This window comes from Miscanthus floridulus, chromosome 6 (genome assembly GCF_019320115.1).
Source record: "Miscanthus floridulus cultivar M001 chromosome 6, ASM1932011v1, whole genome shotgun sequence".
NCBI classification, from domain to species: Eukaryota; Viridiplantae; Streptophyta; class Magnoliopsida; order Poales; family Poaceae; genus Miscanthus; species Miscanthus floridulus.
The window spans coordinates 26,921,857-27,066,035 of record NC_089585.1 but is presented as its reverse complement, the minus strand read 5'-3'; the positions used below and the strand labels follow the sequence as shown (position 1 = coordinate 27,066,035).

At 43.6% G+C, this 144,179-nt stretch overlaps 3 protein-coding genes, 1 long non-coding RNA gene and 1 pseudogene across 8 annotated transcripts in view; 3 read left to right on the top strand and 2 right to left on the bottom strand.

The window, feature by feature from the left end:
* The window catches only part of LOC136461915 (uncharacterized), an 11,059-nt gene extending 9,874 nt beyond the window's left edge, over positions 1–1,185 (top strand). For all 4 annotated transcript variants that reach the window (XM_066461282.1, XM_066461280.1, XM_066461279.1 and 1 more), the window contains exon 19: positions 868–1,185. In XM_066461282.1, the coding sequence (XP_066317379.1) occupies positions 868–915 (48 nt within the window). In that variant the 3' untranslated portion in view covers positions 916–1,185. The remainder of the gene's footprint in view (positions 1–867) is intronic.
* A 26,710-nt stretch (positions 1,186–27,895) lies between these two features.
* On the bottom strand, positions 27,896–29,832 carry LOC136457927 (glutathione S-transferase T3-like). Its single transcript, XM_066457938.1, has 3 exons — positions 29,600–29,832; positions 28,576–28,867; positions 27,896–28,502 (listed from the first exon to the last, which is right to left on the bottom strand). Exons 2-3 carry the CDS (start codon positions 28,777–28,779, stop codon positions 28,071–28,073), a joined length of 636 nt encoding a protein of 211 aa, XP_066314035.1. The 5' UTR covers positions 28,780–28,867; positions 29,600–29,832; the 3' UTR covers positions 27,896–28,070.
* Positions 29,833–71,627: 41,795 nt separating this feature from the next.
* Positions 71,628–77,196, top strand: LOC136457926 (uncharacterized). Of its 2 annotated transcripts, XR_010759849.1 has the most exons (7): positions 71,628–71,863; positions 72,716–72,771; positions 73,884–75,310; positions 75,398–75,526; positions 75,852–76,141; positions 76,241–76,672; positions 76,772–77,196. XR_010759849.1 is itself a non-coding variant. In XM_066457937.1 (6 exons), exons 4-5 carry the CDS (start codon positions 75,409–75,411, stop codon positions 76,396–76,398), a joined length of 891 nt encoding a protein of 296 aa, XP_066314034.1. In that variant the 5' UTR covers positions 71,628–71,863; positions 72,716–72,771; positions 73,884–75,310; positions 75,398–75,408; the 3' UTR covers positions 76,399–76,672; positions 76,772–77,196. The 2 variants fall into 2 exon arrangements, 1 of the variants encoding a protein (XP_066314034.1); XM_066457937.1 differs by having other exon boundaries at positions 75,398–76,141.
* An 11,615-nt stretch (positions 77,197–88,811) lies between these two features.
* Positions 88,812–108,423, top strand: LOC136460386 (transcription factor bHLH162-like; annotated as a pseudogene).
* A 30,670-nt stretch (positions 108,424–139,093) lies between these two features.
* On the bottom strand, positions 139,094–140,856 carry LOC136457925 (uncharacterized). Its single transcript, XR_010759848.1, has 3 exons — positions 140,429–140,856; positions 140,086–140,319; positions 139,094–139,234 (listed from the first exon to the last, which is right to left on the bottom strand). It is a non-coding gene; the product is annotated as an uncharacterized lncRNA (long non-coding RNA).
* Between the last annotated feature and the right edge of the window lie 3,323 nt (positions 140,857–144,179).

The following is a 144,179-nucleotide window of genomic DNA, read 5'->3' as shown; positions in this document are numbered from 1 at the left end:
GACAGTTCTAATTCTAGAGTTTACAGTTGCGTGTGTGAGGTGGACGGACTTGATAGTTCAAGGTTGCAAATGGGACAGTTCTAGTTCTAGAGTTCACAGTTGAAAAACTAACTGGTGCCAGAGCTCAGGTTGAACAGTAGTGGTACTTGTCCTGAAATTATTAGCATGTTTGATGCCACTGCACAACATTCACCTCTTCTCTAAAACACTACTAGCAGTCAACTATAAAAGTATTGACTTACTGAGTTGCTGTTAGTGTGTTCTGTATGATTGACTGTGCTGGTTGACTTGTATGCTGTTACCATTTCTGAAGTTCTGAATACCTTTTAAGTTTGGTCACCAAAATCCATTGTTGTGTTGCCCCTTATGTCATTTTGAATGCCATGGGACTCATGTTGATCTTGCAGGTCCTGTAGAACCTGCGGCATGACAGTTACGATGTATCTTGGTTAATACGGGCAAATATACTATTTAAATAGATGTATTTCTTTTTGGGGAGAAAGACATCCAAAGAGTGCCTCATCTGATATTTATCAAATAAATTGTTCTTTTAATCATCACACATGGTGTCTAGTCGTCTAGAAAGCTCCATCATGTGATAAAAATGCCACTGCGTGTCGTTCCTGAACCTACATGTTTTCAGATAATTTGTTCTCTCAGTGTAGAGTGCATTACAGTATTTACCGTACAAATGGTGACCTGGCACGCATGTGCTTCCAGGATCACCCCCTTGTGTCATCCACCCTTTAAAGAGATGATGTGGAAAAAACATGGCAAGCTGATTGCTGATATTGAACTGGTGCATCATCTGTGCATTTATATCTGCCTACTGTTTCAACACTAACGTGAAATGTCTACCTTTCGCAGGCTCTTGAGAGGAGAAGAGGAAGAAAGAAGGGTCTTTTCTTCAAGTAGTTTCAGCTATATAATACTTGTTTCTATGCTTCTTCTAATGTATGTAGCATTTTGGTTGATTGGCGTGGTGCATAAGTGGTGTTTTATTCAGTGTAAAAATTCTAAACGATTTTGTTGTAAACTAACCATACAACAACAACAACAACAAAGCCTTAAAGTCCCAAACAAGTTGGTGTAGGCTAGAGTTGAAACCCGGCATAAACAATCAAGATTCAGGCACGTGAATAACTGTTTTTCAAGCACTCCTATATAAGGCTGAGTCTTTGGGTATATTCTATCTTTTCAAGTCTTATTTTATTGCCTCTGCCCAAGTCAACTTCGGTATTTCTCTGCCTCTCTTCACGTTACTATTCTGACTTAGGATTTTACTATGCATCTGTGCCTCTGGATATCTTCGTTGTATATGTCCAAACCATCTAAGGAGCTAGAGTTCCGCCATTACGAGTGCAGCTGTGCGTTTGGCTTCCAGGGCACACTAGAATAAAAATTATATAGGTCAAATGTAATTGGGCGAAAAAGAATTGGACGGCCCCTGACGACCCTCTTTAGAATTTGATTGATCTGTCAGGAGGGTGCACCGCGGTGGCCTGGTGGCTGGTGCTCCACCGGCGGGCTGCGGCTCGAGGGATTAGCATATCTTTGTGAAAATGCTCTGTAAAATTGGCAGTGTGGAGGTGAGATCCCGGTTCACGCCCGAGTAATAACTAGGATCTGCGGACCGAGCCTAGCTCGGGTGGCAAGTGCCCAGGTGTTGGGGCTTGCCGGTCGGAGTTCGATCCCCACGGGGAGCAGAATTTTTGGTCTCGCATCCATGTTTATTTCGTGCAAGTTCTGGACAACCACGTGGTGCTACAATGGGACTACGACGTGCCCGTCGTCTACGAGGCTTGTGGAGCTTCGGTGATCTCCAGAAGGACGTTTGAGGTGTATCTAAAGTCTAAATTCGTTGTGGCCAGCGCGCGCGCTGAGGCTGTCCACGATAGTAAACGAGATGGTGGCCGTTCGATGCCTGGTGGGTGGCCGTGATCGCGTTGATCAGCAGCTGGATCACCGAATATATACCGGCTCCAACCCTAGCTCTCTCTCCCGTCCACATCCGCCTCTCCTCCCTCCCCCTTATCTCGCGGCGGCGGCTAGGGCGGGCCCGGTCGCGCGCGTCCGGCCGAGGGCGCCACAGCTCCCTGCCAAGGGAGGCATGAGCCCCGGCTAGGGCGGCCTGGCGCGGCAGCCGGCCTGGCGCGGCAGCCGGCCTGGCGCGGCAGCGCAAGGGCCCTAGCGCGGGTGGCCCCCACCATGGCGCACCCCGGCGCAGGGCGAGTGCGCCCCTCGGCGCGGCATTGCGCCCCCAGCGCGGGTGGCACCCCGTGCGGCGTTGCGGGGTGAGCTCGCCCCCCACGGCCGGCGGTGCGGCGGCGCGGGTGGGGCCCAGGGGTTGGTTTGGGTCAGAGCCTCCACGCGGCGGCTGGCTCTGAAGCCCCACGCGCCCCAGCGCGCGAGGACTCCGGCGCGAGCAGACCCAGGTGAAGGTGGCCTCTCTCCCTTGCTCCTCCTCTCCTTCACTCGCCGGCGCCGGGCTCGACCATCGTTCTGTGCTTGTCGCGCTTCTTTGCTGGGGTCGAACCGGGGCCTCCACGACCGGATCTAGGGCCTTCATGGCCGCATCCGTTTGTTCCGCCACTGAAAGTAGCCTGGTCGTGTCCTCTCGTAGCTTCCGGCCGGATCGACCTGCACACCGACAGATCTCGCCATCGCGATGTGGGCCATGCCGCCGGATAAGCCGCCAGCTTTGCTTTTACGTCACCGCGCAGCTGCTTGCTAACGCTAGATCTGCGGTCCTTGTAGGTTGGTGGTGGTGGGAGGAGCGACCCCACGAGCGTACCGCGGACGAAACAGCCTTCGGTACCAGGTCCGATTTGCTTTCTGTTTTCTCGGCCCTGCTTGTTCGATGTTTGATTTTTGAGTGCCTTTTCCCGCTTGCTGGAGTTAGGGACCACGAGGACGACGCCGCAGCCGGACCGGAAGGCGCTGGGGATGATTCTCGAGAAGCTTCAAAAGTGCGTGTTTCACATCTTTGTCGCAAACGCAAGATGAGATTTGTTGTGTCAAGTTTTAATGAGCTCGATTTCTCCTCCTTTTGCCACTGCCCTATTCCGCAAGAAGAATACGTATGGAGTGTTTGCGGAGCCAGTGGATCTAGAGGAGGTAAGGAGCCCATATTCATTTGCCATGCTTCCTGGAGTTGTCAATTTGTTTGGTAGGGAGCTGTTGAGTGTTCGTATCGCGGTTATTGATTGACACAGCTGCCTGACTGCCACGATATAATTGAGCACCCAATGGACTTTGGCACCATCTTGCCAGGAATGTGTATTGCTTGTTTGAGCAATTTGAGGTCAGATTGCTAGGCTTTGGGCGTATATTTAGGCAGCGTATGGATAATGAAATATCGTATTGCAATTTGTTGGCCATTGAAGAGTTACTTTTCAGTTCATTTTACTTTTGTCGTGAGCGAATTTGATGTGTAACGTTCTCCCAAAGTAGCAACATGTGATACGTTAGATTTGCCTAAGAGAATCAGGTTTGTAGTGAGGTAGCTAGACTTCTCCATTTCATCATGCATTTGGAACCACATTTCTTGGTCTTGCCTTTCACGACAATTTTGTGCGCAAGGAAGGTGGATACCTTTCCGCTTTGTCTGTTTGTACTAAATTTGTGTTGCCTCATGCAAATAGTCATTAACGTGTCCTTGAATTTGTGGTTGGGCACCCAATGGACTTCGCATCATGGTCAATCACATCGTGGTAATCAGGCCACCAGCTTTACCTCCTAAACTTTATGTTTAGATTTAACCTCACTGGTTATAGACCAAATTATTTTTCCTTCAAATAAGTTAAAACTCAACTTTGTTCATTGCTATTTCCTTTGATCAGTTTTGATGCTTCATAGAATCTTTGGCTGGTACTAAAAAAACCTCTAATTCTAGATGAAACAAAAAATTATTGTTGCGTCACTACCTTTTTTATTCTGGGGATGAAGCAGAATCAGGTTCCAGCTTTTAAAAACAAGATAGTGGTGGAGGGTTTTTGTAACACCCTAAAATTTGCATCATCTTTAAAAATAGGTTGAAATGATTTTATTATGCACTTATGTGATCATGCAACATAGAAAAATCTCATATTATTTTTGTTCACCAGAACAGAGAAAAGAGTATCACCATCCATGTATTGGGAAGGCACAAGTGAAAGTCATGCATTTCCTTTCACAAATTTTCTTTTTCATCAATTCTGGTCAGTTGTATTTTACTTTTTATGTCTGCTGCTGCCTTATTTGTTGTCCTGTCATCATATAAATGCATGTAATGATTAGTGTTTGAGCTAAAATGACGATCCTTGGTGCCTTCCTATGAATGGATTCTAGGATGTCCAAGCCTCCAAGGAATGACCAAATTTCTTTACACTTTTGAGATTTTGTTGTTGTATTTATCTGATCTGGTCTCTCAAAAAGCACCTGCAACATATTGCCAGCCACATGAATCTTCTCTACTAATGGTGTACACTACAGTTTTTGAACTTAAACAAGTGCATTGTCATGTTGGAATTCTGAAAATATAGTTCTTTCTTTTGTACAATAACTGGTGCATTTCTCTATTGGAGGAAAATGAGAGGAATGGGCAATTCTCTAATCAAACAATGGCTACTAAGTTTGAAGTGCAAACAGCGCCACTGAGTGATGGAGTCCTCCCTGGGATTATACGTCAGATAGTGATAGAGTAAGTATTCTTTGACTACTCTGAATTCCACGTGCTTTGGTTTTATCATCTTGTATGGTTTTAGAGAGAGTGAAGCAAATTTAATGCTGTAAACCTCTCTTCAGAAGAACTAATTCTTTGCCTCTGATGCAAAGTCATCTCAACAAATATGGAAAAGATGAGATTATAACCCATGCCATCTCATGTGTGCCTTCTTACAGCGCTGCGTCTGACAAGACTCAGGCTCCTGAAGATGACCGCTCCTCTGGAGAACCTTCTACCGCTCAGGACAGCGGTTAGATAAGGCATGCCCCCTAACTTCAAACCTGACTCTTCCCTGGAATCAATAGATTTTGCAAATTAAGAAAGATCCATTATTGTCCGTAGGTACATTCAGCGGCTCCCATGCTTTTGGTTGGACTGGCTCACTAACACCTGCCGTCCAGAGAAGACTTCTGCCTATTTTTTTGGTGGCGTCGTATCCTCTGCAACGGAAATTAACCCGTCATTCTCTGTCTGTTAGCTTGACCCCTGTATCGGCCCCCAGGCAGCAACAACTTCTTTTAATAGACCCTTGAACTGGGCATGAGTATGTAAACTCTTTAGTTTATTAGTGGCCCTCTCGCTGGCCTCGTGCATGTTCCCTGGTTATGTCATGGTACCACGGGCATGCACCTCAAAACAATTAGCGTCGCCGAATCGACAATAGGAAGCCTGTGTCCTTGCTTAGCTCCCTGGTTAAACTGATGTAGCTTAAATTTGGTGTCCTATTTAGACTTTCCGCTATCAACCTAGCAGTATCTCAGTCGACAGGCCAACTCCCTCTTGGCACTGTCTCAAGGCCCGTAGCCCCTGGCTACGACCGAACACTCATTTCCAGGGGGAGAAAAGAATGACTCATCTCACTATCTAGTTTAAGCGAAACCCAGGAAAGGTCCATAGCCGTCAAGTTGGCATATGTATCGATCGATCAACCATACACTCTGCAGAGGTTTTACATAACCACAAGATCCACCTTCCTCGCTGACCATCATCAACTGGGCTGATTCCGGCCACTTGCTAGCCTAGAATAATGCCACTCTACCATTCAGCCCTGGTTCACCCCAAGTCTAGTCTGGGGTGGCTAAAACTATGAGTCATGAGCCGGGTCCACAAGGTCTCCATGAAGTCTCAGAAGGGTGTGGGGGAATCCTCCGTGCCCCATACCTCCTTACACTTTCTGCTATCAACCTAGCAGTAGTGGCAATATCCTACCATGTAGTCTGGCTGTCCCGCACCATATAGGGCGAGTGGTATGTAAGGCTTTCCGGTGAATCTGAGTACTAGTAAGTCCTTAGGGTTGACCAAGCCAGAATGTCTCCATCAGGGTTTCCGTTTACCGTGCCACCACAGCACCTCCATCCCAGACTCCTCCCATCATAGGTTCACACCCAGGACCACCTCATATACCTTTTACCCACCACAGGTATCCACATCCAGGGGTGCCCAGGTAGCACCCCATGGCAAGACTTGCCCCAGGCTCGTCGTATACTCTAACTTGGTCGACACAACCCTCACCCTCCATACACCCAAGTCACACACGCAGCATTCTCTCCATAGTCCAGATAACACACATGTAGTACAAGCATAGTAGAAGTATAAGTAATGAAATATATAGCAGTAAGCGTGTGTCTAGCCTAATAGCAGGGTATGCAGGGGTAAGGTTGCGTCAAGGTAAAGGCCTTCAAGTAAGCATACTACCATGCAATTCCTATCATAATAAGACTGTAGCAGTAAAGTAAAGCAATAGCAGTTCTATATTAGCCATGCGTAATAGGTGCTACGAGGTTGGGTGGAATGTGGCACCTTCAGTGTAGTCATCTCTGTACTCCTCATGGTACACACGATCCTCGTCCGTCTGATTCTCCTCTGAGTCTGCAAATGATCACATTTTGGTCGCGTTAGTGACGTCTATAGAATAGCACAAAGATGCAATGGAAATTCAAAAGAGCCAGATGCACTCAAACATGGGTTCATTGTGTAGAGCTCGATTTTAGATGAATTTTGGTCATGGTTTCATATTTTTCTGAGGTCATATGAATTAGTTATGAATTTCTGAAGTTTAAATCTATTTCTGAAAATGAAAAAAGGCTGAATTAATCCTGGGCTGACACGTGTCACGCAGTGACTGGTCCACGTGGTATGCTGACGTCAGCATGACATCATCGTCTAGGTTTTGAGCTGACAGGTGGGGTCCAGCTGACGTCAGCATGACGTCATCAACGTCGTTAGTTTTGATAGGTGGGGCCAGAGGCTATTGGGTCACTGACAGGTGGGTCTGGTCAAAGTCAATGTCAGTCAATGGTAGGTCAATGGTCAATGGTCAATGGTCATCGGTCAGGGTCACTAACATGTGGGGCCTAGGCTGCTGACGTCAGCAACTGATGTCACCGTGACGTCAGCATGGCGTCACACCGGCTGCGTTGGCTTCTGATGTGTGGATCCCACGTGACGTCAGCATCTGACGTGTGGGTCCAGAGTGTCTGTGCCACTGACATGTGGGGCCTAGTCAACGGTCAATACGGGTCGGGTTCAAACTAGGCCTGGACAGGGTTGGATTTGGGCCGGTCTAGGCCGAGCTGACCCGGACACGTGGCGTGCTGTGGTGCTGCCACATGGCGCAGTTGGGCTCTTACTGGGCTTCATTTCCTGGCTATGGGCGTGAGCGTGACTCACGGTGGACCCATGTTCACGGTCCATAGTCCTAAGGCAGGGTCCATGGTGGACCGAGTCCATCATCATTTCTCTCGGCTCGGCTCACATGCACTGAGTGCAGGCGCGGACGACCGACGAGGGAAGTCTCCCCTGTTTTCTCCTGCGGCTGTGCTCCTACCAGCGGCGTGCTCACTGGTGAGCCTCCGTGGCAGCGCTGGTGTGCAATTGACATGGGTGGAATCTCCACCGAGCCTCGACGTCTTCATTGGTGGGGTTACCACGGCGTGTGGGGACCCGTGGTGTGCCGGCCACGGTGGCAGCCTTCTGGGCATGATGGTGGCGCTGGTGAGGTGGCTACGGCCACGGTGAAGCGCCCTGGTGGGGCGTGTAAGCTTCTACGGCTCTGTGTGGACGCGGTGAGGGCGTCTAGAGCTTAGGGCAGGACTCCCGGTTTCCAGGTGGCCGGTAGGGTCTTCCCGGCGACCACGGCGACATGGTGACGACGGCAAGACGCGCGGGTCACTATGGGGCTCCAGCGAGGTGGTCACGGCATGCGCGGGAGTTACCCGTGGCCTCAGCGAATAGGACAGGCGAGTCAAAGAGGCGCCAGGCGCTCCCAGCGGTACTGGCCACGGTGGTCAGCGGCTCTGGCCGGTGGTCTGGTGCCTAGACCGGTGGTCGGGTGCTCGGTCCGGTGGTCTCTCTCGAACTCCCCCTTAGCCTTCTACTCTCGGTGAGAAGTGGTTGGCCACCAAGTGGCGGCGGGGTGATGAGATGAGCGCTAGGGCAACCGGGATCAGGGGCTCTTATAGCCGAGCTCGGCCATGGAGCCCGGCATTCGATGGCTAGAGATTGAGGAGGATCGGAGCCGTGCATCCCATCCAACGGCCGTGCGTGGTTGCGTGGGCGCGGCGCCAAGGGGACAAGGCCATGCCCCGAGCGTGACCCCCTAGCCCGCCCCTGCCACCGCTGTCGGGCATCGGTCGCATAGGTGGTTGAGGCGTGGGTGAGGAAGACGACACTGTAGACGGGGGTGCCTGACATGCGGGGTCCAGCGACAGTGGCTGCGAGCGAGGCAGACGGGTGCGCGGGCGTGGGCGACGCGTTGGGCCGGCTCGTGGGCCGCGCGCGTGACGGGAAAGGTTGGCAGGCCGGTTGGGCTGGCTGGCTGGCGCGGGCCGAGCAGGCCGAGGCGGCTTGCGAGGCCTACATCCTTTCTCTTCTTTTTCTATTTTGTTTTTTCATTTCTTCTCTTTTATTTGAATTTGAATTTGGTTCTAGAACTTGAATCCCAAATTGGTGCACCTAATTTATTGGAGTTTTAGGAGATTTTATTTAGCTATTTTGTATAACAAAAATTAGGTGTAGTTTTGTTATACAAAAATAGAAATAATTCTCTTTTTAATCTTTTATTCCTTGCTTTGATTAATTAGTTGCTTCATGGTTTATTACTTCAAAGGAGTTGATAAGCCTAACATAGAGCAAATAGAATTCCAGATCATAATTTGATTTAACAATGTATGTAATACTTTATTTGTTATCATTTAAATAAACACAATTAACAAATGACATGCCATGCTTATGTGTTAACTTGGGTTGGGGTTAGACCTAATGCATCTCTTAGGTTGGGTTACTATACATGACACTCATCATCACATGGGAGTTCTAAGAAAAAAATTTGTAGTTGGTATTTTTGGTGTATGGATTTTTGGGTTGTTACACCCCCGCTCCTGAATCCTGGACTCAGTGCTGTGCTTAGACCTCCAACATCCCCGCCTCTAATCAGTCGGTCCGGAAAGAGCCAGAACTCACGACAAGAGAGCAACAAGCCTTTCATGCGTCCATACCCAAGTATGTGCTCGGGATAATAAGTTTATGACTTGCCTAGAGTCCAATGCAATGGCCGGTCCTTAACCGACACAGGCGGAACAAATATAATCCGAGCATCGCACTACAAGAAATATGAGGATCTATGACAATTTTTTTTGTGACGATGAGTCAATTTGTCAATAAGTCATTCTGTTTTATGACGACTTTTAGGAGGAGAACAACTTTGTGACGAAAATTATGTGTTCGTCATTAAGACGCAATAAAAATCGTCATAACCTAGAGAAGTAGTTTGTTTATGATGATTTATGTTCTGTCGTAACATGCTACCTTGCAGTTGTTATAAATTATTACAATATTAGTTTGCCAAAAAAATATTTACATATAAATTAGATATTTGGTCCCATTGTCATTTAAATTTTAATGGGCTCTATATGTAATGCTATTTTTGAAAAATAAAAACAAAAAATCATCTTCATCTCACCGTCATATGAATAAGATATAATTTTGCTAAGGTAGAGTTAAAAGATCCAAAAAAATAAAAAATTCAAGGAAACGGCAAGATAAAAAAACATTCATATGATGCACTCGAACATGGGCCTTTTATGTTTTTTTAAAAAAGCGGCCAACATGCATGTGATGCACTGCTCTGGAGAATATAAGATTTGTTAACATGTTTTTGTGGTGCTTGTCTTGAGTTTAAAAATCAAAACTATGTTTTCATTTGAGTTGGCATTGGCTTTGAAATAAAAAATAAAAGACTATTTTTATAACATTTTCCTTCTTGCCCAGAAATCTCCTCCCTCTCTTTCTTTTGGCCTGGCCCAACCGGCCTTTCCCTTTTCCTCGCCCCACTCGATCACCAGCAGCCTGGTAGTTGCTCTGGCCCAGCCCAATCTGACAGCACACCTCCCTACTTCCCCTTGCACAGGCCCGTACGCAGAACATATAACTGTATAAGACTAAGTGAACAAAAATCTCTCAGTTGCAATGGTACAGGCGCTAAGCTGCAGCACTTGAGATCCTGTGTTCGATCCCAAGGTGCTCAATTTTTGCTGTGCGCTTTATAAAAAAATTTGTCAAAATTCGAATAGAATGAAAATGGAGCTTTGAACTCACTACCGAATAGAATCGAAATAGAGCTTTGAACTCAACCTATTAAGTTGCCTGCACATAGGCGCGAACCATGGACCAATAGGTTCACAAGTTGATGCTCTACCATTGAGCTAACGGCCTGATTGTGTTAGTCATTGTATATTTTGTTATATCATAAATTCGACTAGGCCAAGTCTTCAGCTTGGGCCGCTGCCAGACCACCTTCCCACGCCGGCCCAACTCTGCAGGAGAGCACAGCTTTTTGGCATCCATATAAATTAAACTATTTTTCAGCATCCAAATAAATTTTAAGGGCTGAAAAATAATAAAAGATAAACAAAACGCCTAACACAACACCAGGAATCGAGCTAGGGCTTTAATGAGAACAGGAAGTGAACCAAACCACTACAATAGTAAGGTAATGTTGTTAGACAAAGGAACAAAACACTATAAGTAGGCTAATGTTGTCGGACTCCTAGTTTTAAAGGTTGGGTTGAACCCATTTCATGTTTGGTTTGAAGGATGGGGTTGAAACAACCCCGATTTCCACGAAGAGAAATCCACCGAGTCGAAGTGTAATAAGACCGTGGTAGATCATATTACCCAAATTCCAGTCGAATATCACATCCATACACCGATATAATCAGAGTACAAATAGTGCGAAATTACGTAAATTATTACATCGCCACATTGACGGAATCAAAAGTAGCATTCATCCAGAACAGCTTGAAGATAAGATCACCAAAACTCGAGCGTAGGCATGAACCCCTCATCAGTCAAACTCCTCGGAGCTATACTCCTCAGCAGAACCTGTGTGCCAAAATTTATCAGTACGATTTGTACTGGCCACTCCCAACCCTATGAGCATTGCTTTGTAGAAATTGGATGCAAGTTGGATATAGTCAAAAGGAACCTATAAGGCTGGGGTTTCCTATGTATTTTAGCATATCAAGTATATAACAGTATAGTCAAGTTTTAACACCATTCCCACACATATTCCACCCATTCCCATTCCAGAGCCAGGTTTTGATCCTGGGAATCGACATACCACCATCTCCACACCATCACCATACCATACCATCGCTCAGTCGACAGGCCAACTCCCTCTCGACACTGTCTCAAGGCCCGTAGCCCCTGGCTATGACCGAACACTCACTTCCAGGGGGGAGAAAAGAAGGACTCATCTCTCTATCTAGTTTAAGCGAAACCCAGAAAAGGTCCATAGCCGATAAATCGGCACATGTATCGATCGATCAACCATACACTCTGCAGAGGTTTTACATAACCACAAGATCCGCCTTCCTCGCTGACCGTCGTCAACTGGGCTGATTCCGTCCGCTTGCTAGCCTAGGATAATGCCACTCTACCATTCAGCCTTGGTACACCCCAAGTCTAGTCTAGGGTGGCTGAAACTGTGAGTCATGAGCCGGGTCCATAAGGTCTCCATGAAGTCTTGAAAGGGTGTGGGGGGAATCCTCCGCACCCCATACCTCCCTCGCACTGTCCGCTATCAACCTAGCAGTAGTGGTAATATCCTACCAAGTAGTCCGGCCGTCCCGCACCATATAGGGCGAGTGGTATGTAAGGCTTCCCGGTGAATCTGAGTACTAGTAAGTCCTTAGGGTTGACCAAGCCAGAATGTCTTCATCAGGGTTTCCATTTACCGTGCCACCACAGCACCTCCACCCTGGGCTCCTCCCATCACAGGTTCATACCCAGGGCCACCTCTTATACCATTTACCCACCACATGTATCCATTCCAAGGGTGCCCAGGTAGCACCCCACGGCATGACTTGCCCCAGGCTCATCGTATACTCCAACTTGGTCGACACAACCCTCTCTCTCCATGCACCCAAGTCACACACGCAGCACTCTCCCCATAATCCAGATAACACCAGTTTCCACCACGCATCAATATAGTGCAAGCGTAGTAGAAGTAATAAGTAATGAAGTATAGTAGCAAGTGTGTGACTATCCTAACAGCTAGGTGTGCAGGGGCAAGGTTGCGTCAAGGTAAAGGCCATCAAGAAAGCATACTACTATACAAGTCCTATCATAGTGTGATCATAACAATAAGGTAAAGCAATAGCAGTTCTATATTAGCCATGCGTAATAGGTACTACAAGATTGGGTGGGATATGTCACCTTCAGTGTAGTCATCTCCATATTCCTCACGGTACTCACGATCCTCGTCCGTCAGGTTCTCCTTTGAGTCTACAACGATCGCATTATAGTCGCGTTAGCGACGTCTATAGAATAGCACAAAGAAGCAATGGAAATTCAAAAGAGCCAAATGCACTCAAACATGGGTTCATTGCGTAGAGCTCGATTTTAGATGAATTTTGGTCCTGGTTTCATATTTTTCTGAGGTCGTATGAATTAGTTATGAATTTTCGAAGTTTAAATCATTTCTAAAAATGGAAAAAGAGCTGAATTAATCCTGGGCTGACACGTGTCACGCTGTGGCTGGTCCACGTGGCATGCTGACTTCAGCATGATGTCCTCATCATGGTTCTGGTACTAACAGGTGGGGCCAGCTGACGTCAGCATGACATCATCGACGTCGTCAGTTCTGACATGTGGGGCCAGAGGCTATTGGGTCACTGACAGGTGGGTCCGGTCAAGTCAACGACGGGTCAATGGTCAATAGTCAATGGTCATCGGTCAGGGTCTCTGACATGTGGGTCCTAGCTGCTGATGTCAGCAGCTGATGTCATCGTGACGTCAGCATGACATCACCCTGGCTATGTGGGCTTCTGACATGTGGGTCCCGTGTGACGTCAGTGCCTGACGTGTGGGTCCAGAGTGTCCGTGTCACTGACATGTGGGGCTAGATCAACGGTCAACGTTGACCAGTCAACGGTCAATACGGCCGGGTCTCAAACGGGCTTTGGATTGGGCCGGTCTGGGCCGGGCCGGGCCGGACACGTGGCGTGCTGTGGCGTAGCCACGTCACGGCCATGGGCCTCCACTAGGCCATGGTCCATGGTTCACGGTCCACGGTGGATGGATGCACCGGTCTACGGTGGACCGCGTCTTCTTCCGGTGAGCCGCGTCCACCCCTCTCTTCTCTGTCTGTGGTTCACGTGCACCAGGTTTACGTGCGGGTGGCCGGTGAGGGGGTGTTCCCCTGTTTTTCTCCTACGGTGGTGCTCCTGCCGGCGGTGAGCTGGCTGTGAGCCTTCGTGGCAGTGCTGGTGCCTAATTGGGGAGGGGAAAGGCTACCTCAGGCTACGACGACTGCGATGGTGGGGTCTAGGTGGCGGCTGGGGCTCACCAAGGCGCTGGCCACGGTGAACGGCGGCTTGGCAGTGCTCATCAGTGGTGAGGTCGCATTTGCAGGCTCTTCAGTGGCTCGACTGGGCAGACAGGGGCGTCAGCGGATCTATGGGTGCACGGCAAAAGCGTCTAGGGCTCAAGGCGGGGCTTCGGTTTCAAGGTGGCTGTTAGGGGCTCCCCGGTGGCCACGGCGACCATGAAGATGACGGCGAGGCATGTGGGTACGCTATGGGGCTCCGGTGGGGTGGTCACGGTGTAATCATGGGTGTGCGCGTGGGTGCAAGTGTTCCCATGGACCGAAGACGGCCCTGGCCTTTGCGCTCTCGGGGTGGAGCGCCATGGCTAATAAGGTGATGTCCAGCGGCGGCAAGGGGGAGACCAGGAGGCTCACCGTTGGTGGTGTGGAAGATTGGATGGCGACGCAGTGGAGAGTTGCTGCCGTGCAGCTCCGGAAGCTGGGTAGTGCCACGTTGCCCGCGTTAGTGATGAAGACGATGGCGTCGTCTTCGGCTTTGATGACCTCCTCCTCCATAGCGGCTTCGGCGCTTCCCCCTCTCCTTTCCCTTTCTCCCTCCTCTCTTGGTTCGGGTGCGCAGTGGATGGCCACCAAGTGGCGGCGGGCGATGGGACGATCGCTAGGGCAATCGAGGCCGTGGCTTTATAGCCGGAGCTCCGAGCTCAAAGGCGGATGGCTAGGGATTGCGTCGAGCGCATCGAGCGGCATCGCGGGACGTGGGTGGTTGGCACGGAGTTTGCGTGGGCACAGCACCAAGGGGGGCAAGGCCATGGTCCGGGCATGACCCCCTGGCCCGCTCTGCCATCGCTGTCGGCCTTCGGTCGGCTGGCGGTTGAGCGTGAGCGCGAGGAAGATGAGCAGGGGAGGGCTGTCATGCGGGGTCCGTTGGCAGCGACTGCGGGCAAAGAGAAAGGGGCGCATGGGTGAGCAGCGCTCGGCTAACGTGCGGGGCCCAGTGGCAGCGACAGCGAGCGAAGGTGGGGAGGCGCGTGGCGTGAGTGGCGTGCGGGGCTGGCCGCTGGGCCTACGCGTGTTGGACCGGCTTGCTGCGTGCTGGCGGGGCTGTGCTAGTGGGCCGAGAAGATGGGCTGCAAGGCCTGGGCTGCGTGTCCTTCTCCCCTTTTTCTTTTCTTTTCTGTTTTCTATTTTCTTTTTTCTCTCCTTTGTTTGAATTTAAATTTGGTTTGAAATTTGAATTCTAATTTGGTGCACCTTATTCATTGGAGTCTTTGGATATGTGGCCCACTTCATTCTCTTTCATATATTAGAAATTTATTTAGCTATTTTGTATAACAAAAATGGGGTGGTTTTGTTATACAATAAATAGGATTAGTTTTTCCTTTTTAAATATTTATCCTTTGGTTTGAGTCATAATTTCTTCACGGTGTTTTCTTTAAAGGAGTTTTTAGACATGACATAAAATAAATGAAAATCCAAATCACTATTTGAGTTGACAATGTGAGCTATGTTTCATTTGTCAGTAATTAAATACACTTGATAACAAATGACATGCCATGCTCATGAAATTGTCTAGTTGGGTTACTTCTAATGCAACACTTAGGGTTGGCTCCTACAATGTCACTCATCATCACATGAGGGTTTTTAAGAAAAATTTTGTAGTTGTGATTTCTGGTGTGTGAATTTTTGGGTTGTTACAGGGGTCTGTTTGGTTTGAGGGATAGAGTGGGTTGAGGGATGGGATCATTCTAACACCGTTAGCTCCACGCGGCCCCGCTCCTCCATGGCCGGGGCTCAACCCCGCGCGTCGTGGCTGGGCTGCAGCTTGCCTGCACTGCCATGGCTGGGGCTCGAGCTCGCCCCCGCCCCACCATGGCTAGGCTCAAGCTCGCCCCATGCCGTTGTGGCCAGGCACTCGAGCTCACCCCGTGCCGCCGTGGCCGGGCGCAACCCGCTCCGATCCACTTGAACCCTCCATCCAAACACATGCTTATATCACTAGGTGAGAGATGTTTCTATTTGTGAATGATGTATAGTCCCTTTATTAAAATTTCTTGAATTTTTAATTGAATGCTTATGAACCCAAAATATGTTGTTGTATCAATTTGTTGAATTATCGGACCATGTTTAGTTATTATTGCAATTATTTTGTTGTATTACCATAGCATAAATGTAATAATATCTAAACTTGGTCAGGAAATTCTACAAACTTGCATGACAACATTATTTTGGTGTATAATCATTGCATAAAATTTTCAAATAATTTTAACAAAGCAGTACTTCACATTATTCACATATGAACACATCTCTCACATAGTTATAAGTAACTATGTGAGAGATGTATCAATTTGTGAACAGTGTATAGTCCCAGTTTATTAAAATGATTTGATATTTTTATAGCAAACTTATACACCCATAGTATGCCCACATGCCAATCTTTAGGATTTTCGGGTCACTTTACGGCATCAATACTTTTTTCCACTTAAGCCACCAAAATACAAGTTCGAGTAATCCCTAACGAAACACTTTATTTTCCATCAATTTTCAGGATGTGAGCTCAAATATAACATGTCTTATTATATATATTTTTGTCCAAATTTTGGATATTTGTTGGCATCACATGTAGTTCAAGTTGGAGTTATTTTTCAAGACTGTGCAGAAAATCACTTAAACATTAGAAAATAGCAAATGGCTTCAAAAATTCTTGAAAATCTTAAACAACATGACTTATATAGTGTATTCTATGTTAAAATGTTTTATGTATTTGAAATAATTTTATTAGAACATTACTACACAAATGTATCTTTTTAATATTAAAATGTGTTTGTATGTATTTATAATAGTTCAGCCCATTACTATATAGCCCAACAACATCAGTCTATTTAGCCCACTGTCTCTTGCCGTTTGATCTGCGAGCCGATAGTCGAGATTCATCCTGTGAGCAATATAAGCCTCTCCGACTCCCTGTATCCCTAACCCTAGCCATTTCCCTCCTTGGCTTCCCACTGGCAGCCGCAGCCGCACGCTGCCTCCGCTGCCACCGCACTCCCCGTGCCTCCCTCCGGCCATGGCAGCCAAGATAGGGTGCAGAGGCTAGCGCTTGCGTCTCTCTCGGCGCGCGGCATGGAGAAGCGCCGCGTCGTGCCCTTGCACGGGGTCTCACCGCCACGGCGGCCGGCCCGACGTGGGGTGGCCTGGCCCCAACATAGGGAGTGCGGCGCTCGAGCTACAGCCTCCATGGCCACGCCTCCACCTAGGCTCATCCCCTTTGGGTAGTCCCTGTGCGCGCCGCCCAGATCCACTCATCCAGCGGTAGCTAGCAACGCAGCGGGTGTTGCGCCGACGCCCGGCGCTCCTCCTCCCCTTCTTCACCAAGAACAAGCAGCCCCTTCTCCAGCAGGCAGCAGCGCTGCAGTAGGCAGCAACACGTCATGGTGAAGCAGTTCCTCCCTCTTCTCCCTCACGACAACAGTACCAATTTGCGCCTATATTGGTTTGGTTGAGTTAGTCGCCAGCGATAGGGATGTCCTATTCTGGGTTCCATGATGGTTTTGGTAGGCAGCTGCATTTTCTTTTGTTTGTGTAGAAAAATAATCCTAACGGTTTGATCTTGTCATGAGGAGGCTTACTATTCCTACGACACTGGACTACTGCTTTGGATATAAGGGGTTTTACGTTAGGAACTTAGTTACTAAGATCTAGACAGTATTCCTGAAACCATGTGAACATAATGCTGTGTCCTGAAACTGTTCCATAAAGTTTCTAATTAAACTGTTTTAGTTATGGTACTAAACCCAAACACTTGCCTTATTATGATGGTTCAGTGGAGACCCTAATATAATTTAAGAAAATAGCTCAACATTATGCTCCCCTACTTGTTAGCAAACATTATGCTCAACATTTTAGTTTGAAAACAATTTATATTGTGTTGTAATTCTGCCCAACGTAGTTGTCCAATGCAAATATATAATGACATTTTTTAGGGCACATAGGTTGTGTTGAATATTGATTTGTTGATGCACAGCGTGAAACATAGTAGTATGCACATATTAACTTGTTTGTCCATTAATCTGTCACTTTTTCCCCTTCTGTATGAACAGGTCAAGCTTTCCTTATTTGGACCTGCTAAAGTTTCTGAAACTAAAGTGCTAAGTTATCTTTACTTGACCTGCTAAAGTCGTGCTTCTGGAAGTGAAGTTCCGTGTCTATGACCTGAGTATTATGTGTTTGTGAATTTGTATTATATACGGTGAATATGGATGTATATGTGCTGTAATGGATCAATTTTGGTTTCTAATTTGGGCTGTAATAGATAAATTCTGGTTTAAGATTTGGGCTATAATGGTGATTAATGGATGTATTTTGTTATGAAATGGCGTTGTTTATGTGATAAAATGAGTGGTTTTTTATTATGGCCCCGAAATGTGTGGCCTGTGTTGGTCCAACAAAAATGTGTTATGAGCTGGCCCAACAAAAATGTGGCATGGGCTGCAGCAAAAAGTATGGGCTTGGTTGTATTAAATAAACAAATGGGTCAAAATTTGAAAAATGAATAATGGGCTAGGAAGGAAAAAATCAGCCCAGATAATGTTGGCCCAAAATCGATGTCAAATTTTCTTATATAATGGGCTTGGCATATTATAGATTTGGTCCACAATTATATTTGGTCCATTAAAAGCATGCTTAGTACATGGGCCTAGCCAGGCCTTAAGATATTTTGTGACGACCTTTTAATCGGATCATCACAAAAGAGTATGATGAAAAAACATATAATCGTCATAAAACAAGATTTACCACGCATGATCTGTGACAGATGGTATTTCATCATGTGGTCGTCATAAATACAATTGCTATGACAAAAATACCAGAATTTATGATGATAACAAGTCGTCATAGATCCTAAGATTTCTTGTAGTGTTGTTCGAATGCCAAACCAAGTCCAGATCCAAAGTACCATTCCGTTCGGTCTCCAATTATCATTCATATATATATATATATATATATATATATATATATTCTAAGTGATAATAATATAGTAACACAATAATATATTTCCTATCTCTCATGAGTGACAGGCAATCACTCAACTTCTATCGGAGTCCTGTAGCATAGCAATCTACACGACCCTATCATACTAGTAAGACTCATATGATATATATATATAAATATATATATATATATATATATATATATAAATAATACATGCCATGGAGTTAATACCGCATGCCTATCCTTGATTTGATGTTTGCAACATCAATCATTCGGGCGTGGAAGACCATACCAAAGAATATCCAGAAGGATACTATCTATGCGCGATGGAGGACAGCGCAAAAAGAATATACAGTCACTCTACTGTAGCCAGGACAATTATTCTCTGTCCAGCTGTTCAGGCAACAGTAAAGGATGATAATTGAAGACATCGGCCGCTTCCTTAATCACGAAGGCACCTCAGACGATGACTTCGCCTCGAAGGCTTTGTCTGACAATAAGGCTCGCTCCTTCAGATGATAAGAATGAAGGACACTCCCTCCGTGCTATAAAACAAGACGCCGGGTGCATTCATGGATCATCGAATACCAGACCATCATCGAATGCTCAAGCCGAAGACAACCACCGAAGCCTCAGACACCCACTCTCATCCACCACCCACTCCACCAACTCTCCACCCACACACATACACATGAACACATGATCTCAGAAGCTCTCTGAGAATTATCCACCATGAATAGTAATACTCCACTACCGTTGTATTACTCCACTTTGTAAATTAGAGAATAAAGGAGGTCCCCGTGATCATCCTGAGCTTGTAAGGTAATCCCTAAGGTTTGTGCTAAGTGCTTGGGGTTTCCCGAAAGGGAAAGCCGTATGTAAGCTTGCTCTGTGAGAATGAATTAAGCTTTTCCGTTTGAATCCCTGCCCTTCCTTTAAGCTCGTTCATATGGGGCGACGTCTCTATGCTAGGGACCCTAGAGGAGAAACCTCTGCGTGTGTTGTTCTCGTGTTAGCCCTGATAGCGGCGTTTGTAGAGAACCCTGTGTGCACAGAGAAGTGTTCCCCTTGGGTGGAACTGCCTGGGGAGACGATAGAGCCTGAGTCCTGTGTGTTCGTGGCTGGGGATAGCGAGGGAGTAGACCAGGTTAGTCTAGTTCTGAAGCAAGTTAGTGATGCATACGGTGAGTACCGAGTAGGACTGTCACAAGCATAGTACGTACGACCGGCTGAATTGTTGGTCTCGCCAGCCTGCAGAAGATCCTTAGAAATATTCCGCATAAGCATATTCACTAAGCACCAGATTAGCTAATCGCGAAAGCGACGTATCAATTTTATATTCACTAATCGCGCGCTCGCTCATCCAGCGTGCATAAAATATTTGCTCGTGAAAGCGACGCTTGCCTTGAATAGTGAAGTGGTTGAGCCACTCCCGGTGAGTGCTCGGGCACTGTTCATATCCCGAATTTGAATAGTAAACGCGAATTTGAATAGTAAATCTGAATTTGAATAGTGCTATAAATAGTAACTCGAGAATTTTAAAATCTGAATTTTGAGTTCCGAGTTCGCTTCTCGTTAGAAGGTACCCCCTTGCTGTATATATATATATATATATATATATATATATATATATATATATATATATATATATATATATATATATATATATGCAAGTGGGTTTCATTCAACTCTTTAAAACTTAATGCACAAACATAATATAAGGTGCAGAAAGTAGGGGTTATGCACCAGGGCTTGTCTGGGTAAGATTTAATCAGAAGTTAGCATTCCATCTTGGTGACACGATCTCCAAAAATACCATCTCACCAGCAACTCCTAATGACTCCACGATCCATCGTCGTCCCTATTATGGTATGCAATGCGATGCAGAGATGACGCAACAGGTAATTATCAAGGCAACAACAACTCTTAAAACATAGTACATACTATGAACTAACAAGCTAGCTCTAATGACTAACATACTAATCTACGTATCAACATCATCGAGAAAGGTGTCATTTCCCAACAAGTGTTTTAGTTATAAAATTCCATGGTGTTTATTTATTTCATTTATTTGATTTACTATATATTCAAACTAGGGCTCATTTGCTATCTTAGCAATTTAATTTCTCTATAGCTGCAAAAATTACAGTGGACACCTAACCATATGATGAACCTACCACAAAAATTTCATAGCATTTGGACTAAAGAAACTAATTTAATTAATTACAACAAACACTAGATTAATTTTTAAGACAATTCTCTTGTACTAAAGCATATGATTTTATGTGTTCACTGTGTAGTACAATCTATGTAGAGTTCAACAAAATTGGATTTGTGATTTTATAATTTTTATTTGATTTACTATGGAATTTACAATTTTTAGCCGATTTAAAGGAATTAATAAGAATGAGAAAAGGGAAAAGGCTCCGTAGGCCATTTTGGCACAAGCTGGCCCAATCCGATGGGAAGCCGGTCCAGCGCGAGTGGGCCTCTGGCCCACGCATGGGAGTAGGCCGACCCAGGAGGGGAGGCCCAGGGCGTGGGCGCGTTTTTGCATAAAACCGCCGATCTGTATTTCTAATTGCCAAACCCTATTTGCACTATTCATTACTCCCTTTGTCTTATCACAATAACCCCCTATACTTGTTTATATTTACAAACCCCGATCCACGAGGGACTCTAGAGCAGAGCATCGGCAGGGCGATCCAGCGACATGACCATGGCCGCGCACGGCGGCGAGGCTGTGGTTGGCTGGCGGTGGATGCTTCGCACGCGCGCGAGTGCATGGCGACGTCGAGTGGTGACCATGGAACTAGGGTGACAGAGTTAGGTAATTGGGCATGGTCGCACACGCCTGTCCGTGTGCAGACCAGTGGCGGCAGCAGTTCATCGGGATAACGAGCTCGTTCCAGCACAAAGATGAAGTACTAGAACCAAAACGCAATGCGATGAGCAATGGGGGCTTACCATAGTCCTAGCTGAGGGATGGGTCAAGGTAGGAAAGGCTAGAGCTGCGATGGCCATGTGCGCAATAGTGGTGGCATCGGTGCACCGTGGCAACTACGGCGCTCCCATTACTACGAAGGCCCGTCGATGAAACTGCTTCATGGGCAATGCTGTGACATCAGTGAGGAACCAAAACATCAAGAATAAGGAAGAGGAAGCAAGGAAGGAGAGGAAACCATGGCTGAGCTCAGTGCGGCGCCCATGGTGGCCAGCGGCGACGGTAATGCTTCATGCGCGCTCTCTGGTGGACGATTTCCACCACAATTTCGTTCATGAGCAAGCTAGAAACCTAAAGCACTCCTAGCTAGAAGAAATTGGATGGAGATGCTTTGTACTCCATGAATTTGGAGGAGAGGAAGGGATGGTCATGGTGACTAGCAACGACGAAAACAACTTAAAGACTCTGAGCTAGGCGGGTTAAGGCGGAGCGGTCCGATTAACAGTGGCCACAAGCATGTAGCATGACTGGTGAACAAGGATGGACTTTGTGTGATCCATTGAATCGCAGCAGCAGGGTCTGAGCGAGGTCACCGGCGTCTAGCGGCAGAGTAGGGCAGGAAGATGTCCTGTCCTCGCTATGGCTGGGCCACTAATCGAACGCCGCAGCAGAGGACATAGGAAGGAGCAAGGTAGGTGATATAGGTGGCAAAACAGGTGCCACGTCAGCCATCCCACGTTGGCTAGTGGCACCAGCTTGGCCCACGCACTGTCAGGTCGGTAATGCGTACACGACGGCCGCGCCGTAGTGGCCTTGCAGCTCAACCTGGCCTCACGAAGACGACCATGACCAACACTAGCACGACGTGTGGCCGGGCCAGCAGGGCCGGCCACAGGCACAACCATGGCCTGGAACGACAACGTGCGCGCGCGGTGGCTGTGGCTTAGGCCAACAAACAATGAACGATGACAAACTGCTAATTACTTTGCCTCAAGTGCGACCACTTGAATTCGTCGATCGTTCTTGATACCCAGTTCTAATAAGACACTTGTTATGCTCAAAGAGTACCTAGAGAAAAAGATAAACGAGTGCCAAGGTGAGCTCATTGCGTAGCGTGCTGGTTCACGAACAGAGCACCGAACGTGGTTCTTCGTGTGTTCTAAGGAGTTTCGAGCAATTCTTGGGGTAACCTCGCTATGTTAGACCATCCTATGAACCACTCCACGACAAAGTACTCACCATGATGCAACTAACGGTACAAGAATATAAAGCTAGTGTTTAAGAAATTTAGATAGAATTTAAATGCTAACACGTCATTGTCTATCGTCATGTTGGAAATTTCAATGTTTAGGTTATAACTAACAGTCATGAGCACTTTTGTCTTAATTTATAGAAGGTCTAAACCTTGTTATTCTCAACTTAACAAATATACCATGCAATAATCCATACTTTATACTAACTCATAGAGGCAAAACATTTAAGTACTATTTGATTATTTTGCTCAATATAATTCACCAAAAATGGCATCCTAACTATTACTCAACTTCTTACCGATTCACGAAAATTCTAGTTTAAATTTTGGATCCGATTTCTGAGCTATCAAATATACTATTGAACAACCTTTACTCACCAAAACAAAAATTGCATTCTCAACTACTAACTTGCACTTCAAATTTTATTTAAGTTCTAAATACAAGTTATATTTTATTTTGTTTATAAAAATTATTTTCATGCTCAATCCAACAGAACAAGCCATTCGCCATTTACTTGCTAGAATCGTTATCGGACATTTTAAATACTTTTACGCACTAAGTTAATTAACTCAGATATTTAGTTTAGTCCATCAAAGTGAACCACCTAAGACTCACTCATCATTCCATGTGTGTTTTAAAACCCAAAAATTTATTGGCTGATTTCTCTTAGGTCTAACATAGGTGCTAAGTGAGCTCGTAACACTAGAGGTGTTACATAAGCACTGTTTCTTAAGAGGTTTGGTCCTCGGCTAGAACCCAAGGCTTCAGTGACATTTCATAACCAAGATCAGGAGAAGCTCAACAAAAATCACTAGTCATGTATCCATTTTAGGCTATCATGATTGGATTTCAAGAACTAAAATTTTGTAGAAACTAAACGATTAATGTATGTTTTCATAGCCAGACTTAGATTTACATACTATGTGTTGTTGTGCTTTGTTGCTATTGATCGAACCACAATTACCACTGCTATCCAGATTTTTCATGCCAGATTTCATTGCAGCAAATGCATTAATAGGGGTTCCTTATGTTGTCCAAACCTATGTGACTACAAATACAAATAGTTAATGAGCAACATCAAAATAGACATGTTTACATCTGTATGCAAATATTAAGTCAAAGATACACAACACATAACATACCAGAACTTGTTGTGTCTCTGTGAAGGGTCTAGACCTTCCATGGTTTTGAACAATATCATCATAACTAAAGCGACATTCCTGTCCTATCTTCTGTTTTGTCTTGAACTCCTCTGAGCACCAATAGTGACATAGAACCGGCCTGACAACATCATTAAACCAGTCCAGCCTGACCACCTTGTATTGTTCATATTCAAGTTCAATTGTGCGGGCTAGTGTATCATCTAAACTTTCACCCCTTTTTCTGTAGTATGCCTTTACACAATCCACACAAGCTTGATACATGATGTCCCTCACCTTTTTCTTCAAATAGTTGTCAAGAACACGATCCGCCTCTGCTTGATCTTCTTCGTTAACTTGGAACAACCGCTGCATGTGTACCAAGGAATTTTAGTTAACAATATAAAATGGAAATATGCTCTCTACGTTTATATGATAAAAGAAACATGAATTGTGAAGACTGGTTATGAAATTCATGTTCTTATCTACAATGCATTAACAGTAGAATGAAGTCCAACATAGTTGTGACACATGAAAATGAACCTAACTAACAAAAAAACATGCCTCTTACCCAAATTCATAGAGCACACGTTCCCCATTTGTCATGCCTTCTTTATTCACACTACCTAAAAATATGCCATGAAGTCATGTACAGACCAATGGTATGTTGCCTTCATTTTGAAGCTATGTTTTATGGAAGCATCGATTGTGTCAACTCCTTCCCATAGTGTTTTAAATTCATCAATTAAGGGCTGCATTAGAATGTTCAAGATTTTACCAGGATGCTTAGGGCCAGGAACAACAAGGGCAAGAAATATATACTCTGGCCGTAAGAGTGTTCTAGGAGGTAGATTTAATGGTGTCACAAAGACTGGACAGCATGAGTACGGGGCAGCCTCTCTACCAAATGGTGTGAAACCATCAGTTGCTACAACAAGCTGCACATTTCTTCTATCCCTTACAAACTCTGAAAAGTCTTCATCAAATTGCTGCCAAGCTTCTCCATCACAAGGGTGCACCATCTTACCAGACGTTGATGGACTAGGTGCCCTCATTAGCTTGGCTGTATCCACATACGCATACAACCTTTGCAGCCTCTCTGTGATGGGTAGGTACCATAGAACTTTGCGTGGAACCTTTGTTCGGCGGCCTTCCTCATACTGGTTGGCACCACAAACATCACATATCTCTTTACTTGTGTCATCTTTGTAGAAGAGCATGCAATTGTTATAACAAACATCAATTTTCACATACGACATGCCAAGACCCTATAGTAGTTTCCTTGATTGGTAGAAATCATTAGGTAAATTAGAATCTAGAGGAAGAAGTTCATGTATTATGCCTATGATATCATCATATTCAGCAATTGACATGTTGTGTCTTGACTTTATGGCAAACAAGCGAGCCATAGCAGATAACCTAGAGTGTGTGGTCTTCTCATGCACCAACTCACTTGCACTATCAACCATCCTATAAAAAGCTGTGGCAAATGGTGTTGGTTGCTCATCTACTATAGGTGGATTGTCCCCAGCTAGATCAATCAGCAATTGATCCATTCGATCAACCTCATCAAAATCCTCCCCATTTGCTATGCTATCACCTTCATCATGCCCAATATGAGTCTTCCCATGCTCCGTCCATGTTTCATAGCCTTTCCTAAAACCATGCTTGCACAATTGCATCTCTATAGTATCCCTTTTGAGGCTGAAATAGTTTCGGCACATGGCACAATGACACTTTATGGTGTCATTTGTAGCTACCTCCATATTGGAAAATGCATGGTCCAAGAATTGAGTGGTTTGATTAATCCATTCACTAGAGGGCGCTTTACCACGCTGCCAACCACTATACATCTAAGTGTGGTGTGACATATTAACTACTTGTATTTGAAAGATTAAAATTAGTAGGCATCACATTGTTTTTATGTTGTAGTGTTTTAGAAAAAACATGACAAACACACAAAGTAACAAGCAGATCCATAGAGCACCTCAATCAAAGCATACAATATCAAATTTAACCAAGCACATCACTGTTCTCCTGATTTTTTGACACATTAACTAACCATTAACAAAAATATTCATCTGTTAAGATTATAAAAGAGTGAACTAAAGCTACCTGCATCTCCATACACTCTGTGTAACCCTCAAAACATAGTGCTGAAACCCTAGTTCATTTCCATCGATACCTCAAACATGTTGCAGATCATATAAATTGTACATTTTACTTATTCAATAGGCCAATTAACTGCAGCAAAACGAGAAAGAAACAATGCTTACCCTTTGAGGTGGAAGTAGCAAAATCTGAGTCGATGCTACAGGCTGCTCCGGCTCCTTCATTGGGGGCTACTTTAGCTCCTTTGCTTTGTTTCTCCTCCACCTAGGGCTCCACCACGGGCTCCTCTGACTGCAGATTCGTGGTCACAAACACTTCCATAAGCAGATTTGGGGATTAGGGTTATGGGTTTCAGCAACTTGGTCGCGGGATTGAGGATCCCATGAACACAACAGTAGTAGAGACCGAAGAAGAGGATAATACCTCAAATGTAGCGCAGGGAGCGAGCTGCCGCCTTAGGTCGGAGCGAGGGTGTTGGGGCGAACGACAGCGCCGATCAGAGCGAGGGCGTTGGAGAGCAGCCTGGTGACGCGCGGCCGAGCGGCGTGGGAGAGGGGCGGCGCAAGGAAATGGGCGGCGTGAGGAAGAGAGGCGGCGTGGAAGGGAAGACGCGACGCGAGCTCGCGAACTGGAGCCGTAGCTTCACAGGGTCATGATGCGGGCCTGAGGAAGTATGCGTTCGGGAGTTCTTTTATTTTTTATTAATCTGAGTCATGGGCTTCACGTACGAGCCATGGGCCTTCACGTGCGAGCTGAGGCTAGACCAGATGGTTTTGGGTTTTGGCTTGGTGCCGGATGTCTGGACTGACGACAAATTTAGGCGCGTTGGATTTTTTCTTATAATATTCCTGTGTGTTAGAAAATATACCGACGGAAAAAATACGTACGGATAGAAAATAAATAAATTTTACATTGTATCAAATATACCGATAGAAAAAAATATAATTACTCTGTCGGTGTGCAAAACCGGCAGGATATTAATAATTTTTCTGTCGGTTGGCTAATTTTCTTGTCGTTTTTTCTTGCCCGACAGTACAATAATAACTTTTCTGTCGGTGGCGTTTATACCGATAGGAAATTTTTAGTTTCCAGTAGTGTAGATTGATGACGGAGAAATAAAGCCAAATGGTGCGGATCCACTCGAGCCGAAGAATATGGTAGGTCATTCCGATGCAGTTGTCTCCTTCGGTACACCATCAGTTAGCTTACACAAATTTTAAAAAATAAAAATAAAGCAACCTAAAATTAACATGCTAGAATAGAAAAAAAATGTGAACATACATGTAGAAAAGTATGTGAGCTTAGCTTTTCATGAAGAGCTACCTTATCACTCTCTTCTTTTTATTAAATAAAATATTCTATGAGCTGCTTGAACACGGTTGGAGTTGTCCTTACTCATGTGCACTGTAGTAGTTGGCTACTAAGACATACTTTATCATTAATATATATGTGACATTTTCTTCTCCATAATATTTCTTAAAAAAACTTGTGCATTAGCTAGCTCTAAATTTTTATAACCTGCTTTCTCTCCTCATTTCTCTCTGCTCCATCTCAGTATAAAGTCTACTTATAATGCATCAACAATATTTCAAAAAGATGGCATTGAGCATTCAATGCTGCTACGGTGATTGAATGTAAGCATTGTGCACACACACCATTAGAATCTACACCAAAAATCTACCTTAAGCTTAAGGTCTATACATAAGAAATAAAATAACATTTATCTCCTTTCTCTTGTCTGTCTCATTTCTATTTAAATATTCAAAAGTTAATACTATTTTCTATAAATCTAATCAGATATAAGATCTGTTGACTTTTTAAAGTGCGAGATGAGCACTTGTTTTTAAGACGGAGGGAGTATGGTTTAAAAAGTGCATCCCATGCTTTTTGTCCGATCGTTTCGAGAAGATAGCTGCTGATGAACGCCAGCTAAGCATCTCCAAGAGTTTTCTACTTTTTTCTCCTAAAAAGTTAAAGTTTGGCAACTCCTAAAAAGATATTGGGAGGGAAAAAGATAGTCATCTCCAAGAGTTTCTAATAAATAATATCTAAAAAAATCAAATTGAGGCCCACATCAACATTTTCTGGCTTTTTTTGTTTTTTGTCACGGGAAACATATCGGCGTGCCGTACCCTCTTTCTTCAAGTGAAGCCATGTGCCTCTCCTCTTTCTTCTTCTTTTTCTCCATGTCAAATGCCTCCTTCTTCGCCCATATTTTGTCCAAAGCCTCCATGCAAGCTTCACCTCCTCCTCGCCTTAGAGCATCTTTTGCCTTCTTCTGTCCCTGTGGCCTCTTTCGGGCTTCGGACTCTGGAGGTGCAATCTCAGTGACATCTTCAGTGATGTTGACTTGTACATTCGTGGGAGTGGAGTCTGGGCGAACCTTCTTTTTCTTGTTACCGGCTTGCTTCAGCTCTGCCAGTTCCCTCCCCTTGGCCTTCCACTTCTCTTCTTCCTTCAAAATGTTCCAGCACTGCATGAGAGTGAATGTCTTCTCACCGTTCATTCCTTTGAACATAGTTAATGCTTCAGAAACCTGCAAACATATGTGTTTATTAAATATCAACGTGTATGTCTTCTAAGATTACTGAAATAAGAAAAAGAATTACCTTGTCTTGAATGGTTTTTCCACTTTGATTTCTACACTCAATCGCATCATAGCAAGCACAGTACTTGTTGACATTCTCCAAAATATACATCCATCTATGCATTAGTGAACTCTCTATTCGGCTTGCAAATGGCTTCCTATGGGTCCCATAGTAATAATAAATTCTACGCCAAAAGGAGGAATGAGACTGATTAGCACCTTGCATGGGAAAGCTGAACTCGTCCAAAGAACGAACACCCTCAAATCCTGTGACCAAGTCAGTCCAATAACCACCACTGGATATTGCGACGAGCCTGCAAATATGGACAAAGAAATCATTACCAAATGCTCCTCTGTTAGTATTTCTCTTTCTTAATCATGCAAGCAATAGGCAATCAGCAGAGAACTCCATGCACTACGGTAGTAGTAGCAGGCAATAGGCATCAGCAGAGAACTCCATGCACCACGGTACAGAGGAGAAACCAATAGAAAATATACAGTCAAACAATTCAAAACTACAGTAAATTGAATCATACCGTCACAAAGATGATTTTTTTTTAAATTGGTGCACTAGAATCTGTTGGTGTAATGGGTCGCGAGCTATTTTCAGAACGCACCGAGTGTAGGTGAGGCCCGGTCCACTTTTCAGCCCAGCAGCGTGTTGGGGGCCACTTTTCAGTCCACGCTTCTAACAAAACAAAAACAGGCAAACAACACCCAGGATGGTGGACGAAGTGACGGACACCCGCGCCGCCGCCGCCATGGCCGATGCTGCAGCAGCACGGTGAGATCCCCTCTCCCAGTCCCAGTCTCCTACCCAATCGATTCATTCGCCCTATCCGGCGTTCCACACAACCACACCCGCGCTCCCCTCGCAGCCGCCTCCGCGCCTTCAGGCGGTGGATGCGCGCACACGGCGTCGTCTGCAGCGACGCGCTCAGCCTCGACGTCTCCGATCCCCTCGGCGTCCACGTGCGCGCGGTCACGCCGCTACCTCGGTGAGAAGAACAGGACGGCTACGTACAATGGGTAGATCGATGGATTACCTCCTCCACACGATGACGACGGCGACCAACTCCTCTCCAGACAACGGCGGCGACGACGATCTCCTTTCGCGCGCGAGGCGAAGTTCCGCGCCAAAACACCGCGCCACGAGGGAAACCGAGCGGGAGTCGAAGTATACGCGCGAGGTTGCGGCGCGTAAAGTTACGCAGATGAGGGGGATTTTTTCCAACTTCTAAAATATTAGGAGATTGTATTATGAGTTGTTGGAGATGGATTTTTTTGAATCTTTCTAAAAACTTAGGATTAGGAAGAGGTTTGGGAACTCTTGGAGATGCTCTGAGCTGATGACTACTCGTATGATGCATGCATGCAGCGAGGCCGACGGGCGCGCGAGAGGGCAGCTGAGCCAATGCCTTTTGTGGTTCTGCCGCGCACGCGGACGCAGTGCAGACGAGGCTGACCGTACGTCACGTCGGCTTGCGTCCGAGGCTGGGGGGTGGGGGGCATACTGTAGATAAGATAGCTGTAAGTGCAGGTCGCCTCGTACGGGCGTGTTATAAACCAGCCTGTAACCCCGCGCTTCGCGCGGGCAGGAAACTGACAATGTATAGGATATGCAACGATTTGAGTCGATCATTCGGTTGTCTCGCAGGAGGGGTTAACTTATGTAGCACTTGAAGACCAAAAGAAACATCAAATGTAACAGTATATATATAGGAAAGGTTTACAAATAGTGCCGTGCTTTATGCATGGGTGACAGAACTACAAAAGTAATAATATAAGAATCTGTGGTGCGATGGACAAATTGCTGATGGTACTAAGCCTGCATATGTGGTAAAAAAATAGAAATGTGCTGTAGTTTCCACTCCAAGCGATTGATCCCTGCGTACATTTCAAAGGCAGGCTTAGAACCTGATGTTAAAAGTAAGGGAGAGTAACAAATTGCTCTGTTCGCTTGGCTGATAAGCCATAACTGAAAGTACTGTTGGCTGATTTGTTGTGAAAGAAAAATACTGTTCGTTGACTGAAAAAGTACGGCTTATAAGCCAAGCGAACAGGACGTATAGCCAGGGAATTGCCTTGCTGAGCACATCAGTCCTTTGAGCTAATTTCATCTTCGGCGGGAACAATTTGAGTGTTTAGGCACTGTGGATACGGTGCAAAGCACTATACTCATAACAGAGTCCATAGGCAGTTTGGATACATATTCAGATGTATTGTCATGATGTGACAGAAGTGCAAAGTAGCAGTGCAACAATATTGGTGAATCGGCAAAATATTTGCTCTAAAACACAAGTGTACCCAGCTGTAGTAGCACCTTCCTCTTATCAGTTTCCTAGTGTATGGCAGACCTACATGATGTTCAGTAAAAGGAACAGCAGCAATGTACTTGAAAAATAGAAGAATGATATCCAAACTAATGAAAGAAATGTCCAAATTAAATTGGAGATGGAGAGGCACTCTATAAATTTTGGCATACTTCATAAGATGGATGGAATATAACTTGAGATTCAGATAATTGACCCCAAATATGATGTAATGATGAATTATTTCCTGATGAAATCTTTTCCGGCGTAACTGCAAAGGGAAGCATCAATAAAGGCAAGAACAGCGCATGAAGAGGCACCACCGTTGGCATAGATAAGCACGATGAGCCAAACATCAATCACTTTGTGATCCCTTCAATGGGCAACTGATTTCAGCTCCTTCAAGAAAGCTTCACAAAGTATCTGCATTCACAGGAAAGCACAGCCAAGAAGAAGCTCGAACATATAGCTGGTAAAACGATAAAAAAAAGTTCCAGGGGAGAGGTGGCCCAATCTACAGTACTTTGGTGCAAACTAATCAGAAGATTCAAACAGCTTACATTTTTAAACCGTAGTTTGCACACATGACATCTGATGGCAATTCCAGATTTATAGGTGTCATACCCGATTTTAAGGATAAAATGGAATACATAATCTTATGTGCGCCCAGGATCAGTCACACACATAAGCCGACAAATTATAAATAGTATCCACACAAGTGTTTATTACATTACAAATAATAAGACATAGTCTTCATATAAATATAGCGGAAGTATAAAAAAAAATCTCTCGCGGAAGCTCCATATCACAGGCCGTCAACTGGTTGACCACAAGTCTAGTAATCCTCAGGAAAGTCGTCATTACCATAGCCATCTGGGATTTTTATCCAAATAATGAAAATAAACAAGCGTAAGTACGTGTCGTACTTAACAAGTGTAACATGGGGTTCATGAGGCTCAAAAGGCTTGACACATGTTTAACATCATTCAGCTTTTAGTTGTCACCATTTTAGCATAAGAGTAGCAACAAGTTGTTTCAATCACAAAGTAAAACACATGATCAATGTAAATAAGAATAATGAATAGCATAAACGGTTAATTCTTAGTGATCATCTATTTCATAAGGGTTCCAAGGCCGCTCGTGACTATGAGCACGACTGATATACCGGTTTTAAACTCTACAGAGGTTATACACTTTCACTGTGAGTCATGATACCCATATGCCCGGCTTAATTACTCCTAAAACACTTCCAAGGTGAGCAGACATGGTTCACTATGAAGCCTTTCAAATGTTCGTCTAACAAGTTAGGGCCGCTAGGTTCCTGTGCCCTGGGAATGTAGGGCTTCCCTTTCAACAGGCGCAATGACACGTAACCTATACACTGACGGACATAGGCCGCACTATATTCAACCCGAAACACACCCCTCTTGCGCCATAAAGGTAACCTCTAACAAGCTAGAAAAGGTCCTTGTACTGAGCTAAAGCCAGAGCCATGTAGCCCTCACAGCTATACTGTAAATTCCAGATGTTCGCTTACAGATAAGTCCCTAGAGAGAGGAATCTGAAGCATTTGAAAAGTAGCTAAATACTCCAGACCCCTATTTCTAAGTTACTAAAAAGTCATATTTTAATGTTTATTGCATATACCATTAGTCACGTTACAAGATCATGATTTAATTGAGCACTAGCAAAACTACCCAATGCATATCCCATAGAAGACAAGGTATAAGTTCAATTCTAGGGAATCCCTATCAAGGTGCCACAGGGGGCTATTTAAGGGCGGGGTGTGCGTGGACAGCACGCCAAGTGGTGTAGACGGCGCGAACATGAGCTCTTAGTGTCCAGCTCGGACACGAGCGGAGGAAGAAGACGCGTCTGACAAGCAGGGCCGAGCTGTCAGCGGGATAGGAGGTGCGGCCGCGATGTCAGTGAGAGAGAGGGAGTGCGGAGGCAGCTACGCGGGCCTTCGGCTGGGCCGGGAAGACAGCCTGCACGGCTTGCTTGCTGGGCCACGGGGCGCGGGAGAACTGGGCCTGCGGGGCGGGCTAAAGCAGGAGAGAGGGCAGGCCGCGCGGGGAAAGCGGGCTGCGCAGGAAGCCAGGTCGAGCGGGAGCTGGGCCAACAGGCCGAAAGCAAGGGAGGAAAAAAGAAAAATAAAACTCATTTTCTATTTTCTTAACACAATTTCAAATCCAATTTAAACTCAAAGCATTACAAAATAAATATGCAGCAACATGGATACACGCACATATGTTGCAAGTGTCTATTCCTAATGTTTCATCTGTTTTTTCAGACATATGTTGCAAGTGTGTTTATTTGGATGTTGCACATGTTTCACACATATGTTGCAAGTGTTTTATCTAGATGTTACATATATCTGCAATTGTTTTTCAAGTGTTTTTCATGTGTTTTAGGCTCATGTTTTGAATGTTTCAGCTATTTCGTACGTATGTTGCAATTGTTTTATTTGAGTGTTTCAAAAGTAGATCGGGGTATTATGCATGTTGCAATGTGGGGCCACTTGCCGCAGCTATTGGGCCCCGTGCATAGAGGGGAGCGGCGTAGCAGCCATGGAGGGGTGCGGGAAGCGTAGGGGAGTGGCACGGGCGAGCCCCGCCTGTGCGTGCAGCAGGCACTGGCGCGGGCGTCCGGACACGAGGGGGTCCGTCCAGACGTCCTGGCGCTAGTACTGCCGATTTATTTGTTTGATTATTTCCACGTATCTTGAAATAGACAGGAGTTTGAGTGCATTTTGCCTATTACATATATTTGGCTCCCAATAATGCCACCACCGTACGTGCACAACTGGCTGGCTGGCTGCTGCCTGCATGCCCTCTCCGATCCTCATGAGCATCCGCTTCCTAGTTGTGTGCTGCCTTCGTCCCATAAAGAAAGGTTTTATAGGATGTGTGCAAGTCAAACTTTCTTAACTTTGACTAGGCTTATAGAAAATACGTGCAACATTTATATCTTCAAATAAGTTTATTATAAAATTATATTCAATGATCCATCTAATAATACTAATTATGTATTATAAGTATTAATATTCTTTTATATATAATTGGTCAAAGTAAAAAAGTTGACTTCTCAGAAAGCGAGAACGTCTTCTGTTTTGAGAGGGAGTAATGTGTTATTGGTGGAGCCTAGGCTCTTTTTGAATCTGCTAGTAATTCTTACTTCTTAGCACTTGACAATGACCTCTACTTTATTACTAGTTAGCTAGTGCACATCTTTTAGTATTAGCATATTGAGATTCACTCCTAATTCATAGTTGCTAACTATTAGCAATGCAAGCTAGATTATATTATGCAAATGTCGACTAATGCATCTCCACATATAGGACATCTAATATGGAGGGTGATGTACGCATAGTGACAAATTCTTGTAGTAGAGAACGAAGGATAGCAAAAGTTGGAAATGATAGGAGAGAGAACATGAGTGGAAAAGAATTGAGAAGGAACGGGGTTTGATCCCATCTTCCTGATACAAAAGAATACTACACCGTCCGAAAAGGAATGCAACTCTCTAGTATAGTTCTAAGTTAACTTATCTCATGTTTGATCAGTTTTATAAATACATATACTCATGGTATGAAATAAGTATCACTAAATTAATTATAAAATATTAGGGTGCTCGCAGCTGCAGAAATAAGCAGCTGCTGCAGATTGCTGTTGCTATCACTACGTACAGTGATTTGAGAGAGAAGGAAAGGCCACCGTTGCAGCAGCTACTACTTTCTACAACCGAACATGTCTTTTATAGTATACTTAATTAGAGTAAAAAATGATTTGACTAAAGATAAAAGTAGAGTTGCATTCTTTTGTGACTAAAGAGCATGCTGTGATGTGTATGGTCCACACATGTTTAGACACAAAGTGTTCAAGATGTACTACATTATTGGTATAACTAGATATGTAAAAGGAGATGTGGAAACAATGATGTTGCATTGGAGCGCCCACATATGCATAAGTCATGTTTGTTCCATCTTTTGATTGTAAGTTTTCCCCTACAGGAAGCTGCTATAAACAAATTGATTCACTTCTCATTCTCAGAATCCCAAACTAGCATGTGAATCCTCGGTGTGCCTTAGCGAATCAGCTCCTGCAAAAATACAATGCAAGGCTAGTTTTAGCAAGCTATAAACAGGTTGCATGTTAAGATGGAGGAGAGAGGAGAAGCATGTTGTAAGCTTATAGCTAATTTAGACACAAGAACCAAGAATGTTTATAAGAGAGACAAATGGACTATATAGCAGTGGCAGATCTAGGATTTCAATGATGGGGTACGGACGAAAACGATATAATTCATTAACATGGACATGACATAATTAGATCACTAAACTATGAAAAAATAGTTGCAATTATTATATATAGATGGAACAAGTTACATGTTTCTATAATTCCATTACAAGTTTCCACTAAATCTTATAGTATGATAGAAACTAAAGCTTCACACGCCGTTCCGCCATGGCTTGAAAACGTTTAATGATATCTTCATTGCTTACACGTCGGAAAAATTCACGCTCAATAAATGTGAACAAACAATCATTTAAGTATTGATCACCCATCTTATTCCGAGGCTTGGTCTTCACATCTTGCGACGAGGGTTTCCGTCTTTCCTGCTGCCGGCGGGGTTTCGTCTGGCTATTCGGCAAAGTGCTTATACATCAATACACGTATTGTGCAGTTTGGAACTAGGCTGTTGTTTGGCCTAGAGAGCAACGAATGTAGAGCCGGGGGGCTGTTGTATGGGCTGAGCAGACTAGCAATTGTATTTAATAATGTATTATACATGTACAGGGTAGGGTATTATATACACTTGGTGTTTTCATAGTAATTTTGGGGGGACAGCTGTACCCCCATGCACCTACTGTAGATTCACCCCATAGGTCCTGTTCTTCTTTTATAATTCGTCTTTTTTAGCTTTTTTTTAGCTGGAACAGTGTTTTCTCTCACAACAAATCAATCGGAATGGTGTTTCGACTTGTTTTTTCAGCGAAGCGAACGGAGCCTATGTAGATAATGCCAAGTCCTTCTTGCAAGTTTGCTGTGTACACACATGCATTATGTGTCTGCTTTATATAAATAAATAAATATAAAAATTTCCTCTGTGGTAGCTAGGAGTAGCTCTCTCTCTATATAGGGCATCTAGCTGGTCCGGCCTCATTGTCTGTACGTGCCGCCATTACTTGAGCTAGCTATCTCTCGGCCACTCCTTTTCCATATTACACGTATTCTCCAACAATCTTCTGGCTCTCTGTCTATCTATAAGGGTGTTTAGTTGGGTGAATTTTGGATTTTGAGCTATTGTAATATTTTTATTTTTATTTGGCAATTAGTGTTCAATCATGGTCTAATTAGGCTCAAAACGTTCGTCTCGCGATTTCCAACCAAACTGTGTAATTAGTTTTTTTTTCGCCTACATTTAATGCTCCATGCACGTATCGCAAGATTCGATGTGATGGGTACTGTAACACTTTTTTGGAATTTGGCCTGGCAACTAAATATGGGCTATGTCGTTCATCTGTTCCCATATATGTACATTGTACATATGCACACATGTATGGATGCTCTCAACTCAGGTCTTGCTCATGCATATGCCTACTGCATCTACCTCTGCGTGCACGTAGGCTCTTCCTGCCACTGTTTCTAGCTTTTTTTTAGACTAGTAGCCATCACTCTTGCCTCTTTTTATACCAGTTCTTATCCCTGCCGGTGCTGTGGCACACACAGATCTAGAGACATAGATAGACGGCATGTTCGCTTGTTGGTTTCTAGGCTGTCTGGTGCTAGTTTGTTGTGAGAGGAAAACACTGTTGACTGACTGGTTTGCGCTGGCTAAAACCAACAAGCGAACAGGCTGAGAGATTGAGAGGGCTGGGGGAGAGATCATCGATGGAGATGAGGGCGAAGAAGAGCAGAAGCAGCATGAGTAACCACAGCGGCCGTGGCAGCGGCAGCACCACGACGACGACGGCAGTGGAGAGGAAGGAGGTCGAGAGAAGGAGGCAGCAGATGAAGAGCCTCTGCGTCAAGCTCGCCTTCCTCATCCCCAAAGAACACTATTCCTCCAAGGTGCATTCGAATTAGGGCCTCTTCGATATCCTAGCGGGTTAATTGTTATTAACCAGCTAAAAATTAGATCTAGCCTATCGAAAATTTGTGGACAAATCTTTAACTAATTGCTAGTTAACATCGGCTAATTTGGACTAATTTTTAGCCCTAATTGATCTAAACATGTCTTAATGTGGCTTCATCACTCTGAAGAAGATTTTCCTATTCCGCGTAATTGGTCGAGGCTAATAAATCGCTAGTAATTACTGGAATTTCTATTCGTTTAGCTTGTTGAGCCCTTTAATGCTGACCTGCAAGGTAGTCATCATCCCTTCTCTCACCACATGAAATATTATTGATGAAAGCTATATTGGCTTATACGAGAACTCAGATTTAGTCATTCTCGTGGAGAATGTTGCTTTACCAGCAGTAGTTTCCCTTTAAGAAAAAACCAACAAAGCTATATCAGTGTTTTCCCAGAAATTTTAGGGGACAGCTGTACCCCCATGCACATACTGTAGATTCACCCCTGCTATATAGTAATAATGAAGAGCTAATTACTATATAAGTGGGTTGAGAGTTAGGCTGTAAAAATCCTTATACCCTATAGCCGGCTGTATTATTAGTGTTGCTCTTTGCAAGCATCGCTGTTTTGCCAGTCACACGGACCGCTAACAGAGAACTTTTCCCATCAGCAATAAATTGCTACAGTATGTCATATATATATATATTCCGTCTTTTTCAGCTTGTTTTTTTCAGCCGGAACAGTGTTTTTCTCTTATAACAAATCAGCCGGAACAGTATTTCGGCTTGTTTTTTCAGCGAAGCGAACGGAGCCTAAATGACATCCTTCTGCGGCTTATCAGAGCTTATTTCTATTCGTATCTCCCTGTGTATAAATGTTACACGTCCTAATTTTGATATGGCCATGTATTTTCATGAATTATGTTTATTTCCTACGACAAGTATTAGATGAGTCTCTGTCAAACCTTTTTGAATTTCGTTACAGAATTGTTATGAGCAGGCATATATTAGTTGAATTTACCATTCTGAAACATGAAGAAACGACCAAGCCAGATACAGAAATGTTGGAGGGGAAGGGCGTGATCACGGGACACTAGTACAGAAACGAGCTGTACTTCCGGTTGGAAAACCCCTTCAGTCTCGATTTTTCAACCAGGAGCACGAATGCGGGACTAAAGGACCCCTCTTTTAGTCCCGGTTTCTTACCCTGGACTAAAGGTCCATCTTTAGTCCCGGTTGGTAATACCAATCGGGGCTAAAGAGGCCTCCCGGCCTGGCCACGTGGGCTAGCCCTTTAGTTCCGGTTGGTATTATCAACCGGGACTAAATGTTTTCTTTTTTTCTTTTTTTTTGTTTCTATTTTCAATTGATGATTCGTTTTGGTTTTCGAATATGTTTTCGAATACGCATTCTACGCTGCTAATAATATACGTATTCTACACGCTTATAATATTCGAACATTTTGTACAAACTAAAGTATGAAACTAACGTATATATTACATGCATATACATATATTATACGTTATTTTATGTACATATAATATATATATTAGAAATAAAGCTTGCATTGTATATTCTATCGTATCCTTGGGATAACAAATTCACTCCATCCGATTTGGCTTCCATGTTTCATTCACGTCATTGTAGAACTCGCCGGCGGGGTTTAAGACCTGGTCATTAAGAAATCCTGCTATGATCTCTTGAATTGCTTTCAGTTGGTCACGTCGTATGACTTTTTCCTTCAACCATAGAGTCTTCAATAAAAGTTAAAGGAAAAATATTAATATATATATGTGTGTTGGTCACGTGATTACTTATATATATGAGCAATAAAAGAAATTGTGAATATATGAATATATTTATATAACATACTTAGGAGTTCTTTTTGCGTACGCCATGATGAACTCGCAAACATAGTATCCACAGTAGTTGGTCCCCTGTTCTTGCCTCAGAACCCACTTTTACGAGAAAAAAGATCCGATGAATTAAAAGCATGCATGGTATTAATTGAATTATATATATATATATATATATATATATATATATATAAATGTAGCTAGTACTTACTTTGTGTGCGATTACATCTAGTGGCACTTTGCAATGTTTCATGTGGTGTTTCTCAATGAAACTTTTCCAAACACTGCGCCCAATAAAATAAAAAATTAATTTGACCTTTAATAATTGTTGCAGTTAAGAGATTAGGGTATATATAGTTGCTAGAGAGACCAAATTACCCTTGGATAATATCTATCATGTCTTGGTACTCGGTTTGCTCTTTTCTTAACGAGTCTAAGATGCTCAACCGACTATTGGCCATATCGATGACCATCAATATCCAGTGATTGTTGCATATGTTTTTATACACAAATATGATCGACATTAACTAGAGTCAACATATATATATATATATATATATATATATATATATATATGGGAGATAGCTTAGCTAGTAAGCAAATAATTGAACAAATATCCATATGATCGACATTAATTATTTAACACTCACTTGAAGTTGTAGGGGAAGAGTATGTCATTGTTTTGTTGGTTCACTAAGAACATCATGAGATTTTTCTCGAGTTCAGCTTTTCATTGAGGCGGGGGATTAGGGTGTTTGAATACGACATTTGGATCAACGAAACCAACATTATTATCTTTTCTCTTTCTGAGTTCTGTCATCTCATATCTGCATATATAAAAATATAGTGTGAGGATATATAATTTATATATATACATGTAGCTTTATACATATACACTTCAGTAGTAGAAAATAATCACACTTACAGACAATAGCAGCTGATGAGACTTTTGCCAAGAGAGTCCAGGTGGCATAGTTGATGTAATTCTAAAAACTCGACATATATAACGTCATCGCCACGGAAGTAATGTTGGTTTCTAACTCTGACACAAACAAAGGCCTCTTCCCGTTCACATGCCGCCATGTATCACTTGTTTAGTAGGTACATTTGCGTACCCAGTTCACCTAAGGTCTCAGGGTTGTATAGACTCTTTCTATGTTCAAATTTCTTCCAAGGATCTATTTTCGGAGCAGATGGTCCTTCAGCGAGCACTTGGGCAAGGTCCAAACCAGTATCCTCGTAAAATCGAACCAGGTCCTCAAAATCGACGTCCAGTAAGTCTAAGTTTGAACCATATTCATTACGAATGACAAGAGGGGGGACTGATCGTTGTGATTGTTGTCCGTTTTGTGCAACACCTTTCCCTGCTCTAGTCTTTTTCTGCGCCGCCTCAAATGACTTGGTGAGAGAGTGGTCGTAGTCTGATTTTGGTAGGGTCTTTTGAGATTCCCGCTTTTTCCGGTCCACCTTCTTTCTTAGAAGATCTGGAGGTAGGTAGAAGTACAGTTTCTCCGGGTTCTCCCTCGCTTCTCGTTGCTTTCTTACTTTTTTGAAGAAACTATTCACATCTTTTTGTACTGTAGTATTTAATTCCTTTTCACTTTTCTCGTAAGACAGTTTTTGGGGAATAACTGGATTAGAGAAGGCTTTCTTCTTTCCGGCTGGTGGGCCAATGGCTTTGTTTGCGGGGTGGACCTCTTAGAAGCTGGCTGCTTCTTGGTCATCAAGGGAGGCGGAGAAGCCATTGGAGACCTCTTTGGAGACGTTAGAGACCTACTTGGTGGTGGCGGCGTTGGAGACCTCCTTGGAGGCGTTGGAGACCTCCTTGGAGGTGACGGCGGTGGCGGCGTTGCATAATCATTGTCCAGAGCACTATGATGATCTGGAGATTGAATAATTGGACTTAGGTTGGCGGAGGCCCTGCTGTGTGAGTACAAAAAAGAATAACTAGGTATAAGAAATTATTATTATTAATCATGCATATCAATAGAAAATTTGTGAAAAATTTATTGCGTTTACTTTTGTCCGCACCTATTGTCTAGCAGTTGAGGAAGCAGCGGTGGACTAGAGACTCCGGGAATAATGATATAGCGCTTGCGCCATAGTATGAATGTCTTCTCTGCTTCTCCTAGAGTCATCTCCCCATCACCTCCTGGAATGTCAAGAGCTAGATCACTAAAACCTTTGTTAACTCTATCCACTGAGATGCTAACATATCCAGGTGGTATTATTGTCCCATGGAATCTTGGTGTCTTGGTAGGATCTGGAGTAGAAAAAACACCGAGAACCACCATGATTGTGGCATTCTCTTTTGGAATATGTAGCTCATATGATGTAAACGGTGCAGTGATGTCATCCATGGGAAAACATAGCATTGCGTCATCTTAATTTGGCAACTCCGTGGAAAACGCAGCTGTTTTTCAACTGATCAGGGGGGCTAATATTAATGTTGATTCCTGGATCTGATGCCTGCCTTTGGACACTCATTGCTATTTGCACTTGCTTTATGATTTCGTCTTATATTCTAGCTTGCATGTCTTTTTCGCGCTCCTATGCTTGAAGCAACGCCTCCCGTGACTCACGAACATATTCCTCCAACCTGCTGATCCGCGCTGCTTCCTCATCCTTCCTACTCTGTCGGCTTCTGTAGGTATCTCTATCGTTAGGGAAACCATGCTCTTAAGAAATATTCTGTCCTAAACCTCTCGTTCGGCCACTGTGTTCAGCAGTCCCGATGGCATACGTCAGTTTATCCTTCTCTCTATTGAGCCTGAACGCACCAATAGCTTTAGCTTGTAGAGCATAAGAAAAATCTTTGTGTTGCTCTTTCGAGTTTTGGGCCATGAACCAACTTCCTGGTCTCTAGGTCCAGTCTTCCTCCATGAGCGAAAAACCAATTCTTCGCGCGTTTGGGTCAATTGAGTGATTCTGGTGTGATACCGTTGGCAAGAATGTCCGCTTCCATTTTTCCCACTTGGAAATGGCAGTCGCGTAGCCACCTGATCCCATGCCATGGTGGTATACCTTCTGTTGGGCATTCTCTTGGTTCTTTCTCACCTGTTCCTCACCCTCTTCCGATGTCTTGTACTGTACAAAATCATTCCAGTAGGGCCTCAACTTTGTGAGCGGGCCCCTAGTATTGAAATTGGGCGTTAGGTTCTTCTTGATATATTTCGTGTATAGGGATTCCTTCCAAGTCTGGAATTGTGTGGCCATCTTCTTCATAGCCCACTTTCGAACTAGCTCCTTCAATTCATCATCGTTGATATCATCATAATCATCCGCTTGCAACGTGAAATGTTGAAGGATATCATCCCAAATTAAATTCTTATCAAGATCAGAGAGAAAACTAACATGAGGCTCGTTGATCTTTTGCTTCCATTCACGGACACTGATCGGAAGTCTGACCCTTACAAGGTACCCACAGTGTAGCATGAATTTTTTTGCATGTGGACCAAGTGGTTCGCCTGTCTCGATATTGAATTACGATATTATGTAGCGCTCCTCCAATGACTTTTTCGGACCTCGAATATTTTTGCTTTTCGCCGTTGTGGTCGTCGATCCAGAGGGCTACGTATAAAAAAGAATAAATAAATATCATGTGTACACATAATAGATGATAGATATTCAAATATATATATATATATAATATTTAAAAATATATATAAATATATATACATCGCCAGTATTTTCTTACACAATATTTTTTTGCTCATTTTCAAGAGACAGGTATTGACTCCCATCATCTACATCCTGCTAGTCACCATCGGCAAATTGAGTGCCGGTGTTGATAATATCCATCATTTCTTCATCCATGTTGTCTCTCGGGGCAGCCATCTAGCTTTTACACCACTAGATATATCTATAAAAAATAAAAACCATATATCTATAAAATGGATCGAGTCATGTGCTTAAAATTAATCAAATAACTACACTCGAAATTCAAGTCTCCAAAGTATAACTCACTCTGAGTCATGTGCTCTATCTATTTTTCTATTTTTTCTATGCCAAAAAAAATATGCACATCACACACACACTCACTCACTCTGACTCACTCACTTACACACACAATTTACTGATCACCACTCACATACATATACAACATAATCATCATTATATCACACACATATATACACTATATACTTATCAACTCCGGTGAGGACGAGGAAGGAGAGGATGCTGACATACGGCATGCGTGAACGACTTGCTCCCGGTGATGTAGCGTCGTCCAAGAAGAAGAGGAATCTGCCAGGCAATCCAAGTAAGTCCCCTGATCCTAGCTACCACCTGAATGACTTGATTGATAAAAGATGCCTTGTTATATTCATTGAACAATCAGAAGATTTCTTTTATGGTCTGATCGATGGACCATTTGATACATATGTGCACAGGACCTAATGCGGAGGTGGTTGCGCTATCACCGTAGACACTAATGGCAACGGACCGGTTCATGTGCGAGGTGTGCCACAAGGGCTTCTAGCGAGACCAAAACCTGCAGCTGCACCTACGTGGCCACAACATGCCATGGAAGCTGAAGCAAAAGAACCCCAAGGAGCCGCGTCAGTAGGTGTACCTATGCCCAGAGCCAACATGTGTGCACCACAACCCATCTCGGGCACTGGGCAACCTCACGGGGATCAAGAAGCACTACTGCCGCAAGCACGGTGAGAAGAACTTGAAGTGCAACAAGCGCTACGCCGTGCAGTCCGACTGGAAGGCGCACTACAAGACCTGTGGCACCCGCGAGTATCGCTGCGAATGCAACGCCCCCTTCTCCAGGTCTGTTCCTTCGATCTATTCCCAACCATCGATAGCGGCGAAGTTAAGACAAATAGAAGGGGGGTGTATAAACAAGCCCGTCAAGAGACACTTTTTGCTAGTTGCTGCTATTAATAAAGGCTATTAGCTTCTCGTGACACCATTAGCAAGCTGGAGTTTTACATACTTTACTCTGATATATTAACATACTTGACTTGGGATACAGAAATATTGACTTGGTAACCGGTGAGCCACACATGTGTGTTAGCGTGAAGCGTGTAGTAGACTAATGGTACAAACGACAGCGCTAAAATCAGCAAGAAATCAGCTGCTAATGCAGATAACAAAACATACAACTTGCACCATTAACTCATAAGAACCTTTTTTTAACATTCGTGGCCAGTTGCTTCAGTGCTTCTGTTTGGTTGCCGCCACATTGCGCCATAACCAAACTACAGCACGCCTCTATTGCGTTTGGCTGCTGCCGCAACCTTGGTTTGCCAAAACTACGACGTCTCTTGCTGAGGATATCTACGCCAACCCACGCCAAAAGTGTGGCGCTCGAATTCACCGACGAACTTTTGGCAAGATGTAGCTACGGTGTGGCTAGCTGAGGGAACGAACCAAACAAGCCCTAAATACATAGTTATTCAATCTTATCTCCTGCACAATCAGTTGAGTTTGGTGGCAAATCATGAATTGTAAAGTTCATCCTCAGAATTCTTGTTGTCATGGGTATGTCCACATTGTTACTTGAACCATTCACATAGCAAATAGTGACCAAAATTTAGATCAAGAACAAATAATATAAAGGGAAAGGTAGCTATACATATGTCTCACAGATCCAATGAGGATGGCACAGAGACGAGGCAGTGCTGGATCGTCGATCAGAGATGATGAGACGTGGAAGACGCGCTCCAGCGAGGGAGACGATGAGCGCGCGGCGATGCACGCGTGCACGTGGAACCGGGGACGACGCGCGAGTGACGAGGCGGTGATGACGAGGATGAGGCACTTCGGCGAGGATGAGGGACGAGCGGCTAGCCAGAGAGAGGAGGCACGCCCGTGCGGGCTGGGGACGAAGCGCGCGCGTGATGAGGCAGTGCTGGAGGTAGGCGCGTGGAGCTGGCGATGATGAGGACGAGGATAGACGATGGTGGCGGTGAATATGACACGATGACGGCGGAGGCGGTTCCAGATCAGATCTGGGTGAGGGCGAGGACGACGGTGGCGGATTTGGATCTGCGCATCGCGCTCGGACGGGAGAGGCGTGAGCCGGGCCACCGGCGGAGACGGCGAGAGAGGTGCACGTGTGTGGAGGTGGTGCTGGAGGCGATGAGGAGCAGTGGCGGCGTGGTGGCTCTCGGCGAAGAACAAGAGATGATGGAGGGGGAAAGAGAGGAGGCGGTATATAGGGGGACCTTTAGTCCTGGGTGAATCCACCGCCCGGGACTAAAGGTCCTTTAGTTCCGGGTGATGGTGAGGTGAAGCCACAGACCGGGACTAAAGGTCCTTTAGTTCCGGGTGATGGTTAGAACCAGGACTAAAAGTCTGACCTTTAGTCCCGATGCAGCCACGGTCCGGGAGTAAAGGGAATTTTGGCGGGCCGCGAAAACACAACCCATCTTTAGTCCCGGGTGGTTGATCCACCCGGGAGTAAAGGTGGACTGCAGTTTGGCTTACCGCCAGTTTCTAGAAGTTTTTTCTTTTTTATATATTTCTTTTATATAAATATGCAGAGAGTTGTTAATTGCCTAGTAAATAAAATATTAGCAAAAAAATTACAAAAAGAATTCCTGGACCTGGTTTTGCATTATTGTACATAAGAAAAATCTGTAACCTAAACTCTTTTGTTTTACCGTATAAATATTTAATATAGTGTAAATAATAATCATAATTTTCACCATGCAAAAATGTACTACTTAATTAAAATCATTAAAACTATTGCTTTTCGATAGGAAATTAGTTTCCACATCTTATTGACGTTAATCATTTGTTTTTTCATCACACATTCTCCACAGGAAATCCACCGTCAAGCAGAAAATTCATTTGAATCGTAGAAAATATGAATACACGACAGAAAAATCTGAAGTCACAATTATTACATAATAGGTCTAATACATCACTATATCAAGCGGGAACAACAATGATCTTTTTCTTAACGTATATCCCTTGGTTATGATCACGCCGTAACTATGGAGTGTCCTCATTATTTAGCTAGATGCTTGGGTCTTTGTTCACTATGAAGGGTGGAATTCGGTCATCCTTTTCATAATCTTCTGATATGTCTGACTTGTCTTCAATTCCGACGATGTTTCTTTTCTCTGAAAGAACTATGTGGCGCTTTGGCTCATTGATTGGGTCGTTGTTGTTTTTCCCTCTCTTCGATTTTGTAGACATGTCCTTGACATAGAACACCTAATTCACATCCTTGGCAAGGACAAATGGTTTATCTTTGTACCCAATATTGTTGAGGTTCACGGTTGTCATTCCATATTGGTTGTCGACTGCTACCCCGCCTCCAGTCGCCTTTACCCATTGGCACTTGACCAAAGGTACTTTAAAAGTAGGTGCATAGTTTAGTTCTCATATCTTCTCTATGCAGCCATAATATGTTCGCTTATTTCTATTAGGGTCGGTGGCATCTATGTGGACACCACTGTTTTGGTTGGTGCTCCTTTTATCTTGGGCTACTGTGTAAAATGTTTTTCCATTTATCCCGTACCCTTTGTATGTGAGGATATGCCACGATGGCTGTCTAGCCAACAAATACAGTTGCTCATCAATACTCTCATCACCCTAACATTCTTTTCGCAACCAGCCGCTGAAAGTTTCCATGTGCTGACGCGTAATCCAAGCTTCAGACTTCCTTGGAAACTCGGATCGGAGCAATTCTTTATGTGTCTCGATATACGGATCCACCAAGGAGGAGTTTTGCAGAACTGTGTAGTGTGCTTTATTAAAATAATTGTCCTGCATACCAATATATGGTTTCTTTCCTAGTGTCCCTTTTCCACTTAGTCTCCCCTCGTATCGCGATTCAGGAACACCAATCGGGTCAAGGTCGGGAATAAAGTCAACACAAAACTCAATGACCTCCTCTGTTCTATTGCCCTTGGCGATGCTTCCTTCTGGCCGAGCACGGTTGTGAACATATTTTTTAGGACTCCCATGAACCTCTCAAAGGGGAACATGTTATGCAGGAACACAGGACCGAGAATGCTAATCTCCTTGACCAGGTGAACTAGGAGGTGTGTCATGATATTAAAGAAGGAAGGAGAGAACACCAACTCAAAGCGTGTGTCATGATATTAAAGAAGGAAGGAGAGAACACCAACTCAAAGCTAACAAGACATTGAACCACATCATTCTGTAGTTTAGCTAGATCCATTGGATCGATTGCCTTTTGAGAAATTGCATTTAGGAATGCGCATAGCTTTACGGTGGCTAGACATACATTTGTAGGTAGAATTCCTCTTAATGCAACTGGAAGCAAATGCATCATGAGCACGTGGCAGTCATGGGATTTTAAGTTTAGGAATTTCTTCTTTGACACATTTATTATACCCTTTATATTTGAGGAGAATCCAGATGGTACCTTGATGCTTGCTAGGCATTCAAATATGCTTTCCTTCTCTTCTTTGCTAAGAGTGTAGCGGCAGGACTTAAGTAATGGCGTCCATCATCTGTCTTCTCTAGATGCAGGTTGTCTCATTCTTTCAAACACCACAGGTCCTGTCATACTTCAAGTGTGTCCTTAGGCTTCCCGTACACACCCATGAAGCCTAGCAGGTTCACACAAAGATTCTTCATCAAGTGCATCACGTCGATCACGCTACGGACCTCTAGGACTTGCTAATAGGGTAGCTCCCAAAATATGGACTTCTTCCACATGGGTGCGTGACCATCAGCGTCGTTTGGAATAGGTTCGCTGCCATGTGCCTTTCCAAATACTACTTTCACATCCTTGACCATATGGAGTACATCCTCACCAGTTCGGTTGCCCGGCTTGGTCTGGTGGTCTGCCTTACCTTTAAAATGCTTGCCTTTCTTTCTTAGGGGGTGATTCGTAGGAAGAAATCGATGATGGCCAAGGTACACAACCTTTCAACATTTTTTTCAAGAATATACCTTTAATGTCATCAAAACAGTGCGTGCATGCATTATATCCCTTGTTTGATTGTCCTGAAAGATTACTTAGAGCAGGCCAATCATTGATTGTTATGAACAATAATGCTCGTAGGTCAAAGTGCTCCTGTTTGTGCTCATCCCACACACGTACACCTGGTCTGTACCACAAAAGTAGAAGTTCTTCAACTAGTGGCCTCATGTATACATCGATGTCGTTGCCAGGTTGCCTTGGGCCTTGGATGAGCACTTGCATCATAGTAAACTTATGCTTCATGCATAACCAGGGAGGAAGGTTGTAGATACATAGAGTAACAGGCCAAGTGCTATGACTACTGCTCTGCTCCCTGAAAGGATTCATACCATCTGTACTTAAAGCAAACCTTAAGTTTCTTGCGTCATTTGTAAACTCCAGGAATTCTCTATCAATTGCTCTCCACTAGGATCCATCAGCAGGGTGTCTCAACATATTGTCTACCTTACGGTCTTCTTTGTGCCATCGCAACAACGTTGCATGGTCTTTGTTTCTGAATAGACGTTTCAAGCGTGGTATTATAGGAGCATACCACATAATCTTGGCAGGAATTTTCTTCGTGGGATGTTTGCCCTCAACATCACTAGGGTCATCTCGCCTGATCTTATACCGCGATGCATGACATACCGGGCATGCATCTAACTTCTTGTACTCCTTGCCACGGTAGAGGATGCAGTCATTAAGACATGCATGTATCTTCTGGATTTCTAATCCCAAAGGGCAGACTACCTGTTTTACTTCATACGTAGTGGCGAGCAATTTGTTATCCTTCGGAAGCATCTTCTTTTGGATTTTTAGTAACTCCCCAAATCCCTTGTCTGATACACCATTCTTTGCCTTCCATTACAGCAATTCTAGTGTGGTACCCAACTTTTTCTGCCCTGCATCATAAGTTGGGTATAGCAATTTCTTGTGATCCTCTAGCATACGCTCGAACTTGATCTTCTCCTTTTCACTTTTGCATTCTCTTTGTGCGTCATGAATGGCCAAACCAAGATCATCAGCGGGCTCATCTTCTGCCCTACCACTTCTTCAGCTTCCCCCATTGCAGTATCATTGAAGGCACCATATTCAGCAATAATGTCATCATTGTCCCATTGTTCTTCTTCACCTTTTTCCATTACAACCCCAGTTTCTCCATGCTTCGTCCAGCAAATATAGTTTTGCCTGAAACCTGACTTCAACAAGTGTGAATGAAGACTCCTTGAGCTAGCATATTCCTTCAAATTCTTATATATGGCACATGGGTAGCACATGAAACCATCGCATTTGTTTGCCTCAGCCACATGTAAGAAATAATGCACGCCCTCAATGAACTCTTGGGAGCGGCGATCAGCATTGTACATCCAATGCCGCCTCATCTGCATTACATGACATATATACCATATTAAAACCTAGAACATAATTAGTTAATTATACGACATGCATGCCACCACATAAGGTATTAATTTATGAAAGTCTCGCTACAATGTAGATAATCCTAACTACCACTAAAAAAACTAAAGCTAAAATGCACTTCAGCAACATAAGGATTTCGCGACCAATCCCAACTAAAACAGATAGATCATGCGTTTGTTCAACATCTATGGGCTTCTTCCATAGGATCACTGCCTCATCAGCCGCCGTAGCCGCCTGTGCAAGAGAGTTTTGCACATGTTCAACATACTCTTCCTCCCAGTACCAGCCTAAACATCCAGTGCCATCCCACTAAAATTAAAACAAAAAATTAGAACTTTAATCACAATCATCATGAAAATAAGTATAAATTAATTATAATCATTAAATACGACAAAATAACTCACATTGCGATCCGGACACTTGTAGAAGATACGGCCCTTGTTGGGACTCTTCTTCCTCACCCGGTACTCCATCACAATCTTCTCCTCACACTTGCCGCATGCAATGAGAGGGAGGTCTGGCCTCAGTCGCTTTGGAACCCGATGAGAGGCTGAGGACCCGGAAGCAGTTGTCATCTACTGTCTATACTCATTTTTAATATAATATAACTTTCTCATTTTATAAACAAATAAAATTAAAAAAACTCTAAAATTCTCTATATCTCTAAACCATGAAGTGTGCTATGCATGCTAGAAATAAAAGCTGAATACTAGTTTTGAATAACTACTTTAACCTTCCTTCATCCAAATATGCAAACTTTAAAGTGATTTTGAGCTTAAATGGCTTACAAATAAAAAAAATCCACCATAAAAAACACATACATCTAGTCCACAAAATGAGATATGCTACTGATGAAACATGAGAGTATAAAGTTGGTAACCTTTAGAACCGAAGAATCGATGGAGGAATCGATGAAATCTTGTGATTACCGGCGATGAGGAAGAAGAGAGGCCGGTAATGAGGAAGAAGAGGGGCCAATGATAAAGCAAGAACACTAAGGTCGAAGTGGCTCGGGCTCGGGGAGGAAGAAGGGGTATATAGGAGGGGACCTTTAGTCCCGGTTGGAGACATCAACAGGGACTAAAAGTCCCTTTCTAGTCCTGGACAAAGCCTCTAGCCGGGAGTAGACTTTTACTCCCGGTTCGAGGGACCAACTAGGAGTAAAAGTTAACCTTTAGTCCCGGTTGGTAGCTCCAACCGGGACTAAAGGTCCCCTGCAGCAAAAGCCTGCCACAGTAGCCGTTGGGCAGGGACATTTAGTCCCGGTTGGAGCTACAAACCGGGATTAAAGGTCTCTCTAGTCCCGGGCGCGAAAAATACCGGGACTAAAGCCAAATTTTGAAGTGGATCTAAAGTCATTTCTCTACTAGTGGGAGGGGAAGAAGCAGATTAATCTTTTTTACTTGCTTTCTGATTACAAAAACTCCACTTCAATAGCTGGCCAAAAACCCAACTAAGGGTCTGTTTGATCTTATGGTCTAGTAAAGTTTAGTTGGCTAAAATTAATGTATAAAACTTTATATCACTTTTAGCACACTTGTGTCCTCTAAAGTTTTTATGAGGTTGGCTAACTTGACAACACTTTAAATTTTCTGTTTGAATTCTTAAGAGAGTGGTCCAAAGTTTGTCCAAACATGGCCTAACTAATTCTAAAACAAAAACAACCCTGATCTAAAGGAACCAACTATAAATATCCTAAGCAACTAACTTAATATCCTCAACATTAACTGGGATGACGCTTGTCGTCCTAGGCTCCTATGCCACTACCTCAGGCGCCGCCTTCTTGCGCCTAGCTTATGGCCATGCTGAGCAAAGAAGAATATTAGAATCATAATATCGTGTAAATGGTGTATTTACGACCAACCACTCATTATCAGTAAATTCTTAGGTCGGAAGCTGTTATTATGATATTTTTGTTTCACCTGTAACTCTGTAAATTCAATTTATTTTTTGTTTGTCTACCATTCGTCCTTTTTCTATATATTATAGCCTCACATGGATGTTACTGCCCAAAATCCCTTTTTTAGTGAGGTTACATTAGCCCTTTTTCCGAAAACAATGGTCCGTCTTCACAAACAAAATGTTCTAGGTCTAGGTCCAGAAGAATAATATTACAGATTTAGAAGAATAAATAAAATTTTATGTAATATTACAAAACATGAAAATGAAAGAAACCTAGAAATATAGGAAATAAAAAACAAAACATGAACATAAAAAATATTCTTCTAAATCTGTAATATTGTTCTTTTAAACCTAGAACTTTTCATTTTTTGAAGACTGCCATTGTTTTTGAAACATAGAATATGGTCTCTGCTCTATAAAAGAATGTTCTATCTTCATGAGATAAATGTTCATTAACAAAACTTTGTCTAAATATATTCATGTAAGGTCTTGTTTTGAAGGATTTATTATAAGAAGTATATTGGTGTAACCAGAATTTTATTTGGACAGTTAGTTTACACACTATGGTTTTTAAAGTTTCAAAAACAATTTTCAAATGCTGACATCAGCAAATTTGGACCTGCTGCATGTGTGTCCTGAGGTAAGTGGGAATGGATGGTCGGCACAGTATTAAGGCGCCACCTGGTCGGACCCTAGTAGCCTCCCCCTATTGTCAATCATGATCTGCTAGCTCACACGATGTGGGGATCGAGGAGTTGCTCGGTTGGGCCATTTGTCTTGTTTGGGTTGGCCAATACGTGTCTAATACAAGTATATGATGCAATATGTAACCAAATTTCACAATGAATACGTATCCTAGGGGTATCAAAGCCATGTCCGTATCCAACAGGCGATAAGCTACCCTTATGAATATGCACATATGAACTTGACCTAACCTCATGAAGAATAAAAAGTTACGAGAACATTAGATAATTACGACAATTTTTTTTCTTTTTTACTACTACGAATCAACATTTGCCACCTAAACTTTTTCATGCAAAAGCAATTCTAACCTAAAATCCAATTTCAATTATCCTTGTTTATTTCTAAAAATCAATTTGCTAATTGCAACTCGTTTCGTTCTCTCTTGCTAACTTCCAAACTTTGCGCCCTAGTCTTGATCCGATCTTATTGGATCGCAATATCCACATAATCTAAAAAACCAAACAAATTCAAGTCATGATATTGTCTAGTCGAGTTGCTGAATTGAGCGTTTTGCCCATGAGGTGACTACATTCGCGGTGGCAAAGGCAAACCGCTAGCTATTGTTGGTGGTCACGCACCCCTATACCATAAAGAGAACACCTCCCTCCATCGTTCTTTTCATCTTTTCCCGCTCGAACTAATGACATGCATGTAATGTGCATGTGGGACTTAACCATGGCCACAGTGGACTCACCAAATTGGGTTGATACGTTACCAACTTGGTCTGAGTTGGGGCAAATCATCAATCAACCACATAAATAAAGAGGTCAAAAAGTACTAGTGGTCTCCCAAGTAGGCCTCTTGCCATAAATCGATCTTGCAATTCAACATCAAAGTGATTTCCTTTTCTCTCTTTCTCTATCTTACAATTTTGTTTAAAACTTCCACCATCCACAACAGCCACAAAAAACACAGGAATTGGAAATGCATGAAAGTTTCTAATGGAGCATGTGGATACATCACAGAACAAACACATGGTTAGAAGAGAGAGATAGATATAAAGAATGGGTGTGGCTAGCGATTGCTCATCTGCCGCGCCTGCACTTTGCGTACGGCCTGACCCCGCGTGACGTCTGCGCCCCACACGACCCCTAGCGCCCTCCAGTAGCTGCAGCAGGTTGCAACATGTGTAAAACACCCTATCTACTTTTGAAACATCTAAATGCAGCATTTGAAACATACGTGGCATATGAAGCACTTAAAACATGCATCTGAAACACTCGCAAAACCCCCCAAAAAACTCTTGAAAACCGTTGCAAAACATACACAACGTCTAGATAAAACACTTGAAACATATGTGTGGAACATATGCAACATCCAGATAAACATACTTGCAACATGCGTCTGAAAAAACAGATGAAACATTGGAAACAGATGTTTGCAACATGTGTGTACACCCATTGCAACATATGCAGCATCTCGATCTACTTTTTCAACATCCATACGAAACACTTGTAGCATACCTCTGAAACATCTAAAACGCTTGAAACATATGCTTCCAACATCCGAGGAAGGAAGGGAGCGCGAGGTGCAGTCAGATAAGCTTGCTCCAGGTCTGGCCACTCCGGATCTCATGATGTCATGAGCTGAGGTCGAGCGTCGCGACGGTGCCGACGTCGATAGCGTCTACGGCCTCTTGGTGGGGAATGGCAGCGTCGGCAGCACCTCGACCCGGCGAGGGACGGGGCACGGTGTGTAGGGGCGGGGACCGGGCACAGCGCGACGAGGCGGAGCGGTCGCGGTGGGGGTGGAGCACGACGCAACAACAGACGTGGCGCGGCTCGACGTGGATAGGGGCAACGCCGCGAGGCGGCTTGGGGCGGGCGGACGGCACGATGATCCACGACGAGCAAAGCGAGGAGTTAGGGATGTTTGTCGGCTGTCGCAGGGTAGATGGAGTAGATAGAGGAGAGAGCATAGATGGGCATGTTGGGTCCGGTCGATGTGCTGGCTCGGGAACGGGTCGTCTAGACGGACACACCCGGATGGACGCCCGCACCAGAGTAATAGTATAAAGAAAAGTTTCCAAGTGATTGGATCTCATGTTAGATTTCCTCCAAAAATTTTATGGATTAAGCCATTACATAGGAAGGGCCACATAGAAAAAACACTATAGATTTACAATCCTACAAAAATTCTTCGTCATAAATCCTATGTTCCCCTATGTTCCAAAGGGGCCAGCACTTGCAAGATAGATATTTATATCTATACCTAATAATAAGTGGTAAAATTTCAGCCCATTTTTTGGTCAATCTATTTTTTTCCATCTTCCTCTAACTACAGAACAACGGAGAGTTTCTTCCGTTCGAACTTCTATATATAACCCGCACTCATATGAGTTAGAATAGTTCTTGTCTAGCGCGATACAGAGTCCAATTATATCTGTTCTTTTATCTTCTTTAAGTAACTTGGATAGCTAGGAATCTGAATTCTAATCCAAATAAATTCCCTGGTCCCATATAATATAAATAGGAATTCTAATCAAATAGTAAAAATAAAAGTACAAATTTGTATACGTATCTCATCTTATCTCTGTTTCTATTTTTTAATTTTTTTTGTTCCCCGTTTGCTTTTTCTCCCGACCCTGATTCTTGTTTCTATGGTTTAATTCTTTTTTTTATTCCTGTTTGCTTTTTTTTCCATCCGTGACTTGGTTTTGTGTTTCACAGGTTCGGTTTCTTTCTGTCATTTTTTTCCTTTCGTCCATATTTTCTTTTTTCTTTTCCCAGGTTTGGTCGGCATGTTTTCTTTCAATGGTTTTTTATTTTTTTCCCGTTTCCATCTCTTATGAGTTTTCGTTCCGTGATTTATTATGTTCTTTTTATGTGGGCCTCTTTAAGTAACTTGAATAGTTAGAGGAATCATAATCCAAACTAGATTCATCCTAATTCTAATCAAATAAATTCTCTGATCTCATATAATATGAATATGAATTCTAATAAATAGTAAAAATAAGAGTTTAAATTTGTATACATATCTCATCTTATCTCGGTTTCTATTTTATATTTTTTTGCCGTTTGCTTTTTCTCCCTGACCGTGACTCTGGTTTCTATTTTTTAAATTGTTTTATTTATTCTGTTCGCTTTTTTTTTCGTCCGTGACTCCGCTTTTTGTTTCGACAATTCGGTTTCTTTCGGTCTTTTTTTCTTCAATCCATTTTTCTCGTTTTCTTTTTCCGGGTTTGGTCCTCATGTTTTCTTTCTATGCCTTTTTTATTTATTTTTCCTAAGTTTTTATCTCTTATGGTTTTTCTTTGGGTTTTTTTTTGATTGGCACCCTTACAATTTTGGGTTATTAGAGATATACCATTACAGTTCGACTAATTCGAACTATACCATTGCAACTGTGCGATACTCGGACCAACGCCATGGGATACGCTCAGCGACGTCTTGGGGCCACCTGCAGGTGTGTACACTGCCTCACTATTTCCGTATGGACGTCCATGCCCTCGGGTCAATTGGATAAGGCCCACCAGGCGCCGGCTCTCCCTTTCCTCCTCGCCGTGCTCTGTTCGTCCTCCTCGCCGCGCTCTGTTCACCTCCTCCCTTCCTGTCCGCTAGGGTTAGGTGCTGCAGCCGCTGGCTCCACCGCTGTGCCCAGCCGCCGCTGCTGTTTACCCATGGCCACCACGGCTTCCAGCTCGTCACAACAGGGGAGGACTCTCCCTCTCGTGGACTGCCCCCATGAAAGCTCTAGTTTGGTTTTGGTGAATTGATAAAACCCTAAGTGCTAACATAGTTTATCAAGTGATCATGAGATAGGTAGCGCACTCCTAGTAGTGAAGCAAATGAAGATCATAGCATAACAATGATGATGCCATGGTGATGATCAAGAGCTTGGACTTGGAAAGAAGAAAGAGAAAAACAAAAAGCTCAAGGCAAAGGTATAAACCATAGGAGCTATTTTGTTTTGGTGATCAAAACACTTAGAGAGTGTGATCACATTTAGGTTTGATAGCCATACTATTAAGAGGGGTGAAACTCGTATCGGAATACGGTTATCAAAGTGCTACTAGATGCTCTAACTCATTGCATATGCATTTAGGATCTAGTGGAATGCTAATACCCTTGAAAATGTTTATGAAAATATGCTAACACATGTGCACAAGGTGATACACTTGGTGGTTGGCATATTTGAGCAAGGGTAAAAAAGTTAGAGGTAAAGAGGAGTTAGTCTCACTGGTCTCAAGGTGACCGGACGCTGGTTCCAGTGGAACCGGCACGTCCGGTCAGTTGTACCAGCAGTGATGCTGGCGTCGGTCAAATGACCGGACATTGGGTCTTAACGACCGAACGCTAGTGAGGTGAGTCCAGTCCTATTGTTGGGCAGCACACAGAGGCTAGGGTCTCTAACCGGACGCTGGCAAGGTCCGGTCGTGCATGACCGGACGCGTCCGGTGGGTAAAATACATTTCTGGAACCTTACTGGAAATGATCGGACGCTGGTGGCTCAGTGTCCAGTCAGTTATAGTGCAGTGTCCGGTCAACTTAAGTGACCATTGAAATCGAGACACATGGCTGTTGTCGGGCGATCGGACGCTGAGGTCCAGCGTCCGGTCAACATGACCGGAGCGTCCAGTCAGCCCGTGTTGTGGCTAGTGAAGGGGTACAACGGCTCTATTTTGTGGGAGCTTCTATTTAAGCCCCATGGCCGACTCAAGCTCGCTCTCTTGGCCATTTGCATTGACATAGCAACCTTGTGAGCTTAGCCAAAGCCCTCCCACTCATCTCCATCATTGATTCATCATCTTTGTGAGATTGGGAGAGAATCTAAGTGCATTGCTTGAGTGTTTGCATCTAGAGGTACTTGGTGTTCGTGTTTCACTACGGAATTCGCTTGTTACTCTTGGTGGTTGCCGCCACCTAGATGGCTTGGAGCAGTGAGGATCATCGAGCGGAGGGTGGTGATTGTCTCCGGCTCTAATCGTGATGATTGTGAGGGGTTCTTGACCTTTCCCTGGCGGAGAGCCAAAAGGTACTCTAGTGGATTGCTCGTGGCTTGTGTGATCCTCATCTTATGTTGGTTGTGTGGCACCCTATTGAGGGTTTGGCGTATGAAGCCAATTAGCGCGTGAACCTCCAAGTGAGTGAATCGCCACAATGAGGACTAGCTTGTCGACAAGCAAGTGAACCTCATTAAAAAATCATTGTGTTCATCATTGATTTCGAGGTGATTGGTTTTCATTGTTATTCATTCTTGTGATTGATTGGTTCCTTCATCTACACAGCGGTATAATCTTCTTGATCACTCTCTTTATATTACCGCAAACTAGTTGTCAAGCTCTTTAGTGTAGCTAGTTGTGAGAGCTTGCTTGGTTGATTGGTGTGACTCTTTAGTTAGCCTTTGAGAGCACACTAACATAGGGTAGTGTCATAACTATTATGTGAATAGATAATATCTAAACTTGAATTGTGGTAGGTGGCTTGCATTTTGAGTAGGCTAGCGCAACACTTGCTTCACCTCATAATTGTCTAACCATTTTGTTAAGTGTTGTTGTAGAAATTTTTATTACGCTATTCACCCCCCTCTAGCCATTAGGACCTTTCAAGTGGTATCAGAGCTAAGGTCACCGTGATTTGAGGCTTAACAACCTTCGGTGTAAAAATGGCTCAAATCAACAACACCAAGAAGCCACCCCAATTTGATGGATCAAATTATCCATATTGGAAGTCAAAGATGACCACATATATCAAGTCAATCAATAGAAAAGTGTGGAAGGTGGTAGAAACCAAAATTGAGATTAAAGATCTAGAGAATCCCACCGCGGCCAAAGAAGTGCTTCTCCAAAACAATGACATTGCTCTAAGTGTTATTTATGATGTAATTGATGAAAGAACATTTGAGCAAATCAAGAATATTGAGATGGCTCATGATGCATGGAAGAAGTTGGAAGAATCATTTGAGGGCACTCAAGCCATGAAGGGTGCAAAGGCATACATCCTCAAAGAGAAGTTTGCAAGCTTCAAGATGAAGGAGGATGAGAGTGTGCCGGAGATGTTCCATAGGCTTCAAGTACTTGTCAATGATCTTAAAGCACTTGGTGAAGAGGTGAAGGACAAGGACTTCTCACATAAGTTCTTGAGATGTTTGCCTTCAAGATTTGGTACATTGGTCACCATTCTAGTGAGGAGCGGTTTGGACACCATGACACCAAACCAAGTATTGGGGGATATAATGACCGATGATACATATAGAGATGATGATGAGAAGGAAGAAAAGAAGGAGAAGAAAGATGAGTAGAAGGATGACAAGAAGAAGAGCATGGCATTCAAAGCCACATCATCCAAGGGCAAAGCTAAGCAAGAAACATCAAGTGAAGAAGATGATTCAGGGGATGATGATGATGAGAAGATGGCTCTCTTTGTCCAGAGATTTGGCAAGTTCATGGTGAAAAAGGACTATCGTGCTAGGAGAAAGAAGTCTTCATCTAAGAACAAAGAAGAGTCAAGAAGATGCTTCAAGTATGGAAGCAAAGATCATCTTGTTGCTCAATTTCCATACAATAGCGACAATGATGATGACAACAAGAAGAACAAGAAGAAGGACAAGAAGGAAAAGAAAGAGAAGAACAACAAGATGGCCTTCAAGAAGAAGAAGGGTGGTTCATATGTAGTCACTTGGGATAGCGATGCTTCATCAAGTGATGATGATAATGATAGTGATGATGTCAAGACCACCAAGAAGAAGGTTCTTGCAAGCATTGCTATCAATGAGAAGCCTTCTCTCTTTGAATCTTCATCATGCTTCATGGCTAAGGCCACTAAGGTACAAAATAGTGATGATGAAAGTGATGAAGAACATGAAAATGAAAATCAAAATAACCATGATAGTGATAGTGATGATGATGAACCCACCAAAGATGAATTATTTGACATGCTAGAGGATGCTAGAAAACACTTTGACATCAAGAGAAGGGAATGCAAAAGCTTACGTAAGGAACTAAAAGCCCTTAAGCAAGCCTTTGATGAGCTCAATGCATCTCATAAGAGGCTAGAGGAAGCCAATGAGAAGCTTGGCAAAGCTCACAAAAAGCTTGAAAAGGCTCATTCCTCTTTGCTTGATGAGCAAAATAAAAAGAAGCATGTTGAAACTTACAATGTAGGTTTAACTTGTGACATAATTGATGAATCACTATCTATGCCTATCATTATTGCTCCTACTAACCCTTCTTGTAGCACTTCCACTTCTACCTCATCTAGTAGTGATGGTCTCACTTGTGATGCCTCACTAGTGGTTGAGAATGAGAACCTCAAGAAGGAGGTCAATAAGCTCACTCACACCTTGGCTAAGGCTTATGATGGTGAGGACCGCTTGCTTATGTGCTTAGGTAGCCAAAGAGCTTCTCTCTACAAAGAGGGATTGGGCTATAACCCCAAGAAAGGCAAGGCGACCTTTGCTCCTCACAAGACTAGTTTTGTAAAGAACAATGGTCGGTTTTGCAATAGTTGCAAGCAAGTGGGTCATAAAGAGCAAGAATGCAACAACAAGAGCAAAAATGCTAATATATCCTTCATAAAGCTTGATTCATGCTATATGCTTACTAAGGGTACAAATGGTGTAAAGGCTAAGTTCATTGGTAAACCATGGATGGGCTCAAAGAAGAAAGCCATTTAGGTACCAAAGAGCTTAGTGACTAACCTTCAAGGACCCAAGCAAGTTTGGGTACCTAAAAAGAATTGATCTTCTTTTGTAGGTCAATTACAAAGCCAGAGGAAGGCATTGGGTTCTTGATAGTGGGTGCACTCAACACATGACCGGTGATGCAAGAATGTTCAACTCAATCAACACCAATGGCAATGATGGTTATGATAGTATCACATTTGGTAATAATGGCAAAGGCAAGGTCAAAGGACTTGGTAAGATTGCAATATCCAATGATATGAGCATATCCAATGTATTGCTAGTAGAGAGCTTAAACTTTAATTTGCTATCCGTGGCTCAATTGTGTGATCTTAGATTCAAATGCATATTTGGGGCAGATGATGTAGAGATCATAAGTGTAGATGGCTCTAACATGATCTTCAAAGGTTTTCGATATGAGAATCTATACTTGGTTGATTTCAATGTTAGTGAAGCTAGATTATCTACATGCTTATTCACTAAGTCTAGCATGGGTTGGTTATGGCATAGAAGGCTTGGTCATGTTGGAATGAAACAATTGAATAGATTAGTTAAGCATGACTTAGTTAAAGGCTTGAAAGATGTTGTGTTTGAAAAGGATAAGCTTTGTAGCTCTTATCAAGCCGGCAAACAAGTTGGAAACACCCATCCTAAGAAAAGCATGATGAGCACTAGTAAAGCATTTGAGTTATTGCACATGGACTTGTTTGGGCTAACACAATACACTAGTATCAGTGAAAACAAATATGGATTTGTGATAGTGGATGACTACACTAGATACACATAGGTATTCTTTCTAGTAGACAAAAGTGATGTATTTACAACATTCAAATCATTTGTCAAGGGCATTCACAATGAGTTTGAAACAACCATCAAGAGAGTTAGAAGTGACAATGGTAGTGAGTTCAAGAACACTAGAATTAATGAGTTGTATGATGAATTTGGAATTAGACATCAATTCTTGGCTAAGTACACATCTCAATCAAATGGCCTTGTTGAGAGGAAGAATAGAACTCTCATTGATATGGCAAGGTCTATGCTTAGTGAGTACAATGTGAGTCAATTTTTTTAGGCCGAAGCTATCAACACGGCTTGCTATTGTAGCAACCGCCTCTATTGTCACCCATTGAAAGAGAAGACACCATATGAGCTCTTGAATGGTAGAAAGCCCAACATTGCATATTTTTGGGTCTTTGGTTGCAAATGCTATATCTTGAAGAAATGCACTAGATTGGGTAAGTTTGATAAGAAATATGATGAAGGGTTCCTACTTGGATATTCCACTACAAGCAAAGCATATAGAGTTTGGAATTTGGATAGTGGTACTCTTGAGGAAGTTCATGATGTTGAATTTGATGAAACCAAGGGTTCATAAGTAGAGAATGAGAACTTAGAAGATGTTAGAGGCATTCAACTTTCAAATGCCATGAAGAACATGGATATTGGTGAATTGAGGCCTAGGCAAGTGAATGATGATGAAGATGATCAAGTACAAGTGCTCTCTAACTCAAATGTGCAAGATGATACAAATCAAGTTAGTGCAAGTGGATCTTATGACAATGAACAAGATCAAGTGGCTAATACATCATCTCAACCCAATGATCAAGCAAGTGCAAGCAATCAAGTTCCAATCCTCCAACCAACCAATGTTGCAAGAGATCATCCATTGGACACTATTATTGGTAATATTTCAAGAGGTGTGCAAACTAGATCAAGATTGGCTTCATTTTGTGAGCATTTCTCATTTGTGTCATCCATTAAACCAAACAAGATAGATAAAGCATTGAAGGATGTTGATTGGGTAAATACTATGCTTGAAGAATTGAATAACTTCACAAGAAATCAAGTATGGAAGTTGGTAGAAAGACCAAAGGGACATAATGTGATTGGAACCAAATGGGTCTTTAGAAACAAGCAAGATCAAGATGAGATAGTAGTAAGGAACAAAGCAAGATTGGTAGCATAAGGCTATACACAAGTTGAAGGTCTTGACTTTGGAGAAACATATGCCTCGGTTGCTAGATTGGAAGCAATTAGAATCTTGTTAGCCTATGCTTGTGCCCACAACATCAATCTCTATCAAATGAATGTTAAGAGTGCATTTCTAAATGGCTGCATCAATAAAGAAGTATATGTTAAGCAACCTCCCGGTTTTGAAGATGACAAGAAGCCCAACCATGCATATAAGTTGAAGAAGGCTTTGTATAGATTGAAACAAGCACCTAGAGCATGGTATGAGAGATTGAGGGATTTTATACTCTCTAAAGGGTTCATAATGGGCAAGGTTGACACCACTCTTTTCATCAAGAAGATTGGAAAAGATCTATTTGTATTGCAAATCTATGTTGATGATATCATATTTGGATCAACCAATCAAGATTTTTGTGATGAGTTTGGAAAGATGATGGCTAATGAGTTTGAGATGTCCATGATTGGAGAGTTGAGTTACTTCCATGGTCTACAAATCAAGCAATTGAAGAATGGTACCTTTGTAAGTCAAGGCAAGTACATCAAGGACATGATCAAGAAGTTTGGAATGATTGATAGTAAAGCCATTAGCACACCATTGGGAATCAATGGCAACTTGGATAGTGATATAAGTGAAAACATGGTGGATCAAAAGTTGTATCGGACTATGATTGGAAACCTACTCTATGTGACCGCATCAAGGCCGGATGTCATGTTTAGTGTGTGCATGTGTGCAAGATTTCAAGCCTCACCAAGAGAAAGTCATTTGAAGGCTACAAAGAGAATTTTGAGGTACTTCAAGCATACACCAAATGTTGGTTTGTGGTATCCCAAAGGAGCAAAGTTTGAGCTAGTTGGTTACTCTGACTCGGATTATGCGGGATGCAAGGTCGAAAGAAAGAGCACATTAGGCACATGTCAATTGTTGGGAAGATCACTTGTCTCATGGTCATCAAAGAAGCAAAATAGTATTACATTATCAACCACCGAAGCTGAATACATATCCGTTGGTAGTTGTTGTGCACAAGTACTTTGGATGAAGGCCACTTTGAGTGACTTTGAAATCAAGTTCAAGAAAGTGCCATTGCTATGTGACAATGAGAGTGCAATCAAGTTAACCAACAATCCGGTTCAATATGCAAGAACAAAGCATATAGATGTCTGCCACCATTTCATAAGAGATCACCAACAAAAAGGGGACATTTGTATTGAGAGTGTTGGCACCAAAGATCAACTTGCCGATATATTCACCAAGCCATTGGATGAGAAAAGATTTTGCAAGCTAAGGAATGAGTTGAACATTTTAGATTTCTCAGATATGTGTTGATACACCCTCCACTCATATGACATGCCTCTCCTTCGAGCTGTCTAAGGTAAAAGTTGATTGGCATGACATACATCCTTGCTAAGGACATGGTTAGTGCATCTAGTCCCATTTTTTATTAGGACCATTCAAGTGGTTCCATTTTATTAGGCTCATTCATAAAAATCAAATGATTTTGATGTTTATATGGTATCACTATTGCTTCTATGCTTGACTTGATCTAGTGGTAGTATATGATATGTTTATGGGTTTGTAAACCTAGTGTTTGATCTAGAAAATAAGCTCTAAGTATTTAACTCAACATGGTATAAGATAACCCTTATTTGGAGGTGTGAAGAAGCTTGTCCTTGGATCAAACCAAGTTAAATATCTTTGGCAAATGATCTAGATTGGACCAAATTTGGGAATATGATCCTCACCCCATTGATTGACATTGATAATCTCTACCTATCTAAAATTTAAAACCTTTGTGGTCATTGATGACAAAGGGGGAGAGAAACAAAGATATAAGTAATAGGAGGAGAGTTTGACATAGGGGGAGAGATATGACAAAGGAAAGGCATCAATTAAAATTAAAATTAAAATTTTGAGCACACAAGTAGGGGGAGAAAGCTCATGAACTTGTATGGTGCATTTGAATGTGCATTTCATATGTTTGCTTGCATAGCACAAGTTTTAAATTACAAAATCCATGCTTGTGTGACGTATGCTAGTTGTAAGATTGAATGATAAAATGAAATCACTATATAACTTTCTTTTCTAAGTAAGTTTTTACAAGTGGTATCTTTTCAAAGTAATGTTTCCAAGTGATATAAAGCTAACCATGGTGCTAATGATGGTATAATGGTGCACTCCAATTGGTATCACGCTTCAAAGGTCCATCTTTTATACCTTAGCATCATTTGGTAGATATTGTCTCCTATATTTCCTATCTAAGCATATATGCAAGCTACAATCTAAACTCTTAGCACATATGTAGGGGGAGCAATTGCTACCATATGGAGTTCATGAAACTTGTCCATATCCTTTTACACATGGTAAATATGCTTGGGCAAGCAACATGGATTCAATTGAATTTCAATTCATATCTTTGTGAAAGGGTTGTCATCAATTACCAAAAAGGAGGAGATTGAAAGCTCTAGTTTGGTTTTGATGAATTAATAAAACCCTAAGTGCTAACCTAGTTTATCAAGTGATCATGAGATAGGTAGCACACTCCAAGTAGTAAAGCAAATGAAGATCATAGCATGACAATGATGATGCCATGGTGATGATCAAGAGCTTGGACTTGGAAAGAAGAAAGAGAAAAACAAAAAGCTCAAGGCAAAGGTATAAACCATAGGAGCTATTTTGTTTTGGTGATCAAGACACTTAGAGAGTGTGATCACATTTAGGTTTGATAGCTGTACTATTAAGAGCGGTGAAACTCATATTGGAATACGGTTATCAAAGTGCCACTAGATGCTCTAAATCATTGCATATGTATTTAGGATCTAGTGGAATGCTAACACCCTTGAAAATGTTTGTGAAAATATGCTAACACATATGCACAAGGTGATACACTTGGTGGTTGGCACATTTGAGTAAGGGTGAAGAAGTTAGAGGTGAAGAGGAGTTAGTCTTGCTGGTCTCAAGGTGACCGAACAGTGGTTCCAGTGGAACTGGCGTGTCCGATCAGTTGTACCAGCAGTGATGCTGGCGTTGGTCAAATGACCAAACGCTGGGTCTTGAACGACCGGATGCTAGTGAGGTGAGTCTAGTCCTATTGTCGGGCTACACACAGAGGCTAGGGTCTTTGACCAGACGCTGGCAGGGCTCGGTCGTGCATGACCGGACATGTCCAGTGGGCAAAATGTGTTTCTGGAACCTTACTAGAAATGACCGGACGCTGGTGGCTCAGCGTCCGGTCAGTTATAGTGTAGTGTCCGGTCAACTCAAGTGACCGTTGAAATTGGGACACGTGGCTGTCATCGGGCGACTAGACGCTGAGGTCCAGCATCCGGTCAACATGACCGGAGCATCCGGTCAGCCCGTGTGTGTGTGGCCAGTGAAGGGGTACAACGGCTCTATTTCGTGGGGGCTTCTATTTAAGCCCCATGGCCAGCTCAAGCTCGCTCTCTTGGCCATTTGCATTGACATAGCAACCTTGTGAGCTTAGCCAAAGCCCTCCTACTTATCTCCATCATTGATTCATCATCTTTGTGAGGATCACACATGCTACGAGTAATCCACTAGAGTACCTTTTGGCTCTCTACTGGGGAAAGGTCAAGAAGGGGTACAACGGCTCTATTTCATGGGGGCTTCTATTTAAGCCCCATGGCCAGCTCAAGCTCGCTTTCTTGGCCATTTGCATTGACATAGCAACCTTGTGAGCTTAGCCAAAGCCCTCCCACTCATCTCCATCATTGATTCATCATCTTTGTGAGATTGGGAGAGAATCCAAGTGCATTGCTTGAGTGTTTGCATCTAGAGGCACTTGGTGTTCGTGTTTCGCTGTGGGATTTGATTGTTACTCTTGGTGGTTGCCGCCACCTAGATGGCTTGGAGCAGCAAGGATCATCGAGCGGAGGGTGGTGATTGTCTCTGGCTCCGATCGTGGTGATTGTGAGGGCTTCTTGACCTTTCCCCGATGGAGAGCCAAAAGGTACTCTAGTGGATTACTCGTGACTTATGTGATCCTCATCTTATGTTGGTTGTGCGGCACCCTATTGAGGGTTTGGCGTGTGAAGCCAATTAGCGCGTGAACCTCCAAGTGAGTGAATTGCCACAACGAGGACTAGCTTACCGGCAAGCAAGTGAACCTCAGTAAAAAATCATTGTGTTCATCATTGATTCTGAGGTGATTGGTCTTCATTGTTATTCATTCTTGTGGTTTATTGGTTCCATCATCTACACGGTGGTATAACCTTCTTGATCACTCTCTTTACATTACCGCAAACTAGTTGTCAAGCTCTTTAGTGTAGCTAGTTGTGAGAGCTTGCTTGGTTGGTTGGTGTGACTCTTTAGTTAGCCTTTGAGAGCACACTAACATAGGGTAGTGTTATAGCTATTGTGTGAATAGATACTATCTAAACTAGAATTGTGGTAGGTGGCTTACATTTTGAGTAGGTTAGCGCAACACTTGCTTCGCCTCATAATTGTCTAACCATTTTGTTAAGTATTGTTGTAAAAATTTTTATTAGGCTATTCACCCCCCTCTAGCCATTAGGACCTTTCACCCCAGTGCTTGGTGCCTGTCGTCAAGTGCAAGAGCAAGAACGACAACTTCTACTACAGGTGCTCAAATAGGTGTGGTAAATGGTGGTTTGAGGATGCATATAAGCTCTATTTGCGTAATAATCATGCCAATCTGTTGGAGAGTTCTTTTGTTTCTAGGCACAATCCAGCTGGTGCTGTTCAAGTTGTCTAGTAGCCTACTGCTACTACTGTTGGAGGGTTTGAGATGGTGGCACTTGATTTGAAGTTACTGCTCAGTGACATCAAATTGGAGATTGGCAGCCTGAAGACTGAAGTGAAAGAACTGAAAGATGAGGTTAAGAAGGAAAAGAGTTCAATTATCTTGGACAATGCAGCTATTGTTTTCTTGGCAATCTTTGTAACTGTCCTGGTGTCTATTGTATGGATGAAATGAATTCTCATGTAATGTAGCCTGTGTTAGATAGTGTTAGCTTAGAATTTGGGTAGCTTTTGTGCACTCTCATGATGAGTGGGTAATGTAAGCATTTGGTCTATACTTGGAGCTATGTTTGTTTGCAATTTATGAACAAGTTTCTATAGCATGTTTGTCGAAACTTAACACTGCAATAAATGAACAAGCAGCATGCCAACTATCCAGAAACAAGTTCTTAGAGAATTTCACAGAAATAATGCCTAATTTAACATAGACTAGTTCACAGAAATATATTAGATAAGTGTTTGATGCCATCAGTCAAGTGCATCTCACAGAAGTATTACCCAGGCCATCAACATTCACTACATAGTGTTTCAAGGCCATTAACAACATAGACTACCATTACAAGTTCATGTGCCCAAAATGATCAGAGGCATAGAGAAGTTTTTGTGCCCAAAAGCATTACATGACATTACAAGTTTGTTTTGCCAAAAGCATCAAAGAACATTTTGAGCCTTGTCAAGTAGACTATGGATCGAAGACAAGCTTTGTGATACTAGTCACAGCTGTGGGAGGTGGGTTTGCCTTTGCCCTTTTTAGCTTCTTCTTCACAGGTGTTTTTTTCTTGGCTGTGGTTGTCTTCTTTTTCTTCTTTTTGTTCACCTGTGGTTGTGAGGTACCTGCATCATCTTCTATGGTCCTCTTTCTACAAAAATGGTTCCTGCATGGACCTCTTTCACCATCTTGACCAACCTCTAGCTCTTTGTAGCTTTTTTTTGGAAGTGGCCAAGTCCTCCACATCTTTTGCATCTCACCTTTTTCTTGGTAGCCCTTTTCTCCATGCATCCTCTAATCCTATGCACCTTTAGCCTCTCTAGTCCTCTACCCAATAATGGTTGGTGCACTATGAACCCAAGATCAACTTCAGGCCACTGGGATCTATCAGGTATAGGTTCAACTCTTGCCTCATAAGCTTTCTTGAATTTAGCCACTGAGTAGTACTCATGCACATAATCTTCTATTTTCATCCCTCTATTGGACAATATCCATGCCAAAGCATGTCTACGAGGCTTTCTGGTGACTTGCCACTCCCTGTAAGAACAATTGTGATTTTGTAGGTCTACTATTTTGCGCTTCTGGTTGTTCCATTGGTCCACAATGGTAACTTCAGCAATGTCATCATCACTTACAAATACTTTGAGGACCGTCAGGTGATTGCTAATCAGATTAAGTTCCTTAATAACATTAGGGAGAATCCTATCATGCCACTGTCTAGCCAGTTTCTTCCTCAAGTATCTCTTCTCCATTATCAACTCCCTCAACTTGTCTACCAGTTCATGCAGCAATAGACCCTTGAATTTCTTCACTTGTGCATTAAAACTCTCTAACACATTATTAGTCAAGGCATCACACTTGCTGTTTTCAGAAAAAGAACTCCTGTACCATAACCTACTATGGTGCGTGTCAAGATACTCAATTGTTCCAGGTGCAAAATCAAATATTTTCTTCATGTGCCATTTGAACATTCCTTTTGTGTAGCTCCTAGCTGCTGGGTATAGGTGATCAGTGAAAACATCACCTGTGTAGTGCTTCATGAAATTCTGGTATAGGTGTCTCATGCATTCCCTATTTTCAGCATTTGGGAATACAGCTCCTACAGCCTTCTCCAAACCTTTACAAGCATCTGTACAAATAACAAGGTTTGGAACATCACCAATGGCTATGTGTAGCTGTTGCATAAACCATGTCCAGTTGTCCTCATTCTCAGTATCAAAAATTGCATATGCAATGTGATACAACCAATTGTGCCCATCTATACTAGTTGCAGATGCTAACTGTCCTCTGTACTTGCCATACAAACATGAAGCATCAATCCCTATAAATGGTCTGCATCCCTCTAGAAAGCCATCAATACATGTCTTAAGAGCTACAAAAATCCTCCTAAATCTCTACTTGCCCTCAACCATCTCTACCTCTATCTGCACATGACTGCTAGGTGATGATTTGGCAATCTGAGCTGCCTAATTGAACAGAAGCTAAAAACTCTCCTCATACTTTCCATGGATCTGCTCTAGTGCTACCTTCATGCCAGACCATGCTTTGGAGTACTTGAGCTTGATACCATAGTCACCCTCTAATTTGTCCTTGCAATTTGTTAGAGTCTTAGTAGGATGCCTCTTCAACCAATCCCCTAACCTTTCTGCAGCCTAGCCTTGGGTTGCCATTTTGGTTTCTTGGAGTTTAGTAGTAGCACATTTATGTTTTGCACATAGTGTTTTGATCTGCACACACAGACAGAAAATTATTAAATTATAAGGTGAAAAACTAGTAACAAAATGAAAGAGATGTCATAACTTTAATTCACCTCTATTGTCTTGCCATCAAAGATCCTTGAAGCATGTATACGCCAAGGACACCCTTCAGCTTTACACCTAGCAATAAACCAAGTCTTATCTATAATGATTTTACTAAATTCAAACCCTTTCACCACTGCATGATGTCTCACTGCCTTCCTAAATGCAACAATGTTAGGAAATCTTTCTCCCTTCTCTATCTTGGGGTTTTCAGGATCATAGATAACTTGAACCTCCTCTAGATCTACATCATTTACCTTTGCCTCAAGAGGAACACCTCCTTCAGCAGCACCAACATCATCAAACTGATCAGCAACATGAACATAGTCATCATCATCAGCAGTATGAGCATGGTTGTTACAAGGTTCTGCATTGTTAGCTACCTGCACAGGAATGTACAATCCTTCATCGTCAACATCGACATACTCCTCATCATTGTCAAACATGTCAGGTTCCCTGTCAGGCTTAGGCTTTAATGGATAGTCATCATTATTAGAAGGCTGGGCTGCATGGTTGTCATTAGGGCTGATGTTATTCCCATCCCCTGGTGGAATGTCTTTGCTACTAGGGTTGCCGTGAATAGAAAACTCAGGTGGAATCACACATATTGGGTCTAGGTTTGTAAACTCATCAGGCTGTCTAAGACAACTGTCAAACACACCAACTTCACAGCGCATCTGATCGTTATACATTTCAAACAAGTCATGCATCTGAAAATCATTTTCTATTCTCATATCTTCACATAGCCTTTTGTCAAAGAACCACACACTAGGAGACTGGCTACTGGACCACTGGAACTCATTACGCAGGCTTGTCAACAACAAATCGAAGGAAAATGAAGCTACTTCAACATCCCACTTAATCAAGCGTCCCTTTGTGTATGTTTTTCTACTAGTGATGTTTCTGGTACAGAATCCTTCTACTTTCATCACTAGCGAGAACAACGAAACCCTAGCAACAAACAAAATCAATCCCAAATCCAATGAATCCCTATCAATAGCCTCAACAAAATCTACCGGGGACGAGCTCATTCACTATAGAGGGAAGAAAAAGAGGCAGAGGATAAATACCTGCCCTCGTCATCCGCCATCTCCGCCGTGCCGCGCGGCTGCGTCTCATCCATTGCGCGCAATAGGGTGCATCGCAGCACGCACGCAAGCTGTGTGCTTCTAGTCGTCGCAGTCTATGCCACCGAAGACAGGGTCGTCGCCGTCCTGCTCGCCACCGTCGTCGGGGTGAGGGTGAGTGAGAGGAGACAGAGCATGAGGAGGAAGAGAGCAATCAGCCTGGGTGGGATACGAAGGCACCTTATCCAAATGACCCAAGGGCGTGGGTGTCCATACGCAAATATGGAGGCAGCTTATACGCTGCAGGTGGCCCCAATACGTCGCCGAGCGTATCCTATGGCGTTGGTCCAAGTATTACACAATTATAATGGTATGGCTCCAAATAGCAGAATTGTAATGGTATATCTCCAATAACCAAAAATTGTAATGTTGCCAATCCAAAAAAAACCTTTTTCTTTCCATGATTTATTATGTTTTCTAAGATTTTTTGGAACACTTCCTGTTGAGCTCTCGAGAGGATTATGAGAGCTTACACATGGCATTAAGTAGACCGATTGTAGAGCAATCAACAAACTCTCATAAGATCAGCTACTTCTTGTTAGGCTGATCTCTAACAACACTGCGTCGTCGCTAGCATCGATAGTATAATCATGTTTTCTCTATGCACACTAGGCTTCTCGATTACTAATAATTAAGAGCACCATCAATGTTGCATGTTAGCTCAACTGCGGCCGTGGCTATGTCCGCACCATCATTGGAGCCATGTATGCACGGGGCACTACTACCCAACTTATCGCAGTGTAGTATCGACCCTGGTCTAAATGGTGGTCGTCGTGCCACCGACAAACAGTGCCGGTCCTTGGATTTTGTGAACTCATCGCGACGGCACCTCTAGACCATGTATAAAATCCTATAGTATATAGGCGTTAATTTTACTTGCAAAGCGAAAGCAAATCTAATAATATATTTTTTAATTTAACATGTCTGATAATTATCGAGGAACAATATAGATTAAAAAAATAATATATTTGTACATGTATGATAATATCGAGGAACAATATAGATTAAAAAAAACAATATATTCGTTTTCTTTTCTCAGCCCTTGACAAATTTTTCTTAGGTAACATTCTATAATTCTAACTCCTAAATTAAAAGAAAAACATGACTATATGCGTATAGAGTACTAAACTCTAGAATACTATACAAATAATAAATTTGGATTAAAAATGAAAAGGAAAAAAATATCTTGGGCCTAAACAACTGACGGCGATCGTAATTCGCAAGAAGCCGAGAATCAAGATGTCGTCGTCGTGGAGTCCTGCCTGGTCGTCGTCGTCTTGCGTCGTGTCCGTGTCTTCGACAGTGCAGCTCTTCGCGGCGGCGCGGCTCGGCTGCTTCGCGTGTATGCGTCGGCACATTGCGAACTCACGATCAGAGTGTGCTATGTGCAGCGCGACTCCTCGCCTTCTCTCTACCGAGGACCGTGGGGAAGGGAACTAGGAAAGAAAGGCCCATGTTGTGTTTTCTTGGGCCGCCTAACCAGTTCTGTGCCTCTGTTCTCATTAGTTTGCTAATGTCTAATGGACTATAGGACGTGAGGGTTTGTATACCTAGGCTTAGGCCCTTTCCCTGCTTGGGCCCTTGGCCGTTGCACCCCATGCCCTCCCCTAGGGCCGGCACTGCCGACAAAGCAGGCTGTGACCGGTGGCACCACACACGCATGTTGCCGTGGCCTCTATGCCGCCGGTTTAAACCACCTTATTATATAACCCGTTCCAATGCACGGACATTTTTTCGGGTGAAATAGAGAAGAATACAAAATAAAAAAGAGGGGGGAAAAAAGAAACTGCAAAGGAGGGGAAACGACAGAGGTGAACAGGGTAACACTAGCGTGTAGAATAACGGCCGAGGCGGAGGCCCGTGTGCGCTCTCCCGGGCCGAGCAACCCCGCTGGGCCGGCCGTCCGCCGCATTACCCTTTCGTTCACGGTCGACCCGGCGACCATCTCGCACCCCTCTCACTCTCCGACGATGACTGGTGTGAGTCTCACCCCGCTCTCGCTCTCCGACGACTGGTGAACCTCCGCCGCCGGCGCTGCCCTGCGCCAGGTGGCGAGGCCTTCGTCGGCCTATTCGCCGGCGGGACGAGCACCCACCAGGTATTTCCCATCCCGTCTCTTCCCTTCCTGCTGTGCGAAGCCGAGCACCCAAACCCTAACCTAAAGCTATTTGGCTATTTGATGCCTCCTAACTTCGAACCTTTTGGAAAAATTGTCGGATGTACATGTGTACACCCATGTCCCTTTGGTAGGTCCGCCCCCGCGGGATATGGTAGCGAGTAAATTTTGTTTGCATGTGTTTTTTGGGGCGGGTTTGGTCACCAATGTCTGTTCTTTTGTTTGAAGGTGTTTGGAGCATGGAACAGGTGGTGCTTCCAAACCTAGATTTCATCTTAGTAGCCATGAGTCCATTTCTGGTTTGGTTGGGGTTTCTGTAAGATCCTTGAGGACATCTCTTCTCAGATGGAGGGTGCCTGAGCTTCTGGGGCCACAGACGTTATTGTGTGCATGCGTAGCTGAATAGTTGGGTGTTTGTGGCTGATTGCAAGAATGTCCATGTATATTTGATAACTAAGGATTGCTTTTTTCCGCTGTTGTATATGTTTTGCCTTTCATGCAGACAGAAAGAAGTCTTTCTAGCCTTTAATCAATATCTAAAGTCCTCTCCATATATATCAAATGAGTGAAAGCTCGTGTTTTTACTCCTCCTCCTCTATTGCCACCATATAGTTGCATAAATAAAAAAAGGATTGTACCAAGGGCTACATATCTTTGGCCCAAAAGGGCAACAATGTTGCTATATTTTCAATCTCAATTTATAGTAGTCAATCTAACGTTTACATTATGCTGTCTATCCAAAATTGTTTTGTATTTCTTTTATTGTAGAAAGACTCTGTTACGATATATAGCATAGTGAAATTTGAACACATATTGAAGATCACTTTTATGCAGGCAAGCTTCTGCTGCTCTGCATGCAATGATGAACTAGTGATTATTGTTGATAACAGGTAAGTATTCTTTTTGCCATGTTACAGCTATTGTAAGCTTGCACGTGCTCTTTATTCTCTTCTAATTTGTCACCCTGTCTCTGAAGGAAGTCCATATGTGCCCCCTTTACTTTCCATTTTGTCTAATCTCCCCCCCCCCCCCCCCCCCCCCCCCCCCCCAACCACCACCACCACCAGCACCACACACTCCACAAACTCCATGACCATTTAATGTGTAGGAACCTCAACTCTGCTTTTCATAATGTTAAACTTTAGCACTAGAACCTGCTCGAAATTGTTTAGGACTGTTGTGGTTTTAGAATTTAAATGGGAGAAAATAACAAGCCACAAAAAATATTGTGGAAAAAGTTTGTAAATAAATGATTCGATAAATCTTGAAAAGAGATTTCTGGTGCATGCACACCTCAGCTACAGTGCAAATTTCTGGATGCCAGTCATCACGGATGATGAAGAGATTTCTCATCATTGTTGACAAAGTTTATATGTTTCTTTTTGGAATTTTCTAAAGTCTTTTTTTTTCATTTTTTTGACTTATTGAATCTTTTATTTGGAACTGCTAGAACGTATAAACTCCAGTTGTTTTTTGTGGGGTTCCCTGTGTCCCAAAACATCTGGATTGTTTCTTCCAAAAAATTTGGAGGTGTTTCAGTATTTGTTCGTCACTTAAATCCAAAAACCGCTGCCATGTCAGCCGAAACCAGTTTTACTGGGCTTAGGGGTCAAAACTAAATGGAATTGAAAGTTGGGATACTCAAACTAAACGTTATTGGAGTTAGGGTCAAAGCTAGAGAAACTGGAAACTTGAGGAACCAAATATGGACTTATTCATATGTGCTTATTTGGTGTTATGAGTTCTTACCGCTTCATGCTGGATGACAAGGATGCATTTGGGCCTTTGACTAAAACAGGGGATTTTCATATGGGATTTCATGTTTGAATTGTGGATGCAGTAGTTTTTCATCACTTTGAATGCTGACAATACTGTAATGTGTAAGAATTTTTTTTTGCTAATTGTAGAATATGACAAAAACTACATTGTTTATTTTGTTGCGGAAAATTACTGTTATGCTGGCATGTTTGTTTTGTTAACTACATTGTTTACTTTGTTGCAGAAACTTGCTGTTGGTTTTTGTTCACATATTACTATGGGCAATCAAAGATTTCTACAACCTGCATTGCACATCTTATTATTAGAGAACTACTCCAGTGGTTACTAACATACCGTGCTAGCCACTCCATAGTCAACATCTCTGCAACAATACCAACTTCACTACTTGTTTACATGGAGTGCAACAGAGATGAGGCTGCTAGAGCGAAAGCTCTGGCAGAAAGAAAAATGATGGACAAGGATTTTGTTGGTGCAAAAAAGTTGATTATCAAGGCGCAGCAACTCCTCAAAAAAGTGGATGCCGTTGACATTACAAAAATGTTTAACTGTTTGTGATGTTCATTGTGCTGCTGGAGCTAAGGTGAATACTGAGATTGATTGGTATGGAATACTGCAAGTACCTGTAAATGCTGATGACGCACTGATAAAGAAGCAGTATCGTAAGCTTGCCCTTTTGCTACACCCTGACAAGAACAAGTTTGGAGGCGCAGAGGCAGCATTCAAATTAGTTGGAGAAGCAAATGTAACTCTTACAGACCGGTTAAAACGTTCTGTGCATGACATGAAAAGAAACACCTTCTGAAGCATTATAACAAGACCCAATCATCAGCCACCAAAAAGACCTGCACCTGCTAGATCAAGTTCTACTCCTGTGAATCTCCATAATATGCATCAGCAACATCAGCATCAAGCCTTCGGTGGGCCATCCAGCTACTATTCTGGTTCGAAGAGGGACACCATGGACAATGTTGTCAACAGCCCAGAGAAGAAGACTTGCAGCGTGGGGGAGTACATGGCCCGGTTGTCTGAGAGCATTGCTGCAAGGAGCACATCACGGGATAGAGAACGGATCTGTGAACAGGCCGAGGTTGACGAAGCTATGCAACTTTTACGAGAAGATGGTGTGCCATCCACTTCGGACATGTTCTTCTTAGCAACGGTGTTGTTCAAGAACTCAGTGACCCGGCGGGTGTTCAAGAATCTGGTGACAGCTGAAGAACGTATGGCTTGGCTGAGGAACAACAAGTAGTTCAGCAGCCAGGATGTTGAGTTTGGTGTGAACCAACGATGACATTTGAGTGTCGTCTTTTATCCTTTACATTCATTGTTGTCCTAGTTTTGTTGAGGTTTCTGTCTTGTAATGGGGTCCGTGGCCAAAACCATGTGTCGTATTTTTTATCTCGAACTCGTTATAAGTTGTGTGATGTGATGCATTTGTTTGAGCTAACTGACATTTCTTGGTTTTTGAAGCTAACAGATATTTCATTCTTAACAGATGCTATAATTGTTTTGTATTTGAACAAATCATAATGGCGTACTTTTGTTGCAGGTACCTGTGGAACTGTAAAAAGACTGCGGGACTGTAACAAGACAAGACTTTATTAATGCTATACTGATTCAAGGGGTCATTAGTTGCCTACGAGTCTGAAAGTGTGTCTGTAAATTGTATTCACAAGTTATACTTAATGTACTGTTGGAATTTAGTTACCAACGTTGGTTTATATTTTTCTCATGCAGCCTACTGGTACATGGACAACAGCGACGAGGACAATCAAAATTCAAGTGAAAACAGTTTCAACGAGATGGTTACTGCAGCTATTGCCGGAGGCTATGTAATTGTGTACATGTTGCAGGTACCACCACAAGGTAACCATGTTATCCGTGTGCCTGAGCTGACCGGAAGACAGTGGGTAGATAAGCTGTTGTCAGATGATAGTAGGTGCTTTGAAAGCTGTCGGATGCAGCCTGAAAATTTGATTAGGTTGCATAACATACTACATGACTGCTATGGGCTAAAAGGCAGTAGGGAATTTGAATCCATTGAAGCTTTAGCCGTGTTTCTATGGGCATATGGGACAAATCAATGTCAGAGGCAAATGCATGAGAGATTTAGGAGGGGGATGGGGACATGTAGCAATGTATTTTCCTATGTTCTGGCAGCCATGACTAAATTTGCAGATGACGTGCTTAGGCCTAGAGACACCACTTATTCAGTACTACCGGCGGAGTTGTTGGAGTACACACCGTTTTTTGATGGCTGCATAGGCGCCATGGATGAAACTCACATAGATGTGATAGTTGATCAAGGAGTCCGTGATAACCATATTAATAGGAAAGGGAAGACAACCCAAAATATGGTTGCAATTTGTGACTTCAACATGAGGTTCACGTATATTGACGTGGGGACGGAGGGTTCAACACATGACATGCATGTGAAAAAGAAGGCAGATGACGATGCTTCTTTCTCACGTCCACCATCAGGTTAGTTGAACTTAGTCCGATTGGTTGATGTAATGATGCAAAGGTTTCATGCTGGAGCTAATTGTATTTGAACTGATGTCTTGCTATGTATGTATACAGGCCGCTATTACTTGGTGGACCCCGGTTACGCACTTCGCCCCGGATTTCTGACGCCGTATCCAAATAAGAGGTACTGGGTGAAGGAGTTCCAGACTAGGGGCCTTGTGACGCGCAGGAGGTGTTCAACCGGCACCATTCCAGGTTGCATAATGTCATAGAAAGGACATTTAGGGCAGCGAAAGTTAAGTGGCAGATGTTGAAAGGCGTTCCTCACTATCCGGGGACCAAACAAACACAGATAATTATTGCTCTTTGTGCACTGCACAACTACGTGCATGAGATGGAGGGACAGCACTAGCCAGGGAGGTACAGGCAAGCACCAAACCTTAGGCCTTTGAGTCAAGTGGCAGCTATGGCGTTAAGTGATCCTAATGATATGGAACAGATCCGCGACTGAATTACATATGGACTTGGACTCCTTGGGAAGACAACGTAAGTGAAACATTTATGGTATTGGTAGAAATTAGTGTAGTCATGCAAATTTCTGTTGGCTGCCTACTTTGGGGTTAATGAGGATGTGTACACATGCAGGTGAAGGATGTGTCGACATGGTGCACGGGGAGCAGAGGATGGCTGCAAGAAGATGACTGTGATCGGTTTGTGCTTCTTGCTATTGATATGTGCCTTGATGTGGGTATGAGTATTGTATAATTGTTCCTCGTAGGCAATCATTTAGATTTACAAAATGTTGTAATGTGGAGCTAATTGGTGAGGACCGCCAATGAACTGTGGGCTGAGCAACTGCGTAGAAGAAGCATGTACATGGGAAACTTCTTCTACCAGTTTATATGCCTCCTGGGGGGCGACAACTTTTGTAAAAGTGACCAATGATGCTATTTGAATGATATAAGAACTGGAAAATATTTGTAGAGTTGGGATCTTAATCTAATTGTAGTGGAGTCGTGTTGTAATAAATTGTTGTATTGAACTGTTGTATGAACATGTGATTGATGTAAGGGTTGTCCATAGATAGTGTTTGGTGCTGGTGTTTGAATTCAATTTCATTGGCGGCATATTTTGAATTCAAATGGAGCTGCTGCAGTTCGGCTGAACCAGCTGGTTTGGCTGCTTGTGGTCACTGTTCTAGTTTCGGAACGGGGCCAATATTCCTTTTGTCATAACCTGCCATTTGGACTTGTGTGCATGGTGCCATTTGGATCCAGAAGCTGCCTTTCTCTAGATTTATTACTATCTTGTGCATGCATGCATGTCAAATACTCCGTAGTGATGTAGCTAGCTTTTCCAGACGAGGTGAGCTTTTACATTCACTAGCCGATCCACCTACATCGGTCCCATATATATCAAAAGCGTCACTGACAACAATACAATCATAATAAGCATCATCATAAGGATTTCACTACCAGCAAACACTTCTTCATCATCACTTCAAGATAAATTAGCATAAACTAATACTAGATGAATATAATCTTCGCTTGATTTTAACTTATTAGCTTCAAATGGCTCTAACTATATTGGCGAAAACTGATGGAATCAACTGGATTCATCCACAATATACAAGGTGGTAGTTTTGCAATGTAGCCAAGTAAAAGACTCGGCATAAAAAAACACCTGCCTTATGGATTTTGAGCCCATAAGACAAGGAGGCATATCTTTTGGCAAGACTAGTAAGGCAGGTTAGCCTCACCACCCACCTAGTGGCAGAGCCGCCACGCGGCCACTATCACCGCCACGATAACATAGTCTCAAAGATGTAGTCACGTTACCATTGTGTACCTCCATCACACGTAGTAGTGATGAGACCAGCATAATCTAAGACAGGCCATATACACAAATCTTGGGTTTTGTAGAGTAGTAGTAGAAGGGCGAATATCATCTAGAGGGTCTAAAACTTTTTTACATTGATGAAAATTTTAGTTCAATTGCGTGGTCTAATAAACTAACGGACTTTTTATGTGATTAGCTATATTTTAGACAACGCTTTAAACCACTTGTACATTTGGAGCCTCAAGAGCTAAATTGGTATAAAGTTTGTGGCACGACCACAGGGTCTAAACAGGTCTTAAGTCATAGTATTTTTGTTTTGAACTTAGTCATCGATAATATCTGACACTTTAGAGTCAATTGGCAGCGTGTTACCATATATACATATATATGAAAATGAAAAGTACTTTCATGATAAATGGACCTGTCTTTTAACCTATACTAAAAATTTGAGATAATGATGGTCACAGCCAAAAAGAAAGAAGCTAGCTTAAGACAAATCTAGATATAAACACACACACACACACACACACATACATATATATATACATATATATATATACATATATATATATACATATATATATATACATACATATATATATTTATTTATTTATATTTATATATATATAGAACTACTATCTTATAGTTGGCTACAAAATAACTTATTTTGTAACCACTTTGAGTTACGATAATTATTATGTTAATTTACGAGATTATAGTAACTCCTTACTAAGTGGTTTACTATAATGTTATGGTAAATATCCCCATGTGTTATAGTAGCTCAACTATCGTAAATATGTATTGACATTTCATAAATTAGTATATAAAATTATCGTAAATTAAGGTGGCTACAGAATAACTTATTTTGTAATTGGCTACTGAATAGCCTATATATATATATATATATATATATATATATATAACTACTATCCTGTAGCTGGCTACAAAATAACTTATTCTGTAGCCACTTTGAGTTACGATAATTACTATGTTAATTTACGAGATTATAGTAACTCCTTACTAAGTGGTTTAATATAACGTTATGATAAATATCCCCCGTGTGTTATAGTAACCCAACTATCGTAAATATGTATTGCCATTACGGTAAATTAGTATATAAAATTATGGTAAATGAAGGTGGCTACAGAATAACTTATTCTGTAGCCGGCTACTGAATAGCCTCTCCCTATATATATATATATATATATATATATATATATATATATATATATATATATATATATATATATATATATATATATATATATATATATATATATATCAACGTTTTTGTTTTTGTGGAGCGGCGGAAGAAGCACGTACGGTAACTAGCGAGATTTATCTCTAGATATTTTGGTTCCGCAAGCTGGGGAAACCAGACCAGATAGTACTTGCCGGTACGCGCTACACGTGTACTAGCAGCCCGACCCATCACCATCAGCCATGAGTGTGGATCCAAGCAAAGCAAAGCAAAATCTCAGGAGCCTGACGCGCGCCGCTGCAGCGACCATGACCAAGCAATTATCGGCATGTTCGTTTGTTGTTTCAGCCAACCCAAATTAATCAGCCAACAGTGTTTTTTTCTCACAGTAAATCAGCACCAGCCAGCCCAAACCAGCCTAGAAACCAACCAGCGAACAAGCCGTATGACACCTCGCGCGTCGTGAGCTTTAGGGTGTGAGAGAGGCCTATACAAGTTTTTTACAGCCATGGAAGTTATTTGGGTGTGTTCGTCCAATTCGATGATTGGACTGTCACAATGGCATACTCCACTCAGTTGTGTGTGAGATAAGTCGACCATCATGCCTCGTCAATAATAGTAAGGTTGTCAAGTGGGTCCCATGCTTCGGGACAGCCCACACAAGTTCGGCTGATTTCGACTGATTCAATAATGTTTCTGTAAAAGAGAATAAGCTAAAATAAACATAAACCGGCTAAAAAGTAGATGAGTAAAATAGGGTGATCAGTGAACCGAACACGCTAATAGACTCGTCAGGAAGTTTCCCGTGGAACCACACAGAACGATTTCGCGACGGATGGGTGGATGACATGATGCAAACCAAACACCAAGACTAGGCACGGTTACTAGGATCAGATAATTCTGCATGCCTTCACGATGCAAACCAAACACTATAATAAATCTATTACGCATAATATTTTTTGTGGAATTTTTCAAAAAATACTCCCTCCATCTCATCATAGAAGTCGTGATTTGACTCGATATGAGCTTTAGTATGTTGCAATAATTATACACATATGTTGCAAGCGTCTATTTCCAATATTTCATCTGTTTTTTCAGACGTATGTTGCAAGTGTGTTTATCTGGATGTTGCATATGTTTCACACATATGTTGCAAGTGTTTTATCTAGATGTTGCATATGTCTGCAATTGTTTTTCAAGTGTTTTTCATGTATTTTTGCATGTGTTTCATGCTCATGTTTTGAATGTTTCAGCTGTTTCGTACGTATGTTACAATTGTTTCGTTTGAGTGTTTCAAAAGTAGATCGGGGTATTATGCATGTTGCAATGTGGGGCCACTTGCCGTAGCTGTTGGGCCCCATGCATAGAGGGGAGCGGTGTAGCAGCCGTGGAGGGGTGCGGGAAGCGTGGGGGAGTGGCGCGGGCGAGCCCCGCCTGTGCATGCAGTAGGCGCTGGCGCGGGCGTTCGGACGCGAGGGGGGTCCGTCCAGACGTCGTGGCGCTAGTGCTGCCGATTTATTTGTTTGATTATTTCCACGTATCTTAAAATAGTCACGAGTTTGAGTGCATTTTGCCTATTACATATATTTGGCTCCCGATAATGCCATCACCGTACGTGCACATCTAGCTGGCTGGCTGCCTGCACGCCCTCTCCGATCCTCTTGAGCATCCGCTCCGTTGTGTACTGCCTTTGTCCCATAAAGAAAGGCTTTATAAGGATACGTGCAGGTCAAGTTTTTGTTAATTTTGACTAGGTTTATAGTAAATACGTGCAACATTTATATCTTTAAATAAGTTTATTATAAAATTATATTCAATGATCTATCTAATAATACTAATTATGTATTATAAATATTAATATTCTTTTATATATAATTAATCAAAGTAAAAAAGTTGACTTCTCAGGAAGCGAGAGTAATGTGTTATTGGTGGAGCCTAGGCTCTTTTTGAATCTGCTAGTAATTCTTACTTCTTAGCACTTGACAACAACCTCTACTTTTTTACTAGTTAGCTAGTGCACATCTTTTAGTATTAGCATATTTAGATTCACGCCTAATTCATAGTTGCTAACTATTAGCAATGCAAGCTAGATTATATTATGCAAATGTCGATTAATGCATCTCCACATATAAGGACATCTAATATGGAGGGTGAGGTATGCATAGTGACAAATTCTTGTAGTAGAGAACGAAGGATAGCAAAAGTTGGAAATGATAGGAGAGAGAACATGCGTGGAAAAGAATTGAGAAGGAACGGGGTTTGATCCCATCGTCCTGATACAAAAGAATACTACACCGTCCGAAAAGGAACGCAACTCTCTAGTATACTTCTAAGTTAACTTATGTCAAGTTTGATCAGTTTTATAAATACATATACTCATGGTATGAAATAAGTATCACTAAATTAATTATAAAATATCAGGGTGCTCGCAGCTGCAGAAATAAGCAGCTGCTGCAGATTGCTGTTGCTATCACTACGTACAGTGATTTGAGAGAGAAGGAAAGGCCACCGTTGCAGCAGCTACTTCTTTCTACAACCGAACATGTCTTTTATAGTGTACTTATTTAGAGTAAAAAATGATTTGACTAAAGATAAAAGTAGAGTTGCATTCTTTGTGACTAAAGAGCATGCTGTGATGTGTTTGGTCCACACATATTTAGACACAAAGTGTTGAAGATGTACTACATTATTGGTATAACTAGATATGTAAAAGGAGATGTGGAAACAATGATGTTGCATTGGAGCGCCCACGTATGCATGTCATGTTTGTTCCATCTTTTGATTGTAAGTTTTCCCCTACAGGAAGCTGCTATAAACAAATTGATTCACTTCTCATTCTCAGAATCCCAAACTAGCATGTGACCCTAATAGAATCCTCGGTGTGCCTTAGCGAATCAGCTCCTGCAAACATACAATGCAAGGCTAGTTTTAGCAAGCTATAAACAGGTTGCACGTTAAGACGGAGGAGAGAGAAGAAGCAGGTTGTAAGCTTATAGCCAGTTTAGACACAAGAACCAAGAAAGTTTATAAGACAGACAAATGGACTATATAGCAGTGTCGGATCTAGGATTTCAATGATGGGGTACGGACGAAAACGATATAATTCATCAACAATGGACATGACATAATTAGATCACTAAACTATGAAAAAATAGTTGCAATTATTATATATAGATGGAACAAGTTACATGTTTCTATAATTCCATTACAAGTTTCCACTAAATCTTATAGTATGATAGAACCTAAAGCTTCACACGCCATTCCGCCATGGCTTGAAAGCGTTTAATGATATCTTCATTGCTTACACATCGGAAAAATTCACGCTCAATAAATGTGAACAAACAATCATTTAAGTATTGATCACCCATCTTATTCCGAGGCTTGGTCTTCACATCTTGCGACGAGGGTTTCCGTCTTTCCTGCTGCCGGCGGGGTTTCGTCTGGCTGTTTCGGCAAAGTGCTTATACATCAATACACGTATTGTGCAGTTTGGAACTGGGCTGTTGTTTGGCCTAGAGAGCAACGAATGTAGAGCGAGGGGCTGTTGTATGGGCTGAGCAGACTAGCAATTATATTTTACAATGTATTATACATGTACAGGGTAGGGTATTTATCAATGCAGGACCCACGGGATACACCGCAAGGAAGAGAGGAGATCTAGTTTGATTAGGATTCCTCCTATATAATCCTAGTAGTAATACTACCCTGTAATCCTACTAGGACTCTACATTGTAAACCGACTAGGACTCTGGCCTTCTGACTATATAAAGGAGGGCAGGGCTCCTTGGAACGAAGGTGAACACAACGCAACACTTTACAATCAATCCAACACAAAGGCTAACGCCGACTGGACCTAGGGCTATTACTCGATCATGGTCGAGGACCCAAACCAGAATAAATCGACTGTCTCTTGCGTTTACCGTCGAGTTCTGCATACGCCGAAGCCCGAACATATTGCCCTAGGTACCCCGTGGCAGGCTATCGGTGGTAAAACATCGACAGCTGGTGCGCCAGGTAGGGGCTTTCGGCAAATTTGCATCCGAGAGCTCGACGGACCTCAACAACATGATCTTCTCGATCGGATCAACTTTCATCTTTGGTTCATGGATCTGTGAGGAGGACGACAGCGGCAAGCTTCAAGGCCGTCTCCTCGAAGATTCGGATCACCATAAAAACCTTTCTGTTTCGGCGACTACGACAGAACCAATCGTCGGAAGATTCACGTAGCTCGTGATATCTGATCCAGCTCAGAGTTTGTGGATTTCCACATCTGACTCAAACTCAGGCTCTGCATCCGAGATGGAGTCTTTACCGAGTTCTTTCAAAAAACCAAGTTCTTTTCCGGCGGGGCTCCAGAATGCGGCCTCAGCCTATCAAGAGAACAACTCGGAATACACTCAGAGTCCTTTCAAGAAGTCAGGTCCTTTTTCGTTCGGACTCCACAACATGGCAGAATCTTATCAGGCATGGCTCGAAGGATCCCTCGATCCGATGCTTAGAATGCCACTAACAGGAGCTCAGGAAGGTCTCGTACTAACTATAACATCTCAAGACTGCATCATCCACTGGTCAGGTTCTGTTCCTGAGGACAGCGGTACCCAACTGGTCGGCACGACGATGACAACAATTCTACCCTACCAAGAAGGAGACTTGATCTACGACCTTGAAGCCTCTACTAAAATCATCAACAACTCCGACAGTGTGGAAACCAACACCAATAACAGAACAATTCACACACGAGAAGTATTCATGGTTCACCGTCCTCGATCACCTCTGGTCCTCCCAGAAGCACCCGACATCAGGTCATTAGACGAATCTGAGTCCAACATAGCACCCTTTATCCAGGGGCATGATGGTGAGACCGAGAGTTAGAGGGAAGCCAGAGAAAGAATAAACAAATTGAAACAAGGACGCCAACGCCGTGCTAGGCAACACAAGGAAGCTTGGATCAAATATGAGTCAGATCTGGCTGAGTATGATAGGAAAAAATCAGAGCAAGAAGTCGAAGAAAAACGTGCGCCGAATACACCCTACAATAAGATCCGAGAAGCACTAGAAGAACTCGAAGCGACATCACTTCCAAGTGAAAAACAGGAACAACTCCGAGACCTCCTCCAATCAGCAGCCCTAAGGACGCACAACGGAAGGGCCCGCTCAAGACTACCCGCCAGGTCAACATCTCATAATAAGGAAGATCAAATTCAAAGGAAGTCCGCTTTTGAGAGACTTGGACCAGGTAGAAGTCATAATAGGAAAAGCAGAAGGGACCATAGTCAAAACTACCAAGTCAAACAACCAAGGAAGATCAAAAGCGAAGCACCCATTCAGACATCCCCGCAAAACTACTCTCACTAAAATGATAGTTGGCAGGAAGGAGGTGCCGAATCAGAATACAAAGAAGCCGGAACGCACGATAGATTCCCCTGTTTTGAGAACAGACTTGCTTCAATACGACTACCTCACAAGTTCAAGCCATTCAACCACTCTAAATATGATGGCAAGACCGAACCAAGGCAGTGGCTCAGGATTTACTCGCAGTCGATTGAACTAGCCGGAGGAGACAACGACATCAAGACCTTATTCTTTCCCATGGCCCTAGAAACCATGCCCCTCCTATGGTTCGACAAATTAAATCCAGGGTCAATCAGAAACTGGGAGGACTTGCAAAGAGTTTTATATGAAAATTTCGCGGGTATCATTACGCACTCCATCACCCACACAGAATTAAAAGGACTTAAGTAGAAAGGGGGCGAAAGTCTTAGAGATTACTATCGACGATTTGGCGAACTACGTGCTCAAGTACATGACATCACCGAACGAGAAGTAATCGAAGCTTTCTCTCATGGAATCATGGCTAGGTGGCAATTTCAGGACTTCTATAAAGAAAATCTGAGAAACAATAAAGAATTCAGATGCACAGTAGAAAAGATGATTACTACAGAGGAGAAGACACGAGAAAGGTTCCCGGATAGAAACAACCGAGACAACTCGGATAAGCAAAATCATCGAAACATCGACAGCTGGCGCATACAAGTTGATAACTGAAGATGGAAAAGAAGTCAATAATACATGGCACATCAGCCAACTAAGAAGATTCTATGCACGAAAACAACTCAAGGGAGAATATATATACAAGCCACAAGAGATCAACGTTCATGATCAATAAGATGGTGTTCCTCGACAACATATGTCTTATTATGACTTTTCCCGAGTTATTTTCACTAAACAGACCGACTGAGAGCAAAAGAGCTGAAAAGATGCTTGAGCCCGCCGATGAGGGTAGCCAATAAGCTAACACCCGAACCAAAAAAGCAATATGGCTGAAATCACGCCTGAGCATACCGGCTGAGAGCAAAAGAGTTAAAAAGATGCTTGAGCCCACCAATGAGGGTAGCTAATAAGCTAACACCCGATCCAAAAAGCAAAATGGCTGAAATCACGCCTGGGCATACCGGCTGAGAGCAAAAGAGCTGAAAAGATGCTTGAGCCCGCCGATGTGGATAGCTAATAAGCTAACACTTGATCCAAAAAAGCAAAATGGCTGAAATCACGCCTGAGCATATTGGCTGAGAGCAAAAGAGCTAAAAAGATGCTTGAGCCCGCCGATGAGGGTAGCTAATAAGCTAACACCCGATCCAAAAAAGCAAAATGGCTGAAATTACGCCTGAGCATACCGGCTGAGAGCAAAAGAGCTGAAAAGATGCTTGAGCCCGTTGATGAGGGTAGCTAATAAGCTAACACCCGATCCAAAAAAGCAAAATGGCTGAAATCACGCCTGAGCATATCGGCTGAGAGCAAAAGAGTTGAAAAGATGCTTGAGCCTGCCGATGAGGGTAGCTAATATGCTAACACCCGAATCAAACCTAAGATGTTTCTACAACCAGAAGAAAGCCAAACAAGCACTCGACAAGTCAAGAAAGTTTGTCACGACAACGATCTACAAAAATCGAGTTGTTTACACGGTGCATATGAAAGCCAGACAAGCACTCGACAAATCAAGAAAGTTTGTCAAGACAACAATCTACAAAAACCGAGTTGTTTACACGGCGCATATGGAAGCCAGACAAGCACTCGACAAATCAAGAAAGTTTGTCAAGACAACGATCTACAAATACCGAGTTGTTTACACAGCGCAGTCAAAAGCATGACAAACACTTGACTAAATCAAAGACATCCAGGCAAAGAAGACATCAACAAAAAAATAAAGGATCTTTATTCAAAAACAAGTATAATATCCTTATTACAGAGGCTGGAGTACTAAAGTCAAAATACATCAAGCATCGCCATCAGGAGAAGAAATATCAATATCAAGATTATCCACAATCCTCCTGGCTAAATCTTTGACTTCAGGCTCCACCTTTTCAACGGCATCCAGATATTCTTGACTCTCGGCTTCCTCCACAATCTTGGACAAAGGGACCTCCGGAGCAAGAACTCGGACCTAGGCAAGAACATTTCTGGTACATTCAAGATATACAAGAACTACAAAATACGCCCGGGAGCTGCTCTACTTCAGAAACTATCGTATTCATGGCTACGAAGATTTCAGACCACGCAATAAAATGCTCGATGAATCAAAACAGCACACCAGGAGGGTATTTATAGACCAAAGAAGCGGTGCACATGGACCGAGAGCACCAACGAAACAAACCTAACAAAGGACAATGAAAAGACAGAATTCAATGAAAGAGGACTCAGGCGTGAAGGAACAGTACTCAAGAACAACCATATTCGGAATAATTTGCCAACACTGTACAACTCGTGAATAAACAGCGTTTACACTCAACCACCCCCATACAACTACATCTGACAATAGTAGACTACCAAGACCCTGCATCCGAGTTCTTTCTGAATAAAAGAACCCGGATATATGCTCGGAGGCTGCAACAGGAGACGTTTTTAGTTCTTTGAACAACTCAGATTCGAGACCCTCCAACTCTTTGTTCTAAATAGCAAGAGGCTCGGGGGCTACACTCAGTGAGTGCACTTTTTTTTGAAAAAAACGCACATCACTCAGAAGACTTCTTCAAGACAGCAATTTTCAAACAACATAAGATTCAAGACCCTCCAACTTTTTGTTCCAAATAGCAAGAGGCTCGGGGGCTACACTCAGTGAGTGTACTTTTTTCTTCAAAAAAGCGCATGTCACTAAGAAGACTTCTTCAAGACAGACCACTTCAAGGCCTCACGACAAAAAGAACCCGGACCGAGCTATATCTGAGTTCTTTTTAATAAAGAACCTAGGTATATGCTCGGGAGCCCTTCGACGAAGAATCAGAACAATTTCAAGATAAGACCCTCCTGCTCCTTGTTCCAAATAGCAAGAGGCACGGGGGTCACACCCAGATGGGATTACTTTTTTCTTCAAAAACACACACATCACTCGAAGATCCCAAGAAGCGCTACGCGATTTTACTCAAGAAAGCACTCGGGCGACGCTTGTTCCTGCTCGGCAAGACCTGGAGAAACAAGACAAGGCTTCCGGAGTTCAACCATGAAGTGCTCGGGGGCTTGTCGATGTGGGACCCACGGGATACACCGCAAGGAAGAGAGGAGATCTAGTTTGATTAGGATTCCTTCTATGTAATCCTAGTAGTAATACTACCCTGTAATCCTACTAGGACTCTACATTGTAAACCGACTAAGATTCTGGCCTCCTGACTATATAAAGGAGGGCAGAGCTCCTTGGAACGAAGGTGAACACAACGCAACACTTTACAATCAATCCAACGCAAAGGCTAACGCCGACTGGACGTAGGGCTATTACTCGATCACGGTCGAGGGCCCGAACCAGGATAAATCGACTGTCTCTTGCGTTTACCGTCGAGTTCTGCATACGCCAAAATCCGAATATACTGCCCCGGGTACCCCTGTGGGAGGCTATCGGTGGTAAAACATCGACAATATTATATACACTTGGTGTTTTCCTAGAAATTTTGGGGGGACAGCTGTATCCCCATGCACCTACTATAGATTCACCCTCACAGGTCCTATTCTTTTTTTATAATCCGTCTTTTTCAGCTTGTTTTTTTAGCTGAAACAATATTTTCTCTCACAACAAATCAATCTGAATAGTATTTCGGCTTGTTTTTTCAGCGAAGCGAATGGAGCCTACTAGATAATGCCAAGTCCTTCCACGTCCCAGCTTTGCAAGTTTGCTGTGTACACACATGCATTATGTGTCTGCTTTATATAAATAAATAAATATAAAAATTTCCTCTGTGGTAGCTAGGAGTAGCTCTCTATATATAGGGCATCTAGCTGGTCCGGCCTCATTGTCTGTACGTGCCGCCATTACTTGAGCTAGCTATCTCTCGGCCACTCCTTTTCCATATTACACGTATTCTCCAACAATCTTCTGGCTCTCTGTCTATCTATGTTCATCTGTTCCCACATATGTACATTGTACATATGCACACATGTATGGATGCTCTCAGCTCAGGTCTTGCTCATGCATATGCATATGCCTACTGCACCTACCTTTGCGTGCACGTAGGCTCTTCCTGCCACGGTTTCTAGTTTTTTTAGACCAGTAGCCGTCACTTTTGCCTCTTTTTATACCAGTTCTTATCCCTGCCGGTGCTGTGGCACACACAGATCTAGAGACATAGATAGAGATTGAGAGGGCTGGGGGAGAGATCATCGATGGAGATGAGCGCGAAGAAGAGCAGAAGCAGCATGAGTAACCACAACGGCAGTGGCAGCGGCAGCACCACGACGACGACGGCAGTGGAGAGGAAGGAGGTCGAGAGAAGGAGGCAGCAGATGAAGAGCCTCTGCGTCAAGCTCGCCTTCCTCATCCCCAAAGAACACTATTCCTCCCAAGGTGATGTGCATTCGAATTAGGGCCTCTTCGATACCTAGCGGGTTAATTGTTATTAACCAGCTAAAAATTAGATCTAGCCTATCGAAAATTTGTGGACAAATCTTTAACTAATTGCTAGTTATCATCGGCTAATTTGAACTAATTTTTAGCCCTAATTGATCTAAACATGTCTTAATGTGGCTTCATCACTCTGAAGAAGATTTTCCTATTCCGCGTAATTGGTCGAGGCTAATAAATCGCTAGTAATTACTGGAATTTCTATTCGTTTAGCTTGTTGAGCCCTTTAATTCTGACCTGCAAGGTAGTCATCATCCCTTCTCTCGCCACATGAAATATTATTGATGAAAGCTATATTGGCTTATACGAGAACACAGATTTAGTAATTCTCGTGGAGAATGTTGCTTTACCAGCAGTAGTTTCCCTTTAAGAAAAAACCAACAATATTTAATTCTTTAAAGTGACGTGTGTGTGATTTTGGTAAAAATTCTGTGAAATTTGTGAAGATTCAGAAACCAACAATATAATGTATATAGATAGCCCTAATAATATTAGTATATACAATGTATGTACAAGTGCAGGATGCTATGACAGCTGGGTAGCCTAGACGAAGCAGCCACGTACATAAAGAAACTCAAGGAGAGGGTGGAGGAGCTGCGGCAGAAGAGGACCTCTGCACGGCGCATTGCTGCTGCTGGCATGAGACGAGGCGGAGGAGGAGGCGCCTCGACATCTCGGCGGCGACGACCACCACAACGAGCGGTGGCGCGGGGTCATCATCAGAAGAAGCCGGTCACCGGGAGGACATGCCGGCGGTGGTGGAGGTCCGGCAGCACGGCGACGGGTCGAGCCTGGACGTGGTGCTCACCAGCAGCGTGGAGCGACCCTTCATGCTGCACGAGGTGGTCACCGTGCTGCAGGAAGAAGGCGCCGAGACCGTCAACGCCACTCTCCGTCGCCGGCACCAAAATCTTCTACACCATCCACTGCCGGGTACGTACACGTAGGAGTACCTCACGGTTCTCTAACCTTTTTGTTCCAAAGCTTCAGTTTGATGTCAGATAGTATGCAGTGATTTTAAAACAACGTAAACAACAACATGGTGGCCGATAGGTTTACTAATTAATTGGTGTAGCATTTTTTTTGGTTTCTAAAACTAGCTAATTAAGCTAGGTAGGGGCAGCAGATTCAACTACATTTGTTGCATTCAAATATTCATATATAGGTACTGTATGTACAATATAGTAGTAGAAATGTCCATAATCACGTAACATGCAAAAAATAGGGTCTAAAAAGATCCCGCGTGCATCAGCAAGGCACGTGGATAAGTCCACACGTGGCGAAATGAAAAAAAATTAAAATAGAGCCGACAAATGTTCGTGTACCTTATGTTCATGTCTTCATTTACGAGGCTACTTTTTCCCTTATCGTTTAGAGACCTGCAAAGTCTCCTATTGTCAGCGTGAATATTTTGGATCCACCGGTTGGGAAACGGGTTTTAGTTCCGGTTGTGAGGCTCTTTAGTTCCGGTTTTCTCAATCGGGATTAAATTTTCGGGATTAAAGGTCCACATCTTTAGTTCCGGGTCTGGAACCGGGATTAAAGGTCACCCACGGAAGAAAAAATAAAGGAAATCTTCGAGGCCTCGCTTTCTCTACGTGAGATTCGAACCTAACACCTCTCTCCTCGCGCATAGGTATATTACCAACTCAACTGCACACCACTTGTGACAAAGTCATGTGCGCTCTCCTTTTGAATAGACTCGTGGGAGACCTTTAGTCCCGGGTAAAAGACCTTTAGTCCCGGTTGAAGACACCAACCGGGACTAAAAGGTCACCCTTTAGTCCCGGTTGGTGTTACCAACTGGGACTAAAAATTGGTGAACTTTTACTTTGGGTTGGTGACACCAACCGGGACTAAAGATGATTTTTAGTCCCAGTTGATATTACGAACCGGGACTAAAAGTCCTTTAGTCCCGAACGCAAAAAATATCGAGACTAAAGGCTAAAATCGAAGTGGGTGAAAGGTCTGTTTTCTAGTAGTGACCCGTTCTGGCCATATCCTGTTCCTATCGAAACTTGCTAGCTCTTTCTAGAAACATGGTTTATTTTACTTGATGATAATTGATAAAAGCTGCACCTAGTATATTTTCATAGTAAATTTATTTAGAGATACAAATTTAATTTGTGGATACTATTTTCTTTCAACCTAATTAAATTTGAGATTGGTTGACCCCTCAAAATACAAGACGAGGACTTGTTTTTGGATGGAGGAAGTATTCACTATATATGATGGGGTAAAACCACTATGGGAATCAGGAGATTTGCCGAGTGCCCCTGGCACGCAGCAAAAGCCTAAAAACACTCGGCAAAGAGTTTGTCGAGTGTCACACTCGGCAAACGACACTTGGTGAATTTTTATTGGCAAACAGACTTTGCCGAGTGTTTTTTATCGAACACTCGACAAAGACTTCGCCGAGTAGCCAAAATACACTCGGCAAACATTTTTTTTAAAAAAAAGAGCCACCACAAAAAAAGGCCACAAAAAAAAGTCACCCAGATCCGGCGACCACGAGCCACCACCGGCCACCACCACCACGCCACCGCCGCCGCCCACCACCATGCTACCACCCTCCACGCCAAGGAAGAGAGGGAGAGGAGGGCGCGGCCGCCGGATCCGGGGTAGAGAGGGAGAGGAGGGGGTGGCCAGGCCGGATCTGCCGCCGGGGAAGAGAGAGGAGGGAGAGGAGGGGGAGGGGCGCCGACGGTGGGAAGAGAGGGAGAGGAGGGGGCAGCCAGGCCGGATCCACCGCCAGGGAAGAGAGAGGAGGGGGCAGTCGCGCCGGATCGCCGCTAGGGAAGAGAGAGGAGGGAGAGGAGGGGGAGGGGCACCGACAGTGGGAAGAGAGGGAGAGGAGGGGGCGGCCGCACCGAGGTCGGATCTAGGGAAGAGAGAGGAGGGGGTGGCCGCACCGGATCCACCATCGGGGAAGAGAGAGGAGAGAGAGGAGGGGGAGGGGCGCCGGCGGTGGGAAGAGAGGGAGAGGAGGGGGTGGCCGGGCTGGATCTGCCACCGAGGAAGAGAGAGGAGGGAGAGGAGGGGGGGGCACCGACGACGGGAAGAGAGGGAGAGGAGGGCGTGGCCGTTGGATCTGGGGAAGAGAGGGAGAGGAGGGGCGGCCGGGCCAGATCTGCCGCCGTGGAAGAGAGAGGAGGGAGAGGAGGGGGAGGGGCGCCGAAGGTGGGAAGAGAGGGAGAGGAGGGGGAAGCTGGGCTGGATCCACCGCCGGGGAAGAGAAAGGATGGGGCGGCCACGCCTGATCGCCGCCGCGGAAGAGAGAGGAGGGAGAGGAGGGGGATGGGCACTGGCGGTGGGAAGAGAGGGAGAGAAGGGGGCGGCTGCGCCGAGGCCGGATCTGGGGAAGAGAGAGGAGAGGGCGGTCACGCCGAATCCGCCGCTGGGGAAGAGAGAGGAGAGAGAGGAGGGGGAGGGGCATCGACGGTGGGACGAGAGGGAGAGGAGGGGGCGGTCGGGCTAGATCTGCCACCAGGGAAGAGAGAGGAGGGACAGGAGGGGGAGGGGCATTGGCAGTGGGAAGAGAGGGAGAGGAGGGGGCAGCCGCACTAGATCCACCACCGGGGAAGAGAGAGGAGGGGGCGGCCGTGTCAGATCCACCGTCGAGGAAGAGAGAGGAGGGAGAGGAGGGGGAGGGGCACCAGCGGTGGGAAGAGAGGGAGAGGAGGGGCGGTCACGCCAAGGCTGGTTTCAGGGAAGAGAGAGAGGAGGGGGCGGCCACGCCGGATCTACCGCCGGCGAAGAGAGAGGAGGGGAGGGGCGACGGTGGTGGGAAGACAAGGAGAGGAGGGGGTGGCTGCACCGGGGCTGGATCTAGTGGAGGCGGTGGAGGAGGGAGGGAGGTGCACCGGCGAGGAAGGAGGGGAGGGTGGGCCGTGCCGGCGAGGGAGGAGAGGAGGGCAGGACGCGCCGGCGCCGGAGAGGAAGGAGGGGACGGCGGGGCCACGCTAGGGCCGAGAGGGAGGAGGGGGCGGCGCAAGGGAGGTGCGCGGGGAGGGGGCGGCACGTGCCCGTGCGCGAAGAAGGTGAGGGGGCGTGCAGACGGCGTGGGGAGAAGGGGAACCCACAGCGCTAGGGTTAAAAAAGGATTTTTTTCGTTTGCCGAGTGTCCCAGATCTGGGCACTCGGCAAAGATTTTTTTTCATTTTTTTGTTCTCTTTCTTTCCTAGATTTTTTTACTTTGTCGAGTGTCCTAGATCTGGGCACTCAGCAAAGATTTTTTTTCATTTTTTCTTCTCTTTCTTTCCTAGAATTTTTTTTACTTTGCCGAGTGTCCTAGATCTAGGCACTCGGCAAAGATTTTTTTTCATTTTTTCTTCTCTTTCTTTCCTAGAAAAAAATATTTTTTTACTTTGCCGAGTGTCTTAAATCTAGGCACTTGACAAAGATTTTTTTTTCATTTTTTTTCTTCTCTTTCTTTCCTAGAAAAAATATTTTTTCCTTTGCTGAGTGTAAAAAAACACTCGACAAACCCCATCTTTGCCGAGTGTTTTTTTGACACTCGGCAAAGAACTTGTTTGCCGAGTGCCAGAGACAAAACACTCAGCAAACATAAAAATAACAACTTTGATGTTTCCGGTAGTGAAACCCCCCCCCCCCCCCCCCCCCCCCCCCCACACACACACAATTATGCCGTTCTCTAATGTAATCAAATTTTTATTTACCTATAGTAGCCTTAGCCCCTCCATTTAACTAATTTACATAAAAGCACCCATTTAGGATAAGGGTGTCTGATACTACTAGATTCATGACCTCTTGACAATCGTCTCCTTTTTCCAAGGTAGTGAACTTAGTCAACCACCTCTACAAATATCATGCAGCACCGCAGATTATAGACGCATAAGAAATCAATTTTTATGGATAAGTTTCTTATGCCAACCAGACTTAAAATGGATGATTTCTAAGGATGGTTTACTTAATTAGTTAGTTAATCATAAAGTCAACCTTCCCTGAAAATAACTGTCGAACAAATAAATTCATTTTTTCCAATGAAATGTGATGAAGATAAACTTTATATTAAAATTATGGAGCTTGATGAGATCTAAAATCTCATAGTTGATGACTTTTTATATTTGAGATCGTTTAGAGACCAAAACAAATATTTAAAATTCTCGTATTTTAAAATTCATTTTTTTATTTTTCAAATGACCTTAGACGGAGATACGCCTATATAAAGTTGTAGTGCTCATCTCGTTATGATCTAAATTTTGTGATTAAAAATATTTTCATTGAAGATTGTTTTGAGAGAAAATATTCAATACAATATTCATAAAATGTTAGTACAAAAGGATACTAACCTATACTTCATTTGTTGAGACTTGCGGTCTCAGACAGTATGGAGGAGGTAGAGACCTCCGCCCGCCAAGCGCTGCCCTCAGGCGGAGGCTCGGGGAACAGACACGACAAGTGAGCGTGTAGGGAAATGGCACGTAAAACTAGGGTTTCATTAATTCCTCTTCCAACCTCCCGTACTGTTACAAGTGTTCCCTATTTATAGGGCTCAACTACCACTTTTACAGAGTTTATAATAGTACCCTTCAACTGCTACAGTACATTCTCGGAATATTCCACTACTCGCCTTTTCTCTCGGGGGTAATCTTGTCATGCCGCCCTCAGGTACTGGGCCTGCACGATCAGCCGGCCCATCAGGCCTCAGGATTCGGCGATGGGCCTTTGGGCCTCCGCCGTCGGTCTCCACCCCATCAGGCCTTAGGATTTGGCGAAGGGCCTTTAGGCCTCCGCCATCGGTCTCCGCCCCTGGGACACCGAGGCCGCAGACCCCCGATGCCCAGTATTGCCGTCCTCCAGCTTGGGCCTCTGCCCCTACGAGCGGAGGCCGAACCAGCGCGCCCGCGCTATCCACGAGCGCCTTCCTCTGGTTACCTACACACACACATGTAGGTAATGTTGGCACTTTATTAGCCTTGCAGCGGGGCAGCCTCCGCCTCCTCCACCCGGAGACGCCTACGAGCTAACCGGGTAGAGGCTACGCCAGGGTCACCGGCGGCGTCCTGCAAGCAGTCTGAGAAACCGTCATCTTTCTAGGTCTGGAGGAATGGTAGCTGGGCCTTTGCTTAGGTAGTTGGTCGGAGATGTCTCTGTGAACTGCTGACCGCGTAGGTCTCCGCCACTCTCGGAGGCCGTGTTACAAAAGTTCCCCCCTTTTGAGACCACGGTCCGCCCGAGCGTGTCGTGAGCTCAAAACACCCTAAGCAAGGACGTCCGTGGGGGTAGAGACTGCGCGTAGTCATGTCTCTGACCGATCCCCACAGGTTCCCCCCTGGCTCGCTCTGGCGTGGCCACTGGTCTTGTCATAGTAGCTGTTAGGCTACAAACTAGCCGTTGTCCTATGATGTGACCGTTTACGCCGTATTGCTTTCCGTTGTATACCTTGCGACTTCTTTGGAGACGACCGTTGGGCGGTAGGCGAATTCTCTAGAGATGACCGTTGTACGGTGGGAGCCGAACCGCCCGCCCATAGCCTATATAAGGGCGGGGTTGGTGGTGGGGTCCCCCCCCGCACTGCTCATTCGCTTTCCTTGCCTCTGAGAAATTGCTCTCTGCTCTCTTCACTTTTGCTTGAGCTACCTTCACGCGTTCCATCTTTCCGCTTGCGTCTTCAGCCTAGGCTGCCGCCGTGGTGGCTTTCTTTTCTACCTCCGCCCATACTCGCCGGTCCACCTTCTTTGGACCCTATCGCCACCTTCTCGGCATTAGGGCCGTCGGCTAGAGTGCGCGCTTTGAGGAGTGCATGCTTGCCTCCACCTCTGCGTTGGAATTTGAAAAGGTTGTGGAGGAGGATTTGGGAGTGTCTCTGTGTCCGTCGGAGACCTGATCGCTAAGGATTCCAGAGACATGGCGATAAAGTCATGGGATTTTGGCCCCTCCTCCATTACTGAAGAGGCGGTCGTGGAGATGTTGAAGGAATCGTATTTTCCTTCTTCGAGGGTAAAAATCCCTCTGCCTAGCCAGACTGTTCCAGAACCAGAGGAGGGATATGCGGTGGTGTTTCGGGACTTCTTCACCTACAGCCTTTGCCTTCCTTACATCCCCTTCCTTCGCTGAGTGTTGGAGACCTTCAATGTCTAGCTCCATCATCTGACTCCTACTGCCTTCCTCACGCTCAACAAATTCTGCTGGGTGTGTGTTTCTTATGGCGCTAAGCCAGATGTGGACACCTTCTGTGCTTACTATGAGCTATAGAAGCAGCCGAAGAAGAAGAAGGAGATGCGGGAGGGCAAGGAGGTGGAGGTGATCTACTAGTATGGTAGTTGCACCTTCATGTCAAAGAGGAACCAAGGCGTTGACCGCCTGGAGATTTCTTTTTGCCAGAAAGGCAAATGGGACCGTGGCTGGCTTGAGGAGTGGTTTTACGTGAAGACCTATGGGGTCCGTAGCACCACCGAGGATGGTGCGGAGGTCGTGGAGTATCCGTTGTCCTCAAGAATGGAGGTGATGGAGCCGCAACACGCGTGGAACCGCTAGAGGCGATATCACCAACAAGGGAGGCTTATGACCAGGCTCTTGCATTGGTGTGCCGCTACTCCAGGGGCCGTGATCTGGTGGAGGAGATTATGGCCTCCGACTATTGGCCCCTGAAAATAGACAATTCATCCTTTCGGCTTGAAACGGTGGTGGTTCCCGTTTTTGGGCCGGAGGCCGGGATCCTGTTCCCCCACTTCGACCAGTCTTTGGGGGAGGGGGTGACGGAGGACACTTTCATCTCCGAGGTTGAGGAAACCGCCATCGGCTTGGTCGACAGAATTTTTGAGCGTGAGTACACATCTCGGAGAGCTGGGGTAGGCACCATGCCGCGACTCAATCGAGTTTTTGAGGAACTCAGGATTGTCTACCGGGAGCACGAGGTTCTCGTGGAGGTCCTAGCTTCGATTGACAAGAAGAAGAAGAAGGCTTCTGCGAAGAATGTTACGGCGGAGGCCGAGTCCAAGAAGAGGAAGGGTGCCTCTGTTGCTCGGGCGCCTGTGAAAAAGAAGAAGAAGAGCGATGCTCTGGTGATCACGCCGGCCGCGTCTTCGGCAGGTAGTGCGGGCGTTGCCTCCACTGGTAGTGAAGACATTCAGAGCTCCTCCGTCCCATCAGTGGACGTGCGGGTCGCGAGCAGCGAGGATCACGGCTCTCCTGGAGCTCTGGTGTGCCCTGTGAGCGGTGATGTGAGCGATGCTAGGCGTCCGAAGGCCAGCACTGCTCTAGCGCGCACCTTACAAGGTGCTGCGAGTGTCGCCGAATAGCCGGAGGCTAGCGCCGCCAATCCTATGCCCAACATTTTTGGCAGGCTATATTCAAGTTCCGAAGAGGGCGCGGAGGTCGTCTTGCAGCACGCTCCTTCGTCTCCCACCGTTGTTGCGCCTTCGCCCATGCCAGTGATCGACGTCGGGCAGCCAGAGGCCGTGCTTGCTGAGCAGGCCCAGGCGGCTCAGTCTTCTTCGAGCCCTCCGCCCGCTAGGCTGCTGGCTAAGGAGAGCCGGCCCTTTGGGCCTTTGCCACATGATATGGTGGAGACTTCTGCCTAGGGGGCTTAGCAGGTGGCCCAGCTTGGGCTTTTTATGAGTAAGTTTGTTTGGTGCACATTTTTGTGTTTACTGTCTTCACCCGGTTTATTTGTTTATGTATTGTACCAAGTGCTAATACCGTGTACTTGTTGCTTTGTAGGTGATGTCATGGCTGGACTCCTCACCCCAGAGGAGCGAGCGACCGCTGCCAGCATCAGGTTTGGTCCGGGGCAGCTGGGGTTGATGGCGCCGGGTTCGAGTGAGTATAGAGTGTTTTTATCTTACTCGTCTTTTGGCCTGTTGTTATTGCCTATTTCTGATCGGCCCTCTAACCTGAGTTGTTATTGTTGTTGTGTTTTTTTGCTACGCAGGCTCCTCCGACACTTCTATCTCAGGTTGGGAAGAGTGCTATCTTGGGGTTCTTAGAGACGTCGGAGGTGGTCTCTGGCAGTTGGTGTATTTATTGTGAGATTTGCTTTTCTCACCTTATTGTTTTGTGTTTGTTTGTTCTTCTTTGAACAGATCGCTTCAAACATCGTCTAAGGGACATGGATTTCTTCCAACTTCTTCGTATTCATCTAGAACACCAGAGCTTGGTGCGTCTTTGGCGGTTTGCCTTTTTTGGTGTATGTTCACCTTTAGACTTGTTTTTGTTTCTATTGCTGATCGCCTTGGTCTTCTTCTTTCTGATTGCAGGGGTATCACACGGCCGTTGTTATGGAAGAGCGCTGCACTCGCGAGGTCTTCGACTGAGATACTGCGATTGAAGCGCTCAAGGCAGAGAATGAGCACCTGGAAGGTGAAAAAGGGGGTTTGTTCAACTCCCTTGCAGCTCTCTGCCTTTCTCTAGCGGAGAAGGAACAAGAAAAGGAGGCTTTGAGGGCCGATCTCACCAAGGCCTGGGATGTAGAAGCTTTATCCGCCGAGCAGGCCCATAGGGCGAATGAGTTGGCTGAGGGTCTCTAGCGAGAGTTGGCCTCTGAGAAGGAATCCGCAGCTGCGGTGGGGGAGCAGCTGTCTTTGATGATGAGGCGTTTGGACTCGGTCAAGGGGATCCTTGCTTCAACCGTTGGCCATTACCAGGCCATCGTCGCCGAGTTCAGAGGTGAAACCTCTGTTCCTCCAGAGGAAGACAACGTCTATGCCCTTGCCTCCTGGCTAAAGCATCACCTTGCAAAGCTCCCCGATCTGATCAATGGCTGCACGGACTATGGGGCATTGGCAGGAGTAGCGAATTATGCCAAGCTTTTGGTGCGCGGCGGGTGTACGCATACCGAAAGTATTCCAGAGGGAGCGCTGCTGGGTCTAGAGGAGCTTGGTGAGACTTCTCTTGGTTTGTGAAAAACCTTGAGACATTTCATTGGGTACTTTTGGGCTCTATTTGGGAGACCTGCTGCCCGGAAACTGGTGGAGGAAAAGAGGGCGAAGGTATTTCTAGTCTTTGTAGCCGCTATTTTTCTCTCCTTGCTTTTTTGCGAAGCTACAAAGGCTTTCATTGCCTGTGTCACTGATATTTTAGCCTGTGCTACAGGATGCGCAGAAGAGTCTTGCGAGCAGGCCTCCGCCAGTTCCATGCTCGGCGACCACGGGTGGTGCCTCCGCCACCGCTAGCGCTCCGGTGGGCGCTACGATCGGCGGTGGTGATGGTCGGAGGCCACAGGCTTTGTCCCCGCCCACAGTTGATGCGGGCTCCATTCCAGGGACTTCTGCTACGACCGGGACGCTAGAGGTCTAGGCTCTTTGTAGGACTTGTTGTTTTGACTTGTATATTGTAGTCTGGTTGGGCTCTTATAAATAAAGTTTCTTTTGTTCTGAATGATTTTGTGGAAAATTTTAACCTTGCGCGGGTTCCGAATCGGGAGCCTACGTAAGATGTCGCGCCTTTGACTCTCTACAACGACGGTATTTATGTTAGTGGAGAGCTTTGGGAGTATTGGTGTTTGGCCTTTCCCCGCAGCGTTGCGCGTGACGTGTTTGAGTCAGTTAAGTTTGACATAGACGCCGAGCGTGCTGGGTTTACTCGCGCGCTTGCTTGGCGTAGACCTCCGCCGTAATAGTTTGGATTTTATTGTAAGTTTGTGTCCTGTAAGAATGCTACTTGACATTTTATGGAATACAAAACAGGTTCACTTTCTTGATTGTTTGTGCGGGGGCTTATGTCTGTTGTGCTAGTTTACATATCTCGTCTAGTCCCAAGCTTGCACACCGTGGGCCTTTGCTTGGGCGAACATGCATGATACAGAGTTGGTGGCCAGGACCTCTGCCCCATGGTCTCTCCTTCTCTATGCTTGCTTGATGGCTATGGTAGAAGTGTTGGCAGTTTTTTGGTCGGCGGAGGCGTACTTGAAGTCTACCTGGCGAGTCTTGCTGAATCGGAGTGTGATCCGATAGGAGGTTTGGCGTAGCTTGTGCAGACGGCGGAGGCTTTTGGTATTTGTTTTGCTGTGTGTTTTAGCTATCTGGTGGTATGGGCCTCCGACGCTGCACACCCGTGGGACATGTTTCATTTATGGAGATGGCAGGTTAGGTCTCCGGCATCAGGGGGATGTTACGAGATTTCGTGCGATATCCCCCTTCTTCCGTAGGCCTATGCTGTTCATCACAGTGCCATAGTTCCTGTCTCTTTTCCCACTATCTCTGACCATCTACTGGTGTCTCCGATTTTATGAGTTTTCATACAATATCTATGGCCGACTTAGATATCTAAGGAGACCCCTGCCTCCATGGCCATTGTTGTGGCTTGTGCTTGTGCTCTGCCTTCTTCCCCCCTTGTGCCTTATGCTGACTGAGGTTTTAAGGTCGTGGGGGGAACCCGTTTTATAGCGGGGTGGTGGTTTTTGGTTGTTAAATTATTGGTACGTTGTTTGTTGGAACGTATCTTGGCTTTAATGGCCTATATCTTGCTTGAATTATTCGTGCCTTTTGAGATCTTTTGAAGTAAATAGGCCTAGTGCCTAAGTGATAGGGTTTTGTCAGAGCTTTTCCTCATTTTGCTGTTTTTGATGGTGGAGACCATCTTCTTGGTTCTAGCGCCATAATGGTGTTGCCCCTGATGCTTGGGGTGGTTTTTTGTCGGAGGCCTATTTGGCCGAGGTTATTTTTGCCTTGATGCCTGAATTTGTTCAAGTCTTCGTCAAGGTCAGAGGCCTGTTTGGCTAAGGTTGTTTTTGCCTTGATGCCTGAATCTGGTCAGGTCTTCATCAAGGGTCGAAGGCCTATTTGGCCAAGGTGGTTTCTGCCTTGATGCCTGAATTTGGATAGGTCTTCGTCAAGGGTCGGAGGCCTGTTTGGCCAAGGTGGTTTCTGCCTTGATGCCTGACTCTGGATAGGTCTTTGTTAAGGTTGAAGGCCTGTTTGGCCATAGAGGTTGTTTCGAATTGCCAATGCCAATGGCCGGTGCTTTGAAAGGACCTGTGCTTATTTTTGTTCACCGAATATTGCGGCGCCAGAGCTGGCCGCTTTTGGTTTTGGACTTTTCAAGCGTTCTTTTGGGGAATTACCTCTTTATACTTCTAGAGGATTTTTACATTAAGCCTGCCTCGTTAAAAACCTCACCTCCGCTTGGAGTTCCCCTATGAGGAAAAGAGTACAGGCTCTTTTACATTTTTTGGGTTGAAGAAAAAAGAGCTGAAAGGTAAATGAACGGAGGGGCCTCCGCTTATTATTTGCGGAGGTTGCCCTTTGGTACATTGCCTAGATGTAGTATCTGTGGAGGCTGTCAATATTCCAGGTGTGGGTTGTCATGACACCTTTGTTGTTGGTCAAGTGGAAAGAGCCAGGGCAGCCTGCTGCCGTTGCTATGTATGGGCCTTCCCATTTCGGTTGCAGTTTGCCAACAAGTTGTGCGTTGGGTTTTCTTCTGAGTACGAGGTCTCCATGTTTTATGTCTTTCCTTACCACCTAAGAGTCTCTCCACTTCTTGGTCTGGGACTGATATTTTGCAATGTTTTTGACTGCTTCCAGTCTTATGGCTTGTATTGTTTCTTTTGCATATTCTTCATCTTACAACATTAGCTGTCTCATTGTGCAGAGGCTTTCGTGCTTGATTTCTTCTGGCATCATGGCCTCCTCTCCATAAACCAGTTTGAATGGTGTGAATCCTGTTGTTCTTGAGATAGATGTATTGTGTGACCAAATCACTCTGGGTAATTCATCTACCCATTTTCCTTTGCGTAGGCCCAGCAATGTTTTTGATATTGCTGAAAACACTATTCTATTTGCTCTTTCCACAGCATCATTAGACTCTGGGTGGTATACTGAGGCGAAGGCTAGTTTTGTCCCAATGCTTTTGCAGAATTCTTTAAAGTTCTCTGAATTGAATTGTTTTCCATTGTCTACTGTCAGAATCCTTGGTACACCGAATCTGCAAATGATGTTTTGCCAGAAAAATTTTCTAACAGTTTCTGAGGTTATCTTTGCTAGCGGCTTTGCTTCTATCTATCTTGTAAAATATTCTACTGCCACTACTGTGAATCTATTTCCTCCTTGGGATGGTGGTAATGGGTCGACTAGGTCCATACCCCATCTTTGTAGCGGCCATGTTGGAGGTATAAGCTAGGTCTCCGACGATGGTTTTGACTGCCCAGGAGAGAATGTTTGGCATGCTTTGCATGTTCTGACTGTCTGTTCTATGTCTTGTATGTGTGTTGGCCAATAAAAGCCTTGCCTTATTGCCTTTGCTGATATTGCTCTAGAGCAAATGTGCGACCCGCAAATTCCTGAGTGTATTTCTTGAAGCAACTCTATGCCTTCGCTCTATGATATGCATTTGAGGAGAGGCTGTACTACTCCTTTCTTGTACAGTACACCATCTATGATTGTGTAATTTCTTGCCCTAGCCTGTATTCTTGCTGCTTTTGCTTCATCTTCTTTGGTGGTTTTGCCTTCTAAGAATTCTGTTATCGCCTTTCTCCAATCTTCATTTTGTAGGTGTAGTATGGGCTTAGGTGCCTTAGATGTCTCCATAGTTGCCAGAGACTTCAGGATCTGGCAAAAAGTGTTTGGTGGTAGTGGCAGGTTGTTTGCCACAGCTTTTGCTAGTTCATCTGCCTCTGCATTTTCTGATCTTGGGATGTGCTTCAGGGTGAAGCCCTCGAATCTCCGCTCCAAATTTCTGACAACGGATAGGTATTTGATGAGTTCTGGCTCTCTTGCTATGTATTCTTTCTCTACTTGGCCAGTAACCACTTGAGAATCTATTTTGACTGTCAATGTTTTTGCCCCTAGGGCCTTTGCTTTGCTGAGCGCTAGGATCAGGCCTTCATATTCTGCTATGTTGTTTGTTGATTTGAACTCTAGCCTTGCTGTGTATTTCAGTCTGATGCCAGAGGGTGCCGTTAGGACGGTGGAGGCTCCTGCTCTGGCTTGGCCCCAGGCTCCATCCATGAATGCTATCCAGCCTTGAGTGGTTGGTTGTACCTTGGGCTCTATCGGAGGTGTCCAATCTGCTACAAAATTAGCTAGTGCTTGTGATTTAATTACTGTTCTAGGGACATATGAGATACCAAACTGTGATAGCTTTGTAGTCCATTTGCCTATTCTGCTAGAGGCTTCTTTGTTTCTAAGCAAGCCTTGTAGTGGCAGCGATGTTGGAACTAAGATTTTGTGGGCTTGGAAATAATGCTTTAATTTTCTTGATGCCATCAGCACTGCGTAGGCAACTTTTTCTACCTCAGTGTAGTTTAGCTTGGCTCCGGACAGTGCTTCTGAGATAAAATAAACTGGCTTTTGAGTTTTTCCTAATTCTTTTTCTAGCTCATGAACTAAGACTACGCTGATTGTGTGGTCGGAGGCCGCCACATATAGCAATAGGTGGCTGTCCGATTCTAGGACGGAGACCACCAGTGAGTTTGCTAGATACTCTTTCAAGTTATGAAATGCCTCCGACTGCTTGGACCCCCACCCAAGGTTGTCTCCGCCCCTCAGGGCTTGGAAGAAGGGTAGGCTACGTTCTGCTGATTTTGAGATGAATTTGTTGAGCGCTGCTATTCTTCCCGTCAACTTTTGCACTTCTTTCTTGTTTTTGGGTTCTACCATTGCCATTATTGCTCTGGTTTTGTCTGGGTTCGCTTTGATGCCTTCGCTGCTTATGATGTATCCGAGCATCTTCCTTTTGTGACTCCAAATATACATTTTTCTAGGTTGAGGCAGAGGCCAGCTGTCCTAAGGTTGGCGAAGGTCTCCTGTAAGTCGGAGACATGATCATCCTTGTTCTTGCTCATGACCACTATGTCATCGACGTAGGCTATGATGTTTCTATCTAGTTGTGAGCCCAAAACTTCCTTTGTCATTCTGGCAAAGGTTGCTCCGGCATTTTTGAGGCCCTCCGGCATTCTGGTGTAGCAATATGTGCCGAATGGAGTGGTGAAACTTGTCTTGTCTTCGTCTTCTTTTTTAATCTAGATTTGGTGATACCCAGAGAAACAGTCGAGGAGAGAAAACCTCTGGCATCTGGCTGCCTTATCAACGAAGGCATCTATTCTTGGTAATGGGAAAGGGTCTTTTTTACAAGCTTTGTTCAGATTTGTGAAATCTATGCATATTCTCATTTTGCCATTCTTCTTTGGTACCAGTACTATGTTTGCAAGCCATTCTGAATACTTGACTTCCTGATGACTTTTGCATCAAGCAATCTTTGCACCTCTGCCTTTGCTGCCTGGATTCTGTCCTTCGACATTTTTCTCTGTTTTTGCTTTCTTGGCCTCATGTTTTCATTGATATCCAGTTCATGCTGTATGATGTCCCTACTGACTCCTTGGAGGTCGGAGGCTGACCAGGCGAAGATGTCTTTGTTTTTTACTAGAGTTTCCATGAGCTCTTCCTCCTCTGCTTTGCTCAATTCTGAGCTGATTGTTACTTTTCTGTCTAGTAACTCCTTTTCTAGAGGGGTCACCTTTGTCTCTTCCTAACCTACCATATCTGTTTTTCCTCTAGGCATATCCGGAGGCTCTAGTTCTTTGTCTACCGACTCGACTACATTGATGTTTCTTTGGGCTCTGTACATTGATTTTTCTATGTTTCTAGCTTCTTTCTAGCTGCCTTGGACTGTGATAATACCATGGAGTGCTAGTATTTTCATGCATAGGTAGGCCATATGCAGGGCTGTGTTGAATTTGGTTGTGAATCCTTTGCCCAAGATGGCATTGTATGGGTAATACAGATCGACGACGTCGAAGGTTATGTATTCGGTTCTAGCATTTGCTTGGGTTCCAAATGACACTGGGAGTGATATCTTTCCTAGTGCTTGTATCTGCTTGCCTTCAAATCCTATCAAAGGGGATTCTGAGGGCTATAGTTGATTCCTGCTGAGCTTCATTTGGTCAAAGGTATTTGCAAAGATTATGTCTGCTGAACTGCCAGTGTCAATCAACACTCTGCTTATCTCCCATGCTGCTATGTTTGTCTTGATTACCATTGCATCTGTGTGAGGGTAGCTTTCTAGCTAGAGATCTTCTTCTGTGAAGGTGATTGGGACTCTGGACCAATCTGTGTATTTTGCTGGGCCTTAGACTGCTACGTTGTTTACCAGGCGGAGGTGATCCTTTTTCTGCTTTTCATTTGAAACTCCATTGATGATCCTCCAGTGATTGGTAGGATCATGCCTATTGTTGGTAGTGCTCCATGAGGGTTGACTTGGTTTTCTAGGTTTAGCTCATTTTTTGGTGTTGGGGGTTGGTTGTGAGGTGGCGGCGGAGGTAGTTGTTGCATGTGCTGCTGTTGCAGCGGATGGTCGAACATACTTTGGTTTTGTGGTGATGGGTTTGTTTTGAGGTAGGTTATGTGGGGAGGTTTTGGGTTTATGTAGGTCAGGCTTGCCTCCGACCTATAGTTACCCGCCGGAGGCTGCTGCGAAGGCACTGACCACCATGCTAGTAGGAAGTTTGGGTAATAGGCAGAGACTAGTGTGGAGGGATGTATTTGGTTTGCGTTTAGCACTGGGTACATTGGGCAGTACTGCTGGTGGCTAGTTGTGTAGGTGGTGTTGACCTCTCTTGCGCTCTACTGTGTCAGAGATTGGGCAGTCTGCTTGTTCTTCATCCTTTCCTGTGTCTCTTTTGTCTCCGGACAATCTTTGGTGCTGTGCCCTGTGCTTTCGCCGTGAAAAACACAATATGGCCTGCGTTGTTTCTGCTTATGGTTTTTGTTCCAGTTTTTGCCTTGGTAACCTTGCCGACCTTAGTTCCTGGTCTGGGTATCCAGCCCTACTGGCGCTGCTAGTTGCCCTTGTTCGAGGTAAGGTTGACCCTTGATGCTGAGCACTTGCCCCTGGCCTGGTTTCTGATTTGATGTATTCTGGTTCGTATAGCTCTTCTAGGAGTTTTTGCTGCTGTTTTGCTGTCTGTTTTGACCCTGCTCCTCTAGCCTTTTCTGGAGGTCATTGTCTGATCTATAGTATTTCTCGAACTCATCATACAACTACTGTATGGAAGTTGGTTTCTTTCTTGCTAGGTGTGCTGTGAACGGCATGATTCGGAGGCCTTTGATCGCTGCTTCAATGACGATCTCGTCTGGGACGTCTAGTGCCTTCGCCTTTAGTTGCACAAATTTTCGAAAGTAGTCGTGTAGTGTCTCTCCCTACATTTGCTTGCACTGGAACAGATCTATGGATGTCAGCGACTGTGCTATTAGCCCCTTGAAATTTGCCAATATCTTATCCCGGAGGTTTTCCCAAGAATAGACCGTGCTTGGTTTGAGCATGGAATACCAAGCCAACGCGTCACCTTCGGCAGCAATAACAAATGACTTGGTTAGGACGGCGTCATCTCCACTGGTGGAGGCTACTGCTGCCTCATAACTCATAATGAACTGATGGGGGTCTGTCTTTCCGTTGAACTTTGGTAGTGTGATTGGCTTGTACGCCGTTGGCCATGGCGACTGTTGTATGCCTTCAAAGAGTGGGGACTTGGGATCGATAGGCCTCCGCATCACCTGAGATGGCATCATGGTCAGGCTGATCACTGGCAGAGGCCCTTGTGGTATGGTCGCAGTTGGGGTTGCTGCGGAGGCTGGGGTTGCGGAGGTCGATGCTGGTACTACATGCTGCATACTTAGCATCTCAGCATGTAGGACTGCCAACTGCTGCCTTATTTCTGCTACTTGTGCTGACGCTTGAGTAGCTTGCTAATTAGCTGTGAATGCTGCTGCCATTCTGTCCCTCTCTTGTTGCGCTCTTTGCAACTATGCTTGCAGCTATTGCAGTTCTTGGCCGAGTGTTGCGCCTGAATTTGGTTGGGCCTCCGGATCTTGAATCTCTGGATCTTGGGGTTTCGGTGGTTGACCCTGGGCATCTGCTCTGGTGCCATCCTCCGCTGGCGAGGTTGCGTAGGTGCTACGAGTGGTGTGCCTAGGCCTTCCTCTCAGACCCATGGTCGTTGCTGCTCTAGTGGTGGTTTTTCTTTTCCCAACCATCGTTGGTTTGCCTTGGCCAAACCACGGTGGGCGCCAATGTTGAGACTTGCGGTCTCAGAAAGTATGGAGGAGGTAGAGGCCTCCGCCCGCCAAGCGCTGCCCTTAGGCGGAGGCTCGGGGAACAGACACGACAAGTGAGCGTGTAGGGAAATGGCACGTAAAACTAGGGTTTCATTAATTCCTCTTCCAACCTCTTGTACTATTACAAGTGTTCCCTATTTATAGGGCTCAACTACCACTTTTATAGAGTTTACAATAGTACCCTTCAACTGCTACAGTACATTCTCAGAATATTCCACTACTCGCCTTTCCTCTCAGGTGTAATCTTGTCATGCCGCCCTCAGGTACTGGGCCTGTGCGATCAGCCGGCCCATCAGGCCTTAGGATTCGGCAATGGGCCTTTGGGCCTCTGCCATCGGTCTCCGCCCCATCAGGCCTTAGGATTTGACGAAGGGCCTTTAGGCCTCCGCCATCGGTCTCTGCCCCTGGGATGCCAAGGCCGTAGACCCTCGACGCCTAGTATTGCTGTCCTCCTGCTTGGGCCTCTGCCCCTACGAGTGGAGGCCGAACCGGCGCGCCCACACCATCCACGAGCGCCTTCCTCTGGTTACCTGCACACAAACGTAGGTAACGTTAGCACTTGATTAGCCTTGCAGCGGGGCGGCCTCCGCGCCCTCCGCCCAGAGACGCCTATGAGCTAACCGGGTGGAGGCTACGTCAGGGTCACCGGCAGCGTCCTGCAAGCAGTCTGAGAAACCATCATCTTTCTGGATCTGGAGGCGTGGTAGCCGGGCCTTTGCTTAGGTAGTTGGTCGGAGACGTCTCTGTGAACTACTGGCCATGTAGGTCTCCGCCATTCTCGGAGGCCGTGTTACAACATCATTGCAAATATTGTATGATGTGGTTGTAGAAGGGGCGCGTGAGAAAACAGATCATGTGTTACATGGTAGCCCATTGGGCTCACAAAAATGTATTTCCTAAGTTTTTTATGATTTTAAAAAATCTAGAAATCATTTTTAGGGACTGTTGACTAAGTTAGCTTAATAAAACTATCTGTGAAAATATCTCTTTAATTTATTTTATCCATGATTTAGAGGTTTAGCAAACCTCTTGTAAAAATCAATTTTGACCGTCCTACACTATGCGCACACAGGGTTTGTAGGGGCGGTTTTAGAGGGTTAGTAGGGACAGTTTGGGCAGCCATCCCTACCAAACCGTCTCTATAAATCATGTATTTATAGGGACTGTGCTAGTGTGATTGAAGATATATATAGATATAGTCCTACTTTTTGTATGGATGTTTCCTCTAGTATTCTTGGTAAATCGACGCCTCGTTCAAATACTCAATTATATTTCCTCCCTTGTGTAACTGCAGGCCTTTAGCCCAAGAATCGGTATAGAGGTTTCAGGAGTTTCTGAAAGGTTAAGAGCATTGGGATGATACTAGACTGATATATTGCTAAGTTATATGACCAAGGCCCACATAGCTTTTTTCTTCTACTGTCTCATTCTTTACTGCGCGAAAAGTCTCCCAGGTCCATTTGTTACCAAGTCATATATGCGAGGAATTTTTTTATAGATTAACAAAACTTTGTTAGCATGGTTGCTACAGTACATGTAGTATATGAATATTTCACTCGATGGAATAAGACAAAGTCAACTTAACGTTTCAAATGGAAAAGAGAACATGCATAGATTACCCCCTGTGGGAATGCTCATCGATCGGTGGATCAAGAGATACCACATAGGTCCTTGCATAAGCTAGCTATAGGATCCCATAAAAATATATTTTAAGTTTACATTTAGAACATCTACTATCATGGTATCAGAAAGAATACAATTCTAACTTTGTTTTAAGTACACTACTACAGAAGTTAACTGAAGGGGTGGCTCTAGAGCCTCTGTAGGGGCGGCTGTGCCAACCGCCCTTCCCAAGGTGTTCCTATAGAAGGTGCCTCTGTAGGGGCGGTTTCCTGACCGCCCCTACAGTGCCCTCTGTAGGGGCGGCTAGTGTTTTCAGCCACCCCTACAGTGCCCTCTATAGGGGTGGCTGGTAATATCAGCCGCCCCTGTAGTGGAATTCTTTAAAGGCGGCTATATCACCAGCCGCCCCTGCTGTGTGTATTTGTAAGGGCGGTTCAATCAAGAACCGCCCATATAGTGGATTTTCCAGCAAAAAAATAATTCAAATTCAAATCTGACCACATATATATATAATTCAAATTCGAATCTGACCGCCATAAATATACATATATACATCCACAAACACAAGACTATTATTTAGAACATCATCACAAGTCATAATTCACAAAAGTCCATCATTACAACATAGTCCATTACGAAGTCCATCATTATAACATAGTCCATTAAGAAATCCACAAGTCCACATACAAAACAAAGTCCAAACCGTTCCAAAGTCTACTACGAGGATGGACATAGAAAAATATATGTCTACTACAAGATGGTACAGTTCATTTCTACCAGAGATGAAAATGTAGAACATGAAACATTAGATCATTAGATCTTTTAGCTAACTATGATCCTAGTCAGAAGTTTAAAATGGACATTTTCACATTGCAATAGGGTTAACTCGAGAATCAAGTAAAAAGATGTTGGAGCTACATGCAAGCAGCTGCTATGATCAGTGATTTCGCTGGGATGAGATGATTGGTTTTGGCGTAAAAAAACATCTCATGTGCTACAGCTGCTCTCTACAAAGTTCGATGCAATTACCTTTAATCGTAGGCCGAGCTGTTATTGTAGACTGATCCTAGAGGGCTTCAAAGAAATCTAAAACAAATCTGCCAAAAAATGATTAAAGGAGGAGATCACAGATCTAAAATAAGGATAAAAGAGAACCATGAGCACCAATCACATGATGGGGATCAGAAAAACCAGTATGTACAAGCACTATATGATCGGGATCACCAAGCAGTATGTACCAGGAGAAAAATCAAGAACTACGCCTCATCTTCCTTACCAGGCGAGGGCATGAAAACGAAGGAGAAACAGGATCTACATAGGTGTAATAGAATCGACCAATTATACGAAATTAAGTAAGAAAATCATCCGCTAGAGCAGACGATTTAGCAAACTTAAGCCCGTATAACCCGGTAGTCCGTGAAATCACGAAGGATTTCAAACCAACTCACATACCAGCCAAGACCGTAATAAGTTTAGCGGTCACCATTATATATTACATAAAAGTTCGCATCATAGGTACATCGGAGTTTAAACATAGTTATTACAAACCGAGTTCAAATAGAAGTAGCGGAAGCCATTTGTTCAAAACCACACACACTCACATGGAGTTCAAGTACAGTGCTAGCTGATGATCATCTCCAACAAAAGCATTAGATGAGATGTAAGGAATGACCATGCTCATGGTCCTAAGCATCAACCATCGTAGGATAAAGGCAGTTGATACAATAGCCGTAATACATCTGCCCATCTGCAACAAGTGGGAACAAAACTCTAAGTACGAGAAGGTACTCAGCTAGACTTACCCGACATAACCGAAAATAAAGTGACACCAAGGATTATGAAGGGCTTTATAGTAGGGTAGCTGACTCATTTGTAAAAAGGCATTTTTAGCATTTCAAGAACCTTTCCAAAAACATTATTGTCCAGTTAATTATTATTAACCTGTCGACTACATTTGCACCTATACTAGAGCAAGCATGTGATTAAGCAAATAATGATAACCAATGATCATTAACAACTTCCATAATGTCATATCCATTATAACTGTCCAAGTGTTCCATCAACATTACTACGATGAAGTAACTCAAGTCGAGTGTTCACTATCCAGTGAACGATGGCGATTCGAATCGATTATTAACCAGCTGGTAATTTATTCCTTACACAAACCTCATTCACCCGCTAAAGTGAGGTATCGGTCACCGAGTCAACTATCCAGGAAAAATCTCAAGTTTGCCAGGAACCACATGTACCCGGAGGCCAACCGACTGCCTTTTAGTCTTATCATCGCGCCCCCATGTCCTACCACACCTGCTCTGGTACAGTGCGCTGTGGGCAATCCACTTGTCTCGAATAATCTCCCAGCTTCGCGGTCTAAAGGTACGTTATTCGGCTAGCTAAATGTAAGGCATGCGTTCAACATGACTCGAGGCCCAACAAGGGTCGGTCCTTAATCGACACAGACAGAAAGCACTACAGTCCAAAACCCTGTAAGTCTCCGTCCGGTCTCAACTTCAAATTAACACTTAGTTATACCGTGACTACATAGTTATCCGAGTAGATCCAGGTAACCACCTATAGCTCGTAGGTGATAGGGAATCACCCGACTTCTACCGGTCTAAGCCAGCTAAGCATTGACTCGACTACGGATACTAGGGTAACAAGGATATAGTATAACAAAGGTAAACAAGGTATAATGCAGCAATGGTTGCAAATAACTCCTGAACGTAATGCATTAATTAAAGTAAAGCATTAATTAATAATCGCAAACCGGGGAGAAAATGCTTCGGAGCTTGCCTCTCTCGAAGGAGCTCGGGTAGTGATCAGGGCACTCTAGAAGTTCCTCAACATCCTCCTTGTCTGCTTCGATCACTTCTTGTGGCTGCACCTTGAGCTGCTCCTCGGGCACCTTGGGTACGACGACTGGGCTCTCGGTTTGTGATCCTATATGATGCAGGTGCATAAGTGCTTATACAAAAGGTGCATTGGATGAAATGAACACAATGAATATGCTTGCGTGCAAGGTAGATGAGCATGATTCGCTTTAATGGGGAGAGTATAATACAAATCTCATACAAGGTAGTCAACATCATCCAAGAACATGTACTACAAGCACATGTCATCTACTGCATTCTCTTCTACTACTAATATGCTAAGTCAACACATCTCATTGAATGCTTCAAAGATACACCAAAGCTTCACTAATTTCTTAATCATGCATAAAGCAACATTTGATTAAACCCTAATTAATAATAGGTTTGAATAGCAACATCAATTTTTATAGCACAGAAAAATCTTAGAAAATTACCATAGCACAATACTACCCTAAGTAGTCTACCATCAAATTTTTATGGCATTTGGATAAGCAGAATAGCCTACACAAAAATGACAAGCTTGGACCTAAATATGAGCATGAAAATACTTTGTATTATGAAAAGTGTCAAACAACAGATTTAGTATTTTTCCTAGGTTCTAAATAGTAAATAATCACTGTACAAAAATTATCACATGCATGTTTTATACAAATTTTGTTCTCTAGCAAAAATAACAAAAATTAGCCATTAAAGGCACTTGAACTACACCTCATAATTTTTCTACAGGACATGCATGGTATATATTTTTACTAGAAAGTACATTACACAAGAAGAGTAACAAACTTGAAATCATATTTTTCTGATCTTTCTATGATTTATTATGCCTTTCTCAAGAAAACAACAATTTCAATGATTAAATAAAACTCCATAGAAAAGTGTCACCAAACTGACATGCAATATTTTTAAACCCTAGATCTAGTCATGAGGATCACAACAAAATTTATTTCACCATTTTTGGAGCAAAAATGAGTACACAAACATTTTCCAAAGTATTTCTCTTCCCAAATAATAAAAGAAAAACCGAAAACATCTTTCCTATTACTACTGGGCCGGCCCACGAGAACGACTGGCCCACGGTCGCTTTTGGCCTGAGTAACCGAGCGGAGGGAAAGGAGCGATGGCCCGGCTTGGGGCTTCGGCCCAAGGCCGACCTGGCCCAGCAATGGGCCGAGGGGAGACGGCCACGCCACGCCGGCGTTCCAGGTGCCATGGCAGCGCGGCAGCTGCCAGCGGGCCGACGGCCGTTGCTAGCCACAACTGGGCAAGAAGGAGCGCGCACTAGGTCCACGAGAAGATGGCGAACATGAGAAGGTGACTCAAGGGGATAGAGAAGGAACGGGGAAGCCCTTTCCACGGCGAGGTCAAGTGCGGCGGCGCCATGACCGACGGCGGCGAAACCGCTCAAGGTGGCTTTACCTTGCTCAAACAGTGACCCTGCAGCGAGCACCGGGTGTCAGAGAGCGAGGCAGAGTGATGCGCACATGATTGTGGGCGACGGTGGACCACCGACGGCCAATTTCGCCGGCAGAGCTGCGGTGGCGAGGGCGGCGCGAGCAGAGCTCGGTGCGAAAATGGGGAATGTTGGGAGAAGCGGAGCAGCTGGGGCTTGAAAACGGGTGAGGCGCGTGCTCACGGGGGCCACGGGACGCCACCCGGCCGGCGTCGCCGGCATGCGCTCGCCACGCGGCGCGGCATGCTTGACGCGGTCGGACGCATCCGCGCGGGGGGGGGGGGGGAGAAGACAGCGCGCGGGCGTGGGCTGGGCCAAGGTGAAGGCACAGGCGTGGTGAGGAGCGCTGGGCTGGCTTCGGCTGATGGGCCAGAAGTGAGGCGGCGGCCCGTTAAATGAGATAAACATTTTCTAATTCCATTTTCAATGAATTTTCAAATATCAGTTTTCAAGTACCATTTTGAGCAAGAAAAAGACTTCTTTTGAAAATGGCCCAAAAATAAAAGTTGCTTAGAATTTAATCCTCTACAACTTTGCTTTAGGGACCAACTAAAAATTTTGCATAGATTTTGAATTGGGAAGTAAAAGCTAAATAGGGAGGATTTTTGACAATTTTCAATAATAATTTCAAAAGCATATTTTGTCAAAAGTTTGAATACAAACTTTGCTCCAAAAATTGTACTAAATAATTCTAGATGATTTACAATTATAGCCAAACATGTTTTATTATCCTAGCAAGCATAATTAGGGCAAAAATAACTCTAAACAAGTGTATGCAACATTCATGTTTCACGAGCATGTTTCATATGTTTTAAAGCATTGTTTCAGTTATTATTTACATGATTAGGCATGTATGAGTATGATGCTTGATAATGCATAATATGCATTATTTGCAGTGCCTAAATGGTTGCATAACACCGGGGTGTTACTCCCCTCCCCCATATAAAAATCTTGTCCTGAGATTTGGGTTACGAACCATTTGTTATAAAAATCTTCATAAGCTTTTTGTAGATATTCTCCCATTTCCCAAGTTGCATCCCCCTCATCATGATGATTCCACTGTATCTTGTATGTTTTCACCACACTATTCCGAGTAGCACATTCTTTAGTGCCTAAAACATGGACCGGTTGCTAATGATACACCAAATCTGATTTGAGTTTGATGCCTCGAGGTTCTATTCTTTCCTCTGGAACACACAAATACTTCATGAGTTGTGATACATGGAAAACTGGGAAGACGGTACTCATTGTCTTAGGTAACTCTAACTTATAAGCTACTAGACCCCATTTTCCAAGATCTTGTATGGTCCTACGAATCTAGCGACAAGCTTTCTTCGGACTCCAAACCGTTTCTTCTTCATTGGCATGACCTTTAGATAAACATAGTCACCAACTTCAAACACAAGGGGTCTCCTTCTTCTATCTGCATAACTTTTCTGACGTGATTGGGCCGCCTTCATATTTTGTTGAATAATATGAACTTTCTTCTCAGCCTCTTCTACAAAGTCAATACCATAATACCTTCTTTCTCCTGGCTCGACCCAATTCAGTGGTGTTCTACATTTTCTGCCATACAAAGCTTCGAATGGAGCCATCTTGATGCTTTCTTGATAACTATTATTGTAAGCAAACTCAGCTAAAGGTAACCATGACTTCCATAAACCCCTAGAAGACAACACACAGGCTCTTAACATATCCTCTAGAATAGCATTAACTCATTTAGTCTGACCATCTATCTAAGGATGATAAGCGGTACTACGAATCAAACTAGTTCCCAAGCCTTTGTGCAAATGTTCTTAAAAGTGAGCCATGAACTGTGGTCCTCTATCACATACTATAGTCTTTGGTATACCATGCAACCTCACAATTTCTGCAATATACTTCTCGACATATTGAGGTGGTCGATAATCTGTCTTGACAGGTAAGAAATGAGCAGCCTTGGTAAGATGATCCACAATCACCCAAATCAAATCATGTCCCTTTTGAGTAGTGGGCAAACCCGAGATAAAATCCATACTAATATCATCCCACTTCCAACTAGGTATGGACAATGGTTGCAACAAACCGGTAGGTTTCATGTGAATAGCTTTCACTCTACAACACGTGTCACATCTGGCAACATAGGCTGCACCTTCTTTCTTCATCTTGGTCCACCAATAACGAGGTCTCAGTTCTTGATACATCTTACTACTTTCCGGATAGATAGATAGCTTAGAAAGGTGAGCTTCATCCATGAGTTTATTCTTAAGCTCTTGATCCTTGGGAACCACAAGACGGTCGTCAAACCACAACATGCCCTATTCATCCACTCTAAAGTGCTTAGACGGTTCTTCTTTTATTTTCTCTTTGATGTGAAATATTCCCCTGTCTGTTTTCCGGCCTTCTATTATCTTACTCTCTAAAGAGCAACTAATCTGAATACTATGTAACATAGCAGGATGCATCAGATCAAACCCATCTTCAAGTAATGGCTGCACATTCAAGCAATGTGACTTTCTACTCAAAGCATCTGCCACTACATTGGCCTTTCCAAGATGATACTGCACATTCAAGTTGTAATCTTTGATCAATTCTAACCATCTTCTCTATCTCATGTTCAGCTCTGGTTAGGTAAAGATGTACTTAAGACTCTTGTAATCTGTGAAAATATTGCACACATTACCAAATAGATAATGTCTTCAAATTTTTAGGGCATGCACAACTACAGCAAGTTTAAGATCATGTGTCGGATAGTTGACCTCGTGCTTTCTCAACTGACGTGAGGCATAAGCAGTGACTCTTCCTTCTTGCATAAGAACACAACCCAGTCCAATTTTTGATGCGTCGCAAAACACATCAAATGGTTTCTCAATATCTGATTGTGCTAGAACAGAAGCAGTGGTCAATAGTTTCCGCAAGGTGTGGAAAGCTACTTCACACTCCTCTGTCCACACGAACTTGTGATCTTTCTATAGCAGACTTGTCATTGGCTTGGCAATCTTCGAGAAATCTGGTATGAAACGGCGATAGTAACTAGCTAATCCTAAGAAACTTCTAACATCAGGAACTATGGTTGGTGCCTTCCAATCCATAACCTCTTGCACCTTACTTGGATCGACTGAAACTCCATTTTCTGATAGAATGTGACCAAGGAAAGGAACTTTCTTCAACCAAAATTCGCACTTGCTAAACTTAGCATACAGCTTATGATCTCTAAGTCTGGTCAAGACAATTCTCAGATGCTCTTCATGATCCTTCTCGTTCTCGGAGTATACTAGAATGTCATCAATGAACACAACCATAAACTTATCCAATTCTAGCATGAAAACTATATTAATCAAAAACATAAAGTATGCAGGAGCATTTGTCAAGCCAAAGGATATGACAAGATACTCATACAACCCTTATCTGGTGGAAAATGCGGTTTTCGATATATCTTGTGGCCTAATCTTGATCTAATGGTAACCAGATCTCAAATCTATCTTGGAGAACACCTTAGCCTTGGCTAACTGGTCAAACAAAACATCAATATGAGGCAAGGGATACCTATTCTTTATGGTTACAGCATTAAGTGGCCTATAATCCATGCACATTCTCAACGTGCCCTCTTTCTTCTTCTTCACAAACAAGGCGGGACATCCCCATTCAGACTTGCTTGGCTGGATAAACCCCTTTTTCGATAACTCTTCTAGTTGCTTCTTCAGCTCAACTAATTCATCTAGAGGCATCTGATAGGGTCTCCTTGAAATCAGAGCTATTCCAGGGATTAACTCAATTCCAAACTCAATATCCCTATCTGGCGGAAGACCAGGTAACTCATCTGAGAATACATCCAGAAACTCACACACTACCAAAATCTGATGAATAAGAATAACTTCAGTAGCACATGTCACACTTATAAGGTTTGTTCTCCAAGGCAATGGTACTTGGAAAGTACCCTCACCCTGGGGATCCTTAAGGGTAAGTACCCGACTTCCTGTATCTATAACTGCTCCCCAATTCTTCATCCAATTCATCCCTATAATGACATCCAGAACTAGTCCAGGCATAACTATCAAGTTCACTCGAAACTTTCTGCTACCTAATTCAAGGGTTGCCCCTCAAACCATCTGATTGGTCAAAACATCAGCCCCTGCTAAACTTATACTGGTAACCATAACCCAATTCTGCGTATAGTTGTTCATGTTTCCGTGCAATTGCTTGACTCATAAAAGAATGTGATGATCTAGAATCAAATAAAACAACTACAGGGTGTTGGTTGATAGGAAACTTACCAGCGGTTATGAGCTCTCTCTTAGGAATCTCATCCATAGTCGTACTATGCACCCGAGCAGTATAGGTCTATTGCTTCTTCTTGGGCGGATAAGGACAGAACCTTGAGAAGTGGCTAAGCCTGGGCGTTCGGGTTACCCGATTTTTTCGGGTCGGGTAATTCGGGTAATTCAAAATTCGGGTAATGAAAATTGCTACCCGATATTACCTCCGAAAAACACTACCCGCAAATTCGGGTACCCGATAATTCGGGTTCGGGTTCGGGTATTACCCGATATACCCAAATTTACAGAAAACAACAAACTACACTAAATTTCAGTAGCGATCTATACATAATTTCAGCAGCAATTTGTATAGAATTTCAATAGCAATTTGTAGAGAATAATATATTATAGTCACTCATTCAAATAGAGAGAATTATATTCTAATAAAGTGATATGTTAAATGGTTCAGCTAACAACACATGATAAATACAAAGACAAAAACAAATCTTTGGGTAGTTCGGGTAGTTTGGGTATCGGGGGATATTACCCGAATTACCCAAACTAATTTCGGGTAATCAAAATCGCTATCCGAATTTGGGATCGGGTACCTCGGGTTCGGGTAATTTGGGTCCAGGTTCGGGTAATTTGGGTACGGGTAATGGGTATCGGGTATTTTGCCCAGGCTTAGAAGTGGCTAGGTTGATCACAATTGTAGCAGGGTCCCCTTACTGTACCAGCAGATCCCACAGCTCCCATGGAACTGCCCTGTACCGTAGTTGCGGCTGCCTTGTTGGACTACACTACCATCTTGTAAGGCTTCTGTGGTCCCCTGAAATTCTGACCTCTCTACTATGGTGGCCTGAACCTAGTGCCAGGTGCAGATGGACGATAGGGAGGACGACCTCCTGCATGTGCTCTTGCTTAGGACGGACCACCCTCTAGTGCTCTCTTGCGAGTCCTGGCTATGGTACTAGCGTTGTTGTTCTTTTCTTGCTTCAGACAATCACTGATAAAGTTGTTGAATCTGGCACGGGTGTTGGTACCCACATGCTTCATCATCTTTGGATTGAGTCCTCTCTTGAAACTGGCGATTCTCTTAGCATCGGTGTCAACCATGTCGGGAGCATAACGGCACAAGTTGTTGAAAGCATGCAAATATTGCATCATGGTTTTGGTGCCCTGATTCAATGCCAAGAACTCTCCCAACTTCATCTCGGTCAGCCTGGGTGGAATATAAACTCCACAGAAGGCCTCAGTGAACTCTCTCCACATAATCTGAGCATTTGGAGGGAAGGTGGTGCGATGGTGCTTCCACCACATTCCCGCTAGCCCTTGCAACTAATGTGCAACATACTCAGTTTTTAGTACCTCAGTCAGCCTCAACACACGGAATTTATCTTCCATAGTGTTGATCCATTCTTCAGCATCGAGTGGTTCTATTGCTTCCTTGAATATTGGTAGCCTAGTGTCCATAAAATCCTTGAAGTTGCTGTACTGATTCACCCCATTGCCACCACCCTAATTGTTACCACGTTGAACATTGTTGGTAATGGTATGTAGAAAATTCTCCATGTTCTTCTGGGATTGTTCTGTGTTGTGCTGACTCCCGAGCAACTATGCGAAGAACACCTCTGGGGTGAGCGGGGGAGGAGGTGAAAAATGTAGTTCATGGTGGGGCTCATTGTTGTTGACGTTGTTTCCACCACTACCACCTGTCCCAGCACCATTACCACCTATCTCAGCGGCCTCATAAGTGGTACGGCGAGTATTTGTCATCTACATATTTCAGCAACAAGTAATGATTGAGTGAAGCTATAATAATTGTGAGTGAATGAAAAATTATGTCGTACTGAATTTACTGGAGAGAATAAATTCATACAATAAAACAGAGGCATAATAATCGCATCCCAATTAAAACAACATCACTAATTAAATTACTTCAAATGCAAACATCGTGTCTATACAACCGAATTGCCAGCATACATACACTGGACTTTTATGCGTTCAGATATCACATTACTAGCCAAGTTCCAATCACATGCCAAGTCTCATAAGTTCAAAACAAGTTACATTAGGTTACATGCCGACAAAAGAAAGGTCATCGTGATAGGACTTAAACACTAGCGCAAGGCAACTAGCCTACTCCTCGGGGCCGTCGTCGAGGTCGAAGACATCACCATCGCCCCCAGGTGAAACTACAGGCTCGTCCTTGTCGCCGTTGTCGATGTCCATGCCAGCGGCGTCTGGAGGAGCATATGGGTCAACCCCATTGTAGAGCGCGTGAAACTCCTCGTGCAGGTTGACGTTGTACTCCTCTAGCTCATTGACCCTCTACAGTAGAAGGTCCCTCTCGTTCCAGGCTTCATTCCTTTCCTGAACCAACTGTCCAATCATGCGGTCTGCATTGTTGTTGGCCTGAGTCAACGTATGCACCCGCTGCATAGCTTTATCACCTCTCTCTACCGCGTAGTCCCACTGTAAGCTCATATCAGCCAACTGCTCCTACAAACTAGCTATAGCACGTGACTGCTTCTTCTTCTACTTTCTTACCTTGAGCTTATCATCACCACACAAGCCAGTCAAAGTCTAGTAGCTACACTTAAGACACTGATATGCTCTGATAGCGGCAAACATAGCACTCATAGCATGGTTGTCGCTAGCCAGTCCCTCAGCTGGACCTCTGACCAAAGCACTTCCCTAAGGCTGAACCCAAATAGCATCATGAGGATCATCCCTAGGAAAGGTGCCAGCTAGAGCTACTACAAGCTCACTGGGAAATCTGCTCATGATGTCCCTGATGATGTAAAAAGATGCTCCCTCTGCACCCTCAACAAGAGTGCGACCCTCAAACTCCAAGTGCCAACCATCCCACTCTGGAGCATCACCAAGAGCAAGAACTGTGATCTCTACCACTGCAAGTCCATCCTCTGCTAACTGGCTCTCATTCTAAGAGTACACCGGCTCTTGACCCTCTGAGTACCCCACATCATGGAGCACTCTCCAAAGCAAGGTCGGCATGCCAAACTCACTCAAGAAGGTGTCTGTGGTGTGGTGCTCCCTCAGGGCCAACTGACATTGAGGTGCTCTTCCTCTGGTGGACTTACGGGCAGTTTGCTTCGTGCGGGCCATCTATAGCAAATTTTTTTTACCCCATGAGAATATATTTTATGTGATACAACTTTTATCAAAATGAGATAATCAATTTATAAGGGGAGGAATGCATGACATGAATGAAATGCACAAGTAATATGATGTATGTACATGCCGTACGTTCTCACAAACTTATGAAATAAATAATTTCTAGCGATGAATTTGGTGGCATACAAACGATCTCTCAAATATGTATCTAATACATTCTACACGATAATGTTGTTATGTACCTGCAGAAGATTTATTTCAGTCCAATTCCCAATGAATGCATAAAAGCAGTAAATTTTATCTACATGCTCTACACGAATCCCCAGATACGCGTACAACGGTAGTAACTACCTAAACCATCGTCCTATTGATGGCATTGCCTCAACGGACGGAATACCCACACATGAGATACCTTTGTAAAACATGTGTAGAACATGTAATTACTCCAGCATCATATAAGCATTCACCCTAGATCGGCAGTGTATCCGATCATGCTCTCACAACTCACACTTATCGAGGTGCAGAGGCAAATGATCCATACACTACCACTCAAACAAGTGGCACTCATACAATAGCATGCCGTATGAGCAACGAAAGAGAAATATGATGCAAGAACCCCAAGTCAGTACTTAATTAAGCCACCTAGAGTCCTTAACTGGGCATAAAGGATATGACCACTGGCACACTTTTTAGTTTGGAACTCACGTTTTTCAAACACCTTTTTGTTTTAAATACACTTGTGAACAGTAACACGCTAAACCATGCTCCGATACCAGCTGTAACAGAACTGACCAATTATACGAAATTAAATAAGAAAATAACCCGCTAGAGCAGACGATTTAGCAAACTTAAGCCCGTATGACCCGGTAGTCCGTGAAATCTCGAAGGATTTCAAACCAACTCACATACCAGCCAAGATCATAATAAGTTTAGCGATCACCATCACATATTACATAAAAGTTCACATCATAGGTACATCAGAGTTTAAACATAGTTATTACAAACCGAGTTCAAATAGAAGTAGCGGAAGCCATTTGTTCAAAACCACACACACTCACACGGAGTTCAAGTACAGTGCCAGCTGATGATCATCTCCAACAAAAGCATTAGACGAGATGTAAGGAATGACCATACCCATGGTCCTAAGCATCACCCATCGTAGGATAAAGGCAGTTGATACAGTAGCCGTAATACATCTGCCCATCTGCAACAAGTAGGAACAAAACCCTAAGTACGAGAAGGTACTCAGCTAGACTTACCCGACATAACCAAAAATAAAGTGACACCAAGGATTATGAAGGGCTTTATAGTAGGGTAGCTGACTCATTTGCAAAATGGCATTTTTAGCATTTCAAGAACCTTTCCAAAAGCATTATTGTCCAGTTAATTATTATTAACCTGTCGACTACATTTACACCTATAATAGAGCAAGCATGTGATTAAGCAAATAATAATAACCAATGATCATTAACAACTTCCATAATGTCATATCCATTATAATTGTCTAAGTGTTCCATCAACATTACTACGATGAAGTAACTCAAGTCAAGTGTTCACTATCTAGTGAACGATGGCGATTCGAATCGATTATTAACCAGCTGGTAATTTATTCCTTACACAAACCTCACTCACCCGCTAAAGTGAGGTATCGGTCACCGAGTCAACTATCCAGGAAAAATCTCGAGTTTGCTAGGAACCACATGTACCCGGGGGCCAACCGACTGCCTTTTAGTCTTATCATCGCGCCCCCATGTCCTACCACACCTACTTCGGTACAGTGCACTGCAGGCAATCCACTTGTCCTGAATAATCTCCCAGCTTCGCGGTCGAAAGGTACGTTATTCGGCCAGCTAAATGTAAGGCATACGTTCAACATGACCCGAGGCCCAACAATGGTTTGTCCTTAATCGACATAGACAGAAAGCACTACAGTCCAAAACCCTGTAAGTCTCCGTCCGGTCTCAACTTCAAATTAACACTTAGTTATACCATGACTACATAGTTATCCGAGTAGATCCAGGTAACCACCTATAGCTCACAGGTGATAGGAAATCACCTAACTTCTACCGGTCTAAGCCAGCTAAGCATTGACTCGATTACGGATACCAGGGTAACAAGGATATAGTATAACAAAGGTAAACAAGGTATAATGCAGCAACGGTTGCAAACAACTCCTGAACGTAATGCATCAATTAAAGTAAAGCATTAATTAATAATCGCAAACCGGGGAGAAAATGCTTCAGAGCTTGTCTCTCTCGAAGGAGCTCGGGCGGTGATCGGGGCACTCCAGAAGTTCCTCAACGTCCTCCTCGTCTGCTTCGGTCACTTCTTATGGATGCACCTTGAGCTGCTCCTCGGGCTCCTCGGGTACGATGATCGGGCTCTCGATTTGCGATCCTGTATGATGCAGGGGCATAAGTGCTTATGCAAAAGGTGCATCGGATGAAATGAACACAATGAATATGCTTGCGTGCAAGGTAGATGAGCATGATTCGCTTTAATGGGGAGAGTATAATACAAATCTCATACAAGGTAGTCAACATCATCCAAGAACATGTACTACAAGCACATGTCATCTACTGCATTCTCTTCTACTACTAATATGCTAAGTCAACACATCTCATTGAATGCTTCAAAGATACACCAAAGCTTCACTAATTTCTTAATCATGCATAAAGCAACATTTGATTAAACCCTAATTAATAATAGGTTTGAATAGCAACATCAATTTTTATAGCACAGAAAAATCTTAGAAAATTACCATAGCACAGTACTACCCTAAGTAGTCTACCATCAAATTTTTATGGCATTTGGATAAGTGCAATAGCCTACACAAAAATGACAAGCTTGGACCTAAATATGAGCATGAAAATACTTTGTATTATGAAAAGTGTCAAACAACAGATTTAGTATTTTTCCTAGGTTCTAAATAGTAAATAATCACTGTACAAAAATTATCACATGCATGTTTTAAACAAATTTTGCTCTCTAGCAAAAATAACAAAAATCAGTCATTAAAGGCACTTGAACTACACCTCATAATTTTTCTACAGGACATGCATGGCATATATTTTTCCTAGAAAGTACATTACACAAGAAGAGTGTGACAGAACCGCCCAATTTATATAAGATCAAGTACGGTTGTCCCCGCTAACACGTTGACACACCCATACTTTCACTCATATAAACCCGGTAGTCCGCCGAGTGTCCCGAAAGACCTCGGTAAATCAACATCACAACCAAGATCGCGTGATTAAGCAAATACACATCACATACATCAAGTTGCAGCGGAAATAATATTAAAAAGGGGTTAACAAATAATAGTACAAGTTTGGGGTTTTAAAACTGCTTAGTGGAAACAACATAGCTTTCAAATGATTACATTAATATAAGTTCCAAATATATTGCTAGCATAGTGACATCATCCGACAAAAGCATATAGAGGAGAAGTAAGTATAGAATCACCGAGCCCACCGGTGGTTAGCCACCATCATCAACAGGTCGAGAACATCACCTGCAACAAGGTGGGATAAACCCTGAGTACTCGAATATACTCAGCCAGACTTACCCGTCGGAAACCAAAACAAATAACACCAAGGATTATGCAAGGCTTTCTTTAGTGGGCTAGCTGACTTGTTTGCGAAAAGCATAAGCTATCATGAAGAAACCATTTTAAGTACTTTGCATCATCTTTATTATGGCCTATCCATCTAGGTAAGCACCTGTACTATAGCAATCACTTGATTAACCAATAACATCTAGTTACCAATTTAGATTTAGCATATCCCATACCATCCAGATAACCATCATTGTTCCATAATAATTACTACGATGAAGTAACTCGAGTCAAGTGCTCACTATCCAGGAGCGATGGCGATTCGAATCGATTCCTAACCAGCTGGTGATTTATTCCTTACACAAACCTCACTCACCCGCTAAAGTGAGATATTGATCACCGAGTCAACTTTCCAGGAATCTCGAGTTTGCCAGGAACCACATGTACCCGGGGGCCGACCGACTGCACTTTGGTCTTATCATCTCGCCCCCGTGTCCTACCACACCTGCTCCGGCACAGTGCGTTGCAGGTAATCTACTCGGCCCGAAAAATCTCCCAGCTTCGCGGTCGGAAGGTACTTTATCCGGCCAGCTAAATGTAAGGCATGCGTTCAACATGACTCGAGGCCTAACAATGAACGGTCCTTAATCGACACAGACGGAAACTAACAGCACCCCAGAACCCTGTCTGGTTGCCTCCAACTTTTTCCGTCCGGTCTCCAATTATCCATCACATATGGTTAATTCCAGGATATCATTCTTTCCATAGCTAAATTCTTCCAGTAACCACCTATAATGTAGGTGACCGGATATCACCGATCGCTACCGGTCTAAGCAAGGCTAAGCAGTTATTCGATCCTGACCTAACAGGGTAAAAAGGTAATAAAGTAGGCAAGGATAGTAATAAATGCATCAACGGTTTCAATCAACTCCTACAACTTAATGCAACAATATATAACTCATATATAGAAAGAATTGCTTTTATAAATTAGGAGACTTATAATGCTCCGGGGCTTGCCTGGGATCCGCCACAAGTCAGTTCAGTTAGCTTGCACCGTCCTGGTGACATCACATGTCCTAACACTTGCTTAGTCCTTTCATCTTCGGGATAGATCCTCTATACACCGTCTTCGGGTTTGGCTCCAACATCATATTCTTCACGTGGTTCATCTAGCGCACCTAGATGAGATGCAATATGCAAGTGTATGAATATGAAGAATAGTACCATGAGATGCATCACAAAATAGCAAGCAAGGACAAGCATAGTTTACACTCACACTTAAGTACTTTGCGATGCTTAACTTAACCATCACACAATCTATCATGCTAAGATGGCAAAGAAGACGACAACACCAAGCATGACACAAGTTTTCTCAAGATCTCATGTGCTCTAACTCAGTCATCACTCAAGGCATAAGTCACACTTAACAATATACAAGCAAACACTATAATTGGAATCTGCCAATTTCTGGACATGCAAATAGCAGCTACAAGATTTAGCTATAACTGCAGTTACACAAATCCAAATGACTTGCAAGAAGACATTATGGAAAGCTTATGAAATTTTCTACAATTCATCTTTAATCATCTTAGCATGATTCTCAAGTTAACTAAGTCAAATATATCCATTTACAGAAACTGGTCCACAATTGACAGAAAACAGCCATTTCTGAAACCCAACTTTAAACAGCTGTAACTCTTAAACTACTTGGCCAAATGACACCAATTTTTAATAGAAGCTAGATACATGAATTATCTACAACTTTTGTATAAACAAGTTTCACAACAAAGCACATTATCATGAAGAACTTTGCTAAGTTCCCAGATCTATCCATAAACCACATCGGCAAGAAAATAATTATTAACTTATGGTGCAAATACATAATTGGGCAAAACCAACTTTACCAACATTTCACACATGACTAAAGAACACCAGAAAACCTAGTGTACATGACCAAATAAATTCTTTTAATGCATTTCTTAATTTATTTTAGATAACAAGGTGAATTAATGAACATATACCAAAAGTGCACAATAACTTCTACAAAAATTACAGTGGCTCACATATCCTCTTAATAGTCTACTGTATAAATTTCACTCCATTTGGATATGTATAGCAACCTCTACGAAAAAGACAAGTTGCTAAAGCAAGAATTCATGTGAGAGCAAGATAAACCAATAACTCACTCATACTTCATCCAATACTCATGAAATTTTTATCACACATCAACAATCATATGAGTAGCATGCCACAAAAATTTCACTCCATTTGGAGCCCTAGATCTACAGTTATAAAAAAGACAAATACCACTAGTATTACAAACCTAGCTGCATAAATATATTTTTACAGCTAAAACTTTAAAGTAAAACATGTAATATTATAGATCTAGTGCATAGAAAATTTCACAAGGATTCCAAAAAGTCCTCATTTACTATTTTACGAATTTTCTACGATTTACTATGAATTTCCAAAGTTCCTGCAAAATAATTACAAACCAGTCCTCACGCACTATTCACATGAGTCACTGACTTCGCAGATAGGACCCTGAACTTCGTCGAATTCTAGCAGGAGGTCCCTGACGGGATTTGAGCAGGGGAGGCCGTCGGAGCTCGCTGCTCTGGCCGTAGGAGGCCATGCCGTCGGCGGCTGAGGGGCGGGGGAGCACCGGTGGGTCCACGCGCACCCGTAGGTGGCCGCAGCTTGCTCCGAGGAGGCCCGACGCGGCCTGGCCACGCACGCCGGCGGCCTACAGCGGCGGCGGTTGCTGTCCTCCGGTGGCGACGGCGATACGGCGACCGATGGCTTGGGCGAGCGTGCACGCGAGGTGCAGCACGACGAGGCAAAGGCGGTGGTGCACGTGGCTGTGGCCATGGGGGCTTGGAGCGGCGAGGACGCGGCGGCGGCGAGCTCGGCCAGCCGGCCATGGCGGACGCGCGTCCCGGCGCGGAGCAGAGCGAGGAAGAGCAAGTGAGGGAGAGCGCTGGGGAGTGGGGAGCTCGGCGTCCAGCTCTATACCGCGCAGGGGAGGCAGGGCGCGTGGCAAGGAAGCTCAGCAATGGTGGGGGCGCTCTCGGTGCATGGTGGCCACGCGGACATAAACTCGAATACGTGGCGTGCGTCGCTGTGCCCGACTTGAAGTTCGTTTTTCGGCATATTCCGTGCATATTCGGACCTTGGCGCCAGTAGCAAAGTTGTTCTACTCTGGATGCTCTACAAACTTGATTAAGGCGGTATGGTCGTTAGAGCTCTTCATCAGCAGATAATTAAGCCATAAAATGACAGTGTCAGCGCCTTGCTAACGGTCACGGAAATTCACTTTCGGAGGTCGAAACTCGGTCAAACTCAGTGCAACTTTTTGCATGCTCTTCTCCATAATATAACCTTCAACTTTTATTTTTGGACCAACTCAAGTTGCTTAACGAATTTCGGAGAACGCGGAATGCCAACAGTGATGGCAATGGATTCCAGACTTAGAAATTTTTCTAAGTGCTGAAATCAGCAGCAAATTTGATCTTGTGACCTTGATTTGACTTACTTCCAAGCTGATCTAGCTCTTAGTCCAAAAACAAAGTTTGTTCTACTCTACCCAATCTTCAACTTTTATTTAAGGTGCAACTCCATGCAAGCACTGTAAGTGGTTGGTCAACATAGGTCAAAGTATCGTCACTATAAAGCTTAAATTAGAGTTATTGACCGATTGAGGCATTTTCTTGACTTCTCCTCAACATGAACCTTTCATGACTTTTGTTGTAGAGTTCATCTAGAGTCATTTGGGCAAGGTTGCAAGATTTGGTTGACGATCAAGAATTCCATTCACTTTATAAAATTATTCAAGCAAGGACATAACTCGTCATTTCATGTGACTTCTTGATTCCAAACTTCACGAAACTTTTCCATGGATCAATATAGATGGGTATTGATGTGAGACACATGAAGATATTCCAATCACACCACCCAAGCATATATCTTGAAAAGGGGTCTATATGCGAGCAAAGGTGCAATATCCAAGTTTAGGTTAGGGCTCGTTTCTATAGGTTTGACCTTGACATCTTCATCATCACTTAATATACCATGTTTTAGCTCAAACCCATTGCTTAACTAGTGGCAAACACCTGGGGTGTTACAGCCCTCCCCCCTTAAAGGAATCGCGTCCCGAGATTCGATGCGAAAGACTTTGAAGGGAAGAGAAACATGTCATCCAGTTTCCAACATTAGTGATAGCATTAGGCTACTTAACTTTGGAGCATCAGAGAAGCTAATTTGGTCATGACACTTTCTGATACTTGCTCTTCGTCGTAAGCTGTTGTCTGAAGAATTTCCTTCTTCGGCCTTCATGAAGTATTGTTACTTTGGGAGGAATCCAAGATAGCAATGTCCTACGTACTTCATCCTTGATGTACAAAGAGCGATACAAACGTAGACTAAATACTTGCAGCATCTACTTCCCAAGTGGATATAGCACAGACCATATGGACTTTGCACTAGACCGCCGTCGGTTGACGGATATTCCTTGCAACGGTGTTATATTTGCTCCCAAGGTTTGAAAAGCAGTTCTCTATTAAAGTGGCTTGAGCACAACTTCTAGTAAAGGATGTGATCATAAACGGGTAAACGTCCTTTGAGGGTATGAGAAGCTAGTTAACCAATATCCAAACTGGTTGTAGCGGTGCAATCACTTAGATGTCAACTGATGGAAAGCTACATAATGTTCCATGTGCGCAGTGCTCTTTCTTTGATAACAATATTGCATGGTCTGAGTCTGCTGAGTGAGTGGTAAACATAGTAGCTGACTCTGTCGGCTCAACGTTCTCGATGATCATTCCTTAGGGAGCCTTCGTATCCAAGTTGCAACAGTGATCTGGGTTGAATCTGATGCAACCTCTTGGGTAAAAACACATATAAGGTACCAAAGGTATGTCAGCATTGGAGAACCATTGACGTAGAAGGATGTTAGTGAGGCTTGGAGGACAATACAAGTTGCAAGTAATCACAAAACTAGGGACTAGTTCACTACCAAGCAGGTTGAGCACAATTTGCCTTCGTGGTGCAGTTGCACAACAAGTTGGGTTGACTTGCATCATAGCAAAACCAGCCTTCTTACTACATTTGTCTTCAAGACTTCCATTCCAAGGCCAATCAATATCTCAAAAACCATAATCCAAAAATCTGCGGTTTGACATCTTTCCAATTGCTTTCGAATTGCAAGGGCACAATTTTGACTTCTAGAACACCTTGACTGCTCACGCATTGCTGATCTAAGAGGGCAAAGGCAAGGCACATAGGGATGCAATTAGTCTTCTCAAGGGTATGGAGGGTTGTCTAATCAGCAATACACCTACAAGTTGTAATTTCTTGGCATGAATTACAAACACAACCGTTTAATGCAAATGATGATCGCAGTCACAGCGAAATTGCAGATTCTGTACCCTTTGGTTTTCTATTCATATCTCACAAACTACTACTCCAATATGCACAAATTTTTGTGGACATGTAGATCCATGGGTCTTCTAACTACTCACCAAAATTCAACTCAAATGGGCACCGTTTGACCATCCAAACAATTCATCTACCAAAACTGCTGTGTTTGAAAATGGCAGCAAACCAAGCCGACAAGATATCTCTCTAATCCGATGTTTTACTCAACCAATACTCAAACTAACTTAAGACATTGAAGGGTCCTAAGCAATGAATGAGATCACCAAGTTTGGGGTCAATCCAACTTCGTTTGAGTCACTAACCGCTGGCTTGAAGATAACCGGTTTAGTGCCACAAAATCTGGACAGATTTCGTGTCCTCCCTTTTCTTCGCTCCACACGTTGAGGTGTGTGTTTGGCACTCTCTAACCTTTCTCATAGCAGCAGCAGTCTTTCTCTAGCTGAGGATGGAGGCTAGAGTTTTCCTTACATGCTTCTCTGGTAATACTTCAACCATCGTTTTAGACACCAACTTGACTATGCACAAGCATTGGACTTGTGGGCTGTTTTTATAGGGCACAAAACATTATTCCACATGTAGGGCATTTCTACATTGACAAGGAACCATTCCTATATATCCTTCGGCACTTCATCCAATAGAGTCCGGACACATGTGTTAGTGGCACCTTGGGGCACAAAGATGCTGACTAAAAACTAGGGACGTGCTTTCACTAACTCCTACCTAGCCGATACCACGTCTTGTACTATATACGTGATTGTCCAAGAGGGAATTGACTTGATAGCACATTTGGAGAAGAAGTAGCACTTGCATTGCGGGGCCAGGTTTGTTGTTTCCTTGATCCACATTGTTCTGTGAGATCTGGCCTTCATAGCTACCAAATAATCGTTACCTAACTGAAGACTAACTTTCCTACTGGTAACAAATCAGTTGTCCCTCAACACTAAAAATGTTCCAGATCTTCACTCTTGATAATAAAAATTGTGGTCGAAGCCTACAGATGGTCGCCATTGATGTCAGCAGAAAGGGGTCACACCAAAGGAGGTCGGTTTGTCTACGTCATCCTTATGCACCTAAAGATTGAGAACTTGGACAGGAATCTCATATATACCAGGTGACCTATTACAGCACATAATCTCCTAGTCCATTTATCATCCGACTGATAACTTGTTCAACCTTAAGTGTGGTGCACCTTTCTGATCCAACGAAAATGACATAAGTTGCTCACTAGATGACCGACGTCATTATAGGGACAGTCACGTCGAGTAGAGTCACTTGTCTACCACCTCTTGCAGTCTATTTATGTTCCTGTTAGTGACCTATTCTTCAAAGGTTAACCGTTGGACTACTCCAGAAGGAAGTCCTATTGCATCTAGTTCTGCATATAGATCTCTTGACATGATAAGGAGAGATAACCAAGGAAGAGCTCAAGTGAGAATAACATATTGGTGTAGTTCTGCAATGGATCATGACTAGAAACCTCGATACCAGCGCGTGCCGAGCAGCACAGCCTTGTGTGTGCACCCACAGGAGGCTCTCGGTTTCGTCGCGGCACCATAGATCGCTAATCGTGGCACCATTACTGAACATACAACCCACAAGAAATCTCACATGGCATAAATTGGGTTGCATAGGAGCAAGCACTATGCGAAGGAGGGATAGCAAACAAAGGTAGTCACAAGGTTAGGAGTCAACAAGCAGGGGATCCGAAAATCAAAACACAACGCAAGAGAGCATAGCTTAATTTCCAAGGACAACTGAGCAGGGGACTTCTTGCCGAATTTCCATATACGTCTTGTGTCCACCAAGTGATTACCAAAACTTGGACGTGGTTCTAGGATGGTGCTCTTCAACACTCGTACGCTTACCGAGGACAAAAGGGTGACAACTACGGCACTACCTAAATAACAAGCATACATACCCACCACTTGGCTAAACTAGAGGACATTATAGGTTTAAGCATGTAACCACAATTATTTCTAGCAAGGCTAAGCACACACTTTTCTCAAGCACTTCCTATTCAAGCAACATGGAACAAGGCATTCTTGTTTAACTTCACACAGAGAAGATAGTAATATCACATTGATCACAAGTTACTTAGTATTAGAACAAGGTGAGGGAAAGCATATTTATGCACAAGCACAATCATGATGCATGCTCGTCCTATTCGTCCTCACAAAATTGCCAGCCTAAGGCGACAATCACGTTTTATGTCGGTGGCATAACACGTACTCTCTCGATATATAGCTAGTCGTCAGCTACATTCAATCTACGCATTCGTGGTTAGCGTACCTGCAGGCAAATTCATTGCAGCCCATCCCCACAAGAGATAAATAAGCGCATAATAAAAATAGTAAACTAAGATACTCTCCATATATACATCCCCAGATGTATATACTTTGATATCCATAGCTACCCGATACATATACCCGCAATTAAGTACCTTCATATATACATGTGTGTAACATGTAAATATTCCAGTAACCACAGCTAACTCTCCCCTAGACCGACAGTTGGACGGTCATACTCTCACAACTCACACTTACCTGGGCGTAGAGGCAATTGATCCATACAGTACCATTCAAGCGAATAGCATCCATACAATAGCACGCCGTATGGACGACAAAAGTAAAATTTTCAACAAAGTACATCCCCCAAAGTTAGTACTTAGATAGCCACCTAATAGTCCTTAACTGGGCATAAAGGAAGATGTCGCTAGCATAGTTTTACAAATAAGTTTTGACAAATTTGCCTGTAGCTAAAGTTTTAGTTAAAATAGACTTTTTAAAACCAAAACTTGGCTTTTAAAACTATGTACCTGATAGTATTATGCTTAATCTCGCTCTGATACCAGCTGTGACAGAACCGCCCAATTTATATAAGATCAAGTACGGTTGTCCCCGCTAACACGTTGACACACCCATACTTTCACTCATATAAACCCGGTAGTCCGCCGAGTGTCCCGAAAGACCTCGGTAAATCAACATCACAACCAAGATCGCGTGATTAAGCAAATACACATCACATACATCAAGTTGCAGCGGAAATAATATTAAAAAGGGGTTAACAAATAATAGTACAAGTTTGGGGTTTTAAAACTGCTTAGTGGAAACAACATAGCTTTCAAATGATTACATTAATATAAGTTCCAAATATATTGCTAGCATAGTGACATCATCCGACAAAAGCATATAGAGGAGAAGTAAGTATAGAATCACCGAGCCCACCGGTGGTTAGCCACCATCATCAACAGGTCGAGAACATCACCTGCAACAAGGTGGGATAAACCCTGAGTACTCGAATGTACTCAGCCAGACTTACCCGTCGGAAACCAAAACAAATAACACCAAGGATTATGCAAGGCTTTCTTTAGTGGGCTAGCTGACTTGTTTGCGAAAAGCATAAGCTATCATGAAGAAACCATTTTAAGTACTTTGCATCATCTTTATTATGGCCTATCCATCTAGGTAAGCACCTGTACTATAGCAATCACTTGATTAACCAATAACATCTAGTTACCAATTTAGATTTAGCATATCCCATACCATCCAGATAACCATCATTGTTCCATAATAATTACTACGATGAAGTAACTCGAGTCAAGTGCTCACTATCCAGGAGCGATGGCGATTCGAATCGATTCCTAACCAGCTGGTGATTTATTCCTTACACAAACCTCACTCACCCGCTAAAGTGAGATATTGATCACCGAGTCAACTTTCCAGGAATCTCGAGTTTGCCAGGAACCACATGTACCCGGGGGCCGACCGACTGCACTTTGGTCTTATCATCTCGCCCCCGTGTCCTACCACACCTGCTCCGGCATAGTGCGTTGCGGGCAATCTACTCGGCCCGAAAAATCTCCCAGCTTCGCGGTCGGAAGGTACTTTATCCGGCCAGCTAAATGTAAGGCATGCGTTCAACATGACTCGAGGCCCAACAACGAACGGTCCTTAATCGACACAGACGGAAACTAACAGCACCCCAGAACCCTGTCTGGTTGCCTCCAACTTTTTCCGTCCGGTCTCCAATTATCCATCACATATGGTTAATTCCAGGATATCATTCTTTCCATAGCTAAATTCTTCCAGTAACCACCTATAATGTAGGTGACCGGATATCACCGATCGCTACCGGTCTAAGCAAGGCTAAGCAGTTATTCGATCCTGACCTAACAGGGTAAAAAGGTAATAAAGTAGGCAAGGATAGTAATAAATGCATCAACGGTTTCAATCAACTCCTACAACTTAATGCAACAATATATAACTCATATATAGAAAGAATTGCTTTTATAAATTAGGAGACTTATAATGCTCCGGGGCTTGCCTGGGATCCGCCACAAGTCAGTTCAGTTAGCTTGCACCGTCCTGGTGACATCACATGTCCTAACACTTGCTTAGTCCTTTCATCTTCGGGATAGATCCTCTATACACCGTCTTCGGGTTTGGCTCCAACATCATATTCTTCACGTGGTTCATCTAGCGCACCTAGATGAGATGCAATATGCAAGTGTATGAATATGAAGAATAGTACCATGAGATGCATCACAAAATAGCAAGCAAGGACAAGCATAGTTTACACTCACACTTAAGTACTTTGCGATGCTTAACTTAACCATCACACAATCTATCATGCTAAGATGGCAAAGAAGACGACAACACCAAGCATGACACAAGTTTTCTCAAGATCTCATGTGCTCTAACTCAGTCATCACTCAAGGCATAAGTCACACTTAACAATATACAAGCAAACACTATAATTGGAATCTGCCAATTTCTGGACATGCAAATAGCAGCTACAAGATTTAGCTATAACTGGAGTTACACAAATCCAAATGACTTGCAAGAAGACATTATGGAAAGCTTATGAAATTTTCTACAATTCATCTTTAATCATCTTAGCATGATTCTCAAGTTAACTAAGTCAAATATATCCATTTACAGAAACTGGTCCACAATTGACAGAAAACAGCCATTTCTGAAACCCAACTTTAAACAGCTGTAACTCTTAAACTACTTGGCCAAATGACACCAATTTTTAATAGAAGCTAGATACATGAATTATCTACAACTTTTGTATAAACAAGTTTCACAACAAAGCACATTATCATGAAGAACTTTGCTAAGTTCCCAGATCTATCCATAAACCACATCGGCAAGAAAATAATTATTAACTTATGGTGCAAATACATAATTGGGCAAAACCAACTTTACCAACATTTCACACATGACTAAAGAACACCAGAAAACCTAGTGTACATGACCAAATAAATTCTTTTAATGCATTTCTTAATTTATTTTAGATAACAAGGTGAATTAATGAACATATACCAAAAGTGCACAATAACTTCTACAAAAATTACAGTGGCTCACATATCCTCTTAATAGTCTACTGTATAAATTTCACTCCATTTGGATATGTATAGCAACCTCTACGAAAAAGACAAGTTGCTAAAGCAAGAATTCATGTGAGAGCAAGATAAACCAATAACTCACTCATACTTCATCCAATACTCATGAAATTTTTATCACACATCAACTATCATATGAGTAGCATGCCACAAAAATTTCACTCCATTTGGAGCCCTAGATCTACAGTTATGAAAAAGACAAATACCACTAGTATTACAAACCTAGCTGCATAAATATATTTTTACAGCTAAAACTTTAAAGTAAAACATGTAATATTATAGATCTAGTGCATAGAAAATTTCACAAGGATTCCAAAAAGTCCTCATTTACTATTTTACGAATTTTCTACGATTTACTATGAATTTCCAAAGTTCCTGCAAAATAATTACAAACCAGTCCTCACGCACTATTCACATGAGTCACTGACTTCGCAGATAGGACCCTGAACTTCGTCGAATTCTAGCAGGAGGTCCCTGACGGGATTTGAGCAGGGGAGGCCGTCGGAGCTCGCTGCTCTGGCCGTAGGAGGCCATGCCGTCGGCGGCTGAGGGGCGGGGGAGCACCGGTGGGTCCACGCGCACCCGTAGGTGGCCGCAGCTTGCTCCGAGGAGGCCCGACGCGGCCTGGCCACGCACGCCGGCGGCCTACAGCGGCGGCGGTTGCTGTCCTCCGGTGGCGACGGCGATACGGCGACCGATGGCTTGGGCGAGCGTGCACGCGAGGTGCAGCACGACGAGGCAAAGGCGGTGGTGCACGTGGCTGTGGCCGTGGGGGCTTGGAGCGGCGAGGACGCGGCGACGGCGAGCTCGGCCAGCCGGCCATGGCGGACGCGCGTCCCGGCGCGGAGCAGAGCGAGGAAGAGCAAGTGAGGGAGAGCGCTGGGGAGTGGGGAGCTCGGCGTCCAGCTCTATACCGCGCAGGGGAGGCAGGGCGCGTGGCAAGGAAGCTCAGCAATGGTGGGGGCGCTCTCGGTGCATGGTGGCCACGCGGACATAAACTCGAATACGTGGCGTGCGTCGCTGTGCCCGACTTGAAGTTCGTTTTTCGGCATATTCCGTGCATATTCGGACCTTGGCGCCAGTAGCAAAGTTGTTCTACTCTGGATGCTCTACAAACTTGATTAAGGCGGTATGGTCGTTAGAGCTCTTCATCAGCAGATAATTAAGCCATAAAATGACAGTGTCAGCGCCTTGCTAACGGTCACGGAAATTCACTTTCGGAGGTCGAAACTCGGTCAAACTCAGTGCAACTTTTTGCATGCTCTTCTCCATAATATAACCTTCAACTTTTATTTTTGGACCAACTCAAGTTGCTTAACGAATTTCGGAGAACGCGGAATGCCAACAGTGATGGCAATGGATTCCAGACTTAGAAATTTTTCTAAGTGCTGAAATCAGCAGCAAATTTGATCTTGTGACCTTGATTTGACTTACTTCCAAGCTGATCTAGCTCTTAGTCCAAAAACAAAGTTTGTTCTACTCTACCCAATCTTCAACTTTTATTTAAGGTGCAACTCCATGCAAGCACTGTAAGTGGTTGGTCAACATAGGTCAAAGTATCGTCACTATAAAGCTTAAATTAGAGTTATTGACCGATTGAGGCATTTTCTTGACTTCTCCTCAACATGAACCTTTCATGACTTTTGTTGTAGAGTTCATCTAGAGTCATTTGGGCAAGGTTGCAAGATTTGGTTGACGATCAAGAATTCCATTCACTTTATAAAATTATTCAAGCAAGGACATAACTCGTCATTTCATGTGACTTCTTGATTCCAAACTTCACGAAACTTTTCCATGGATCAATATAGATGGGTATTGATGTGAGACACATGAAGATATTCCAATCACACCACCCAAGCATATATCTTGAAAAGGGGTCTATAGGCGAGCAAAGGTGCAATATCCAAGTTTAGGTTAGGGCTCGTTTCTATAGGTTTGACCTTGACATCTTCATCATCACTTAATATACCATGTTTCAGCTCAAACCCATTGCTTAACTAGTGGCAAACACCTGGGGTGTTACAAAGAGTAACAAACTTGAAATCATATTTTTTTGATCTTTCTATGATTTATTATGCCTTTCTCAAGAAAACAGCAATTTCAATGATTAAATAAAACTCCACAGAAAAGTGTCACCAAACTGACATGCAATATTTTTAAACCCTAGATCTAGTCATGAGGATCACAACAAAATTTATTTCACCATTTTTGGAGCAAAAATGAGTACACAAACATTTTCCAAAGTATTTCTCTTCCCAAATAATAAAAGAAAAACCGAAAACATCTTTCCTATTACTACTGGGCCGGCCCACGAGAATGACTGGCCCACGATCGCTTTCGGCCTGAGTAACCGAGCGGAGGGAAAGGAGCGACGGCCCAGATCGGGGCTCTGGCCCAAGGCCGACCTGGCCCAGCAAAGGGCCGAGGGGAGACGGCTATGCCACGCCGACGTTCCAGGCGCCATGGCAGTGCGGCAGCTGCCAGCGGGCCGACGGCCATTGCCGGCCACAACCGGGCAAGAAGGAGTGCGCACTGGGTCCACGAGAAGATGGCGAACACAAGAAGGTGACTCAAGGGGATAGAGAAGGAACGGGGAAGCCCTTTCCACGGTGAGGTCAAGTGCGGCGGCGCCATGACCGATGGCGGCGAAACCGCTCAAGGTGGCTTTACCTTGCTCAAACGGTGACCCTGCAGCGAGCACCGAGTGTCGGAGAGTGAGGCGGAGTGATGCGCGCGCGATTGTGGGCAACGGTGGACCATCGGTGGCCAATTTCGTCGGCGGAGCTGTGGTGGCGAGGGCGGCGCGAGCAGAGCTCGGTGCGGGGTGAGGGAGAGATGTAGCGCGGGAGAGGAAAAATGGGGAATGTTGGAAGAAGCGGAGCTACTGGGGCTTGAAAACGGGCGAGGCGCGTGCTCGCGGGGGCCACGGGACGCCACCCGGCCGGCGTCACCGGCATGCGCTCGCCACGCGGCGCGGCATGCCTGACGCGGTCGGACGCGTCCGCGCACGCGGGGGGGGGGGGGGAAGACAGCGCGCGGGCGTGGGCTGGGCCGTGGCGAGCGAGCTGGGCCGAGGCGAAGGCGCGGGTACGGTGAGGAGCGCTGGGGCGGCTTCGGCTGATGGGCCAGAAGTGAGGCGGCGGCCCGTTAAATGAGATAAACATTTTCCAATTCCATTTTCAATGAATTTTCAAATATCAATTTTCAAGTACCATTTTGAGCAAGAAAATGACTTCTTTTGAAAATAGCCCAAAAATAAAAGTTGCTTAGAATTTAATCCTCTACAACTTTGCTTTAGGGACCAACTAAAAATTTTGCATAGATTTTGAATTGGGAAGTAAAAGCTAAATAGGGAGGATTTTTGACCATTTTCAATAATAATTTTAAAAGCATATTTTGTCAAAAGTTTGAATACAAACTTTGCTCCAAAAATTGTGCTAAATAATTCTAGATGATTTACAATTATAGCCAAACATGTTTTATTAGCCTAGCAAGCATAATTAGGGCAAAAATAACTCTAAACAAGTGTATGCAACATTCATGTTTCACGAGCATGTTTCATATGTTTCAAAGCATTGTTTCAGTTATTATTTACATGATTAGGCATGTATGATTATGATGCTTGATGATGCATAATATGCATGATTTGCAGTGCCTAAATGCTTGCATAACATCGGGGTGTTACAACAGGTTCCTTCAAGAAACGTTGCCTTGCTCTTTTGTGATCTACAGGTGCCTCCTTCCTACAGGGCACGAATCAACAATATGAAAGCCTGTATGAAGCAAAACCAGTATGTACAAGCACTGTATAATTTTATTTAGTAAGTAAGCAACTCTGCTTACAAAATCTAGGTTGCCTAACCTTAAAGTAAGATAACTGAATGTCATTTTAATAATCTCAATGAATGTTATGCAGTGCCAGGAATGCTACCACTGGATCTCATTAACAATCATATTGATTGTTATCTCAAACCATAATAGGGGAATTTATAGTTAATACCTGGAAGCAGTTGAAACTTACTACATGACGAGCAGCCGAACAATTTTGTAAACCTTAAAAAAATTGTGAACGGGTAAGCATAAATAACTGTCAGTGGAGCTGTAACAAATTCAGTAGACCAATCAAGTTCTTAAATAGCGAGCATACCACAATGATTACATAATCTCAAAGTTATAACAACTCACCATGCAAGAAATAATTAAAAAATACCATGCCATGTTTTGATGCAATTATTGCACAAAGGTACACAGGAATATTAATATTAACAAGTATAAAGTAAGACTGCTAATCCTGATAACTAATAGAAGCACCTTTTTTATGAGCAGGGCAAATAGCACAAATCCCTTGGAATTTCATCTACAGCCTGGACATGACAGAGGCACAGAGGAAAGTGCCCAAGTTCATCAATAACTCCTTTAGTCTTTGGATCTTGAAAGCCTTAACTTGTTTACTTATCTATATTATAAAGAACAACGGCAAGTGAGTGAATAATAACTTATATTTGTACTACAACATTGTAAATAAACCCAGGAATAATGATAATCATTTAGATAGTAGTTATTTTTTAAATGACTTCCTAAGTGAAAGAAAACAATTGTCTGTATACTAGTTATTACTTATATTACTGTAAACTTAAAATTGTAGATGAAATATTGCATTGCATTTAGCTATATGGATAAAAGACCAAGACTCTACACTGGCCTATGCTATATTAGTCTAAAATCAGCGTATGGACACGGTGGAGAATAAACATCATTTAGTTTTATGTGTACCTGGAATAATGCTAGAGTCAGAGATTAGTTCATTTTTAGATAGAAGAATACACTGCTCTATTTCATTCTTCATGAACATCCGAAAAAACACTACTAGAGCATTAGAGATTCATGGATTTATACATCTACCAAGGCAACATCTAGTGTAAGAAATGGCTCTACTAGATTCCAAAATCATAACCAAACAGAACCCAAGCTGGACAAAGCAACCACCAAATAGTGCTGATGCATCACATTCACATGTAGTGCCGATATAAATCAACGTAAGAGCATACGGACAGCTCAAGGCAGCATTTTGACACAATCTGACAGGACATCAGTACATCACAGAAAGCACATCACCATCATGTTTTTGCTCTTAGTGCTTAGTAGTCTCATATATTCAAACACATTCTGACATAAATGAATAAAACACTCTAAAATTGTGTGTTAACCACTAGGAATTTTCCCCTTCTGTCTTCCCATCGAACTCTGTATATCTACTTGTAGTGACTCTATTTGCAAAATAAGGAGGAGATCGAGTCTGATACATACCAAAATTTCAGTGATGCCGTTTGTGCAGAAGTGAGCCCCTTCCGAACGTGCTTCCTTACGGAAGTGGCTGATGTTGTAGATATTGGATGTGTTGGTCTACAGCGAGCGGCCTTGCCACCATCGTCGTGGATGTGCCGGCGCAGCTCCGCCGCAGGTCTGACGCCTCGCTCCGATCCCATCCGCAGGTCCGGCGTAGGCTCACCGCCGCTCCTCGAAACCCCACCCCTTCAACACCTAGAAAGCACGCGCGGCGAGGCGCGTGGAGAGAGCAAATAAGGAAGTCGTGATGCACGGGCGGAGGAAGGAAGAAGAAGCGATGATGGGGATAGCTCGAGCGACTCACCTCGCGCAGCCGATAGGACGGAAGGGGCTGGCTGCTGCTGCGTGCGGCCTGGCGCTGCCCGGTCGAGCTGACAATCGCCGAGGGGAGGACTAGAGGGCCAAGCCAACGTGCACGAGGGCCACGCCGCCGTGCGGCCGAGGGGCGCCCGCGCCTTTGCCGTGCCTCTCCGAGCTCGTTGGGCAGCCACAGTCGAGTGCAAGCTCATGCCACCGAAGGGGGGGCACCAGCGCCGTCGGAGGGGCGTGCGCTCGTCTCGTACCTGCCTGCGCCGCTAGAGGAGGGGGCTGCGTGAGGGAGAAATGAGGGAGTGAGGACCCTAGGGTTTTGACTGAAGAAGAGATCCAGTGCAGGTTTTATTCGGCAATTGGCATATCTCAGCCGTTCGAAGTCGATCCAACGGTGAAAAGCGAGTGTGCTCCGACATGGGCTGGGCCGAATCTCTGATGGGCCCAATTCGAAATTGCTTCACCCTTGATTGTATAATAATAATGGTTTTATTAACTTTTTTCTATTGTCTAGTAAATAGATAAGGCATCATGTGAATCAACGTAAAATATGTATTTTATAATCCAAAACTATTCTTGCAAGCAACAACCTAGGCCATCGTGCAGCGGTGGACGACGAACGATGGAACGAAGCTGCAGCGATTTGACGGAAAAACGACGCTAGGCCGTCATGCATTATCCGAGAACACCTTTGAATCTCTGCCCCACGTAGGGTGGTGGCAGACGCATCTCGCAGTGGCGACATGCAGTTGGTGCGGGCGAGTGGAACCACAGTAGTAGGCCGATTTCGCCCAACACGTCCATAGCGACGGTCGCTGTAATTTACGTCAGACCCACTGTAGGGGCAACTGAGGTTATAAGCCGCCCCTACAGATGATTTTTTTTTTCAAAATTCTAAATCAAAATGGGAAAACAACTAAAACAGTTTAAAATTTTATAATTATTTTTTTATAGATATATTTACATATACAATAACTAAAACAACTATAATAGTTTAAAATTGCAAAATTAAACCTTTCAAAATAGGAAAAATTTTAAATTTAAAAAAATTAAAACCAAAACTACTAAAATAATTTAGTCATCTTGTCATTTGAGACCCAAAATGATTTCAACATAAAAAGTGATGAATACCAAAGTTGTTCAACTCATTAATATCTACAACTTTTATTTTAGTCATCTTGTTATTTGACAAAATTTGAACCTTTTAAATTTGAAATTTTGAAAAATGACAAGTTCGAACCAAAATTTCAGACCCAAATTGATTTCAACATAAAAAGTGATGAATACCAAAGTTGTTCAACTCATGAATATCTACAACTTTTATTTTGGTCATTTTTTCATTTGATAAATTCTTAGCACGCATTGTTCACTAATCTTACACATGTTTCATATAGTTTATAAAACATTATGAGAGATGTGTCACATTCGTGAACAATGTCATTATCACAAGAAATGACCAACACAAAAGTTGTAGATCTTGATGAGTTATTCAACTTTGTTTTTTATCACTTTTTCAGCTGAAATCATTTGGGGTACCAAAATTTTGTCTGAAGTTGCATTTTTTGAAATCCAAAATTTAAATTGCTCAAACTTTTCATATGTATATATTGACAAAATCAACAAAATAAATTGATAGAGAATAATTTTAGAAAATTTTAGGAAAAAATCATCAGATTTGGAGTTAGTATGAGGAAGAAAAACTAGCTACAAAGTTGACCCACAGATTAAAAAAAGAAATCACATTGTTCACTATGATCATGTAAGGATCATCTAGAACAGTGTGATTTCTCTTTTTAATCTGTGGGTAAACTTTGTAACTAGTTGTTCTCCCTCATACTAACTCCAAATGTGATGGTTTTTTTCCTAAAAATTTCTAAAATCATGCTTCAGCATTTAAGTTTGATCAAACTTGGATGTGACAATGTTTTACACATTTTAAAATTTGAAATTTGACAGGTTCAAACCAAATTTTAAAACCCTAAATGATTTCAGATGTAAAAGTGATGAATACAAAAGTTGTTTAACTCATCAAGATCTACAACTTTTAATTTAATTATCTTGTCATTTGACTAAATTTGAACCTTTCAAATTTTGAAATTTGAAAAAAAATAAGTTGAAACCATAATTTGGACCCTCAAATCATTTCAACTGAAAAAGTAATGAATACCAAAGTTGAATAACTCATGGAGATCTACAACTTTTATTTTGGTAATCTCATAATTTGATAAATTCTTAGTACACATTGTTCACACAAACATATGTGAATGTAGTCTCAAACACACACATAAATATAGTTTCAAACACACATACATAAATGTAGTCTCACATACATGAATATAGTCTCACACACACATACATGAATGTAGTCTTACACACACATATATAAATGTAGTCTCACACACACATTTCTCTCGGCCATAATGATAGCCATGTGTTTATCAATGTACGGTTGCATCACTGTCATACTCTGCAAGACACTGTAATGCGCCCGACACGATTCTCTGTAATTACTTGGGAAACAACAAATGGTAGTAGAGGGTAGTTAATTAATTGACTATTAATGCATAAATATTTTAAAATATAAATTAATTGGTTCAAATAAACAATTTCAAAGAAAACAATTAGCAACATTTAATATTTCATCCACTACCTTTCATGCAAACTCCATTCTAATTTCATGGTAAAGGATAATTAATTAATGGCCTATTTATCCATAACTACTTATCCATGGTAGAGTGTGTCCCGAGGTGAAAGAAGGGGGGTGGCTGCTATTTATTCGTGCACCATCAGTAGGGGCGGCTGGTGATTCAGCCGCCCCTACAAATAGGCACTGTAGGGGCGGCTGGTGATTGAGCCGCCTCTACAGATCAGCCCCAACTGTAGGGGCGGCTCAGGTTACCAGCCGCCCCTACAGTGCCATCTGTAGGGGTGGCTAGGCTGTTGGGGCCCAAGGACGCCCACTGTAGGGGCGCCTCCAACCCCAGCCGTCTCTACAGTAAAAATGCCCCCGTTCCTAGTGTGAGAATCTGACGTAGTGGTAATCTTAATTTTGGCCAAATTCATAAAAAAGATACTAGTATTTAACATACAAAATAAGTACAATAATTAGATTCGTCAAATATATTTTCATAGTATATCTGTTTTCGAAGTGATGATTGGTGATAATATTTTCTATAAACTTAAGATAGTTTGACCCATACCAAATCTAAAATTACATTCTTTCTATAGGTCGAAGCTCTTAGTAATAAATAATTTAAGATTAATCACACTATCACACTAAGTATCCATCATTTGCCTCCACATATATAATAATGAAAAAATAAGGAGAGTGCTCGACTCGACAAGAACACCGCATAGTAATGGTTCATCATATCATTATCTTGTCACATATATAGGAGATCAATGTTTGAATCTCCACGGATGCACTCATGCGGAAAAACTGAAAATTCAAACATTCGATGATCGGATAAAATCACCTCTCAAACAATCTTATTTATAATCAATGGCGTAGTAGCATATTCGAAAACCACCGTACCTCTCAGTGTTTTAAATATCCCGCTAAGCCATTTAGCTACATATGTCCCCGAAAACAAGCTATATATGGTGGGCTATAGTGATAGCTAAGAGCTAAATTGTATCTGAAAAACTTAGTTAAGTCCTTCTCAATTAGCTAGAGCCAGAGATTTAAAACCTTGCTAAAAATCGATTTTGCCCACTCTGAAAATTGTCTGTGTAGTAGAGTGCGT

Coding starts and splice junctions, on each gene's coding strand:
- LOC136457927 (XM_066457938.1), bottom strand. CDS start 28,779: ATGCAAGGTGCTAATCAGTCTCATTCCTCCTTTTGGCGTAGAATTTAT. Junction 28,503..28,575: donor GAAAAACCATTCAAGACAAG/GTAATTCTTTTT, acceptor ATATGTTTGCAG/GTTTCTGAAGCATTAACTAT.
- LOC136457926 (XM_066457937.1), top strand. CDS start 75,409: ATGGACAACAGCGACGAGGACAATCAAAATTCAAGTGAAAACAGTTTC. Junction 76,142..76,240: donor TTTCTCACGTCCACCATCAG/GTTAGTTGAACT, acceptor GTATGTATACAG/GCCGCTATTACTTGGTGGAC.